Here is a 128659-nt window from a genome sequence, read left to right as displayed (position 1 = left end):
GGGTTTTGCCTTAAGCTTTGGTTTCTCTTAGGAAAGGAGATGTTGGGGTTATCTAAGTCTCAGCTCTGTTGAGGCAAGTCATTTCCAGGCGATAGCTTCCTTTTCTGTGATTGAAGAACTTTATCAAAATCATCCCCAACATGCACTTCAATCACTGAACCTCCTTTTTTAAAAACACATGATATAAACAGAATTGGGGGGGAAACATTTACTTCTTGGGGGACACTTCTGCTACTGAAAAAAACAGCAGGCCAGACACTCTGAGAACCCTTTCAGTACGAACCTGGATAGAATTTGTTTCTAATCACTAAGTAGATAGCTGAGCTAGCAAGAAAGGGGGTTTCTGAGGCAGACCCCACACAAAGCACCAATCCAGAGGATTAACAGTGACAGAGCTGCTGGTTGCACCAAGGACATTTGTCAGTCCCTTGTAGCCTAAAGATTTCTGGGCTCTGAGTCTTCACGGGGTTAGGAACTTTGATCAAGACCCAGAAAGAAAACCCAGAACCCAAAAGGTGGCCCCCTCAGCAAAAGGGTGAACTGGACAAAATCCCCACCTCAGAGAATGAGGAATCCGGCCCGACACTGCAGGCTCAGGTTTGCAGGGAAGGGTCTGGGGTGTTGGCACAGGGGAGGGTCTTCGAGAATCCCATCCACAAGCAAGGTTGAACCAATCCACACTACCTATGTGGTTTGGAGAAAAGCAAGCTGAGAATTTGAAGCAGCTCCAGCTGGTAGTGGCCATGAGTGCCAGACAGGCCAGCACCAGTTCTCTATGGATGAGCACATCTTAACACCGGCCTCAGTTATTCCTTCTCCCAGAGAAAGCGCTAAGAATCACGTGTTCACAAGGGAACGCAGGAAACAGCCACTGTGATGAAAATCAGAAACGAGTCAGACTTAGTGGAATTAGCAGATGCACAATATATATGTAGAATATGTTTGAAGAACTGAAACAGAATAACTAAAATGGGGCCAAGGATCAAGAGATGTCAAAAGTAACCAAGTGGGTTTGAACAACAAAAACTGTAAAACATTCAACACGTCCGTAGCTTTCGTACCTCATGTTTTTGCCCTTTTTCTGGAGCCTTTGCCTTTGCCTTCCTACTCCCTTAGTGGGTGTTTTCATCTATAAAGCCTCTTTCCCAGTCATTTTCTGGCCAATTTACTCTTCTCTTCCTGGCTGCTCACCCACAATGACTACTGGCCTGTGGTGTCATTTTCTGCCCCGGTTTTTCTTGATCTCCCTGTCTGCATTCAGCCTTTTCCTCCAGCTTTACACCCCCTCTCCACCTGCAGTGTTTCCTTTGCATCCTTTTTTTCAAGTCTTGCTCTGATTCTTTTTCCCTCTCAACCTTGGGATCAAAATTCAGGCTCTTAAGCTGAGTTCTCACTAATAATTATAGTAGCTGTAGAATCCCACTCCTCCCTGTATTATCCCTGTACCAGGGTATTTAGATGAATTTGTTGGCAATTTATGAAATCCTACTTTGACCAAAGGAGCTGTTTTGAGTTATGTTCATGAGGTTAAAAATCTGCCAGATAATAAGGTGATTTTAAAGCAGCACAGTCTGAAATGTCCTGCCAGGCCTTTAAGGCTTTGGACATTCTGAGTGGTGTTTGGCTGGACTTTAATAAGTCAGGTATTGAACTACCACTCATGGAGCTGAATGGCTGAAAGTCCACACGAAAACAGTATAAAAGCATATAAAGAGCAGTACGCAAAAGCCATCTGCCTTCTTGCACATTTATTTATTTATTTATTTTTAATTTATTTATTTGGCAGTGCCGGGTCTTAGTTGAGGCAAGCGGGATCTTTAGTTGCGGCACATGGGATCTAGTTCCCTGACCAGGTATCAAACCCGGGCCCCCTGCATTGGGAGCATGGCGTCTTAGCCACTGGACCACCAGGGAAGTCCCTGCCTTCTTGCACATTTATTGGGAGCTGTGAAGGTGATCTGACTCCCTAGGTTCTGAAAAGAAAATCAATTCAAAAATACTGTTCTCGGGAATTCCCTGGCGGTCCAGTGGTTAAGACAGAACTCCGCGCTTTCACTGCCAAGGGCCTAGGTTCAATCCCTGGTTGGGGAACTAAGATCCTGCGTGACGCGCAACCAAAAAAAAAAACAAAAAATGTTCTCAGTGGTACATTAGTTAAGAGAGGAGGGGTGGGAATTACCTTATTAGAAGCTGTCTCACTTGGTTCTTTTGAATTCTGTTTCAGACTTCTGCCTGCAGTATATTGCAAAAACCACCCAGTTTCCTAGAATGATCAACTCTCGCAGTATTTGTGCACGTAAGAGACTCATTTGCCTTAAGATGTAAATATGAATGGATTGCAGCAAAATGTCTACAGCCTTTCATTCAGAAAAATCATAGCAGGGTCAAATAGGAGTCTGAGAGCTCAAGCCCCTTGTTCACAAAATACTACACTAAATATCTATGTTGGGGTGAGTATTTAATTTCAGGGCCAAATCCTATTACTTTTGTGTCTTGGATTTTGGTTCTGATTGTTTTTCCGTAAAAAGACATGCACGGACTTCCCTGGTGGCGCAGTGGTCAAGAATCCGCCTGCCAATGCAGGGGACATGGGTTCGATCCCTGGTCTGGGAAGATCCCACATGCCGCAGGGCAACTAAGCCCGTGCGCCACAACTACTGAAGCCTGTGCCACAATTACTGAAGCCCACGTGCCTAGAGCCCGTGCTGCAAAACAAAGCCACCGCGATGAGAAGCCCGTGCACCGCACTAGAGAAAGCCCATGCACAGCAACGAAGGCCCAACACAGCCAAAAATAAATAAGTAAATGAAATAAATTTTTTAAAAAGACATGCAAATTACAGCATTCTAATCTGTATAGGGACCTTTGAGGTCAGCCCTTCAGTACAGGGAAGAATTACTCTCTGGAGTTTGAGAAGGTGATAGGAACCGTCCAAACTTGAATTGGTGTGAAATCTGTCTGTTGTCTTTTTTTTGTTCGTCACTGTGTGACCTTGAGCGAGTATGTCCATCCTTTCTTTTTACTTTTTTTCAAATATATACGAAAGTCAATAATACAGTAGAAACAAGGGTTCCCAGGGGCGGGGGGAATGGAGAACAAGGAATGACAGCTGATGGGTATGGGCTTTCTCACTGGGGTGACGAAAACGTTCTGAAATTAGTGGTGATGGTTGCACAACTCTGAATATACTAAAAAACACTGAATCGTACTTTTGTGGTATGTGAATTATATCTTAATAAAGCTGTTTTTTTTAAATTCAATATCAGCAGTACAGTACAATGAATCCCCATGGAATCATCACTCAGACTCCCCAATTTTCAACTCATGCCCAGTATTGTTCTACCTATACCTCTATCTACCTTCCCCTTGAATTATTTTGAATTTTCAAATTTTATCTGTAAATATTTCAGTATATATCTCTGAGAGATAAGGACTTTTTAAAATGCAGTCATAACATTGTTCCATCCCAATATATATGTGGAAACATTGAATCTTGGTTTAATAAATTCCCATTCTGGAAACATGAACTTCAGCCTTAGCTGGACAGGGCTTGCCTCTTCCTCATCTGAGGTGCTACACGGCCCATGGCCACTGAGACAGAGGAGCTGCTAGAGCCGGAAGAAAAAGCAGGAGGGAAGAGGTGCACCCAAGAGAAACACCCAGATTCACATTTAACAACATGGAAATCACCTGCTATTTTACAGCGGCCTTTGCCTCACAAATATCACCTGTTGTATGCATTTTTGCAGTGGTACTACTTTAATGATTTGTCTCATCTGTAAAGACTAACAGGATAAAATACTTCTGTTAGTCCAGGCTCTATACTGCTCTGCCCCTGCTTCTCGTACCTTGCCTTCCTTGTGAAGCCTTCCCTAAATTACTCCCCCACTCTCCCATCTCTGTCCTCCTCTCTATGGATCTCCACCTTGAACTTGTTGCCAAGTCAGTTTGTGATCGTTCTGTGCCATCACTGTTCCCTCCCTGTTATCTGCTCCCATCAACAACATGTCAATTACTTGGCACTGCAAGTTAACTTGCAACACTGGTAACAATTTAAAATTTAGTTCGTGGGGACTTCCCTAGTGGTCAGGTGGCTAAGACTCTACACTCCCAATGCAGGGGGCCCAGGTTCAATCCCTGGTCAGGGAACTAGATCCCACATGCCACAACTAAGAGTTCGCATGCTGCAACTAAAAGATCCTGCATGCTGCAACTAAGACCTGACACAGCTAAATAAATATTTTTAAAAATAAATAAATAAAATAAAATATAGGTTGTCTCAGCCAGAAATCAGTCAGCTGTTTCCACCTGTAAATCCTTCCTGGTGCTCAGACTTGTAGGGGCTACATGCGGGCCAGCCAGCAGACAAGACAGTAAGTGCTGTAATCACAGGAGAGCGATGGGATAGACAGTCCATTGGAGGTGGAAGCTGAGCCCCGCTGGGAAGGATGGGTACCAGTTTGTTTATGTGAAATAAAAGTGCGAACATGCCTAGCAAGGAATCTGCTCTCCTGTAGGTCCTCTCTGGATGTTTAGTCTGAATTTAAGGAAAGTGGAAAGACTTAGCAAGTTGTCCTGAACTGTGTGAACTTGTGTGGCATCAAGTGGGTGGGTCGGTGAGATTTGACAGATAATGTATCGATAAGTGCTCAGAATAGCCCTGCTGCAGAGCCAGCACTCAAAGACCAGGGGTGAGTATGGGGGTCAGAGCAGGGGGAAGCGGAAGAGTGCACCTGACGGGGAAAGATGTGGGACGAGATCCCTTGGGCACGCCCCCCCGCCCCTGCTGAACTCGTTTTCTCCGGCTGTTGCAGGGTAAATTTTAGGGAGCAGGAAGGAAGAAACACTGACCGCTATCACAAATTTGTCCTGGCAGCCTCTAATCAGAGAAATATGCTTGGTCTGTCCAGGGGGAGTTGTTCCACAAACGTTCAAGGGATGAGAATGCCGTGCGTTCATAAGTAGGAACTTCACCCTATAAAGCAGAAGACTTTTTTTTTTTTCCTTTTGCGGTTTCTCGTAGCAAATGTGTGACAATTTATACTTATAGACATCACACATTGAGGAGTGAGTGTGGCCTGGATTTCTGGTCTCCCTTCCTTCACCTCTTTTCTTCTCGTCCTTTCCAGAAAGTTTGCCTGCTGGGAGAATCATTCTGACAATTTCCTGTGCTGTCAGCTCCATAGAATTCAGTTTCTGAGAACCAGCCAGAGGCATGCAGTGACATTGCGTAACCACCTCTGAAGTCGGAGATATCAGCCGTGGAGCTCAAAGGAGCCGTTTCACACCAGCAACATGAAAGGAGCTAGCATCACGGACGGGGCGCCCAAGGTGAGTGGCGGGGCTGTCTGCAGGGGCAGGAGATGGAGCTGCCTGTTTGGGTTAAGGACAGTGGCCGATTTCAGGGCTGAGTTTCTGATGAAGTCAAAGATGAATACCACTAACATCTAAGTTTGAGAGGAGAAAGTTTCACGTGAGTTTAAGTATAGAAACTATATGTGCCATAAAGCTCCTGACCAGTCTGACTCAGAGATGGTTGCAAATTACTTTCTAGCAAAACCCAGTTTACCCGGTTGATAACACAACCCATCCCTTTGTGTCCATTCACCTTCTAACAAACTTCTGAGTGAGGCATGGGTCTCTGCCCCAGCCCTGAGTCCTCAGCGGGCCTTCCTCATGCTATTTTCACGTTACCTTCTGTACTGACATGCATGAGTGGAGCTCAAGTCTGTGACAGGAATCAAAAAGGATTTGCTGTTTAGAATGTTGAAATGGCTGCTAAAAGAAAACTGCTTGGACACAAGGAAAAGTGAAGGTCAGGGTTATTTTGCTACATCTTTTTAAAATTTTAAGTAGAACAGGAAAAAAAATGAAACAATTATGAAATGGGGAGCTTGCTTATATGATTAAATATGTGTTATTTATTATTATAATAATAACAATAGGTGTCACTGGTGGAATGTACAGCTGAATGACCCATGACAGTCTCTCTTATGTAGATTGCTACCCTAGAATTTTGTACCCGACTATTTTCTTTGAAAAATTTTAAACCATTGGGAAAATAGAAAAAAAAAAATTCATCAACCTGTGCATATCCTTTACCTAGATTCACCGATTCCTGGCACTTTGTCACATTTGTGTGCATCTATTTGTATATATTTAGACACAGGCTACATTCACATTTTCCAAAAATCCAAAAACATCCTTTCTAGCTTTTTTGGCTGTTATTATTTCTTTGCATGTTTATTTGTTTTTTTTTTCCAACCCAGGACTCATTCCAGGATCACACATTTTGTTTGTTAGGTCTCTGTCATCCTTAATCTAGAACAGTCCACTACTTTTTTATTTCTTTCATAACACTGACATTCTCTACGAATATCCAGATTTTTTTATGATTTATACTTTTTTTTTAATGGGCCACTTATTCTGCCCAATTTCTATAGCACTTTACAATGTGTAATTGTAACATGTATATGTGTAATTAACATGTATATATACATATAACATATATTTGATAGTCCCAGCATCCCCATGAATTTCTATTATCGATATTATACAGATAATAACAGATGACCCTTACTGACTGTCCATCTGTCAGGCCTGGTGCTGAGTGCTCTTCTTGCTTTTTCTCATTACATCCTCTTGACATCTCCATAAGGTAGACGTGTTACTCTTATCCCCATTTGACAGATGAGGAAAGTAGGGTTCATTGACTTGCCAAGGTCATTTGCTAGTAAGTGGAATGCCAGGAACCAAACCCAGACAGACTGACGCAGACCCAGACTTAACCAGCTCACTATATGCTGACCCTTAGGCCAGAGGTCCGCAGTCTTTTTTTCATAAAGAGCCAGCTAGTATTTTATGCTCTGTGGTCCACCTCTGATCTCTGGTGCATATTCTTGTTTTTATTTTTTATTTCTGGCCACACCTCGGGTTTTGGGATCTTAGTTCCCGGACGAGGGATCAAACCTGTGCCCCCTGCTGTGGAAGATCAAAGTCCTAACCACTGGACTGCCAGGGAAGTCCCTCTGGTGCATATTCTTTTTTGTTTTTACAACCCTTTAAAAATATGAAATCATTCTTAACTCTTGGACTGGTCATGTGGATTTGGCCCACAGGCCCTAGTTTGCCGACCCAAGTCTTAGATGAATGATGTCTCAGCTTGTATGGATGCCCCCCCCTACCCAGTAACAGCAGCACCAGGGCAAGAACCCAAATCTTCCATTCCTAGCCCAGAGGCAACCTCAGTTCATGCTTTCTTGGGTATCCCTACAGAACTGCCAATGCATATATAAGATAATATGATTTTTTTTAAAGGTTTTTCAAGAACAGGAACAGGAACTGAACAACTGTTGAGCTTCTTGTGTTTTACAGTGAACAGTACATATTAGAGCTCCATATGTTTTAGCACCACTGACCTACCTCAGTATTTTCAATGCCTACGTTGTCATTTAGGTGCTTTTGATTAAATGGTAACACAGTGCTTGAAGGAGTCATACCATGTGAGTGGTTCTCAGCATTGGTGCATCTGACTTTAAAGCAACCCTGACTTTCACTTAGGGGCACCCAGACTCCTTTCATGCCCCGAGGTCAGCCTGTGTACGTCAGGTGGTGAACTGTGCCTGCCCTTTCAGGCTGTTCCCCAGTGTTGCTGCTTGACAGACAACCAAGAGTTCCTCGTCAGTAGAATTTCACCTTTGTGCACAGCGGATTTTGTGTAATTGTCTTTTATTAGGTTTCCGCAAACTGTCTTACAAAATGAAGAGAAAACTGAAAAATAAACATGATATTAGAGCTAGGAAACACTGGTCTCAAACAGTGTAATTGCAAAAGGTAGAGACCGTTGTGTGTTGCCAAGGTGGTAAATCCAGCATCTCATTGGACTGTAGCTGATTGACTGCATGTTCAACTCCATTCATGAAATGCTGGAAAATTAGGTCTGAAAGACAAGGTGAATAACTGGTTTTACTATATGTAAGTCCTTGCTTTGGATTTTTGGTTGTTTCAAAAGTGCCTTATTTATGAAAATAGGGTCTGCATGTATTTTAGTGATTCGGTCCCGTTTGTTGCACATTGTGTTTACTTCTGAGCGTATGTGTCTGTGTGTGCGTGCACATGTCCACACCATTAGAGGTGATGCTGAAAATAGCATCTTTGTGTACAGGCATCTTTGTCTCCCTGGAGTGAATGGCCAGGAATTGAAAGAGGAATCCTGGGTCAAATAAGCATGGTATTTGTTTTTCATCACTTTCTGAGAACTTCTAAAATTTGAAAACTTAGTTTCCATAGTATTTTTTCTACAATCTATATTTTCTCTCTTTTATAAATAGAGCCATAGGCTGTTTGCTCACTTGGTTTTCTGAAGGGAGTTGTCAAACTAAGTGTCTTTATCATGTTACTGAAGGGTGGATGTTCCAGAGCACTGATCAAAATAATATTTATGTTTTAAGAACATTTAAACGTCCTGAAATGTTCTCAACATTTCAGATTCAGCTTCAGTTAAAAAGCAAATATCCTGTGGTCATCTTCCATCTCAACTCTGAGTGGGATGGTTCTAGATTCACTCAAGGAGGGTCTAGGTAAAGACTTAGAATAAATAAAAAAAAAATCACCAAACTCCCAGGGTTAGTTTAGATCCTGACAGGCTGCAGTGGCATTGAATGAGTCTGCCGCTCACCAAGACTCTTCTACTCTGGTGCTTCTGGGCAAGAACGCTCGGTGAGGCTTCGTTTGTGAGTGAGGAGCAATTTCAGGCTCTCCTTGTACCATTAGAAGCTCTCAGATGGTAAGCAAGACATTTAAACTCAGCCTTTGTCGAAGAAGGGCAAGTGCGATCACGGCAGGGAACTCACCATCACCCACCAGGCCCTGCCGTGTCCCACTCCCACCAGCTCCCACCACCTCAGTTCCTTCCCCTTCTCCCCTGCTGTTCCCTACCTGGGAATGCTTCTCTCTCCCTGTGGCTTGACCACTGGGTCCTCCTCTCAAGCATCTCCCCATCCAGAGGCCTCTCTGGACCACCCTATCTAAACCACCTCCCTTTCCACACCCATCCCATCATTCTCAGCCTCCATCTCAGCCTCACTTATCAAGATTGGAAATTGTCTTGCCTTTGTTTCACCCTCTGGAAAGTCGGCTCCATGAGGGACAGATCTGGCCTTTCTTATTCAGTGATGCATCTTTAGTGCCTACAGCAATGCCTGCACATAGTAGGTGTTCAAGAAACACTTTGGTTGCTGTGCGTGTGTGAATGAATGGGAGGTTACCGGGAGTGCAGATAGAGCCCTTGCAACATGGCCACGAGGACAGGAATGGTACTTCCTGCTTACCAGATGTCTGGGAACAGAGGTCACCCCTGACTCTCAGCTCTTCTAACCCCTACCTGGCCCCATCCTGACCCGCCTCTCAACCTAGATGCTTGAGAATTACCCCCCTCCTTCTCCCATGGTCAGATGTTGCCTTAGATCTGAGCCTGTGCGATTGAAGTCACGGCCACAAGGACCTGTGGTCTCCCTCTGACCTCATCCAGCAGCCTCATCCCTTCACCTGCCTCCCAGAGCAAAACAAGTAGCCACAGCACCCAGCTTAAAAACACAACTCATGGTCCACTGTTTAGCCTCTAACCCAAGACAGAGTCATTGAGCTCTGGGGGTTTGGGCGATCAACACAGAGCCGACATTCCCGTGGGATCAGACAGTCGGTAAATGAGTAAATGGACACAGTGATCTCGGGTGCTGACAACTGCCCTAAAGCAAAGAAAACAGGGCTTCCCGGTGGCGCAGTGGTTAAGAATCCACCTGCCAATGCAGGGGACATGGGTTCAAGCCCTGGTACGGGAAGATCCCACATGCCGCGGAGCAACTAGGCCCGTGCTCCACAACTACTGAGCCTGCGCTCTAGAGCCTGTGAGCCACAACTACTGAGCCCATGTGCCACAACTACTGAAGCCTGTGCGCCTAGAACCCGTGCTTTGCAACAAGAGAATCCACAGCAATGAGAAAAGCCCGCACACCGCAACAAAGAGTAGCCCACGCTCGCCGCAACTAGAGAAAGCCCGCGTGCAGCAACAAAGATCCAACACTGCCAAAAATAAATAAATAAATTTATTTTTTAAAAAATTAGTATAAAAATTAAAAAAAGAAAAAGAAAACAGGGTGACCTGATAGAGGTGATCCACAGAAAGAGCCTCTCTGGAAACCAGAATGATGGGAAAAGCTTTCCAGGCAGAGGGAACAGCAAATGCAAGGGCAGGAATGCATTCAGCAGAGCAGAGCATCCATGAAAACGCCAGTGTTGTCAGAGCAGAGTTAACAAGGGGAGAAAGTGTCAGAAACAAGATTTGAGGGGTAAGCAGGGTCTGTTCACATAGGGCCTCCTCGACGCTGTAAGAACTTTGTCGTGCATTCTAACTGCAGAATGCGCTCTAACTGCATTCAAACTGCTACTTTACACAAGCCACTGGCCTGTGTAAAGTAGGAGATAACACGGGCTGATTTACGTCTTTTAAGACATCTTAAGGCTGCTGTGCACACGCAGACAGTCAGTAGGAAAGAGCAGAAGCGGGGAGGTGAGTCAGGAGACAGGGCCAGGGCTTCGTATTCCATTTTGGATGGTACCGTGCTGTTCTCAACACACATGGAGAAGAACCGTTTGCTCTGTCTTTTGAAAAAAATAAAACGTTTGGTGTTTGAGAGTGTCAGGAGATGTGAGCAGAAAGAAGAGTAAATAAAGGTATAAATAGCTTTTATTGAGCTACATGTGCTATATGCTTTATTTTTTTAAGAAACGGATGTTTATTTTCCACCAACTTTATTTCCATTTTCTCTCATTCATTCCACAAATATATTGAGGCAGGCGCTGTTCTAAATGCCGCAGAAGACAAACGTCTAGTCCCTTTTCTCAATATTTAATAAACTGTCATTAGCGTTAAAAATCCATTACATTCTATTATTCTTTCCCCTGTTCGATAACCTTTATTCTCTTTTTTTTTTATAAATTTATTTTATTTTTATTTATTTATTTTTGGCTGCGTTGGGTCTTCGTTGCTGCGCGCAGGCTTTCTCTAGTTGCAGCGAGCAGGGGCTACTCTTCGTTGCGGTGCGCGGGCTTCTCATTGCGGTGGCTTCTCTTGTTGCAGAGCACGGACTCTAGGCGCACGGGCTCAGTAGTTGTGGCACGTGGGCTCTAGAGCGCAGGCTCAGTAGTTGTGGCGCACAGGCTCAGTTGCTCCGCGGCATGTGGGATCTTCCCGGACCAGGGCTCTAACCGGTGTCCCCTGCATTGGCAGGTGGATTCTTAACCACTGTGCCACCAGGGAAGTCCATAACCTTTATTCTCTTAATTTGCTATAGAGCTCACTTTGCGGGGGGGTGGGGGTGGGGGGCGGGAAAGGCCAGACAGAACACCAACTGCTTATATTACAAGTTAAAAAAGTTGCCAGGAGACTTTTCAAAGGAGGGTGGCCTGCATGATAATGGAATGAGGAAGCAACCGTGGAAACGTGTGTGGTCATGTTGGAACTGTGATGACTCAGGGGGGAAATGACAAGAGCCTGGAGGGGAAATAACTTCAAAGGAGGAAGGTGGGAGGCTGGTAACAAAGAAAAAAAAAGATACCACTACAAGTGATATTCGAAGACTCCAACATGAGTTGCAAAAAGGGGAAATAAGTATTTTAGGAACCATTTCCAAACGTATTGCCCATAAACCATGTGTTTATTGGAATGGAAGAAGGCTCCTGTGTGCACATGGCGAGGACAGAGATAGGAACAAGAAGGCAGCGTGCGCGCCTGCGCCTGGGGCGGCATCTCCTGGCTCTTTGCGGGGAGGCTTTGCCAGCTCTTAAAACTCCTCTAGGAAATGTTATTCCTGGTCAAGTCTGGGCTCTGCATCGGCCCACTCACTCCAGGGTGAATCGATTGTTCTTTTTCTTTAAACCATTGCTTCTCCTTAGAATCAAGAGCAGTTTTGTTTGTTACACATTTGTTACTGGCAGCTTGTCTTCTGGGGCTTGGAGGGGGTGAGAATTGGGGTAAGAAAGCAGTAGGGTGCCTCTCCCTTGGAGACGCTTGCCATCTGGTTAACAAAAAGTAAAAAGTGCCTGTGGAATGTTCTCTTGGGTTCAGAATTTAAACTCAGAGGAGGCTGAAAGGGCACGAGAGTCAATTACTAATAGCGAGAATGTCAAGTTGCTTCTGTCCTACGCGGATATTTCCCAACATGGAGGGGATCAACAGCCCTGGGGAAATCAACAGGGACAGTTACAGAGCACATTGTCTGTAACCTTCCTTGTGGTATCTCGTGTAAGGCTAGCGATGGGTTTATCTGTGGCTCATTACTGACAACAAAATGAATACACCCAGTGAACTGGAATAAATGCCCACCAACAGACTGAGAGAAGAATTTAAACAACAAGTGGCTCGTTGCTTTCCTAACACCCCTAAAAATGACCCTAGCAAATGGAGAATTCAGTGAACAAGTATGAACTTTCACTCATTTCTCTGTGATCCATTAAACAGCTTGGACCAGTTTTGAATTCTTCCTGATCAATCAAATGGAAAATAATCACACCCTGCAGGGACTTTGACCTCATTCATACAAGATGATTTTAGGGGTGGTACACAGATAGAACATTTTTTAATGTTAGCTCTGTGTTTTAATGTGCATTGGAAAAAACTAAAACTAGCTCAACAAACTTGTAATTTCATAGGTCATATTGCTTTGGGAGACTTTTTTTTTTTTAATTGGCTTAATTTAATATTTTCCTTGAAGTTAGAAATGTACAGACAGCACATGGATATGACAGGAAGCATGCAGTTAATAGACACACGAAGTTTAAGAAACACAGTCTTAGACAAAGCTTTCGCCTAATTGGCGGTGGTATAATTGCTTAAGACCAATCAAAGGACACGAAACACCTTCTTTCGTCTCCATGCCTTTGGTCCCCTTTACGCTTCAAAACAAGAAAAAGGGAAGGAAGGAAAAGATGAGAAAGGAAAAGATCCCACCTGTCATTTTCTTTAATCCCTCTGATGGCTTCCATGAAGTAGGAGATAAGAGCAAGACAAGAAACCATGCAAAATGCAGGGGGTTGCAGCTGGATGGGAACCCTACACTTTCAGATGAGGATACTGAGGCCCAGGAAAATTCTCAGCTACTTGCCCTCCTCCCTCCATGTGTTTCTCACAAGAGAGGGCTGAATTCTCAACCACTTACCTTGGCCCAACATTGCTCTCAACTCCTCTTTTCCCCAAACCAAATATCTTAAACAAGAATTCAGAGACTTGTCTAGCAAGGAGTGAACTTGGAGGTGGGGAGGGGGTTTGGGGGATGGATGAATAAATATGCTGGATCTCTAGGGCACTACAAGCTACAGAAACAGTTTGGTATAACAGGGACCTGTCTTGGGCCACATCCAAAAATATCAATTACTTAGGAGACCTGGGAGATCTTTATTGTTGCATCATTTCAACCCTGAGCTTAGACTAACAGAACGTTGTTCACCTTCCTCCCCCCAGCACACGTTGTCAGACATACAGTAGGTGCTTAATAAATAACTATCAAATCAATGAAGCACGAAAAGTGCATTTTAGCAAGGGTCCCATGAACAGGGGAAGTATATTCAAACAATATACCTTCCAGTAGGACCCAAACCTATTGGAAACCACAGTATTCAGGCATCAGGGAAGAAAATGTTTCATTTCCACTGGGTGGCTTTGGAATTTTTTTCTGACCACAGCCTCTTCCTCAAAGTCTCATTAGTCGGCAGTGCCTTCTGCGGCTACCCAAGTCCCCGTGGCGAGAGGCCTTTTCATCTGAACCATTAGGAAGAATTCAAAGCTGCAAGGATCAGAGTTCAACGTTATCACGGAGAAATCAGTTAAGGTTTGTGCGTGTTCACAGACTAAGCCATGGTCAGGATCATTTTTAGAGGTGTTGGGAAAACAAGGAATCCTTCTTTTATTTAAGTTTTTCTTTTTCCCTTACCTCCCTTCTCATTTCCAAGTTCACCAGGTTTATTCCCTTCTTAGTCCCCAGTGCCCACAGCTAAGCCGGAGACAATGGCTATTTGCATCCAGATGGGTGGAAGGGAACCGATGTGTTATGTAACCAGCCCCAACCTTTCCCACCCATGGCTGTTGGTTTCAGCCCAGATCTCCCACCCCACCCCCCGTAGGGACAGCTGCGGAAAGAGCAGTGCTCAGGCACAAGTGTTCTAGACCCCAAACCTCACAGCATGCCAGCACCAACTACTAGAGAAGGAGTTCCCTTCTGAAGTGATTTCTGCCAGTGTTTTCCAGGGTATGGACTAATCACCTTTAAAAATAATTTCTTTAAAGGATCAAGACGAAGGTGAATGTGAGTATCTGAGTTTCTCTCTTCTGGAATCCATTTCCTGCAAGAGTTCAATTGCTTAGGACTCAGAGTGAACTGTGTAAATGCATCCATTACTCGTTATTCTGCATTTTTTCCACTAAGTTAAGGAAGTAGGTAGTGATGTTTCCCAAACAACTATCCCATCAGTGGAAATTATCAAAAGTTGTTTTATGTCCCACGTTTTGAAGCAAAAAAGGGAGAAATCGAATTTTGTTTAGAAAGCTCTATTCTACTCAGTTAAGTTTTTTTTTTTAAAGCTTAAAGGTGACTCTAAATATAAAAGTAATCTGGAAAAGGGCATTTCAGTATCTCAGTTAAATGACTTCAGATCACTTTCTACACGTTCTGGAGCCTTTTAGTCCAGAACTTTTCAACTTTTTCAAAAGCGGAGCTGAAGCTAAAACTCAGTTATTTTCTAGCCTATCTGGCAAATTAATATTAACCACAAGAAAGACAGCAGTTTTCCCTCAGCCTCTCTCATTTAACTGCTTTGCTAAGTTTTTAAAAAAAAAATAGCTCCAAGAGAAGCAACTCTTCTTTATGCTGTGGGATGATGCAAGAAATTACTTAGCTGTCACCTCATTTAAAAAAAAATTCTAAGTATTTCTGAAAATGAACTGCAGATCATTGCAGCCGAGCTGTGTCAAGCTCTACAGTACCATGTTAGGCATGACACATTGAAAGGAAATAATTTAATGTAGTTGCAAATCGCAAGGCAAGTTCTGGTTGTGAAATATACCATTTTGCTATGTTAAGTGACTCTCAGTTCCCTGTAACTTGTGGAATTTTAATTTTCAATGTAAATGTGGCTATGGAAAGGTACTGAAATTCATGAAAGGAAAGAAAAGTTAACTTAGAGAAGAGAAAGAGGAGGAGGCCTGATGGCCTGGTGGCCCATCTCAGCTGCAGACCTCATAATACAACTCCATGTGGAAGGAAAGCAGCAAATGGTTATGCCAACGCCTTCCCCAATGTTACGTGAGCGCAAGGCACAGCTACAGTGTCCTGTGGCTGCTGGTCCTAATTTCTGGTCTTGGGGACAGTCCCCTCATGGGGGGCCCTCCCACCTGGCCCAGGTGTTTGTGCCCAGGCCCATGTCATTCTGCAGCTGACCACCGGGGAGGGGGCGTAGTGGTGGCAAAGGCACCCAGCCTCCCCCGTTTACCTGGAGACTTATTCTATGCCTGTCTAACTTGCCTGGGCCAGGCCAGAAAAACCCTTAAAGCTTCGCCCGGCCTAAACTTGTGTGATTCTTAACACACCTGCGGTTAGACCCTGTTGCATTTAAGTGGTAGGTTTTTGTTGCCTTCTCTGGGTGTCTTCTGTGGCCCTACTCTCAAGGAGCTGGGGAGAAAGAAACACAAAATCAGCTGGTTCTCAACAACTGTCCAAGCACTTCTCAGCATTTTTAATGCTGTAAAGTGTCCTCTGATGGATGGGCAATGAGAGTTCCATCGATGGTGTGAGTTATCCTGGAAGTACACAAAGGGTTTCCCCAGAAGCCAGATGCTTTTGTGTGGCAAACTGCTTTTGGCTGAGATGAAGACTGACTGGGTCAAGGTTCCCGTCTATCAAATCTGGGAGTAGAACAAGCTTAAGTGATTATGGCAAGCAGGAGTTCAGGTTCACCAATGCAGAAGCAATTCTCTTCCAACAGAACAGAATCTTTTTTAAACACTAGATTTTTATATTGAAAAAGCAAAACATGTACATATGGCTTTAAAAATTCAAACTGTACCAATGAACATGGACTGAAAGCATGTCATGTTTTCCTTTAATCCCAGAGCTCTATAGTTTCCTGGTCTCCGGTTCAGCTAGCCAGAGGGGGAGCCCCAATGACTTAGGTCATCTTCCAGAAAGATGCTGTACTCATAAAAGCATACATGGGGACATACTGTCTGCACAGTTTCTCATCTTGCTTTTTAAAATATTAATCCTTGGGAATTCCTTGGTGGTCCAGTGGTTAGGACTCCACACTTTCACTGCCCAGGGCCCAGGTTCAATCCCTGGTCGGGGAACTAAGATCCCACAAGCCACGTGATGTGGCCAAAAAAAAAAAAAATAGTACTCTATTTTAGAGAATGTTCCATTTCGGCTCATTTAAACTCTACCTCATTCTTTCTAATGGCTGTATAGTATTCCATTATACAAATGTGTCATTATTTGCCGGTAATTACATTGAAGCCATTTCCCAAATTCTTAACGGAGAATCTAATTCTGATCCTCTAACCATACAACTTACCCAACTGAGTTAAAAATGTTTTTATCAGCTTACCATGTCTCTCTCCAGAGGCACACTTTGTCATTTGCTCATCCATCGAAATGCACATGCCATCTCATGAAGGATAGCATGCTAAGCACTATGATTTGTAGGCTAAAAGGACAGACTCCAGGGTCAGAACTGCCTGTGTGCCAATCTTGGTTCTGTTCGTTGCCCTCCGAGCAACCTTAGGCTAACTCACTCACCCTCTCTGTGCCTTAACTTTTCATCTCTTAAATGGGACATTAGTTAACAGTCCCTGCTTTATGGGATTGTTACTATCAAGTGAGATAATCAATGCTAATTACTTATCCCAGTGCCTGGAACAGAGTTGAAAAGCTGTGAGCAATCCTTATTAATGAGGCATTGGCTACGTAGTGAACAACAATACAAACGTGACTCAATATGCATCCGAAAGATTAGAGAGGATTTTTTTTCTCTTTGATTAATTATGGGAACTTAATATTAGTTGACACATACAGTGTGTAAGAAGTCTGCGTTGTTATGTGGGGTTTGCAAAGTGGGGAGCCTTCCCAGATAGTCCTTGCTGTGACTCCTTAAACGCCTATTGACCCCTCCCTTATCTCTCCCGAGATTGCCTTGCAGAATGCTGTCACCCATCCACATCTCTCATTAAAAAAGTGTCAAAAAAAAAAAAAAGTGTCATGTGGATACTTTGTTTCTTCCTCAGGGTTGTCCTCCTTCCTCTGTCTTTCTTCCCTTTTTGGAGAATGTGGGTGGGAAAGGGAAATTGGAGGTGGTGAGGGGATTTTTCTTATGTTCCTGGAAACTTTTCTTTCTCTCTCTCCTCTCTCTATTTTGTTTAATGCGCTTTAAAATATGATGGAAAATAAACATTCACGAGCCAACAGATAGCACCATTCTCTCTGCTTTGATCTTTCTAAGCCTATCTATGTATTTATATAATATGAAATACTTCCAAGTACATTGAAGGGGAGACCTTTGTCTTTAAAGATGATCAAAGAGCTTTCTCCGTTCTGCATTTACTCCTGATGTTCTGAGTCTGGGCTCAGCAGCCTCATAAAAGATGTATAAGAGAATATCTCATTGATCTCAAAGAAAAAGTTCCTACATCCAGGGAAAACCTTCATGAACTTCAGGGGTTCACATTTCCCATACATCACAGGATTTGAAATATTTACAGTACATGCATTTAAAAAAAATTGTGGCTTATGTATAACTATTCTCTCTCATGGCCCTCAGAGGGGGAGGATCAATCATTCCATCACCTTCCCCTAAAACTAACTAAGAATTCTTGGAAGTAAGTCATGGAATCTGTGAGAAGGAAGCTAAAATGCTAAACATGGATGCTTTTCAAAGAAGGATTTTAGTAGAAGAAAAATGCCCATCTTGTTAATGGGGTTCCATGATGTCGTACAGAGCAGGGACCCAGCAACGGCTTGCTGCTCAGGGTTCCTTCCACATTTATGATCTCTATCTCTTCCTGTCTGGGACACTTATTTATTTACTACTTCCTGCTGTGAGCTGGTGACCCTGTGGTATAATTTACCTTCCCAAGGAAATGAAGATTTTCTGGCTACTTTAATGGAAAACATTCCTGGATCTCTACTCTCCTATCCCCTGGCCACTAACTCTGTAATTTCAAGAATACAAGAGTCTGGGGTTGGGGGGAGCACTTGTGAAGGATAAAGCGAGGAGAAAGCAGGATTGGGTTGTGATGCTGATCTGACCCTTGTGAAGGGAAAGAGGAGAGCAAGCAGGGGAGGGTAGAGAGAGCCTCAGACTGTGAGCATTTTGCACATAGTCTTGGATAACATAATGGGGGGTGGTGGTGACAGGGGGCTTCAGAACAGATTGCCCATTAGAGGAGCCCTGCACTGGGCAGAAATGCTCCAGCCCCTGCTTGTTAACTTCCAGTTTGCAAAGGAAACCAGTGTGGGGCCTCTAAGAGCCCAGCAGTGGGCTGGACTCAGCTGCAGAGTACTTCATTTGGCCCAAGTAGTCATCTTTTGAAATCTGCCTGGGCATGCCGCAGTCTCCACCACTCCCAAATGTCTGACACCTGGCCTGCCTCCCTGACATATACAGGTTGCGCGGCTCCTACAACCATTTGAGTTTGCCGCTCCTGCCTATAGATGTCATTAACCCAGCTCCTTCTAAGTTTACGTGCATCTAGACTTTAGCAGATTAGAGTAGGAAATTGACTTGGACTCGGGGAGGCTGTGCACTGAATTGGCGATAGCAGAGTCCAACAGACTCGAGTTTGAATCCCCACTCTACTGACTGCTGCTGTGTGACCTTAACCTCTCCTAGTCTCGGGCACCGTAAAGCTCTAAAATGAGGCCAACACAGCAAATGAGCCCCCCCACCGCCAACCCCATCCAGCTCGAACACTCTGAGTTTCTGCAGCTTTGCTCTTTCAAGTGAACTGAAAAAAAGTGGAAAGTAAAGCAGGAAGGCAAGCCAGGCTCTTGGAGAGCCAGCATGGGGCAGTCACTGGGGAGCTGTGCCCACCCTCCTGGCCCAGAGAGGGGATGACCATCCTGGCAGTGGGAATGATGCAGAAGCCCAAAAAGAAGCTTCAGCAAGTGGCATTTCTACAGGCTCATCTAATGTGGTTCTGCTTAGAACTGTAGCTGCTGGCTCTTCACATCACTGCAGAAGACAAAGGATGAGAACCAAATCTGTCCCTCTGCATCTTACTTCCCCTGGTCCACAGCGCGCCTCTCTTCCCTTCTCTGGCAGTTACAGTCCTGCCCTTCTTCCAAGACTCACCTCAGGGTTGCCCGCAATCCCTCGCCAACTCCTCCTGGCAGCACTGCTAGAGCCAACTGCCACCCTCATCTGAGCCTCAGGCAACTCCCACCTGGACTGGACCACTGGCTTTGATGAGCCTGTTTGGCTTCACACTGGCTCCGCGGAATCCACTTTCCACCCAGCAATCAGAGATAAACATCAACCAATATGGAAACCAAGCCCCAGGTTTTTGTTTACTTCTCTCCAGACAACCTGGTCATCTTTCAGTTTCCCCGGCTCACAATGCACTTCGCATAGACACACAGATTCACTCCCTCCCTCCCTCACCCACTTCTCTTCCTCTGCCTGGATGATTTGTCCCCCTTTCTTGATCTGACTAACTTCTACTCACTCCCAGATTGCAATTTCCATGGCCCGTTTCTCAAGGGAACGTTCCCTAAGCCCTCATCCATCCCCACTTCCCAACTGCACTCATAATTCCTCATAAATTTCTGTATCTTCCTTCATTGCACTTAAGAGAAGTAGAAACCCTACGTTTATTTCTGATGTGACTGGAACGTGTCTCCTCTGCTAGGACGTACACCGGCATGAGATCAGGAACTGTTTTGTTCACCGCTCTATCTCTAGCAGAGTGCTGGGCATATAATCGATGCTCAATACAATTTTGATGTATGAATGATTGAATGAATGAATGAATGAATGAAGCTAGCTAATTACTCCCATGTCTCATTGCTGATTCAGTGTAGATTACAACATTGCATCTGGCCATTGTGTGAACGTCTCCCCAGAGAGGGAATCTCTTATTTGCCTTCGTTTCCCCAGTCTCCTTTCCCTTCTCCCAACTGTTGTATGAAGATGGGCATTTGGGGGAAATGTCCTTTTTGGAAATTGGTTAAGAAGGTTTCTTCCGTTGTACCTAGAACCTAACTGTCTTTGTGCCCAAAGAGAATAAAAATATAAACATATGCCCTCTTTCATCTCTTAAATATCTACATGAATGTTTCCAAATTATCACCCTGTTAAAAAATAACTTGGGAGTGGCCTCAGTGACAACTGCAGTTGTTATCAGGCTGCTTTGCAGCCCTCGTCAGTCCCTTCCATCTGTTGTCTGTAAAGTGTTTAGCGCAGTGCCGGGGCATGGGTTACGATGCCTGTTTGCTGCGGTTGCTATTTCTTGTTCTCCCCACACTGCCAGCCTGTCCGTAAAAGCCTGGGTTGCCCCAACTGGATTGTTTCTTGAACATGCCTAGAGGGTCATCATCTCCAAGTCCCGTGGATGCATGTGGCGTAGGAGCCCAGCTTCCAGCGTGTGGTCAGGGACATTCTCTTCAGGAGGTGACTCGAGCTGAGATCTGAAGGAGGATGAGTCATTCGTGCAGAGATCTGGCAGAAGAGTGTTCAGGGCAGGAGGACTAGCAAGGGCAAAGGTCCTGAGGTGGAAGCAACCTTAGTGCATCAGAGAAAAGTAAGAAAACGATGCAGCTGGAGGGAAATTAACGGCAGTAGTAGCGGCCCAGGAAGCCGATCAGGCAGGGCAATCTGGTAGGGAGTTTAGGTTTTGTTCTAAATGGGGTTCTAAGCAACTGGACATTTTTAAACAAGAGACCAAAAGTCTGATTTATGTGTATAAAATACCATTCTATGCAAATCAAAACTACAATGAGGTATCACTTCACACTGGTCAGAATGGCCATCATCAAAAAGTCTACAAATAATAAATGCTGGAGAGGGTGTGGAGAAAAGGGAACCCTTCTACGCTGTTGGTGGGAATGTAGATTGATGTAGTCACTATGGAAAACAGTATGTAGGTTCCTCAAAAAACTAAAAATAGTGCTACCATATGATCCACCAATCCCACTCCTGGGCATATATCTGGAGAAAACCATACTTTGAAAAGATACATGCACCACAATACTCACTGCAGCACTATTTACAAGAGCCAAGACATGGAAGCACCCTAAATGTCCATTGACAGAGGAATGGATAAAGAAGATGTGGTACATATATATTATACAGTGGAATATTACTCAGAGCCATAAAAAGAATGAAATAATGCCATTTGCAGCAACATGGATGGACCTAGGGATTATCATGCCAAGTGAAGTAAGCCAGACAGAGAAAGACAAATATCATACAAAATATCATTCTGGCTGGTGTCTAGAGACTGAATTGTAAGGGGAAGTGTGCAATAACGGATGTGAGGAGAAGGCTTAGAGTTCACGTGACCTCGGACAAGTCATTTGATCTCTCTGACCCTCCATTTCCTCATCTGTAATATGGGAATAAGAAAACCTAACTCTGAGGCAGTTGAAAATTAAGTGATATAATGGCTTCAGTGCCCCCAACACAAAACAAGTCCCCATTCAATATAGTCCACTGTTACCTACCTTTTCTGGGAGAGGAACTCCCCAAGATTTCTCACATTTTAAAAATTCTTTTATGACACAAATTATGATAGTCTTTGTTATTAAAACTCTTAAGACATTAATTGACTGCAGGAGATGTCTCTGGACCAATTATAATGAAATACTATTCTGAAGGGAATCATGTTATAGCAACATATTTAGGATTTTCCTTTGCTGGGACTTTACATCCTTTAAGATGTTGGCTGCTGCTCTGAAGGCTTCAGGCTGTAAGTGCAAAGTAAACTGTGTCTCCATTTTGGACAGCTGTGGGTGCCCGATGGGGTGAGTGATCACATAAGCCCATTGTTCTCTGGACAAGCATCCCCGCCTTTGGCAACAGACAAATCCACCAGCTAAGCTGATGCCAATCTGGACACTTCAAAGCAACTGCCATGTTGAAGCAACTGCTCTGTCTAAAGATACACACTATCTTATTTCTAGACAAGTGCAAGCACGTTTCAGATGATGGGCTTTTTCTTTTCAGACTATGTTAGATGTACTTCATGGGAATTGTGATGATGGGTTGGAGATTGTGTTTTGTTTTCCCATTTCTTCCCAGTGTGGGCAGTTAAAGTATCATTTTCATAAAGGTAAAATCATGACTCTCATGCGAATATAAAATGAACTCATGTCAAAGATTTTATTAAACTGAGTAATTAATGAAGGAACCAGAAAAAAAGTTAAAATCAGGTCAAAGAGCATTTGAGGATCTAGGTATCTGGAGACAATTCAATACAGGAATATTAGGATAGGATTGCAGGGCTAGACACAAATCTGGTTAAAATCCAACCAACGAGATAATAAGCCATTAACATTTCAGGTTATCTTTTCTTACTGAACAGAAGTTACTGGCTTCTTTAACTGGAAAAAAAAAATCCACAAGGTAGCAAGTAACTTTACTAAGTCTGGACCTTTAATCAATACCCTTTATAAGATTTTAAACCTCTCTTCCCTCTAAATGCTTCATCTCTGCTCGATTCTCCAAAGCTGAGCACCCATATTCATGTGAAACCAGCTCACAGCACATTGAAGGGACAGTACTAGAGTGGGCAGACTAGCCAGGCCTCGAGGTCCATCTTCTGGACATCTCAGGGGTCATTCTTACTGAAAGACGTCAAAGAGAGTGGCCAGAGAGTCAGAGAGCTTCCTTCTTCTTAGACAGAAATAGGAGCTCTCACCTTGGTGCTGTGCGTCTCTTTACCTTCCAAAGACTTGAACATAAGTCATCGCATCACTCATCCTTATCCACCCATTAACTCACCAAGTAGCCAGTGAGCACCTACTGTGTGCTGGAATCTGGGGGTACAGTAAGAGCAGGAAAGTGTGGTCCCTGCTCTCCTGGACCTTATGCTCTGCAGGGAGACAGATACCAAATAGATGATCGCCCACTTAATGAATTAAATACAAGGGTCATAAATCCTGATATGGAAAGGTGTTAAGAAAAAAAAATGGGGAGAACTAGCTTAGTCTGGAGGAATATGGGTAACAGGGCATCATCTTTCAAGGAAAGGACACTTTAAATTAATCTGGAAGGATGAGTGGGATTTCACGGGGAGCAGGGGGGGAAGGTGCTAACTGTTTTGCGTAGAGGGAACAGCTTGTGTGAAGCATTCGAGGACCCCAAAAGGGTGGCGCTCCTGAGTGGCTGGTGAGGAAGTGATGCCATGAGGCTGGACAGGAGAGCAGGGGCCTGGAAGGTTTGGCAGAGTTGGGGCTTCATCCGAAGGGTGCTGGGGAGCCATCGAAGGGCCGTAGGGTGAGGAATGACACGATCAAAATTTGTGTTCCTGGGAAGTCCAGCACTGGGAACAGTGCTGGTAAATACTCAGTAAACGTTGGCTGAATTCGTGAAGGAACACAGGGCTGACCCGAGGGAATGCTTCTCAGGATCCCTGGCTGTTAGCTCTAACTCAACTCTTTGCTTTCCAATTTAATCTCATAAACTCACTCAACCTCAGACAAGTAAGACTTCATACCATCCCTCTAGCTGGGGATCTGTGGTTCACCATGGATGAAAGAGAAAAGAAAATCTCCACAGGCAGCAATGACCCTCACTGTACACCAGCCCGTAACTCTTCAGGGCCCTTCTTCCTTCTTTGAAAAATGAGTTAACAGTGGAGATGCCCCAGGGAGGTAACGCCTTTCCCAAATTGCAAAAACATTTCAAGTTTTCTTGACAAAGATTTTAAAACGAATGTGGCATCCAACAAAGAGCTAATGCACAGGGTATGTTAGGGTGCAAGGAAATGGGCAGTTTCATTCAAGGGTCAGGGTGGGCAGATGTGGAAATGAGTCAGACCTCGCTGGAGGGCGGTGAGCAGCACGGAAGGGGGAGCCCTAATGATTTCCACCTGCAACGCCCCTCCCACAAATGTGTCTGTGGAAATAACAGGGGGAGTTGCAGATAGTTGGCTATCAAGGTAATCATTTCAGCATTGTTTGTAATCGCTAAAAACTGGAATTAGCTAAAATGTCCCCAAATCAGGAAGTTCGAGTATGGGTCATTCATACAATGGAAAACCATTCTGCTATGTAAAAGGATAGTGAAGAAAACTGTTTATAGGCCGAGGAAGATGTTCACAATCTATTTTTAAGTGGGGAAAAGCAGATTATAAAACTATGTATCACAGATTCTTATTATGTTTTTTTTAAACATCTTTATTGGAGTATAATTGCTTTACAGTGATGTGTTAGTTGCTGCTGTATAACAAAGTGAATCAGCTATATGTATACATATATCCCCATATCTCTTCCCTCTTGCGTCTCCCTCCCACCCTCCCTATCCCACCCCTCTAGGTGGTCACAAAGTACCGAGCTGGTCTCGCTGTGCTATGCGGCTGCTTCCCCCTAGCTATCTATTTTACATTCGGTAGTGTATATATGTCCATGCCACTCTCTCACTTCGTCCCAGCTTACCCTTGCCCCTCCCCGTGTCCTTAAGTCCATTCTCTACGTCTGCGTCTTTATTCCTGTCCTGCCCCTAGGTTAAAATATAATTGTTACTCTAAGTATGTATATGAACATGTAGGTTCAAGAAAAGGTCTGGAAAGACACAACCAAAGAAGTAACAGTAGTGACCTATGGTTGGTGGCACTGTAGGTGTTTTTGGTTTTTTCTGTTTTCTTATCATTATTTTGTATTCTTTCTTTTATGAACTTTCATCGCTTTTGTAGCAAGGAAAAAAAGGTTCATGTACAAAAATATGCATGATCTCCTAGGATCTCAGCTGCTGTAGATTTTATGGAGGATTTTCAGTGCCTATTTGCCTGCCAGGAGGATTTGATTCTACTTAGTCTTCTCAGATATACATTCATGTGTTTCCCCAAATCCGCAGACCTGACTGTGGGTTTAAGATGGTATTTTTCAGCAGTTGGCCATCCAATTCCATTTTTGTGACAGAAAAAAAAAACATTATTATGCAAAAAAAACCCCGCATCAGTTCTCAACCAATGTAATGGCAGGGTTGGTCATTTTTGCTTTATTTATAAACTGTATATATTAGGGACTAGTGGGTATAAAAAGTATAATTAACTAAATTTGATTTTTTTAAAAAGACAGCCGGAAGGATGAATACCAAAATGATGTAAATAGTTACCTCTGAGTGGTGGGATTGTACGTAATTTTCATTTTCTTCTTTTTGCTTCTCTACATTTCCTAATTTTTCTGTAATGCATTGATATAATAAGGGAAGGAGGCGATTACTTTAAAACCCACAGAAACAAGTTGCATTCATTTATTTACAGCAGAAAATTCCAGTAAGAAGGGGTTTTACCATTGCTGTCGTTACAACAGGTGGTTTTTCTTTTTTTGGAGGACTATGTGGCTTACAGAAAGAGCATGGGTCTGAGAATTAGGAGACTGCCCGTGTTTTGATCCTGGCTGTATAGACTAGTCACTCACCCCCTGCGTCTTTGTTTCATTGCACGTGAATAAATGAACATTGATGGAGCCTCGCCTATGGGCCTGGGTCCGTGCTTGATGCTGGGGAGAGAGCAGCAAATCGAGTGAGATCTGGTCCCAGAAGTCATGGAATTTCCAGTTCCAGTCAGGAGAAAAATAACAACCAGGCAAAGAGCAGTAGAATCATTTTGACACCTTACAGCCAAGTTTTACTGAGCACTTAGCAAATGCCAGGCACTGCTCAATGAGCTTTCTACACTTACCAACCCATTTAATTCTCACAATAACTCCATCAGGTAGATAGTACTATTATTCCCATTTTACAGACAAGGAAACTGAGGCCCAAAGAGAGTAGCTAATTTACTCAAGGGCACACAGCTAGGAAGTCACAGAGTCAGGATTTCAACCCAACTCTGTGCTAGGCTGCCCTCTACCATATAACTAGGGGGGGTCATAAATTAAATGAGGACCGTGAGAGGGGAGAGACTGGACCTGGTCTCAGGGTGGAAGTAATACTTCCCGGAGGATCTGACATTTCACCTGAGACCACGCCCCACACTCCCCAAGGATGGGTGGAAATAAATCAGGCAAACAGCAGGGACAAGGGCCTCTGGGGTCGAGGAAACAAGATAAATGAGCAGCTGTGACTGGGTGCTAAGCGAGCAGTATGGCTGCAGTGGTCATTGGCAATGATAATGACCGTGAATTCTTTCTCCCCTGCCCCCAGATGTTCTTGGCCAGGGCACTTTATGACAACCACCCCGACTGTGCCGATGAGCTGGCTTTCTGCAGGGGAGACATCCTGACCATTCTGGAACAAAATGTGCCGGAAAGCAAGGGCTGGTGGAAGTGTTTGCTTCACGGGAGGCAAGGCCTGGCCCCTGCCAACCGCCTTGAAATCCTCGTGGAGGCCCCCGCCGACAGGCCCTGTCCCCCTTTCCTGAGAGGCCCGGAAGATGCTTCCACCAGCTCCCAGGAGACCTATGAAGTGCCCACCCTGCTCAACCCCTCATCTCCAGGCCCTGTGTACGAGCAGATGAAGAGCTGGGTGGAGGGGCCTCTGCCTCCCACAGTCCAAGTCTATGAAGTCCCTGACCCACCTGCCAGCGCCAGAATCATCTGTGAAAAGACTCTATGCTTTCCAAAACAGGTAAGCCTGTTTCCAGACAGAAGAAATAGGTCAAGGGGTAGGTAGCACCCAGGGGCTTAACTACCCTTGAATCATGGGTGTCCATCAGGAGATCAAACGTACAAGATGGGAAGCAGATGGTTGGGGTGAGTGGGTGAGCTTGTGTTTGGTGTCCACTTTGGTTGTCATTAACACTCTGGGTACCCTGGCAGTTCCTGGCTCGCCAAGACACCCACACTTTGCAGGAAACTAAATGCTTAGTCAAGCTGTGTGTGAAAGCATCTCAACATTCATGGTGGTCTTTTTTTATACTAGGAACACTAGGATGGCTAGTGGTAAATGGAGGGGTTGAATTTCCATGGGTCAAAGGCAAGAAATCACTCATCAGATTTAAAATAGGTATTCCTTTCAATCCAGAAACTTTACTTCCAGAATTGCTGCAGAAATATACAAGAAGGCAGAAATAGATCTGGATGAGGGGGCCATAGCCACTATAGCATTATTTGTTATAGGGAAAAATCCAAGATGCCTAAATGTGTATTCTTGGGGTATTTGTTACATAAATTTTGGCATAACCCTATGATAAGCTACTATGCAGTTGTGAAAAAAAGATGAAGCAGTCCTATAAGGTATTTATAAGTGGGGAGAAAGAACCATTTAAATAAAAACCAACCTAACAAAGAAAAACTCAAAAAAAAAAATTGTGCGTGTATGTGTGCATTGAAAAGAATACACACCAACAGTGGTTACCCTTAGGAAGTGGAACTGGTTAAAGAGAAAGTGAAAGAAGGCATTAAGCAGGGACCTTTATTTTATTCGCTGCTGTGTCCCCAGCATCTGGGACCATGCCTGGCATGGAGTGGGTACTTGATAAATATTTGATGAACAAAGAGACTAGGAAGTTGATTTGTGCGTTATGTAGAGCATGTGTTACATTTGTAATTTTTTCAAATAACAATTTTTAAAAAACAGAGGAAAAGCGCTCAGTAAATGCAGAATGAAACTTTTTTTTTTTAAAAAAGGAAAGGAATTAAAAGAAGAGAAAAATAATGTACTGTTCTTCCCCAAGCCCTGGCCTTCATGAAGTGTTAAGAATGTAGAACAGATTTGCATGGTCTTCAGTCACTGCAGGCATTTCCTGCCATCACACACTTTGCTTTCAGCTCAGATGACACATCCCACCCGGCCCCAGCTCTGCATGGAAGTCCCAGCGAGGTCCGTGTCCAGGAAAGGCCACTCCTCCCATGTATGTGCGGGCCCCCACCCCCCAGCCCCCCCAAGCAACATCCCACCTACCATGCAGGCCTCCTCCACACTAGCTTCTTCAAACAAGAAGGTGTTGATTCCTTAAGAGATTTTGAGTACTTCAGATTTCCTAGCTCCCCAGGGCTGCCAGGCAGAGAACCAGCTGTTACACACAACAGCTGCCACTCGTAGGCACTGGCTGCAAACACCAGAAGGAGGCAGCTGAGTCTCCAGCAGCCATCCGTGAGGTGGACCCCAAGTCACTTTTCGGGAACAACTGGCCCAGATCTAGGCCTGGCACACTCAGCTGTCATCTGAGCAGCTGACCTGGTGCTGGCTTCTCTGAGAACAACAAGTGGCCTGGGCTGAAGTTAACTGAGTTGCTTTTCAAAGCCACTAAAAGAAACAAACAAAAAAAAAATCAAAGGCCCCCTAAAAGGACAGCAGCTACAATGTCCACTGTTCCCCGGGGTTCCCAAACCCCCAGCACAGTGCCAGGCTCCTGCAAGGTGCTCTGTAAACATTTACGGAATGAATGAAACGACCAGATCCAACCTAAGGCTTCACAACTGTGGACTCACTGTCAACTTCTAGACTGACAATGGTATGAAAGGAGAGATGAGTTTACCATCCTAACTCAGAAAAGGGCCAGGGCATTAGCTGTAACATTTGTCCTTGACATGAAGCGTGGAGCTCTCACTGGTGCAGGCTGCGGCCGTGGACAGAAGCCACGGCTGCCAAAGGGGAATCTAGAGGCGAGGGACCCCTCACCACTCAAGCAGGTCTTGCTGTGGCCCCAGTGAAACACCTGGGGCACTTTCCTGCCTCTCATTCCTGCTTAAGTTCCCTCCATCGCTGCCCTGTCTATATTTTTGCTCCCTCCCGCCTCCCTTTTTTATTGCCTTCTCTGTGCTGTGGGGTCTTTTAAAGCAAGAGATGCCATCTGTGGCTTAGAAATCAGGAGTCCAGGTTCACTTGGCTTTTGGGGCAGCCACAGCTATGCTGGGTGATTGGAGACATCCCAGCACCCCTCTGTACTTCTCTTTCTTGCTCTGTATCAAGAGAGGGTGGGGCTCCATCGTTTCTAAGTTCACCTCAAGTTGTATCTTTTGGTGATTCTGAATAATTTTGCTTCTTCCTCTACTACAAGAAGGAAGGAGCTGGAAGAATGCAAGATGATAATCAGTTAAGAATCTTCTGATTCACAGAAAAGGCAGACATCTTCTCCCCGTTCGGGTAATCTAGCGGTGAGCCTTGAGTCTGAGACTGCCGAGAAAATATTACATTCTGAGCAGAAGCAGACATTGGTAAAACCAAGCACGGCCAGCCACTAGCTTTGAGCTTTTTTCCGATGGGCAGTTCACAGGGTTGGCACACGGCCCGGGGGACCCATTTCAGAGATTCCCCGGGTTGAGTATCTCTAGATTAAGGTTGGCCAAAAATTAAAAACCAAGAAGGTGGAAATATGTCACTTGTCTCAAGTTGTCCTAATAAGGGAGTCTCCGTCTTTCTAGCTGGAAGAGACCTGTGTAGGTAAGAACAACTCTTCGCTTTACAAATGAGGAAATTGATTCCCAGGGAGGTGAAAGGCCCATCCAGGGTAACAACCTGATGAATACCAGAGACCAAAATTTCTTTGTTGTGTCTGTCTCTGTCTACACCCTTGGGCTGCCAACACCCAAGGCAGAGCCCTTGGCCTGCCCTTGATCTTGTTCACCTGGCTCTGTGGCTGACGCTATCTATTTTGTTTTATTGAAGTTTAACCTATAGATCCTAAGGGTACATAGTTCAGTCGCTAGTATCCGGATCTAGAAAAAGAACAAAACTAGCATCCCAGAAGCCCCCTCCCACCTCTCCCAGCCACTTCCCCCCAGGGTAACCACTATCTTGAGCTTTGTTTTACTTTTTATTCCAACTTCCTTAATATAACATGCCGGCCTCTCTTAAAAAAATAATAAAATAAAGTGGCCATACAAAGAAGGTATTTGATTTTGGTTTAAATTCAGAGAGGGTAATCTTTTGTATTTCAAGTAAAAAGGTTAGATTTCCTGATGAAATTGCTTTTAGACCCTCTAGTTCTTGAACTGGAGTTTCCTTCTGTCCTCCAAACCTTTCAAAACCACGTTTCTCAAAACAGGTTCCTTAACTGATTGCCATCTACATTTTCCAAGAAACACTGGGTATTTTTGAACTGACTTCTTTCCACCTAAAATTCCAAACACAGGAAAGTCCCCTTGTAGTCTGTAGGTTGTCTCTTGGGCAAGTGTGACCCACAAAGTCAGCTGCATAAATAAAATGGACCTGTGGTGATTGGAGAGTGGTAGGCAGTGGAACCGCATTTGGACAGGCTCTGTGGTGGGAGAGAGCTCGGTGTGTTCCAGTAAGGAGGGGGGTGGGCCGGGAGGAAGGAAGGTGATGGCTGACAGCTGGGGACACACCATGCATAGTCCCTGGGGTTGGGCAGGGCATGGCCTGCAAGGAGCTTGGAATTAACCCAGAGCGTAATGGGGAACCAGTGCTGAGTTTGTCCTAGACAGATCAGCCGAAGACCAGCAGGGACCAAGTCCGGTTTACTAACCGGCGGCAGTGAAGGGATCACAGAGCGGAGGATCAGGCAGCACCTGTAAGGCCCCCCTGCCTGCCTCATTCACGGCTGCATCCTCAGCATCATTAGACAAACGTTAATAACCCAGCATTGGAATCACAGCCTGGGATCCCTAGAGAACATCAGAATCACCCGGGAAACTTGATGATGCTGCAGTTTTTCAGTTTCTCCGTCAAGACTCAGAAATTCCGTACAACGGACTCGGAGCCCAGGAATCTGCATTCCAACCTGCTTCCCAGGTAAGGCTGATGCAGGCAGCTATGGGCCAGCATGTGAGGAAGACTGCCCTCCACCATGGACCTCCCCAACAGCGTCCCGCTGTTCCCAGTCTCAGAGCGAAGGGCCTCCAGTTAGAGGTGCCCAGAGAACGTCCCAGTGTGTCAGAGCTGCCTTTGCTGTCTCATGACCCGTGGACTCAGCGGTGACATTTCTTTCCCTCCACTCTTCTTTTTCTCCCCAAGGCCCTCTTCACAATTCCCAGACCTGCTCGGACCTCGTTGCCAGCTCTGCCTTGCCAGGTGTATGATGTGCCCACCCAGAGCCGGTGCCTCCCAGCCCTAAAGGTGAACCTCAGCCGTGGCCCTGATCTTCCCACACCTCTCCATCCATCGTGGGGTCTCAGGGTCATGCAGACCCTGCATTTCAGCTTTACCACTGAGATATCTCCTGGAGCATCAGTCCTGACTCCAAAGGACACATCACCACTCAGAAACCAGCTTTGTGCCCAGGGAGCCCAGACCTGCTCAGGAGAACATTACTACTATTTGAATTCTGAATATTTAAAATTTTTTTACTTTTCATTTGTAATAGATACTTTATATCCACGCATATGTACACGCACAAACATACACATACACATATCTGCACTTTTTTTTTTTTTTTTTCAGTTTCCAAAACACTCTTATTTTGGCAGGCGCGATCTTAGTTCCCCTGCAGTGGGAGTGCGGAGTCGTTTTTTTTTTTTTTTTAATAGATCTTTATTGGAGTATAATTGCTTCACAATACTGTGTTAGTTCTGTTGTACAACAAAGTGAATCAGCCATATGCATACATATGTCCCCATATCCCCTCCCTCTAGAGCCTCCCTCCCACCCTCCCTATCCCACCCCTCTAGGTCATCACAAAGCACCGAGCTGATCTCCCTGTGCTATGCTGCTGCTTCCCACTAGCTATCTATTTTACATTCAGTAGTGTATATATGTCACTGCTACTCTCACTTCGCCCCAGCTTCGCCCTCCCACCCCGTGTCCTCAAGTCCATCCTCTATATCTACATCTTTATTCCTGCCCTGTAACTAGGTTCATCAGTACCATTTTTTTTTTTAAGGGTCCATATATATGTGTTAGCATACGGTATTTGCTTTTCTCTTTCTGACTTATTTCACTCTGTATGACAGACTCTAGGTCCAGCCACCTCACTACAAGTAACTCAATTTCATTTCTTTTTATGGCTGAGTAATATTCCATTGTATATATGTGCCACATCTTCTTTATCCATTCATCTGTTGATGGACATTTAGGTTGCTTCCATGTCCTGGCTATTGTAAATAGTGCTGCAATGAACATTGTGGTACGTGTCTCTTTTTGAATTATGGTTTTCTCAGGGTATATGCCCAGTAGTGGGATTGCTGGGTCGTATGGTAGTTCTATTTTTAGTTTTGTAAGGAACCTCCATATTGTTTTCCATAGTGGCTGTATTAATTTACATTCCCACCAACAGTGCAGGAGGGTTCCCTTTTCACCACACTCTTTCCAGCATTTATTGTTTCTAGATTTTTTGATAATGGCCATTTTGACCGGCGTGAGGTGATACCTCATTGTAGTTTTGATTTGCATTTCTCTAATAATTAGTGATGTTGAGCATCTTTCCATGTGTCTCTTGGCCATCTGTATGTCTTCCTTGGTGAAAAGTCTATTTAGGTCTTCCACCCATTTTTTAACTGGATTGTTTGTCTTTTTGATATTGAGCTCCATGAGCTATTTGTATATTTTGGAGATTAATCCTTTGTCTGTTGTTTCATTTGCAAATATTTTCTCCCGTTCTGAGGGTTGTCTTTTTGTCTTGTTTAAGGTTTCCTTCGCTGTGCAAAAGTTTTTAAGCTTAATTAAGTCCCATTTGTTTATTTCTGTTTTTCTTTCTGTGACTCTAGGAGGTAGGTCAAAAAAGATCTTGCTGTGGTTTATGTCAAAGAGTGTTTTTCCTATGTTTTCCTCTAAGAGTTTTATAGTGTCTGGTCTTACATTTAAGTCTTTAATCCATTTGGAGTTTATTTTTGTGTGTGGTGTTAGGGAGTGTTCTAATTTCATTCTCTTACACACAGCTGTCCAGTTTTCCCAGCACCACTTATTGAAGAGGCTGTCTTTTCTCCATGGTATGTTCTTGCCTCCTTTGTCATAAATTAGGTGCCCATAGGTGCGTGGGTTTATCTCTGGGCATTCTATCTTGTACCATTGATCTATATTTCTGTTTTGTGCCAGTACCATACTGTCTTGATTACTGTAGCTTTGTGGTATAGTTTGAGGTCAGGGAGCCCGATCCCTCCAACTACATTTTTCTTTCTCAAGATTGCTTTGGCTATTCGGGGTCTTTTGTGTTTCCATACGAATTGTAAAATTTTTTGTTCTAATTCTGTGAAGAATGCCATTGGTAGTTTGATAGGGATTGCATTGAATCTGTAGATTGCTTTGGGTAGTATAGTCATTTTCACAATATTGATTCTTCCAATCCAAGAACATAGTATATTTCTCTATCTGTTTATGTCATCTTTGATTTCATTCATCAGTGTTTTGGGTTTTTTTTTAATTTATTTATTTTTGGCTGCATTGGGTCTTCGTTGCTGCGCGCGGGCTTCTCATTGCAGTGGCTTCTCTTGTTGCGGAGCACGGGCCCTAGAGTGCGCGGGCTTCAGTAATTGTGGCATGCGGGCTCAGTAGTTGTGGCTCGCAGGCTCTAGAGCGCAGACTCAGTAGTTGTGGCTCACGGGCTTAGTTGCTCCGCAGTATGTGGGATCTTCCCAGACCAGGGATCAAACCCGGGTCCCCTGCATTGGCAGGTGGATTCTTAACCACTGTGCCACCAGGGAAGACCCTCATCAGTGTTTTATAGTTGTCTGAGTACAAGTCTTTCACCTCCTTTGGCAGGTTTATTCCAAGGTATTTTATTCTTTTTGTTGCAATAGTAAATGGCAGTGTTTCCATAATTTCTCCTTCTGATTTTTCATTGTTGGTGTATAGGAATGCCAGAGATTTCTGTGCATTAATTTTGTATCCTGAAACCTTACCAAATTCATTGATTAGTTCTAGTAGTTTTCTGGTGGCATCTTTAGGATTTTCTATGTATAGTATCATGTCATCTGCAAACAGTGACAGTTTTACTTCTTCTTTTCCAATTTGTATTCCTTTTATTTCTTTTTCTTCTCTGATTGCTGTGGCTAGGACTTCCAAAACTATGTTGAATAAGAGTGGCAAGAGTAGACATGCTTGTCTTTTTCCTGATCTTAGTGGAAATGTTTTCAGTTTTTCACCTTTGAGTATGATGCTTGCTCTGGGTTTGTCATATATGGCCTTTATTATGTTGAGATAGGTTCCCTCTATGCCCATTTTCTGGAGAGTTTTTAACATGAATGGGTGTTGAATTTTGTCGAAAGCTTTTTCTGCATCTATTGAGATGATCATATGGTTTCTATTCCTTAATTTGTTAATGTGGTGTATCACATTGATTGATTTGCGTTATTGAAGAATCCTTGCATCCCTGGGATAAATCCCACTTGATCATGGTGTATGATCCTTTTACTGTTTTGTTGGATTCTGCTTGCTAGTATTTTGTTCAGGATTTTTGCATCTATGTTCATCAGTGATGTTGGTCTATAATTTTCTTTTTTTGTGATATCTTTTTCTGGTTTTGGTATCAGGGTGATGTTGGCTTCATAGAATGAATTTGAGAGTGTTTCTCCCTCTGCAATTTTTTGGAAGAGTTTGAGAAGGATCGGTGTTAGCTCTTCTCTAAATGTTTGATAGAATTCACTTGTGAAGCCATCTGATCCAGGACTTTTGTTTGTTGGAAGATTTTTAATTACGGTTTCAATTTCATTGCTTGTGATTGGTCTATTCATATTTTCTATTTCTTCCTGGTTCGGTCTTGGAAGGTTATACCTTTCTAAGACTTTGTCCATTTCTTCCAGTTTGTCCATTTTATTGGCAAAGAGTTGATTGTAGTAGTCTCTTATGATACTTTGTATTTCTGCGGTGTCCGTTGTAACTTCTCCTTTTTCATTTCTGATTTTATTGATTTGCATCCTCTCCCTTTTTTTCTTGATGAGTCTGGCTAAGGGTTTATCAATTTTGTTTATCTTCTCAAAGAACAAGCTTTTAGTTTTATTGATCTTTGCTAGTGTTTTCTTCATTTCTATTTCATTTATTTCCTCTCTGATCTTTATGATTTCTTTCCTCCTACTGACTTCGGGGTTTTTTTGTTCTTCTTTCTCTAGTTGTTTGAACTGTAGGGTTAGATTGTTTATTTGAGACTTTTCTTGTTTCTTGAGGTGAGGTTGAACTGCTATAAACTTCCCTCTTAGAACTGCTTTTGCTGCATCCCATAGGTTTTGGGTCATCGTGTTTTTGTTGTCAGTTGTTTCTATGTATTTTTAAATTTCTTCTTTGATTTTTTCAGTGATCTCTTGGTTATTTAGTAGTACACTGTTTAGCCTCCATGTATTTGTGTTTTTTATAGTTTTTTTTTCCTTTAATTGATTTCCAATCTCATAGCATTGTGTTCAGAAAAGATGCTTGATATGATTTCAATTTTCTTAAATTTTCCGAGGCTTGATTTGTGACCCAAGATGTGATCTATCCTGGAGAATGTTGCATGTGCACTTGAGAAGAAAGTGTATTCTGCCACTTTTGGGTGGAATGTTCTATAAATATCAATTAAATCTATCTGGTGTATTGTGTCATTTAAAGCTTGTGTTTTGTTATTTATTTTCTATTTGAATGATCGGTCCATTGGTGTAAGTGGGGTGTTAAAGTTTCCTACTCTTATTATGTTACTGTCGATTTCTCCTTTCATGGTTGTTAGCATTCGCCTTATGTATTGAGGTGCTCCTTTGTTGGGTGCGTAAACATTTATAATTGTTATATCTTCTTCTTGGATTGATCCCTTGAAGTAGTGTCTCTCCTTATCTCTTGTAACAGTCTTTATTTTAAAGTCTATTTTATCTGAGTATTGCTACTCCAGGTTTCTTTTGATTTCCATTTGCATAGAATATCTTTTTCCATTCCTTCACTTTCAGTCTGTATGTGTCCCTAGGTCTGAAGTGGGTCTCTTGTAGACAGCATATAGATGGGTCTTGTTTTGATATCCCTTCAGCCAGTCTGTGTCTTTTGGTTGGAGCATTTAATCCATTCACGTTTAAGGTAATTATCAATATGTATGTTCCTATTACCATTTTCTTAATTGTTTTGGGTTTGTTTTTGTGGGTTTTTTTCTTCTCTTGTGTTTCCCGCCTAGAGAAGTTTCTTTAGCATTTGTTGTAAAGCTGTTTTGGTGGTGCTGAATTCTCTTAGCTTCTGCTTGTCTGAAAAGCTTTTGACTTCTCCATCGAATCTGAATGAGATCCTTGCTGGGTAGAGTAATCTTGGTTGTAGGTTTTTCTGTTTCATCACTTTAAGTATATCCTGCCACTCCCTTCTGGCCTGCAGAGTTTCTGCTGAAAAATCAGCTGATAACCTTATGGGGATTCCTTTGTGTGTTATGTTTTGTTTTTCCCTTGCTGCTTTTAATGTTTTTTCTTTGAATTTAACATTTGTTAGTTTGATTAATATGTGTCTTGGTCTGTTTCTCCTAGGGTTTATCCTGTATGGGACTCTCTGTGCTTCCTGGACTTGGGTGACTATTTCATTTCCCATGTTAGGGAGGTTTTCCACTATAATCTCTTCAAATATTTTCTCAGCCCTTTTCTTTTTCTCCTCTTTTTCTGGGACCCCTATAATTTGAATGTTGGTGTGTTTAGTGTCGTCCCAGAGGTCTCTGGGATTGTCTTCAATTCTTTTCATTCTTTTTTCTTTATTCTGCTCCTCGGCAGTTATTTCCACCATTTTGCCTTCCAGCTCACTTATTCGTTCTTCTGCCTCAGTTATTCTGTTATTGATTCCTTCTAGTGTATTTTTCATTTCAGTTATTGTGTTGTTCATCTCTGTTTGTTCTTTAGTTCTTCTAGATCTTTGTTAAACATTTCTTGTATTTTCTCAATCCATGCCTCCATTCTATTTCCAAGATTCTGGATCATCTTTACTATTATTACTCGGAATTCTTTTTCAGGTAGATTGCCTATTTCCTCTTCATTTATTTGGTCTTGTAGGTTTTTACGTTGCTCCTTCATCTGTGACATATTTTTTTGCCGTCTCATTTAAAAAATTTTTTTTTAATTTTTTATGAGTGGGATTGTGTTCCTTTCTTACTGGTTGTTTGGCCTGAGGCTTCCAACACTGGAGTTTGTAGGCTGTTGGGTAGAGCTGGATCTTGGTGCTGAGATGAGGACCTCCGTGAGACTTTACTCAGATGAATATTTCCTGGGGTCTGAGGTTCTCTGTTAGTCCAGTGGTTCGGACTTGGAGCTGCCACCGCAGGAGCTTCTGCCCCACCCCCAGTTCGTGAATCAAGATCCCACAAGCCACATGGGGTGGCAAAAAAAAAAAAAAAAAAGAACAATAACATAGTAAAAAATAAAATTAGACTAGGAAACTAACAGATATGTTAGAAAGAACATAAAAATAAAAATATAGATGAATCAGCAACTGGAAGGTACATCAGTACCACAATAGTAAAAAAGAGGAGGAGGGAAAAGAAAAAAAAAAAAAGGAAAGCAAAAAAGAAAAAAAAGTGGGGGGGGAAGGCCTTGTCTGTAGAGGGCGGGGCCTAAGCAAGGGTGGGGTTTGGGTGGTGGGCGGGGCATATGCTGAGGACCCACAGGGCTGGAAAAGGCCCTGGGGCCGTGGGGGGTGGGGCTTAGGCTTAAGGAACAGAAGGGGTCCAGGCGTGCCCCCCACCCCTGGTCTCAGAGGGCGGGGGACCTCACCTGGGAGCCCAGCAGGCTTCCTGGGCTCGAGTAGGTGGGGCAATTGCCCTCTGCTCCTCTCCCTCTCCTCCCGGAGGACCCCTCCCGCCTGCCTCTCCTGATCTCCCCGGCCTCCCTCCTCTGCCCCCAGGACCCACGCGGCCTGGAGGGGGCTTTGGTGGGGGGCTACCAGCCTGGGAGCTCAGCAGGCTCCCCAGCCCCAGTGGGTGGGGCAATCGCTGTTCATTCCCCTCCCGCTCTTCCTGGAGAGTCCCTCCCGCCTGCCTCTCCTGATCTCCCCAGCCTCAGGGGCACCAGTCCTGTCTGGCCCCCATTTCTTCTCCCCCCCTCAGTCCCCCCATGTCCTACCAGTTCACTTGGGGGTTCCTCCCATCTCCTTGGGAATCAGGGTCCCACACCAGCAGCCGGCAGGCGCCCTAGTTGTGGGGAGACGCTAACTTGGTGTCTTCCCACACTGCCATCTTGACTCCGCCCCCCTGCACTTTTTAAAAGTAATAATATCATGAAGGATATGCATCTTTTTTTTTTGTTTTTGGGCTGCGCTGGGTCTTCGTTGCTGCACGCAGGCCTTCTCTAGTTGCGGTGAGCGGGGGCTTCTCTTGTCGCGGAGCATGGGCTCTAGGCACGTGGGCTTCAGTAGTTGCAGCACGCGGGCTCATTAGTTGTGGCACACATGCCCTAGAGCGTGTGGGCTTCAGTAGTTGTGGCGCAGGGGCTTAGCTGCTCCGTGGCATGTGGGATCTTCCTGGACCAGGGCTCGAACCCGTGTCCCCTGCACTGGCGGGTGGATTCTTAGCCATTGCGCCACCAGGGAAGTCCCACATCACAGTCTTAACATTATCATTGGTTATCTTAACATTGATTATCTCTGGGGGAGGAAATTTTAGGTTTTGGGGTTTTTTTAAACTTATTTGAATGTTACTGGTACATCACTTCTGTAAGACATGCTTCGTGTAATCAGAAAACAACTTCACTCACTTCTTAGCCCATCAAAATTGCCCCGAGGCTGTGTTCTCCCCTGCCCATCAGTGCACATGGGAATGGCCTGGGTGCTTCACCCACGCCTGCTTCCTGGAACCACACCCAGAGGTGCTGATGTTTGAGGTCTGGGTGGGCCCCGGGCAGCAGTAATTTTAAAGCTCCCAGATGGTTCTGGAGCACAGCCAGGGCTAAAGGCCACAGCTCTAGTCTAAGTAAAAATTCAGGCCTGCTCTGTGACTTCCTGGTCACTCACAGGTAATAAGAAGTCTCAATGGAGGAATTTAATGTTCAGTGCAGGCAATACCCAAAGTTCCTACTATATTTAAAGCGAAAGCTCCTGCTCTCTCAGCATGTTTGCAGGGCCTGGGCTCCTGCTGCAGGGACGGAGGGCTGGCTGGATTCTCTGCTAGTTCCCTACCTCGGGTTCCTTCTCACTGGGTGACCTCAGGCTCCTGCGGGGCTGAGGGGAAGCAGGGGGGGAGGGCAGAGGTGGAAAGGTCCCACATGCCTCGTTATGTGGGAGGGATGTCGCAGTGTTACCCCATGGAGGTAGTGAGCACTGCAGGCTGACTCTTTCTCTTCGGGGACATTTCTGCAAGTGCCAACCCCTCCCCGCCTCCCCCAATTGCCGGGTATCTCTCTCTCTCGCTCTCTTTTTTTTGGCTGCGTGGCTTGTGAGATCTTAGTTCCCAACCAGGGATTGAACCTGGGCTCTCAGCAGTGAGAGTCTGGAGTCCTAATCACTGGACCACCAGGGAAGTCCCATGCTGGGTATCTGTTACCTGCAAGTTGCACAGGGTGGGCAGATGCTTCTCCTCTGGCCGGTGGCTGAAGATTCCTCCCTGAGCTCCAGGCAGCCGGTCATCTCCAGCCTCACCCTCCTGAGATGCTCTCACCCTCTCGGCCTGGACCCTGCTCCAGCTCCCATGCAGCCCACGTCTGGTCCACAGAGAACGCACGGGCTCCCTCAGCCACAATGGACCCCAGGGCCAGGACGGGGGGGCGGGCGGGGAATGGAGAATGGGGCACTTTCTCCCCCAAAGTTTTAAACAAAGACACATTTGCAAGACTCACTTCACTTGCCTTGCCCTCGTCCCGGCCCTGTGGATCATTTCTTTATTCAAAATGTTGATATTTTGTTCATCACGGTTTTTTCACATCAATTGCGATTTTAAAGTGTATTGCATTAAAATATTATTTACCTTAGACACTGAGTTTGTTGGTGCACCTTTAAATGTTATGCCAAGGCAGGGGCTTCCCTTTGCTCCCCCTGGTCCCCGCCCTGAGAACAGACCCCCTCAGCCCAGCCACCGCCCTGTACTTTGTCAGAAGATTCTCACCTTTAACTTTTCTCAAGCAGAGTTAGACACTGTGCACTCTGACCCCAAGCTCAGGTGGCACAGCTCAAATCTCGGAAGGTCCCGTGGGGGACTTTCCACTTTGCTTGAAGGGAGTGAAAAGCATGCTTTCCTCCCCCCACTGAGAAAGGGACAGCAGGACACTCACAGCCCAACTCGCTCCAAAGAAACCCCCTCTCCAAATTCCAGCTTTTCCTCTCTTTCTTTGCAAAACCTGTTTTGGTGCTCTCTCACCTCGCTTTGGAATATGGAACCTATTTTTCTTATCCTGAAATATGTATTTCCTAATTGTTGCACCAAAAAAAAGCCTATTATCTGTAGAGGCGCCATGTCTTTTGCTCATTACTGGGTGTATATATGTCATATGGTTCAGTGTCTAGTCGTTAGTAGGCACTCAGTAAATATTTGCAGGATGAATACATGAGTTACAAGCACAGGAAAATTCTACTGAGAAAAACAAGAAAGGTAAAAGACATAGTAAGTCCCAATCTTATATTTATTCTTCTTTAATTCAATCTTAAGGTGAACTAACAGGAGGAAATGAACTACCGTTTTTAACTGCAACTGCAGCTAATTCTCTCTGTAGTTTGTCCCCACCTTCAATCGAGAAGTCGCCTTTTCTAAAGCACAGAGTCCATTGTTGAAAATATACCCAGTAGAGCAGACACTTCCACCATAAAAGCATCATGACTGAAATCCCCCAGGTCTTCAGTGATTTGTGTTTTCATTTGGAAAAAAAAAAAAGAAACACTGGAGTGGAGAGAGTTTGTGATGTGCAGCCATCAGGAGGGAAAAATTCAAGTTGTCCTTCTTTGTGGTCTTTCCCCAGGAGCCAGGGAAGCAGCAACAGCTATATGACATCCCCCCCAGACCCCAAAAAGCAGCACTTGGTCCCCCTGCCAGCCAACCAAACGTAAGTATGACGGGCGCTGATATCCGATGCTATGCAAACCTGAACGGCCTCTGGGAAATGTTGTTTGCTTGGTCAAAATTAGGAATGCAAATCCCTCATAGCAGAACTTACTTTACTGGAGGCAAAACTTGTAGCTGCAGTGGTGTTCAGGAACAGAACAAGCTATGTGGTTTAGATACATCCTTTGACTTCCATATGCCTCCGTTTCTTATCACAAACTTATGTGAGAATTGACATAATCCCTGCAAAGGACCTAGTGCAGTGCTTGGCACAGAGCAAGAGCTCAGTAGACTTTATTTTATTTTATTTTATTTATTTATTTTAATTAATTAATTAATTTATTTATTTATGGCTGCGTTGGGTCTTTATTGCTGCGGGCGGGCTTTCTCTAATTGTGCTGAGCGGGGGCTACTCTTCGCTGCAGTGAGCGGGCTTCTCACTGCGGTGGCTTCTCTTGTTGTGGAGCACGGGCCCTAGGTGCGCGGGCTTCAGTAGTTGCGGCTCGCAGGCTCTAGAGCGCAGGCTCAGTAGTTGTGGCGCACCAGCTTTGTTGCTCCGCGGCATGTGGGATCTTCCCGGACCAGGGCTCAAACCTGTGTCCCCTGCATTGGCAGGCGAATTCTTAACCACTGCACCACCAGGGAAGTCCCATGAGCCCAGTAGACTTTAGATAAATGCTTCTTCTTATTGTATACCTTGGAGACATGTTGCATCAAGGTAGGTTTTTATTTGTATAAAGGGGAGGTGCCTTAATTTGAAATCTGTAATCCGTGTTCATCGTTGGATTCTGTCACATGTATAAATAAATATACCTATGCCCAAGGTGGCAACTCAGCAGTGTCACGAGGGATGCATAGGAGTTTGTTAGACGGAAAGCAAGGGGTTGGGAAGACATTTAGAGCAGAGGAAACAGTTTGGGCAAAGTTAAATATAGTGGTTCAAGAGGGCATTCTGTGTTCAGGGGAGGGTAAACAGCAAGAGTAGCTGGACCTTTAAGGAGGGTGGTGGCAGAAGCAGAGAGCAAGGAGGCTCAAAAGGAGGTTGGAGCCCGACTGTGAAGGGCTTGAGTGATAACAGCAGTAGGGAGCCACAGAAGAAGCTTGAGTAGGGGAGTGTCGATCAGATTTTTAAGAAGCACAGTGCCCAGCAGTTGGTGGGTCCTCAGTATAATACACATGTGTCACCTGCGTCGCTCATACTGTCTTTTTTTTGCTCCTAAACTGGGTGACTTTGTGTGGTTTTTCACAGGGGCAGAGTGTTCCCCTGATGTCAAGCATTGCCTTAAGGAGAGGCAGCTGCAACACGTTGCCAAGCCCTCAGAAATCCGAATGGATTTATGACACGCCAGTGTCTCCGGAAAAGGCTGATGTAAGAAACTCATCTCTAAGCAGCTTTGTGGAAAAATCGGGGCACCGTGCTCTCCCCAGGTACATGTCCAGTTTTCACAGCCCTCAGAACAGCAGAGCAACGACCCTCAGTCCACACCCGCGGAAAAATGTGCCCATGCAGAAAAAACTCAGCCTTCCAGAGATTCCTTCTTATAGCTTTCCACCAGCCAGGGATGCATTCCCTTTGGATGAAGGTGCCAGCTACCAGGTCCCTTCAAGCTTTCTGATCTCCCGAGTGGAACAGCAGAACACCAAGCTGAACATTTACGATGTCCCTAAAGCGACGCCAAGTGTCCCCCAGGCTGGGAAAGAGCTGGCAAAAGCCGATGGGCCTTCAGATAATTCCATGGACCATAATTCCTCGTGGTTCTCCGGACGGGCAGCATCGCTGTCTCCTGAACCAGACAGCCTATCCGTTTCCAGCTCTGGCAGCAGAGCCAGCGTCCTTTCCTCCTCCTCCTCCACGTCCAGCCACTCTTCTAGCTCCTTCTCGGAGGAGTCAGCCAGAGAGCTCCCCTTGGACCTGGACTTGGCCAAAGAGACAGCCACAGCTCTGCAGCACAAGGTGGACCGCTCTGTCGCGGGCCTGATGCTCTTTGTCAGCAGGCGGTGGAGGTTCAGAGACTACCTGGAGGCCAATGTCCACGCGATCCGCAGGGCTGCCGACTGCGTAGAGGAATCCTTGAGAGAATTTCTGGATTTCGCCTGCGGCGTCCGTGGGACCGCCTGTAACCTCACCGACAGTAAACTTCAGGCCAAAATTAGGGATCAGCTACAGACAATCTCCAACTCCTACCAAATCCTGCTTGAAACAAAGGAAAGTCTGGAGAGCTGCGATTGGTCCCTGGAAGTCCTTGTGACCAACGAAGTCCAAAACAGCCTGGATGACCTGGAGAGATTTGTCCTGACGGCGAGGATGGTTCCAGAAGACATCAAGAGGTTCGCCTCCCTCGTCATTGCCAATGGGAGGCTCCTTTTCAAGCCGAACTGTGAAAAGGAAGACCCCGCGCAATTGACCCCAAATGCAGAATTTAAGCTTGCAAAATCCATCCGGCTTCCCCAAAAGGAGATTGAATCATACCAAAGGAATGCTCCTTTTCAGAAACAAAGGGAAAGCGAACACCCTCCTGAACTATTAAAGAAGAATAGGACAAATGTTTGTGAACAGGTGAGTTCAGAGTGGTATACTATAAGGGGACTTTCTATTTTTATCTGGAGTGGTCACCAGTAAGTTAGATGATGAGAGTCTGTTTTATCGTCTTTGGGGAGACAAGGGTTCCATTTTCCAGAAAATAAAATTCATGGAAGTAAAATTCTAGATGAGCTCTTAGTAAGAAGTAAGATACGTATCTTAAGGCAGACAGGATGTCTTCTGGAAATTTTGGGGTTTCGGGCTTACCTCTGATGCTAGGATTAGAAAGAATTTTGAAAACCTTGTGAAATCTGTTCTTTGAACAAAATTTTTCATCTCACCATCAAGTTTCTTTGCATTTTTGAAAGTTATAAATTTAGTCATTGTCAGTGTGTTTCTTAGAAACAGAAGAGGAACTGTAAACACTCTTCCAAATTGTGCATGGTCCTAGCAGCCTCCAGACTCTAGTTACTCTTAGGAATACTTTGCTCCATGAGTCTAGACACTATAGAAAGAGACCTTTAGTTCAAGAATTGCAAGTTGCAGGGCTTCTCTGGTGGCGCAGTGGTTAAGAATCAGCCTGCCAGTGCAGGAGACACGGGTTCGAGCCCTGGTCTGGGAAGATCCCACATGCCTCAGAGCAACTAAGTCCATGCGCCACAACTACTGAGCCTGCGCTCTAGAGCCCACGAGCCACAACTACTGAACCTGCCCTCTAGAGCCCACGCACCAAGAGCCCGTGCTCCGCAACAAGCCACTGCAATGAGAAGCCGGTGCACCGCAACGAAGAGTAGCCCCCAACTCGCTGCAACTAGAGAAAGCCCGCGTGTGGCAAGGAAGACCCAACGCAGCCAAAAAAAAAAAAAAGAATTGCAAGTTGCAAGAAATGCAGCAGGTAACCTGGGGCCTGTGTCAGGGAGATAACTCAGTGCTTTCAGCCCCAGTCTTGGTTTTCTGCTGACATGCCTGGAGATGCAAGAGCTTTAACACACTCTAGAGAAGCTGGAAATTTGGATATTTTTCAATTCCCTATAAAATTGTGTGTCATTATATTAGGCCATGTTAGTAGGCAAAATTCAGCCCTTGGGCTGCTGAAGTCTCCTTTGTTGGAAAGTCATCACTAGGTAGAACCATCAACAAAAACATAAAGAGGAATGCTCAAGTTTTAAAGTGGACTTAAACAGCTATATAATAGTATAAAGACCATTCTAGTTGGTAATTTGAAGGGATTTTATGTTTCAGGAGTTGCCTAGCCTAGAAGAGAAAGAAAAACCCATCTTGGAACAAAGGTTGGATGAAAACAAAGACTTAGAAACACAGGTAAGCGATGATGCTGACTCTCCAATACTTCTGATTGACGGATAGGCTTTATCCCCAGAGATGTTTCCTGCTGTGAGTAATTCAGTATTACAGCCCTGACCCACATGGGAGGAGACTTGGTTTTGTGACAGTTCTTCCTTTTTTACAGTAGAAGGAACCCTGGAGATGAGCAAGTCCAATGAGCCCCAAAATGAGGAACATGGTCCTTTAACCATCAGTGAGATAATTCTAGGTGCTCTGCAAGTTTATCACAGGAGATACTGACATGGCATGAAGTCACACGGACTCACATTCTTGTTGACATTTTTCCCCCTTTGGCTTAAACAATAGAAATTTATTTTCTCACAATTCTGGAGGCTAGAAATCCAAGATCAGGGTTCGTTTCTTCTGATGTGTCTTTCCTTGGCTTGTACATGGTTGTCTTCTCCCTGTGTCTTCACTTGATCTTCCCTCTGTGCGTGTATCTGTTTGACATTCCCTTTTAATGTTTCTGATTACAACAGAAAAACCATTTTGGTTTGGGGCCTGTGTATCTTCAACACCTCTTTGACATTTGATATTCTTCCTTTTTTTTTTTAAATCAAAAATGTTATCATTGTACTTATTTTTCATTGGTTACCTCCTATTAGTGGCAAATGATAGTAGTTTTCCATTTACAGATTTTAAAAGTTTTAACTTAAGTAAAAACAGCTGATCACTTAAAGACAAAGATGAAGCTGACTGAAGTTAAGAGGAAGGTAGAAAGGGCATAATGTGTGAAGGTTTTCTTTGAATAACTGAAGCCTGGGAACCAGTGAACCCATTCAACTTCCTGGCTGATGTGGGGGTGGGGAGGGCAGCGTGGGAGAGAAGGGATGGAGATATCCAATGATGTGGAAAAGATTGTTTGCCTTCTCAGAGGCCAACTAAGGTAATAACCCAGGTGTCCTGATGCTTCGTCCTGCAAACCCCAAACCCAAAACTTGGGGCCTGTCAGATTGCTAAAAGTCATGCTATTTTGTTCAACATGAAGTATGCCTTGGACCAGTGGTTCTAAAACCTGAGAGTGTGTCATAGTTTCCTATAGGGCTTGTTAAAACCCAGAGGGCTGGACCCCACCCCAGCGTTTCTGATTCAGTAGGTCTAGGGAAGGGCCTGAGAATTTTCTTTTCTAACAAGTTCCCAGGTGCTGGAGGTCCAAGGATCACCCTTGGAAAAACCCTGCTTTAGACTGACTGCTTCTCAGTGGGGGTGGCAGGGGGACCACTGACCATCAGGTGGACAGTTCTTCATTGCGTGGGATGGGCAGTTCAGCATCCCTAGCCCCCTGTCCACTGGTAGCCTGTAGTGTTCCCTGGTCAACGTGACAACCAAAAATACCTCCAGAGGTTTCCAACAGCCCAGAATAAAAATCATAGTACATTTTTGTTTACCTACAGGTAATACTCCCAAGCTAAGATGCCAGCATTCCAATGTCCAGATGGTTGCTCCTCATTTCTAGCCTCTGATGCATTCTTCTCATGCTCCCTGCCCCCCGAGAGTCCATCTCAACCAACACCCCAGTCTTTTCTTCCCTTTACCTGTCTATCTTAATCTGTTTGTGCTGCTACAACAAAGTACCATAGGCTGGGTGGCTTATAAACAACAGAAATTTATTTCTCACAGTCCTAGAGGCTAGGAATCCAAGATCAGGGTGCTAGCAGGGTCAGATTCTGGTGAGAGCCCTCTTCCAGGCTGCAGACTGCCCACTTCTCATTGTATCCTCACCTGGCAGAGAGCAGAGGGTGGAAGCAAGCTCTCGGGCAACTCTTGTAAGAGCACTAACCCCATTCCTGGGGGCCCCACCCACATGACCTTATCTAATGCTGGTCACCTCCCAAAGGTCCCATCTCCCAATAACTTCACACTGAGGGGTAGAGTTTCATGATATGAATTTTGGGGAGACAGTCAGACTATAACACTGTCTGAGTGCTTCTGAGCTGGGTGTTTTAAGATCGTAGGTTGATAAGAGTGCACAATTTAATAGAAAGAATGAGCGTCTCAGACTTGCTGACTAGGCTAAGAGCTCCAGATCTTTATTTTGCTAATATAGTGACCCTAGGCAGCCTCTTCTCTTCCGGAAGCCTCAGTCTCCTCACCTATAACCTAACAAAGGGGCTTTTTTTTTTTAAACTTTTTATTTTATATTAGAGTATAGTTGATTAACAACGTTGTGTTAGTTTCAGGTGTACACAAAGTGATTCAGTTAGACATATACATGTATCTATTCTTTTCCCATTTAGGTTGTTGTATAATATTGAGCAGAGTTCCCCGTGCTGTATAGTAGGTCCTTGTTGGTTATCCAATTTAAATATAGCAGTGTGTTTGATTGTTACCTGGAATAGGATTTCCATTAAGTTTGATGCTGAGAATCTTTCAACAGTGAATAGGCTTTGGTTCCACATTCCAGAAAATAAAATTCACGAAAGTAAAATTCTAAATAAAACGTTAATTAGCAAGTAAGATAAATATTTTAATCTTAAAGCAGATAAGTCAGTATATTTTTATTTCTTCTGGAAATTTGAGGGATTCAGATTTACCTCTGATACTGGAACTAGGAAGGGTTTTTAAAATGCTTTAAAACCTGTTCTTTGAGTAAATTTTTAAATCTCACCATCAAGTTTTCTGCATTTTTTTTTTTAAGGTTATAAATTTAGTCATTGTCAACTAGTTTCTTAGAATGGGTTTCTAACGGTTTGTTGAGAGGATTGAATACTATTTTATATGCATCTAATATGAATGATTTTATATATATAATGCAATATATAAAATTATATACCTGAGAGATAATTTATATGTAACAGTGCTTTGAAAACCTTAACGTTCATTTATTAGGCAAATGTTGTACTGTGGGGCTTCCCAAACAAAAGTGTACTTTTTCTTACAAAAAGTCTAGCAAATTGAGCAAAAACAGGAAAAGAGAGACAACCACAGCCTGTCGATCGAATCTCTCTCTTATCCATCGTTTCCTTTCCCTTCTCTAGAATCCTAGCTCCCTTAGCCCCCGACCTTTGAGTCAGCAGAACCCTGCGAAGAAAATCCGCCTTTCTGAACACTGCCGCCTCTATTTCGGGGCACTCTTCAAAGCCATCGGCGTGTTGAACAGCAGTCTCGGCAACAGCCAGCCCCCCGAGATCTTCATCACACAGAGCAAGCTGGTCATCATGGTCGGGCAGAAGCTGGTGGACACGCTGTGCCAGGAGACCCAGGAGAAGGACGTGCGCAACGAGATCTTGCGTGGCAGCAGCCGCGTCTGCAGCCTGCTCAAGGACCTGGCGCTGGCCACCAAGCACGCCGCACTCCAGCATCCCAGCCCCGCCGCCCTGCAGCACCTCCAGGCCGAGGCCAAGAAGCTGGAGCGGCACACGCAGCAATTCAGGGGGACGTTGGAATGAGCCTCCTTCCTCCCTCCTCTTCTCCCTGTTAACCTCTTCGCTTCAGCTTCACACCCACCACCTGTGCAAGTCTGTGCTCTGGGAAAAGCCAGCCTGGGGATACACCAAGGGGTGGCAACAGCCGTGGTGCCCAAACCCGGTATTGCCAAGTGGCTGAGCAACCCCAGGACGTTGGCTTATCCCACAGAGAGTCAGGGAAGAGAATCAGGTGTGAACTAAGGACCAAAGTTTTTAGCCTATCATGTAGGGCCAGTGTGTGAAATGAAGTTATAGAAATCAATTTTTATATGGGCTAAATGTGTGCCTGTTTTAAACTCATTCATTCAGTACTTACTTATTGGGTACCTATTATACGTCAAATTCTAGGTGCTGGGCATATAGCACTGAACCAGACTGAGGCTTTGCCCTCAAGGAGCTTACAATCGAATGGGGAGACAGACAAATGATGAAGAAATACATACACAATGTATTAGGTGCTAGGGAGAAAATAAGTAGGAGAAGCGGCGAGAGATTATTTTCAAACGATTAATTTCTGTTGCATCTGCTAGAAAATGTAATAAGTTTTTCATTTTGGATTAAACTAATTCTGTGAGATTGGTACAAATTATGTATCTGCATCTTACACCAAAAAAAAAAATATATATATATATATTGCTATTTTATCTGAACCTAGTAAAACAGGCATGTTATAAGTAGCAGTAAATTTGCAACATAACATGTTCTGTTGGGTTCCCTATTAATTTATTTTGTACATTATAGGTTCTGTGTTGATAAATTCAGTATGTTGGATCATAAAAGGTTTATACCTCAGTGGTCTCAAATGTGTTACCATTTATAATATTATGTAAATACAGTCATGAATTGCAACATCCTTTGTAGCAATCTTTTCTTTGGAAAAGTCTTTGATCCGTGTCACTTGGGTTGTGGTACCAAAGCAACATGTTTACTTGTGTCATTTAAACGCTTCTCCCCAAAGTGTTCAAGGAGCTACAGAAGAGGCCAAGTTTGCATGCGCAAGGCTAGCTCAGGAAAAGCAGAGCCAGGAAGTGTGGTATAAACAGGATCCCTATCACCGGGCACAGATCTGAGAGTGGCCCAGAGGTCCCCCCGCCACCCCCGCAAGTCAAACCACCTCCTCTTCCTCTCCTTGCAGCTGGGGCTTTAGCTTACATTGCTATGGTTACATCATCACTTCAAGTCTTCATGTCTCCTACGTGCACCTCAGCCACTAAGCATCTCCAGGCTGGAAATCACCTGAAATGGTACCAGCTCCGGTTCCTACTGCTACTTAGTAAGCGCTTTTAAATTGTTGACTGCCAAAAGACTAATTATTTTCATTGAGTTAGTCTCAGGGTCCCTAAAGAAGGATCCCATCTTTGTGAGGCTTGGTTGCCTACACTAGAATGGAGAGATCCACATTCTGGGAGCAACTGTGATCTGTATCAGCTAGGACTCCTTCTGTTACAAGGGATCAAAAACTATATCCACTCTCTCTTAAGCAATAAAGGGAATTTATTGACTCAAGTATCTTAAAATAATCCAGGGGCAAGCTGGCTTCAAGAACAGCTGGTTTGAGCAATCCCACTACTGGGCATATACCCAGAGAAAACCATAATTCAAAAAGACACATCCACCCTAATGTTCATTGGAGCACTATTTACAATAGCCAGGTCATGGAAGCAACCTAAACGCCCATCGACAGACGAATGGATAAAGAAGATATGTATATTAACGCATGTATGTGGAATCTAGAAAAATGGTACAGATGAACCGGTTTGCAAGGCAGAAATAGAGACACAGATGTAGAGAGCAAACGTATGGACACCAAGGGGGGAAAGTGGCGGGAGTGGGGTTGGGTGGTGGTGTGATGAATTGGGAGACTGGGATTGACATGTATACACTGATATGTATAAAATAGATAACTAATAAGAACCTGCTGTATAAAAATTTTTTTTTAATTTAAAAAAATTTTAAAAAAGAACAGCTGGTTTTGGGTCCTCCAGCAGAATCATCAAGGCCCAGTTTCTCAGTCCCACTTTCTCTGCCTTAACTCTCATGGTTGCAAGGTGGCTGCCCTGAGTTATGTCCTTCTTGGTTTGTGGCCAGAGGGGAAGAAAGAGTCTTGATTTTTGCTTGGACTAGTTTAGATCAGATGCCTGCCCCTGAAAGCTCCATGATGAGAGGGGCATGTAATACCCAAGTTGTCCTAGACCTGGAATTCACCCCTACACACACACGCACACACACACACACTCCCATGTGTCCCGAGAGAGGTAAGGGGATGGATCTGACAAGAACTGTGACATGTCTGAGATTTTCTCCTACTTCAAATTCACAAGTTAGCCTGTCGCAATTTCATGAATGCTGAGAGAAGACACGAGACTCTGGGGTCAGAGACTATGTCGGGGTCGCCAAGACCACCCCGAGGTCCAGTGATTCGATAGGAGGATTCACAGGTCCCCACATATAGTTGCGCTCACAGCTCTGAGCCATCACGGTGAAAGGAGACAAAGCAAAATCGACAAAGGGAAAGCGCACGGGGTGGGGGGGTGAAGTAGCAGGGAAACCAGGCTCAAGCTGCTGAGAGGCCCCTCCCAGAGGTCACAGAGGACACCCTTAATTCCTCCAGCAGCGAGCTGTGACAAACACCTGGGCAATGTTGCCGGTTAGGGAAACTCTTGAGAGCCTGGCCCCCAGGGTCTTCACTGGGGCTGATCATGCAGGCAGCATCTGTGTGGCATGGACCAAAATTCCAGACTCTCCAAAGGAAAGCAGGCATCCAGCGTGAATCACATCATTTGTACAAACAGTTTAGGCCCTGCACCATTCTTATCAACTCTGGGGATGGTGAAAACCCTCCTCAAATCCAAATTCGTATCCAACCACCAAAGCCAACCTTGCAAGCAGGCCTTTCTAGGGAGATTAGTCAGGCCTGTTATGTCAACTCTCCAGCAGAGAGTCAAGGGGCTTTTCTTACAGCCTCGCAAGCAGCTTATGTTTCATCTTTGCATCATTTCCTCACATCCCTCAAGTCCCAGGGGCAATGCAAAGGTGGGCGCATGTGATGCTGTGCACGCAATGGGTTTGCATCAAAGCCAAAAAAAAAAAAACCCTGAACATAGGAAGCCCCAATCTTTTATAGTATCTGTGTAAACCTGACCAAGCTTTGCCTCAGAGGGAGACCTCATCTTTACAATATTGGACAGCAAACAATCCTGCCCTTCTGCTCTGGAGGGAGAGGTTACCTCTGTCTTCCAAGGGAGTTTGTTACAAACATCCTGGAAAAGATAGTCTAGAAAAAAATGTCAAGTCAATGCCTCTGCTCAGAAGATGTGCAGAAACACGAGAGACCCTTGGAGCGCTGTGTCCCAGCTGGAGCCCCTAGCAAAGTTAGCAATGGCGTTAGAAGGAGGAGGGGTTGCTCCAGGGAGACACCAATAAGTGTTTACTCCAGGGGGCAAAATGATGTTTTACACATGAGTGATAACAACAGGATGTATCTATTAAGGTATTACTACATTCCAGACACTGTTCTAATGCTTTAGATGTTTTAACTCATTTAGTCCTTTATAAGTGACATAGTCTCCAATAGGTAATGAACAGGTCCCAAATGGTTTCAAAATACTATGTATGTATGTATGTATGTGAGTGGAGAGATCAAGCGATGGAGAGATAGAGCCAAAGAGAGAGAGACAGACAGAGAGAGAAACACACACACACACACAGATCTGGAGCTATATCTATATATATATATTTCTTTTTTTGAGAAGAGTTCAAACCAAGGACCTTTGTCAACAAAGTACAAAACCATTGGGTTTAAAATAATGAAAACTGCTGCTCTTAGCTAAATGTGTTTCCTTCCTTTTTTTAAAAAGAGAGCAGTTATGGGATGAGTTTCCACTGATTAATTCAATAGGATAATTACTTCTGAAAAAAAACTGTAAAGTAAGATAAAATCATATTTTTTAGCTTTCAGCAACTTTTGGCTATTTTTCTCTAATGTCCAGTCTTGTGTACTGTTTCCTCTCCAGGTAGGAAGAGGAAATGATGGGTGGTATGGTGGTGATGGTGGTGGTAGCAACTTGACCTCAGTGAAGTTCAATTTCATCAGGAGGATGGAAGTGGTAAGAAGCCTTGTTTAGAGATCTCCTAGTGTGATAAACACTGTGGACCCAAGCACACAGTGGCAACTATTTTTCTTAACAAAGCATCTTTTAAAAACTTTATGTTCTCCCCAGGGATGCACCCCATGTCTCCTGAAGCTGCCCCTTTGCAAAAGTTGCCCATTTATGTAGGTTATTTGCTAATGCCCTTTTCCTTTCATTCATTCAACAAATATTTATTGAGCACCTCCTATCTGCCCAGGCCTCTGCTGATCACTAGAGGTGCTGCAGGGGACAAAGCAAAGGCTCTGCATCATGCAGCTTTCATCCCAGCCGAGGGAGATGGAAAACCAGGGCCAGAACTAGGGTGAGGCGGGTGAGGCACTCTCTTTGGATGGAAAATGTAAGGGGGGCTCCCCCAAAACTTAGTAATCAAGATAAATTATACTTTGGTGCCATATTTTAAAAATCTAAATCAATGCAAAAAAATCCATAGTGAACAAGATATCAAACTTTAAATTTATAACATGGTATCAGTGGTGGGAAGTGCAAGGAAGAAATTAAATCAAGGTAGGGGGTAGCGTGATGGAGGAGACATGCTCTTTTAGATGGAGAGGTCTGGGAAGATGGCTCCGAAGAGGGGACCAGGAGCCGAGTGGTGCATCACTGAAGGAAGGAAGCTGGCCTGGCAAACATGGGGAGGAGTGTTCTGGAAAGGGAATAGCAAGGTGAGTGCCCAGAGGAGACGTACACCTGGAGAGTTCAACGGAGGGGAGGATGCCCTTGAGGCTGGAACTGAGTGAGGGAAAGAAAAGAGAGTGACATGAGCTGAAAGGAGTAGCCAGGGGCCACTTCATGTAAGGCCCGTATAGTCCTGGAATATTTTTTTTTCGGCCGCACCGCGCAGCCTGTGGGATCTCAGTTCCCCGAACAGGGATCAAACCCGCACCCCCTGCAGTGGAAGCTCGGAGTCTTCACCACTAGACCGCCAGGGAAGTCCCGCCTAGAAAATTTTTAATATTTCACTAAAACTGCAAACAAAAAGTAATTTTCGTCCTGAGTTATCTCAGCAATCAATTCCATTTTCTACTTTATTTTATTTTAACCGTCTTTGGTTTATCCTCCCAAGTGTAACCTTAAATGAGGCTGTGAAATTCTTGAAGAATCCTAGCACATAGTTGTTGGGTTTTTTTTTCACGCTAACTCTTAAAATGAGTTACGCTGCATATCAACTTTTTCCAGACAGAATTTTTATTATTTATTTATTTTTTTATTTTTGGCTGTGTTGGGTCTTCGTTGCTGTGCGCGGTCTTTCTCTAGTTGCGGCGAGCGGGGGCTACTCTTCGTTGCGGTGCGCGGGCTTCTCATTGTGGTGGCTTCTCTTGTTGTGGAGCACGGGCTCCAGGCGCGCGGGCTTCAGTAGTTGTGGAACGTGGGCTCAGTAGTTGTGGCTCGCGGGCTCTAGAGCGCAGGCTCAGAAGTTGTGGCGCACGGGCTTAATTGCTCCGCGGCAAGTGGGATCTTCCCGGATCAGGGCTAGAACCTGTGTCCCCTGTATTGGCAGGCGGATTCTTAACCACTGCGCCACCAGGGAAGTCCCTCCAGACAGAATTTAAAACTGCACCTCTGGAGAGCACATGGGCAGAGCTAACAGGAAATCAAACCCTCAACAGTTTAGAAGTCTGAAATATTTGGGAAGTAGAAGCATTTAAAGTATTGGTTCTTAGCCTGGGCCTCGGGAAGCCATGAATGAAATACACACGTGTATAAACTGTAGCAAAATTTCCTACGTGCTTATGGATATTTTTCTGCGGAATAAGTCCAAAGTTTTCATCAAATTCTCCAACAGGTCCAATGACCCCAGAAAGGTTAAGGAATACTGATTTTGCTAGAGGGTAATGGTTTTCTCTTTCATGACTTCATTCCTCTCCTGACCTTCAAGTTCACAGTTTGATCCAAGGATCAAGGTTGTCACCAAGGATCCTCGTAAGGGAATATCCTTTACTGGTTCATTCAACAAAGGCAGTGGGAAGAAGCAGCAGATAACGAAGCTGCTTCCCAGTGCGGCTGGAAATGAAATGGCTCAAATCAAATAAAGCACGGAACACAATGCCTGACAGCTCTCAACACAAATTAGTTGCTACTGATGATAATAATCAACTTAGCTGTGTATAGTCTGCAACAAGAAGTACCTTAGAGACCAATACTCTAAAAAAAGAAACCAAGGAGGAAGAGAAAAAACATCCAGCTGCCTGAACTTTAATGCCCTCACAGTCATCACCACTGGGTGTCATCAGCAGCTTTGGGGGGAGAGGTCAAGGATCCTGGCATCTGTGGTTAGATGGGCCTCATTTGAGAAAGCCCCTCCCTCATCTCCTACTCCTTCTACTTCCTTGATGTGTGCCCCTGACCCAAGACACCTTGGATATCTGAGCCTCAGGTTTGTCGTTTGGGAAACAGAAGGCATTACACCCCCTGCTAAGGTTGTGAGGACAGAAGGAAAGAATGTTTCCAAATCTCCCAGTGTAGGTAGAATCATGGTTTGAAAAAGAGCAGCTATTTTTGTTTTTTCTGCCCCAAATGAATTCAGTGAGGGGTAGATTTACTTGTCAGAAAATAGCACTGGTTTGAGAGTCTGTCTAAAGATCCTTGGGTTTTTGCTATTCTCTGTCTGATTTTCTGTCCATTGCTGTAAGAGAAAACTAATCTTAGAACCCATTCCCAGCTCTCACTGACTAGCTGTCTGACCGTGGACGAGTGCTTCGATCTTTCCAGCCTTCTGTTTCCTCCCCTGGAAATGAGATTCTAGGTGTACTCATCAGTTTTAGGGGCTGCTTGTCACCCCTCTCTGAATGAGTCTGTACTTTCTTTTGGTTTATTGAGTACTGAATAGTGAGTGTGCCAAAGACTCTTCTAGGCACTGAGGATGCAACAGGGAATAAATCAAAGTCCCTAGGGAGTTTACAATTCTTGTGATGGGCATAAAAATAAATCATAAGCCAATGAGAGACCAGCTGATTAAAGGGTTTATTTTCTTTTAATTCCCATTAATTGCAGTAACAGATAACCCAATCTTATAGCCCTTGAAGTTTTCGTATCCACATACACTTTATTTTCTGTTCCCAAGTGGGGAATATTTTCTGTTTTTTTATGTTTCACTTTGGTCAACGTGGTAACATCCAATCATAAATGGTCGGCTTTACTCGCAGTGGATAAGCTTTCCCCTAATATTTATAATAATTAAAGGAACAAATGGAGAGATGGTCAAGAGCATGAAAGCAGATAATCATGGATTTTAACAGGGGTTTTGCAAAGGATTTGTGTTCTCATTATAGATATGATACAGCCTGTCTCTTGGAAAAGGCATGGAAACATCAGTGTATGTTTTATAACTATATCTGAGTCTGTTCATTATACCTCCTTTTTCCTTTAATTTATTTTTAATTTTTTTTATATACCTGCGTTTTAATAAGTAAAATATTTTTGCCTGGGCTTCAGGATGCTGTGAATGAAATGCATACATGTACAAACTGTGTGCACTATTTCATATGTATAAAATATACATGGCAGTATCAGAAAGTTTCAGGCCTTAGAGAATCTTACTCCCCCATAATCTTATATAATATCACTTCAAAGGATTTGTTGTGAGTGCTTAGGTCACAACTGACGCTCAGTAAAAAGATACGTTCTCTTTTTGAACACATGAACGTTAACTGAAATAACAGATCCATCCATATTCATCACTAATTGCACGAATAAAATGCAGCCCTTCCCTCCACGTGCTCCCCAGCCTAGGGATGTCTGCCCAGAGTCAGGCTGGGGTGGGACGAGGCCCAAAAGCGGCGGGTGCTCCTGAGTCACGCCCACCCGCGCCGCCCCCCCGGACCCCGCCCCCGGACGGTGGGGAAGCGATTACGCGGGTGCAGCGAAAAGCCAGCGCCCACCCGAAAGGCAAAGGGACGGGCTGCCGCGGTGGAGTGGAAGAACGCTCCGCACCCTGCTTGGCACGCGAGGCCCAGTCAGCACTTTGCAGCAGCTCCCGCCGCGGGGTCACGCCCAGCGCCTAGCGATACTCTCCATGGCAACCAGGGCTGGGCAAAAGCCCCGCCCCACCCCATCCCACCCCGTCGCGTTGCGACGGGCGTTTTGCGTCACTGCGGCGCGCCGGAAGTGACTGCTACAGTCGCTAGGCAGCCCGGAAGTTGCGGCTGTAGGGGATTACTTTGGACTCTGACTCCCAGCTTGCGATGGGTTGCGACGGGGGAACAATTCCCAAGAGGCATGAACTGGTGAAGGGGCCGAAGAAGGTTGAGAAGGTCAGTGAAATGGGTCCAGTGGGGCTCGGGGGTAGTGGGGCACGCGGACGCCCCCAGGGAGCGAAAGGGGGTGGGAGGGGGAGCCAGCGGGTTTCCACACGCAACTGTGCTCATTTATCCCTTTCAGAGAACTCAAGATTAACCACAGTATTAATAACGGACCTTTATTGAGTGCGTGCTGTTGTTATTCACCCGGCAGTGCGCATAATATGGGGTATCTCATGTAATTCCCAAAACAGCTCTACGGGTACATACTGTCAAAAGACATGGAAATTGAGGCTCAGGAAGAGAAAGTTGCAAAGCTAGTAAGTGGCAGAACCAGGATTTGAAGTCTGTCTGCTGCTAGTAACAATGATACAAATGGCTGCTGTTTGTTGAGTTTTGTACATAGTAACTTCGTTTTCTCAGTGAGGTCTTCTCAAACCGTTACCTATGAGACCAGGTCCTCCTCTTTTTTTCTGCTGCGCTGCGAGGCATGTGGGATTTTAGTTCCCCGACCAGGGATGGAACCCGTGCCCCCTGCAGTGGAAGCGCGGAGCCCTAAGCACTAGACCGCGAGGGAAGTCCCCAGGTTCTCCTCTTAAAAACTATCTAACAACCATGTACACTGCTTTCAGGTTGATTAATGTTGATCTCAGAGGATGGTAAGCTCCTGGTGGCAGAGCCTGCACCTTTTCTCCCCTCTACAACTAGCACAGCTCCTGGTGCAGTAAATATAGTGGATACATGAATGAGTGGATAATCCCTAATTCTCACCAGTGATTGGGCAAATTATGTATTATAATTTCCATGCTGCTAACAGGGAAATTGAGTCAGTAACGTTGACCAAGATCATGCAACTGGTAGGTAATGAAGCCAGGATTCCCATCCAGTTATTCAGGATTTCAAAGTTAGCACTAGTAATTACTTTTTAATAATAGAAGGTGTGTAAAGCACCTAATACAAGTGGCTGGCACACTGGATGGTCCATATGAGTCTCCATTCAGCAGCCAGAGAAGTCTTTTTTAAAGATAAATTCCACCTATCAACTGTATTTAAACCACTCCAGTGGCTTCCCATTGTATTCAGAAAAAGAATCCCACAAGACCCTGTGTGGTCAGACAGGGTCTGATGTAATTACCTCACCTTCTGGCCTTCTCCAGCCCTTTCATTCTGTTCCAGCTACACAGGCCTTGTTCCTCAACCTGGAGTATAATTTCCTCAACCTGATATGTTCTTCACTGAGATAGTCATATCATTTGGGGGTTTTTTGTTGTTTTTTTTTAACATCAATCAGTTCTTTACTCAGATGTTATCTCAGTCCACTGTAGCCAAAATACATCTCACTTCTGATCACTCTATCCTCTTCTGCTGCTGTATTTTTCTTTCTTTAAAAAAAAAAAAATTATTTATTTATTATTTATTTATTTTGGCTGCGCCGGGTCTTAGTTGCAGCATGTGGACTCTTAGTTGCGGCATGCATGCGGGATCTAGTTCCCTGACCAGGGATCGAACCCGGGCCCCCTGTGTGGGGAGCGTGGAGTCTTACCCACTGGGCCACCAGGGAAGTCCCTACTTCTCTTTATAGTGCTTATCACTATATTTGTTCTTGTCTATTTCCTATATGGACAGGGTCCTTGTACGTCTTATTTCTGCGACCCCTATGATGTGTCTGCCACACAGTAGACACCCAACAAATATGTGGAATTTGAGAATGAATGAACACCCAGGAGGATGGAGCGTACCCTCTAATCACACCTACATGTGCAGAGATTAATGCTGGGTAGTTACCACTTGTGTGCGAGAGCTTTTACCCGAAGAGTATTCAGCTCAGTTTTGTTAACCTGTGCCCAGAGCTGAAGAAGTAGCTTAATGAAAGGCTTGGCAAAGAATAGGTGTCAGAAGGGGATAGAAAAGAAAAAAGGGTGATCTGAAACAACTAGAGTGCCCAGGCAAGATGGGTTTTTATTATCCTTATTCACTCAACAAATACTTATTAAGTGCTTACTGTATACACCATTCTAGGCCCTGAGGATGCAGCAGGAAACAGAGTTCAGCCCTTGTAGAGCTTACATTTTCAAATAGGTAAATAATAACATTTGTTGATCACTCATATGGTATGTTGGGTCTGGCCCAAAACATTACTAAATTTGAGACCTTGCCCTGAAAAGAGTGACCCTAGAATAAATGTTTTCAGAAGTTTTGGGGGGACCAATTTTTAAATTCCGGGGCAAGGAGTAATCTAGAAAGTAGATCCTAAACTTGCTGAACATGGCTTTTTATTTTTTTTATTTTTTATTTTTTTAAATTGATTTTTTGTTAGCTGCGTTGGGTCTTCGTTGCTGCGCGCAGGCTTTTTCTAGTTGCGGTGAGCGGTGAGCGGTGAGCGGGGGCTACTCTTCGTTGCGGTGCGCGGGCTTCTCATTCCGGTGGCTTCTCTAGTTGCGGAGCACGGGCTCTAGGCGTGGGCTTCAGTAGTTGTGGCTCGCGGGCTCTAGAGCGCAGGCTCAGTAGTTGTGGTGCACGGGCCTAGTTGCCCCATGGCACGTGGGATCTTCCTGGACCAGGGATCGAACCCGTGTCTCCTGCATTGGCAGGCGGATTCTTAACGATTGTGCCACCAGGGAAGTCCCCTGCCTGGCTTTTTATCCTAGCTCCTTTGTCTGCTTGCCTGTTTGTGACCTTGACATGTAACTTAATTTCTTCGTATGTCAGTTTCCTCGACTACAAAGGTGAAAACCCTAACTCAGAAGGTTTTATGAGGCTAACGGACAAGTCACTGAGACTGCTTAGCACAGTGCCTGGCACCCAGTAAACACTTAAGTAGTTGTTCCTGCAAAAATTAAATTTAAGGGAATTTAAAATTTTTTCTTCCTGTTTTCTTTCAGATGTGCCATCCTGTTACATTATTCAGGTTTGACATTTTAGGAAGAGGAAAGAGTGGGACATGGAATATTAAATAGGTGAAAATATCATTTGAGGGCTATGGAAGGTCTCAGATCTGGATCTTTATACTGTGGATAATGGCTGGATATGCCACATAGTGAGCAGTTGGCAAAAAACACTTCTGTTAAATTGCTGATTTTATAAAGAATTATACAGTCTTTGTGCTGAACTGTTTTTTTAAAAAAATGCCTATCTTCTCAATTCTTTGTCCTTAAATTCTGCTACAACTTTGGAGCCTTTCCCATTGTTAGGAATTAACCTGTACTGCTTGTTTTTTCTGTGTGGCCTTCCTAACTTACTGTTAAGATACAGATATTAATATGTAACTAGCATAAGCAATATAAAGACTTGATGTAAACTGTTTCTTTGTACATGTCATGTATAGAGAGGCCTTTATTTGACATAGTGTCGGTTACTTGTGACGTTTTAAATCCCGACTTCGTGTGTCACTATCTTTGATTTAAAAAACAAAAATCGTGGGACTTCCCTGGTGGTGCACTGGTTAAGACTCCGCACTCCCAATGCAGGGATCCTGGGTTCAATCCCTGGTCAAGGAACTAGATCCCATGTGCATGCCGCAACTAAGGGTGTGCATGCCGCAACTAAGGAGCCGGTGAGCCACAACTAAGACCCGGCGCAACCAAATAAATAAATAAATAAATATTTTAAAAACAAAGAAACAAAAAAATTGTCACAGTGTGGTATTACTGAATAAGCCTTTATATGTGGAACTGTAGACCATGTGTCTTTCAGAGGTGAAAATTAATTGACAGGATTTTTTTTTCTTTTCTCAGGTTGACAAGGATGCTGAGTTAGTGGCCCAGTGGAACTATTGTACTCTAAGTCAAGAAATATTAAGACGACCAATAGTTGCCTGTGAACTTGGCAGGTATGGTTCCTTTACTTAACGGAGACGAGTTTTTATTAAATGATCTTAAAAAGAATTTTAATGTATAAATGCTGTTCTTGATTCATCAAATGTGAATGATCTCCAGCAAATTTGTGAAGCCTGGGTTATCATTCCCTATCTCAGAACATACTTCTACACTTTTCTATTCAGTTTGGTTTATTTAATCCATGGGTTGAAAACTCAGAGGCCATTAGGAGTTAAGTTATAAAGATAAATGCATGAAGGACCCATGTGGGGGTCAGTAGGGAACGGTGAGGACTGGGGGAAACTGGAGAGTTCACGTCCTGTCTAAAGGGTAGCTGCAGGAGTTCCCTGGTAGTCCAGTGGTTAGGACTGACTCCGTGCTCTCACTGCCGAGGGCCCAGGTTCAATCCCTGGTTGGAGAACTAAGGTCCCACAAGCTGTGCTGCACGGCCGGCAAAAAAGGCAAATTACGGGGTAGCTGCTAAAAAAAAATAAATAAATAAAGCAGAAACTAACACACCATTGCAAAGCAGTTATACGCCAATAAAGATGTTAAAAAAAAAAAAAAGGGTAGCTGCTCTTCAGTTCCAGCCTGCTGTTACAGTTCAAGAATGTAGACTGAGTCCAGAACATCTGATTTTTTTTTTTTTCTTTTTTTCAGGGAAAGTTGAAAATGTGTACTTTTATATTAAATCTCCCAATTTAGAAAAAGCCTTGTTCAGGTCACATTCAGTCCGCAGACTGCCAGTTTGTAACCCTTTATTTAAAATAGTTTCTTTCTTTGTATGCTTTGGAAATGGTTGGTACGGATTAAATTTCCTTTTTTTTTAGGAGTGCAGGGCATTTCTGTTATCAGACGTAAATGACTTTGGATTGTACTCAGTTTAGTCTTCTTCCTTTGGGTGAAAGTTGATTATTGCCAGAATGTTTTGACTGATCTTTATTGTTGCAGACTTTACAACAAAGATGCCATCATTGAGTTTTTATTGGACAAGTCTTCCGAAAAGGCTCTTGGGAAGGCAGCCTCTCACATTAAAAGCATTAAGGTAAGACAGGTGATTCTGAAGTGCTCCAGGGGTTTCAGTGGTTAGGGTTTATTTTATAGAACTCATGTACATTTTAGACTGAACTTGGAAATTTGGAATTCCAGTCCCACCCAGCCACCTAATAAAGGTGTGATTTGGGGCAGGTCACTTGAAGTTCAAACCAGAAGTCCCCACACCCGTACTTCCTAGATTATAAATCTGTTGTGAGTTCATATGTGTGAAAGAACTTCAAAACTGTAGTATACACGTTTCAAAACTTCGAAACTTGTATATTGTACTGTATAAATGTTGGGAGGCATTATTTTTATAGTTAAAACTCAGCCACTCGAATTTTGGTTTGGAAGACACTTTTATAGAATTAGAGATTTTTATAGGTAGATAACTATTCAATCATTATGGTTATCTCCTGCTGATTAGAGGTTCTGAAAGTTCTTTCATAAAAGTGGAAAAACAAGTTTTTTAGTAAAGGAAGTTTGTTGAGAGGACAGAATCTTTCAAATCTGGTCAGTGGGAGAAAAATCAAAGTAGTGAAGAATTTGAGAACCACCAAGCTTGACAGGTGAAAACACTCACTGTGTATGACATGTTGAGGCCTCATGGCTAGTCAGTGGGGCACTTAAACTAGATCCAGAGCCCCTGACTCCCAGGCTAAGGCTTTGAGTTTTTTCCTCCTCCTTTTTCTTTTTAAAATTTTTTTATTATTATAATAGGCTTTTTGTTTGAGTTCTTGGGGTAATGTTTATTTCAGACAAATTAGTAATTCTGAGATGTAGCTGTTGGTAGTGCTGTAGAGGTAACCATGCTGATTGTTGTCATCATTTCCTTGGGAAGAGAACTCATTTCTCAAAAACCCATAGTAGCATAATTATCTTATCTCAAAAATGTGATTATCACTGAAATTAACTTATACAAGTCTATACTTAAAACACAATATATAATGTATGTGGTGAACTTTTAATTTTAATGCAAAAATTTTTTTTCCAAGAAATCACAACTGTAAAGACAAAAGTATTCACATAAAACAATGCAAAGGTTATTATTACTGCAGTTAATAGTCCACAGATACTCTGAGCAGAGAACTTGATGAACACACAAGCAGGAAGCCGACCCCGTGTGTGGTGGCTTTTTCCTTTCAAGGTGCTCAGCTGCTCTCTGGAGTGTTGAAATCAAATGGTGCAGTTAAATATGAAGAAATGCTTCAAATGCTGAAGTGGGGCTGTTAAGTCACTCCTTGTAAAACTGAATTTTGAAAACCGGAACACCTGGATCTTGGAGTATGACAGTAATCTCTGGCTAATATTCTGCCTTGGACTCATTAGACCATGGCCTCACAGATTTTACCGTCTATTTAGCTGTTAAATAGACGTGGCTTGTCAGTAATATGAACAGCCTCAATGAGGCTTCATCAGCCAGGAAAGAAAGTGTTCCTTTCTGGATGAAACTAATACAAAGCTTTCTTCTCTTAGTGGGGTAAATTTTCATGTCTGAAGTTACTTTGCCTTATATAGCAAAATGCTTGTAAAATAGAAATTAATTATTTGCTAGACAGTGCATTTAAAAAATTTTGTTTTCTATCACAACTTATGGTTTAATTTTATATCCATGTTAATTGATGTTAAAGGAAAGTAGAAAAAGAGGTTTGGACGGGAAGGGACTAGAATAATAATTAAGGCTAGAGATGATCCATTTGTCAAAGGAACTCTTAAAATATTCATGTTTTTTTCACAGAATGTGACAGAACTGAGGCTTTCTGATAACCCCGCCTGGGAAGGAGATAAAGGAAACACTAAAGGTGACAAACACGATGACCTCCAGCGGGCACGTTTCATCTGCCCCGTTGTGGGCTTGGAGATGAATGGCCGACACAGGTCAGTAATAGACGTGGGCCGATGATGTGGAGTCTGAGTGAGTAATCCCAGTGCTGTTAGGATCTGTGCCAAAGCTTAATAATCACACGGATTTCTTTAGGGTGTCTTTTGGTTTGGGTAGTGCACAAGACCATGTTCATTCCCTACCAGCCACGTGTAACATGGCCTCTTTGTTGTCTGCAGCTTTCTATTCTTGAGGTTAGGAGAGCCTAAAGTAAAGAGGGAGTTTAAAAATTTGTCTTGTGACACTTAAGAGACTTGAGTTGAGTTCTTTGGTCTTCTCCTATGGGAAAGAAAGTAAAGGATAGATATTTTCCATCAAACAAATCCCATTTCCTTACAATTGCTAAAAACTCTGCAGTGGAAAACGATCTTACAGAACATGTGGTTGATTGGTCAGTGAAAGGCCCGGTTGATGATGATAACTTGCTTTGAATTTGTAGCTAACAGATCCTCTGGCTAGAGCACCAGAAATCTTAAGCTTGAGATTTATATAGCAAATGTAAGTAAGTAAGTATATTTCCCCCTTAAAAAACATGAATGTCGAGTGGATTAGTAGGTGCCTTTTTCTAGGATGTCTCACTTTGCCAAAGCTTTAAACTTTTTTCCCACCATTTAGAAATACCTTTAGTAGCTGGTAGTCCATACTGTCATCTGGAATCTTCCATCTAACATATTACATGTTGAAAGGAAATCATTTAGGCCTCTCTTAAAGTTTACCGTTTAGTGGTGATCCTGTGAGGTGATGGGTATGATAATGAGCTTGACTGTGAAGATCGTCTTACGATTTCTACATAGAGCAGATCATCAAGTTGTACACCTTCAATATATACAATTCCTATTTGTCAATTATACCCAAATAAAGCTGAAAAAAGCCTTTCATTTCATGCCCAAATGAAAGGCTAAAGTTCACAAGAGAAATATTCTGGGGAATGAGATTCATGTACCTAACCTTGTCCTACTTGTGTGTGTGTGTGTGTACGTACACATTATTTTGAGGTGAAAGTCATAACATTCACAATCTTTTCAAAGTGTATGTTTCAGTGGCGTTTAGTACATTCTCACTGTTGTGCAACCATCACCTCCATCTAGTTCCGAAACATTTTCATCACCCCAAAGTAAAACCCCCTACCCATTAAGCAGTCCCTCCCCATGCCCCCTCCCCCCAGCCCCTAGCAGCAAACAATCTGCTTTCTGTCCAGTGGGTTTACCTAGTCTGAATATTTCATATAAATAGAATCACACAATATGTGACCTTTTGTATCTGGCTTCCCACTTCTTTTTAAGAAAACCATGGTTCACCCCCAAAAGAGGAACTTAGCAGAAACAGACTCAACTCTGGCGTCTTGAGCAGGGGTTACCTCTAGCCTGTTGCTCCGATTGTGGCTTCCCCTAGTTTTTTCCCTTTCATTTGCTGGTTAATCTCTTCTCCTTTTTCTCTTCTCAGTTAATTGAGCTTTGCCTGTTTTGGCTTTGCCCGCTTGCTGTTAATAGGGCCTCCACACTAGAAAATTGATTTTGGGGTTAGTTTGTATATTTAATAACGTTTGTATAATAAAGATTTAAGTGTATAGAAAAATAGAAATAGGTTATTGGTATAATAAAAACATTTAGCCTTTGTTTAAAGAAAAACCATTTCCTAAATCACTAATACTTAGTAAGCATTCATAAAGCAGGGTTTTTTTTTAGTCCTAAACAACATTTAATGAATATTAGTACGATGTTATTAATTTGGTTTTCGTTAGAGCAGTCTGCATCTGCTATAATCCCTAAGATTAAAAGTTTCTATGGAGAAATTGGAGAAAGTTTCTATGGTGAAAAGTTTGGAGAAAGTTTCTATGGTGGCATTTTTTAGAGGAACATAAGAAGTAAATGTGAGGGACTTCCCTGGTGGTCCAGTGGCTAAGACTCCACGCTCCCAATGCAGGGGGCCTGGGTTTGATCCCTGGTTGGGGAACTAGATCCCACGTGCTGCACTGAAGACTTCGCATGCCGCAGTGAAGATCCCACATGCTGCGACTAAGACCCAGCACAGCCAAATAAATAAATAAATAAATAAGTAAATTAAAAAGAAGTAAATTGTGAAAGTGCTTTTTGCACCTTTGCCCCATCCTAGCCTCCAGTGACAGCACTGTTAGCTGTTCGGTGTCTAACGCCTTCTACAGACCTCTGCAACACCAACACAGACAACACACTTCCCTGCACGTCTGCAAGAGAGATACAAATAGACACGTATGCTTCCCACCGGCACGGAATCATATTACACATATTTTGTAACCTTATTTTTTTCTACTTCTCTGTCTAATTTAAACATTTTCTTGGCCATACATAACACTTATTCTTTTCCTTATTCCTTATTCTTTTTTTTTTTTTTTTAATTTATTTGGTTGCGTCGGGTCTTAGTTGCGGCAGGCGGGCTCCTTAATTGCAACTCGCCGGCTCCTTAGTTGCAGCACGTGGGCTCTTAGTTGCGGCAGGCAGGGTCCTCAGTTGTGGCTCGCGGGCTCCCCAGCTGTGGCACGCAAACTCCTAGTTGCAGCATCATGTGGGATCCAGTTCCCGGACCAGGGATCGAACGCGGGGCCCCTGCCTTGGGAGTATGGAGTCTTAACCACTGCGCCGCCAGGGAAGTCCCACCTTATTCTTTTTAATAGCTGTATAAGAGTTCATATTTATTTAACCAGTCCTCTGTTGATGGGCATTTAGGTGGCTTCCTCTTCTTCCTTGCTATACTGCACAACTTCATAAATACATACTTGTACATGTGCACACTTGTGGGCATGTTTCTGTAGGAGAAAGTCTGCAGAGTGATGCTTTACCTGATACTACTGCCAATTGTCCTCCTGAAACGTTGTACCGTGTTGTACCCACCCACCAACCAACGTGCCTGTTTCCTCAGACAGTTTCCAACTGGATACCTTCAGACTCTTTCATTATTGCCTGATAGGTAAAACACTGTATGTCTTCGTTTGACATGCATTTCTGTAATTAACAGTAGGGGTTAAGCATCTTTTATGTGTTTTGGCCATTTATATTTCTCTTGTCAACTGCATGTTAATGCCCTTTGCCCATTTTTCTATATTGTGTACTTTTAAAAGTTGCTTTTAAAGACCTCTTTGAATATTCATAAACTCTGAACCTCATATGTGTTTAAAATATTTTCTCCCTGAGTTCCTATTCTGTCTTTTGACTTTTTGTGGTGTTTTTTAAAAATGCCTTTATTTATTTTTATTGATAGAGTCTTTTTTCCAAAGGATTATTGTAAGGGGGTAGGAGTGGAACTTTGGCCTATGTTTGTGGTTTTAATTTCAACATACAAGTTTCTCCTCTCTCTGAAAAGTAGAGCTTTTCCTAAGTGACTAAGAAAACCTTCCTAAGCTGAAATGGCGTAAATTGAAGAAGCAGTTACCCTTAAGACACATCTTGCTAGCAGATGCACAAAATAAATAGGGATAAAGCACAGATGGTCATGGGCACAGTTCAAAGCTATGGCAGCTTGACACTGAGATGTTGAGTGTAGTTCCTCTAGAAGGAGCTTGGGGTGCAAGCTACCTGTACAACAGCGCGCTGCAAAACAAATGCTGAATGCCAGTTTTTAGTTTTTGCCATTTTTCATAGAAGCAGAAATCCACTTTGGATTTCTTTCCGTTAGCGAAAATAGGTACTAATGTAGGTCTTCCGTAAAAATGAAGTGGCGTAAAGCAAACTTTCAGAAAGCGGGGTGTGTGTGTGTTTTAAGTACTTTATTTATTTAGGACACACTGATTTTTTTTTTTCCTTAATGGAATGAAATATAACCATTTTTTTCTTAGTGGTTCTTGGCCTTTGTGTAAACAGAACAAATGTTAATTGATAACATAGGTAATAATTTTTAAATTGTTATTTAAGTCATTCTCCATGTTGGATTATTTCTCCAGGTTTTGTTTCCTGCGGGCCTGTGGTTGTGTGTTTTCTGAACGAGCCCTGAAAGAGATAAAAACAGAAGTTTGTCACACGGTGAGTTGTTGACATACATCATTTGTTCCTTCCCAGTAGCTGAAGAAATCAGATGGTTTGGGGTCCCCCCTCCATATGTCATTTCAGCATCTTTCAATTCTTTCTGAAACATGGATCTAATTAGTTGCTTCTCTGCTTAAAACCTTTCTACTCCTGTCCTTGCCGGAAGTAGAGACTCAGACCGCCTCTTGTGACGTGTCCCTGCCCGCCTGTCCTCTCCTGTGCCATTGTCCCCTCCACCGTGACCTGCCAGCGGGAGGGGTCCTGCTCGCCGAACCTTAGTTCCAGAGCCATTGCTTCCTGCGTGAACCTTGCCGCTCAGTCTCCTTCCCTGCTCCCTGGGCAGCTTATTATCCCACTGATCTCACCACAGTGTAATTGCTAGTTAGGTGGTGCTTTCCCTACTGGACCATGAGGCTTTCTACTTCTAACTCTTTTTTTTTTTTTTCAAGACTTTACTTTTTTTTGAGCAGCTTTAGGTGCACAGCAAAATTAAGAGGAAAGTAAGGGGTTTCCCCCTCTACCCTCACACGTGCCTCCCCCATCATCAGCATCCCCCCCAGAGCGGTGTACTCGTTCCAGGTAGTGAGCCTACGTTGACACCCCATCATCACCCACATCCCCTTTACATTAGGGTTCACTCGTGGGGCTGTACATTCTGTGGGCTTGGACACCTGTATAATGACGTGTATCCATCATTATAGCCTCATGTGGTGTATCTTCGCTGCCCTCGTGATCCCCTGTGCTCCGCCTGTGAGTGTTGGAGAGCGAGGGCAAAGCTCGTCCACCTCTTCACCCCGCCGGCATTGTTCTCCCCGGGGCAGGTCGCACGTCCTCAGTAGACGCCCCCGGGGGTGAGCAAACCCATCACGTGAGGGCGCGCCTGCCCAGCTCACGTGAGGGAGGTGCAGAGGACTCCGCCCTCACGGGGTTGCTGCTGCAGCCCAGGACATCTGTGTCTGGGTGTTCCGCCGGTCTGTGGAGAGCCTGGCATTTACCTTAATGTCATGGACACCAGCGACTCCTGGCTGCATTTTCACCCACATTAATTCTGCTTGGATTTCCTTAGGCGTCCGGTACTGTTTATCCCTGTTGTGAATTATTCTTTGATCCAGTAGCTATCGTGGAACCGCTGTCATGGGCCAGCCCCGTCCTAGGCATGTGGGGTGGCGTACATTGTAGATAAGATTGATCCAGTCCCTGCCTTCATGGAACCCGCCTTCCAGGTGGAGAGAGAGACACTCAGGTAACCGAGCAAGGCAGGACCGATTGTGACAGCTGCCAGGAAGGAAACGCAGCAGGTGAGGTACCGGAGGGAGAGAGGCCTCCTCAGTGGTGGTCAGCAGAGGCGCCTCTGGAGGTTTGAGCTAAGACCTGAGGGTGAGCAGGAGCCAGCCAAGCAAGGTTTGAGCCAAAGCTCAGAAGTGACAGAGGACTTCGCTAGTTGAAGGAACAGAAAGTGCGGTGGAGGGTGGGGACGGGAGAGAAGTAGATGAGGTCGAGGGTCAGGCAGGGGCCACCTTCTGTAGGGCCCAGGTGGCCGCGCTGGGGCTTGTGGATTTTACCCTAAGAGCGGTGGGAAGCTGGGGGCAGCTTTTGGCCAGGCCGGATGTACTTTAGTTTCAGAATGATTTCTCTAAAGAAGTCAGACGTGGAGGAGGATACGCTTAAATGTGATTCCATTTTTTTGAGACTCAAAGACAAAAGGTGATTGGTAGTGAAGAAGTCAGGGAGGGGCGTGGAGTTGTTTCCAGTTTGGGGTGATTACGGATCAAGCCATCATAGAATTTGGAATCTGTCTCATTAAGCTTTTGCCAAAAAAAGAGAAATTCAAAGAATGCATTCAGGAATTGATTCATGTCATTTATTGTCCAGTATTTATTATGTCTCCTGTGTTCAAGACGATGTTACAGGTGTTCCCAGGGAGGATGGGACGTGAAGGGATCAGTTCCTGTGCTCAAGGAGACTGCAGTCGTGCAGGAATCAGGTTACATGAAAAATCATATTCTGCTTTGTTTTTTGAGGCCAGTTGCCAAGTGGATGTATGGATGTTACTGGAGTTGAAGGGCCAGAGAACTTTCTGGCTGTGCTGGTGAGAAATGGCTTTATGGGAGGAGACGTTTGTTCTAGGCCTTGAAGGCAGAGCGTGTTCTCACGGGTCAGGCTTTCCCAGAGAGTGAGACACGGCTGCTGGCCTAGGCGAGCTGGCGTGAGGGATCCACAGGCAGGACCCCAGACGTCCCTGTGAGACATTGCACAGCAGGACAGTAGCTCCCATTCTGGCGCACCTTCTGCCCGTGTGCCTGCCTGCCTGCCTGCCTTGCGGAGAAAGTCTCCATTTGGTCCTGGGATGGGTTTAATGCATCTCACTGAGCTCCCAAGAGAGAGCAGACCTTACGCTCAGGGCTTTGGCAGGCAGCGCCTCGAGAGATTTGTCTGTGTTCTCTGCAGTTTTATGCTTTCTTTACATTTACGGCAAGGGGTACTGTTTCTATACATATGGTATGAATATAAAGTCAACATTTAAGGTAAATTTAAGTAAAAACAATGGGTAGATTTAAAGAAAAATATTAAGATACTGATGGTACCTTAGGCAGGGGAACGCCTGAAGTTTGAGAGATGCCCTTGTTAGTGATGGTGGGTGTGCTGTGGGCAGAGGGAATGCGTGGGAGAGGAGAGCAGCCGTCACACTCAGGGGAGGAAGTGCCGGGCAGCCTGTGAAGGTGGGGCCTCAAGGTGTAGTCCTGCCCCAGCCGCTCAGGAGCGGGGAGAGGCCGGAGATGTGAGTCAGACTGGTGGCGGAAACTCTGAGCGCCAGGCAGAGGAGCAGCTCCGGGGGTGCGCAGCACGTGGCCCCTGATGCCTTTGCAGCAGCAGAGTGCCTTGGGAGCAGCGGCGTGTAGGTCTGTGCAGTATGGGCAGAGGGAAAAGACTAAACAAGAGCAAGAATCTGACGGCAGGTGAGGAAAAGGAGCCTGAGAGAGAAGTCTCGTGAAGGAGAGGGAGCTCAGCTGGCCTGGGCTTCCTGCGAGCAGGAAAGGAACCTCGCTCGCATTTGCTCTGTGTCCAAGTGTGTGTGTGTTTTCACAAATAGTGCGTGAGGCGTTGTCTGAGTGTTAGACACATTTGCAGGTACACTCAGGAAGTTTACTTGAAAGAATATAAATATGAGAAGGTGGGAAATGAAGCTGAAATTTATTAAAGCAGCCAAATGTCCTGGATCAGTGGTTCCCAGCCCAGGCTGCACTGCAGAATCACCACAGTGGTTTGCTAAGTTCCCACTCCCCACCTCAGACCCCACGTGAGAATCTTCAGGGTTAGCGTGGAGCCCGCATGGAGTTCCACTTTTATATAAGCCCCCAGAATAATTCTAAGGGGCAGGCAGGTTTGGGGGACTCAGGGATCGAAAGCAGTCAGGCTTCTTTCCCCGACCCGCAGGGATAACTGTCTCTTAGATTGGTATGCAGTTGTCCTCTTCATTGGCTGACCTCAGACATCCATAACCATCTTGACAGACTTGCAGCAGAACAGGAGTGTCTGCTCACAGCTCTGCAGAGAAGTTGATTTTATTTCATGGAAATGCAACATTACAAGGGAACTCTGAAATCATTTTGTTGGTGTCTGGGAACAAAGTGCTAGTAAACTTCTGAAATTCTACGTAGAGCACTTCAAGGGAAAGGAAGGAAGTAGGAGGAAAGGGGAAGCAGCTGCATCAGGATTGCACAAGAAGCCGAGACCAGATAAGCCCCGGACACCGGCTCCTCCAGCCTCCTAATGGGAGCTGCCAGGGCTGTCGAGGCCACCCGCAGTCAAGACAGGACCCTGGCTGGAATCCAGGAACACCTCAGGGACAAAATTCTCTTAAAAATAAACCTGTTGTCAGAAGAGTAATATTTTACTCTTTTCACTTGTATAATCTCCTTAAAAATTGCCTTTGCATACGTAGCTAGGTTGAATACTCTGCATATTAGTTTGCTAGGGCTGCCATAACAAGGTACCACAAACTGGGTGACTTAACAGAAATTTATTTTCTTACAGTTCTGGAGGCTAGAAGTCTGCAGTCACGATGTTGGCTGGGTTGGTTCTTGCTGAGGGCAGTGAGGGGAGGATCTGTTCCAGACCTGTCTCCCTGAGTTGTCGATGGCCGCTTCTCCCTGTGTCTGTTCATATGGTCTTCCCTCTGTGGAGTTTGTCCCCGTGTCCAAATTTCCCCTTTTTATAAGGACACCAGTCGGGTTGGCTTAGGGCCCACGCTAGTGACTGCACCTTAACTAATTGCATCTGCAGAAGGTGACATTCTAACATACTGGGGATTAGGACCTCAACATTTGCCGGCGGGGGAGCATAATTCCACTGATAACACTATACAGTGTAGAAAATCAGAGCATGGGACAGTCAGCCAGTGGCACACTTGAGTGGGAGTCATTCATTCGGGCACTCACACGACCGACGTTGAGAGCCTGTTACATACCAGTTTCGGTTCACACACCAGCACTGTCTGGCTTGGGAGTATAAACCACTTCACCTCTCTGGGCTTCAGATTCTAGTATGTAAAACAAAGGAATTGTAGTAAATTCTTGGACGCTTTCCTTTTAGACCCAAATGCCAAACAGTGACATTTTTAAATGCAGAAAAAATCAAATGACAAATTCGTATACTGTCGTTAGGAATCAAGCTCGTACTTCTAATTTCAAGTCTCTAAAGTTTAGTGATACTAAGTATATCAGTCAAGGTTGGCTACGTCCTGTAACAAACAGCCCCCCAATTCCAGTGGCTAATACGGTGAGAGCTCCTGGTTAGGCAGCTTTCTTTTAAGGGAAACTCAAGGACTCAGGCTTCTTCTGTCCTGTAGGTCTGACCTCCTCTGGTTTGAAGTATTCTCCGTTCAGTTGGCTGATGGGGACAGAGAAGGAAGCATCTAGCTTAGGAGGTTTTTATGGGCCAGGCCTACTTAATGCTTCTGCTCACATTCCATTGGCCAGAACTCAGTCACGTGACCACAGCTACATGCAGGAGCCTGGGGATTGTAGTCCAGCTGGACGCCCAGGAAGAAGAGGTGAACAGGAGCCACTTCTGCCAAACTAGCAAAAGGAAGAGTGTTGGCGCAGTTTCAGGAGCTGTAGTGCATCGTGAAAATGTGAATGTTGGAAGATAAGGCCACAGCGTCAAAGTCTAAAGCAAATATTTTCATGTTTTAGGTAATGTCTGAAATTTAGAGGAACCAACATCATAAGAACAGTGTCAGGGACTTCCCTGACGGTCTAGTGGTTAAGACTCCACGCGTCCACTGCAGGGGGCACGGGTTCAATCCCTGGTCAGGCAACTAAGATCCTGCATGCTGCGCGGCACGGCCAAAGGGGAAAAAAAAAAAAAAGGAAGACACCTTCCCTTGGAAACAGAAAGGAATAAACAAGTAAACAAACACGATAGAATGTGATATTTAAAAAAAAAAAATGAAGTGTCAGGAGCCTCCGTGATACCGAGGGCGTGCACGTTCTCTGCTTCTCCCTGTGTAGTTCTGTCGACGTTTGGCTTTTCAGTTCACTAGAAGAGACCCCAGGGTTTGAAGTAGCTCTGGTTCTGTGTCTAAAACACATGGTGTGCACCCTTGATTTCAGTAAACAGAGTCCAAAGAGACGTAGTTGCTAGGTTTCTTTGTTTTCACTGTCAACAAAGCACTAGCCGAAAAATTAGTTGTATTCCCCACTGTGTTCTTCCCTTCTTGTAATAAGAAGAAACACATAGGAGTAATCACAGGTTGCAAAATAAATGATGTGTTGTTACTCAAAACATGGTCCATGGTCCTGCGAATATTGACACCGCCTGTGGGGGGGTTTTATTTTTGTTTTTTAAGAAATGCAGACTCCCAGGCCCCTCCCCCGACCTGCAGAATCAGAAACCGCATTTTAACAAGAGCCCCAGGGCATTTGTACGCACAGTAAAGCTTGAGAAGCTGATCTGGGTGTTAGAGGTGTGCGCAGCAGTGTTTGACTTGCTAGCCTTCTGGCTTCATTTATTTAGGCTTTGTGACTGGGTGAGTGCGGTGTGGGGATGTTTTAAGGTCAGAAGTGAAACAAAAATTTACACTCGTATACCTTTTTTTGTTTGTTTGTTTGTTTTGAGTACTTATCATGGAGGGGGTGGAGTGGAAAGGGGAGAAAATAAGTTAAGGAAGGGGGTCTCTTCAAAAGCGGTTGGCAAATTCTGCTTTTCGGGCCCAGCCTCCTTCAGGCTTTTCCTTTCTACTGTCTTTATGGTCTTTGTGAATATTAAGCCTCAAGAAATCATATACAGCACAGGCAGCCGTAAACTTTTACATGAAAGAAAAATGCAATAGAAAAATTGAACAGTAGACTGCATGTTAGCAAGAAGGTTCTGTTCCCCAGAAAGAGAAATCATCTCAAGATCCCTGTTCACCTCAAGATTGCCTTTAAGTTGCAGTCTGTAGCAATGTATTTCAGACATGTTTTACATATGATTTAATTTTGTTCTTTCACTTTATGAATGAGGACAGTCAGAGGCTGAGTCAGGGTAGAGAGAGCAGCAGCTTCGTGCTGGTTCTGATGCCCACGGAGGCTGCTGCTTTACCTTGGCCTCGCTGGCCTGTGCCCTGACGCTGCACTGAAACCCAGCCTGTGCTTCCCTGAATCTCATGCTGCTTCATTCCACCGTGCCTATAAGTTATCTTATTATTTTTATTTTATCTCACTGTCACTGAAAGGATTCACTGAGTTGACTTCTTCCATTATAATGTTTGAGCCCTCTGAGGGCAGGTATGTGTTTGAATTTGGGTTCTATGAGTCGACGTTGAAATGAGATGAAGGAAGGCTCATCTTTTAAGTAACTTGAAAAGATTTAAGCTTCTCTTTTATTTTTTATTTTATTTAATTTTAAAAATGTGATGGGGTGTGCACTTACTTGCAAATGAGTTGTGATGAAATGTAAGGGACATGATTGTGGTGAACCTGAGATTTCGGAACAGCCAGTGGGAACGTGGCCGTGAGCTGTGTGTCTGCCTGTGAGCGGGGAGGCTGCCCCGAGCTGTCTGGGGCTCTCACGCCCTCCTCTGGCGGTCTTAACCCTCTACTGTGTGTTCTCCCTGGGATTACGTATCTTTGGGGAAGAAATGTTTGTTTAAACAGAGATTTTAATACGCTGTGGTTAGCTCGGGTTTGATTTGTGGGCTGTGCTTTCAGAGCCTCTTTTCCTTCTGTGTAGTTTTCGTGCTTTTCAAGGGCTATTTTCATGAGTGGATTTCATTTCATTTCCCTGTTTGGGAGGCGTCAGTTCACTAAGGGGTTATACTTTGCCCTTGAATTATACATTTATTTCTTTAGTGTCCTCTCCTGTGGTTCCTGCTTTTCCTTTGTTTTAGTTGTTTTAAGCTGTGCTATTTAATAGTTGTATATTTCCAGCCTTGTATGACGCTGTGAGCTCTTTTTCAGAAAGAGAGTATATTAAAAGTCCTTGACAAAACAACAAAGATTCGTGGACTTTTGGCAGACCTGAATCTGTGAGTAGAGAGAACTAAGACCATTCATGCCTTTGACCTGTGCTGTTCTGTATGGTAATCATCAGCCACATGTGACTATTTAGATTTCAATTAATTAAAATTTTAAAAGTTAAGGTTCACTTAATCAGCCACTGCAGCCACGTTTCAGATGCCCAGCTCTCCCCGTGGTTGTGTCTGGTATCAGACTGTGCAGACGTAGACCACTGCATCATCACAGCTGCACGGCTGCAGGGACCTAGGGCGGCCTTTGTAGGAAGTTGTGTTTCAACTCCAGAATTTTATTTTACCCAAAGGAAATAGACTCGTCCATGTTTTTCTAGGATTTCCGGAACAAAGTTACATTGTTCCCAGCCAAAGAGGACTGTTAGAGACAAGCATATTTTCTCCCATTTTCTGTGGGAGTTTGTTCTTTTTTAGAATCTCATCCACAGTGGTATATCTTTAAGACAAGATATGTTCTTATTCTAACCTGAGCCTGGATCTAAGTGTTTGGGGGACTTGGATTTCAGCAGCTGTTACGTGAGGCAGTCGAGCCTCCAGGTCACTTAGCCAGTCACCAGTGGGACTTTGAGTTATTTTTTCTCTTGTGATTTCTTTCTCAAAGCTGTAAAAGTGGCCTATAATCAATAGCAGAGTCTTGTTGGTAGCACGTTTCTAAACTCATTTCAGGACTAACTTGTATCAAGGAATTATTTTCCCATTCTTTTTGGTTGAATGTTCTCTGATTTCAAGTGAGGGAAACAGAATTATACCAGTAAGAAAGCAAACATTCTCTATAGCTTTCAGCTCAGCGGTTCAATTTCATATTAAAATGACTCTCCCGTTGGAAATGCCAGTGTGGTTCCACAGGGACCTCCGCCTGCCCTAGAACTTTAAGTCTGTGCCACCGCTCCAAGCACGAGACCCCAAGAGGCTCGGTCGAGTCAAATTCGTTGGCAAACAAAGAAGGTGATTGAATGATCCAGGGCAAGTCTCCTGGTCCATACCCACAGGCGTTCTGGACATAGCGGCCTGCAAAGAGAACACAGAAACTTAGCTGCCTTTGTTTCCTCGTCAGTTTACATCCACGTGGAAAAGTGACGCACTTCTAAGGTCATCTGTAAGGCCTCTCTGCTTCATGCCAGTGCAGATTAAACGGGGTTTCCATGATTACTTTGACAGGGGCTTTTATGTTGAATTTTGAATTCATGATGGAAGGGAAGCTTTCGTTCGTTTGGTTAGTGATTTCTGAAATGTTTAATGGCTACTTTAGGTGAATACTGTAGAATACTGATTGGACTCCTTCGAGGTGAACTCAGTAGCATGTCGTATGGGTCTGACACTGTGCTTGACTCTTCCTACTCTATTTTAATCCTCCCACCAACAGTGGGAGGTCGTTTCTGTCATCACCTTCAGTTTGCAGAGGCAGGAGTGCTCAGTTTGCGTGTAAGGGAAATTTCTGTTCATTTTGGAGACCTTGCTCTTTTCTCTGCTCAGTGCTGCCATGCTCTCTCCCCCCTGCTGATGCTGTAATCCTACTTCCAGAAACCTATCTTAAGGAAATATTATTTAAAAGGGTTGGAACTGCATGCACAGAAATGTCCAGTGTTGTTTGTAAGACTGAAAAAAATCAAAAGGGATCTTTTCCCTGCTAAGCGTGCATTCGTGTAGTGAAGGGCCTAGAACTGGCCCATGGTGAGCATTGTATACGTGAAAGCTGTTATCATCATCAGAATCTTTTTAACTGATAGACTCTTGGTGCAGTGTCACAGAATCTCAATAGTATTACATTTAACCAGTTGAAAGTGTAAATATGAAGATAGTATGAAAAGCTTAGGACATAGTGAAAGAGGAATCAACTGCACCTTGATCGTAACTGCATACTCTATAGTTTATGTACGTATGAACTGGAAGGGAACACAAATAAATGGGACTTTGTCAGAATTGCGTTAATGCTGTTTTGGTGATTAAAAATAAACAAACTCTTTGTTGCTGATAGCAGTGGGATGGCTCTGCAGTGTGTGCAGAGCTGGGCCATATGCTCCCCCAGTGGCGTGGCATCAGGCAGCCGCAGCTGGTTTGAGACCCAGCTCTGCCACTGCCTGTGCCATGTCCTGTGACTCTGGGAGTGACCTCACTTCTCTGAGTCTGGGGTTCCTTGTCCGTAAAGTGTACGTAATGATAGTTTCTACCTGCAGATCGCTGTGAGCATCGACGGCAGGCCCAGAGCCGGTTCCAGAAGGGTTTACCACAGACCCTACGACAGTGCTTGGCCTAAGTCGGAACTGACTGAATGCTGGCCGGGGTTGGCCCTGTACTGCTTTGCTAGTAGAACCATTTGCACAGTGAAGCTAGTGATGGCAAGAACTTTCTGAAGTGTTTACTTGTAGGGAATAATGATTCTTGTTAAGACTCGCAGTGACTAGGTTTTTTTGCAAACATTATTAAAATACTCAGATTTTGCTACTCTAAGAATTTGGAATCATTACTTTATCATTGACAGCCACAACCCTTCATGACATCTTATATACCATTGGTGAATCACTTTTTCAGGAAGAATCGGAGCCTCTCCTTTTCTGAGCATTTATCCGCCAGTCCTGTCAACCCGTGTGTAATGACAGTGAGCCACTTACTGTCTGAAGAAAGGCCAAGGTTGTTTGTTAGCCTGTCGTTTAACTGTCACCTTCTTTCTATGTGACTATCCCCCTAGCTGAATCATATCTACCTTTTAAAAAATACTAGAAAATTATTCCAGTCCTTCGGACCTGGTACCCGTCAGGAGGATGGCTGTGCACGTGGCAGCGGGAATTGTTTGTCTTTGAACTGTTCTGGTATTAGATTTTCCATTTTTTGTTTGTCCACAACCTGTTTCTTTTAGGTCAGTCTTTAAATCAGCTTGGAAACTGGGCGAACCTAGTTTATTTTGCATTATCTGATATACTGTATTCAGACCCGAGGACTGTACCCAGATGCCTTGTGAAAATAGGTTATGTATCTCTGCGGTAGCTCCCGTGGTGGTTAGGGAGCCGCTTGTAGACAGACAGCGCAGGGCCCAGGTATCCCTGGAGAGCACGTGCTCTGCCGGAGCCGCCTTCACGCACGGCTTTGCTCCAGTCTTCCTGCGTTCTCTGTCCACCACCAGCTGTGGCCCCAGAGACGTCGAGCACGCTCTGTTTTCTTCCCCGGAGTACACCAGAGGACTTGCCATCTTTCTACTGGACTCGTCCGTATCATGCTGTGAATTGTGTGTCATCCACCGTTTCCTCCCGGAGACTGTCTGCTCAGCCTGGGGGTTCGGGGGTGCGGAGAGCCAGCCCCAGAGAGGAGGCACGGATAACTTCCCGGGAGCCACGTTCTAGCTCTTCGACTCCGGAGGTGTTTCCCCCGAACCGACGCGCCTGAGAGCTGCTCTGCAGCCAGCTAGTTCTCTTCCAGACTCCACAGAACAGAGACATGGTCTCCTCCACCCCAGATCTGGCTTTCGTGTACTGCCCTGGTCACTAAAGCCCCTGGCACACAAGACAAAGGGGCAAAAGAATTCACTGTCCCTCAGGGAAAAGCCCCTGAGGGCAAAGCAAAGAGACCTTTTTTCAGCAAGAACTGCGTAAGAAGTATGGGGGGAAGCTGGCTGACCCCACCGAGGAGCATATACCTGTGCTATTCAGGCATCTGTTCTCGTAAAGAGACCCAGGGAGACAGAGAGCTCATTTTAAATGAATGTTGTTAGGGTTTGAATTCTAGGAGCAGGTGGGAAAAGCCAGATAGCTTGTGTGTTTTTATCTGAAAACTTTAAAAGTTGCAGCCCTGTTGTGTGTTCACTTTGTGAAAATTTATCAGCTCAAATACTTAGAATTTGTCTACTTCTCTGTCTGGATATTATAATTAAAAGAAAAGTTTTTAAAAAATTGACACCGTGCTAGTTGGATCATCACTAATTCTTCCAGATTGCAGTAAACATGACCGTCAGTCTTCTCCCACTGTTTTCGAGGCAGCAGTTGTACAGTTTTTATAAAATTTGAAGGTGTTTTGTGGCTTGGGTTTTGTTTTTGTTTTTGTTTTGGCCATGCTGCGCGGCTTGCAGGATCTCAGTTCCCAGACCAGGTATTGAACCCAGGCCCCAGCAGTGAAAGCCCAGAATCCTAACCACTAGGCCACCAGGGAACCCCCTTGGGTTTTGTTTTTACCTTTGCAGCCATCATGAACCGTTCCCTCCTTGTTTTTCCATTTAATGGCTCGAACGTTTCCTTCCCAGCCAGTGTTTGGGGTGGAACCTGGAGCATCTAAGGGAAAAGACATGCAGGCATACAGTGAGCAGATGAAGGGAAAGCCCAGCCTCATTCAGAATGCATGTTCTCATCTGATGAAAGGCTAACGCTTCTGGGGGCGGGCTGTGTGCTGCACCAGTGGTAGTATCAGGGTGGAGCGAGGTCCCGTATTGCGTCTATGTGCTTAGATTTCACTTTTCATCCCTTCCTCCATCCCTAGTAACTCACCTAGTATTGACAGCATGTTATGTTGGGTCTCTGGATCGCGTTTTCTCCGCAACAGCTCTCTGGGAGTGATTTGAAAGGATTTTCAGTGGATATGAGAGGTTTTAAAAAGCTCCTAACCCATTTCTGCTGGATTTCATTGTTTGCACTGTCGCCTGGACTGACTGATTCGCTTAGCTGTTCAAGCTTGAAGCCACATTCGCAATAAGAGCCAATCAGCTTTACAGAAAGAGCAAATAGGCCCATTTAAAGGAGGGCATCAGATTTCCCTCTACCTCTAAGAAAACCTATCTGAAGTATCATGTTAGTCACAAACAAAATTGCTAGTTTTAATATTTTCCATTCTTAATGAGCCCCTAGCACGATACCTGGCACTAGTAGGTATCCAGCAGTATCTAATAAGTGAAGGAAGAAAGGAAGAACTTTCCAAAGATCTGTGCTCAGAATTTTCAGAAGGCTCTATTTGAGGAGGCGCGCAATGCTGGTGCTTCCTTCTGGAGAGGGGGCAAAAGCAGCCAGCCTGATTTGGGAACGTGGCCCTCTCTCAGCAAACCTCAGATCCCTGAAAGCAAAGACCCTCCTGGACTACCCAAGTGGACGGTCTTACAGAATGTAGAGCTGTTTACCAAGCCAAAGAGCCGAAATAGAAAGAATCTTCAGTTAAGGATACACTTCTCCTGTTGTTGCCTCTGGCCTGAACAGACACTGTTTTGCTGGATTGTTCTTACCTTTCAGTCGGTTCAGAGTTACCCAGTAATGTCGCTCTGGGCCGTGGATGTCTTTAGACCACCGAAGCATGTCTTTTGCGCGGGTGTCTGTTAGTACAAACTCTACAAACTTCCTTGTTAGTACATAGTAAGCACTTCCAAAATAAATTGTTAAGTTATGGGGTGGTTCATCTTTGAATCTTTCATTTGGAGATACATAGATATCGTCTTCAGGGGTGAATTCGGGATGGCTTTGACTTGTCTTAGATTTAATGTTTGGTGGCTGGATTACTCCAGGAGTGATATTTTTATCATTCCATTTGCTTCTGATGTAGTGTATGATTTCCCTGTTAGTTTTGATTGGAAAATTCTGTCCACAAAGATTAATGACATAGTTCCATTGAAATTTGGAATGGACTAGATCTTTCATACAATTAATACCTGCCTGTAGTCTCCTAAAGCCAGTGTAAGCCATTTTCTCTCTCGTTGATGAAAAAAAAATATTTTCAAAACAATTAACCAGGGATTGCACAGCAGTCTTATACTTCTTGGGGGCCTTTTCATCAACATGAATACAGTAAACATTTTGAGGCACATAAATAGCTCTGAGAAGCTGCACAAGCATAGCCAGCTCCTTATGAACAGTTATAATGTATGCCAAAGGGAAGGTGCCCTCTTCTGCAGACAGGGGTCTGGTTATGAAATGCAACTCCTGGGATATCCTGGAACAATTTCCTGGTCTGTGTAAATGAGCAAGTATTTCAGATCCATGAGGGTTTTTACAGAATTTTGCAATTTGGGGAGCCACCTCTTTCCCTTCAAACAAAGCCAAACACACTTCATCTGGATAAAAGCCACATTCCACTACTGCTGGGTAGGTGGGTTCCTCCTCTGGTTCCTCAGGAGTTGGATTCCTTAAATAAAGAAAAATGAAGATGCAAATGGCTACGCACACGAGAAGACCTGGCTTTGTGGCTCGCAGCTGGCTCATGTTTTGAGCTCCAGTCGCCTTCTTATTACCATGGTTTGAAATGTTTTCCTCTAAGCTTCCTAAAAGAACAACAGGCAGAATTTAGGGTGTTGTTAACTCTATTCCCCCTCGCCCCTGCTAACTCTATTGGCGTACACGTATTTAAAGTGTATAATTTGATCAGTTTTTATATATGTGTATACTCATGAAACTGTCACCACAGTCATGATAACAATCATTTCTTTTACCCCTGAAAGTTTTCTTGGGCCCCTTTTACTCCATCCCCCTTACACCATTGTCTCTGGGCAATCACTCATATGCTCTTGTCACTGTAGACTAGTTGGCATATTCTACAGTTTTATATAAGCAAAGTTATACGTATGTACTTTTTTGCCTGGATTTTTTTTCACTTAGGATAATGATTTTAAGATTTCATCCATGTCACTGCATTTATCACCGTTTTTCCCTTTTTATTGCTGATGAGCAGTATTCCATCAAATGGACGAGCCGCAATCTGTTTATCTGTTCATCTGTTGAAGGACACTGAAGTTGTTTCTAGTTTTAGGATATTACAAGATGCTGTAAGCATTTGTGCACAAGTCTTTGTGCAGACCTATGTTTTTGTGTCTCTGGGGTAGATACCTAAGAGTGAAATGGCTGGCTCGCATACAGGTGTATGTTTAACTTCTTAAGAAATTGCCAGGTTTTTTTCCAAAGTGGGTGTGCCATTTTACATTCCCACCAGCAGTGTATGAGAGCTCCATTTACTGTACATCCTCACCAACACCGGGTATGGTCAATTTAAAAAACTTTAACCAATCTAATAGGTGTGTAGTGGTAATTCATTGTGGTTGGTTTAACTTTGCATTTCCCTGATGACTAATGATATTGACTGTATTTTCATGTGTTATTGCCCTTATCTTGGCAGATAAAAATCTCAAATATTTATTTTGGACATAGATACTGTCCTGTTCTGCATTATTCAGAATTTATCTTATGCCATTATTCTGTATCATGTTATGAGAATATATCTTTCCAATAAAGAAAACAACAAATCAAGAGAAATTTTGTGATCACATAATTCAACTTGTTGAAATGAGTTTATGAATTGTTTTTAGAGAAGGCTTCAGTGATTAAAAACAAGATATCTTTATCTAATAAAATTATTTGATAATAATTTAGTTTCCTCTCTTGAACTCTACAGAGATGCATGAATAAGTATTTTAATTAATTAATTATTTTTGGCATGCAAAGACCATCCTTTGGAATTTAGGGAAGAAAATTGATCAGGTAAAATATCTATATTGTTAGTAGTTTTTTCCCTTGTTTATGAATTTTGTCTCTAGGTTTCTGTAAAAAGTCATATCATTGGTTGTTCTTACTTCCTATTTTTTAAAAAATATTTATTTGTTTTATTTTTGGCTGTGTTGGGTCTTAGGTGTGGCACGAGGGCTCCAGAGTGCATGGGCTCTGTAGTTGTGGCGCGTGGGCTCTCTGTTGTAGCCCGTGTGCTCAGTAGTTGCAGCGTGCAGGCTTAGTTGCCCCACAGCGTGTGGGATCTTAGTTCCCCGACCAGGGATCGAACTCGCGTCCCCTGCATTGGGAGGCGGAGTCTTAACCCCTGGACCACCAGGGAAGTCCCCCTACTTCCTGTTTTTAAAAACCCATTTACTTTTGACCAGTGTTTTATCTCAGATTTGACATTAGTCCCTTACCTTTCCACATCATTATTGCAAATGCCTTTTGGATAAAGCATTAACAAGGCAGCATTTTGAGTTATCCTGTGTTCTTAAACTATGAGCCCATAAAAACTGTAAATGCTGATTGTGGATTTTTAAAATGTATTTATTTTCATTGTATAGTTTCTTTTTACCCATCATGCTTCAAAAATAAAACAACCACTGCCCAAATATGTCAGGTTACGTTTTATTCTGGTTCGGTAAATGTTGATTGCCCCAAGCATAAAACGTTATGGCATAATTTTACAGACATTTTTATAAATTACATAATACCTTTTATAAGCACAGAGTCATCATTATAATTAACACATTTCATATCTGGTCTCTAAAATAGACACAACATGTATCATAAAAACAGAAATTCAGTTGGATGGAAATACCTTCTTGAAATGAAAATAAAGCTTTTAACTGCTTCTCTGTTAAGAATTTTGGTGAAAGGTAAACCACGTACCATAGTTTGTTACATTTTCTCCTGTGTTTAGCTTTTGCATGGGAAGGGGGTTTGGGCGTTTTTTTGGTTTGTTGTCTTGGTTGTTGTTTTTAAGCTTATGGTCAAAGTGTAAAACATGCTGGTCTCATCACAGAAATGTTAGCCCCACTTCACTGACAGACTATATATACCCCATGCAGAGCCCAGGGGATTGGGTATTTTCAGTGTTTTATGATAATTAAGTGAAGACACGTCCCATGTGTAGTCCGTTGTCCTTCAGGGCAATACGTTGGCTAAATGCTTTCCCTCCCTTATTTATAGAGAGACAGGCACAGGAGCTTGGTCACGGTTAATCTGCCGCCTTTCTGCCTCGTGTTCTGTTAGCGCAGCGCTCACAGTTGCCCAGTTAAATCTTCCTTTTGGCTCAGGTTCACTTTGAAATTTAGAAATCAGTGTGGCTAGAATGCCATGTTGTGGGAAGGGTCACCAGCTTTATTTTCACTGTTTCAGTACAAGCTTTTCCAGGTAGTCAGGACAGCCTTGTACTGAAGCGTTTGGAGACTCCACTGCTGCTGAATTTACATAGTTCTTGCTGTGGCTTTAACCTGCATCTGGTGGATAATGTGAAAATTCCCACAGGAATCAGCTCTTTAGGGCCCGGCAGTTTTTCCTTTTTAAATGGTGGTGAGCATCGTTTTCAGCTTTGCAGACATTTCGGTTCTTGGTGATTTGTTGTTGTTTTGTTTCTATGATGTGAAATCAGCCTTTGTAGTCATAATGAAACTGTAATTGTTAAACATGTGCCTTTTTATCACTAAATTAATTTCCAAGAAATGTAAGTGATATTTTCCAAGTGAGAGGAACATGCAGCCCATTAAAAAAAAGTGCAGTCTTACTGATTATTGAGCAATTTTTTTCCCTCCACAAAAGGTTTAAATATTTATTTATTTTAAAGACTTTAGAAAGAGTGGCAGTTATCATTATATATCATGGAGCAGATACAAAAGTTCTTTGTTCAAACCAGACCCATTATTTTACCATTCCAGTGTTCTATTTCCTCATGTACTACTGAAATCACAAATGATTTCTAAAATTATTATTTTGTGTGTGTGAGAGAACATTTTAAGGCTTTTTTCATATAGTGTCATTCCTTAAATGATCTTTCCTGGGCCTTATATATTTTGATAATCTTTTAGTTCCTCATATCTGCAGCCTTTGGTGAGTAGCATCATTAAAATATGTATAGTGTACAGTAGAATTAAATAGCTTCCAGACAGTGAATAATGTTTTGAAGATTACACGTTCAGTTGACTGAGGACATATGACATCCAAGGAATTTTGTAGAATATCTTTCAGTAGCAGTAACTACCAAAGTTACGGTTAAGGATGGTGTTAAAATTTTTTCCTTTTTGTGGTACTAGAAATCACAAATGATTTCCAGCTATAGTTCTCAGAATGGAATTATTTTACCTTTTATTTATGTTTTTGTCCAAGCATAAAATATTTCCAAGGAGTTGTTTCAAAATACATTACTATCCTAATTATGAGAGCCGGCGAGCATATTTTCCTTCTTCTTTTCTGCCTTCTTTATCTGTAGTGCCCCTCTCCCACCGCCCCTACTGCAGGCCTTAACAGCCAAGAACAGAAGTCAGCAGTATGGGTCTGGTACTATGTGTTGCCACTAGAACACTTAAGGGCAGTCATTTTGAATTTGTTATGACGGGATTTAATTTGTTATATAGGCTTTTCAGGGGGAGTTGGCAACATCCTGGATAAATTAATTATTTTGCTAAATCTTTTATACTTTGTGGGTTTTTTGTTTTTTTTTTAATTTGGTTGCACCGGGTCTTAGTTGCGGCAGGCAGGCTCCTTAGTTGTGGCTCACCGGCTCCTTAGTTGTGGCATGTGAACTCTTAGCTGCGGCATGCATGTGGGATCGAGTTCCCTGACCAGGGATCGAACCCTGGCCCCCTGCATTGGGAGCGCAGAGTCTTAACCACTGCGCCGCCAGGGAAGTCCCTTGTGTTTTTTTTTAAAGGTAATTCCTGTTAGTAAATAGAAAATGGGCATCTTTAAAGGTGAACTTGTAATATTTTGCCATATATTCTATAGACTATTACTGTTTTAGAGTATTAACATTAGCTTAACCAGATTAAACAATTTAGTCTTTATTTTCTGGACGGCAGATGGGGGTGTATGATAGTACCTGCCTCATGAGGACTGCGGGCTAGGGGTGTGGGGCAGATGGCTGAGCGTTTCCCGCTGAGCCTGGCCCGGGGCGGTGCTCAGTGCTTGAGCGGGGTGGGGCGCTACCGCCAGTCCTGGAGCAGTGAGACCCTCAGACCATGAATGTTGGTTCTCTCTCCAGTTACTGCATGTTTGTCCTAAAGAAGTCACTGTAGCTGCAGCAATGAAAATTTTGTGTGTTATTTTTGTCGTCTCTGGGCTCAGAATGATGTCCAAAGCACCTTACAAGTTAACAGTTTTTTCTTGAACTATTTGAGCTTTATCATAGTAGTTAGACTAATTTTGAATTCAGACCGTCAAAGCTGTCCAGTAAAATAGATGTCTTAATCACAACATGCTTATTCCTAAAATGTGTATACGTTTCTTCAGCCACTTTGATGTGAAGGGGAAAACTACATTTTAGGATATCCATTTATAACCGTCACAACAAAAACAACGTTTTTATTAGAGGACTGTTTTTTGAGAGGAAAAGATGCCTGCTACTTCTGCATTTTAAAATATTACTGATATTCCAATAGTTCTATTTTAAAACCATGGAGGAGGCACAGTAAAACATATTTTAGTAATAAGACCTGCTCAGCCTGTGCCATTCATGATCTCTGCATAGTTAACGAAGCACTTACCAAGAGAGGCTCGCATATGGGGTAGAGGTCCTGGCCGTGTCCGCACCCAGCCTGGCTTTTTTTTTCCTTCAGTTGCTTCTCTTGCTGTGGCTCCGGCTGAAATCACATGAACAGAGTTGCTTGGCAGGTTTTGTTACCCTTTCATCCCTGGAGGATTTTATTCTTGTTGATCCTGACGCATGGGTTGGAAAATAGAACCTGCGAATTTCTTCGGGGCTGGCCCCCTGCCTTACAAAACAAACAGCAGGAAACACCCAGCCCAGGTGAAGGGCAGCGCAGGGTAACTGTTGGATTCTGAAAGCTGGATGAAATCCTGGCAGTCCTGGGTCAAATTCTTTAAGTGTTTTTAAAAGTAGGAGGCCAAGTTTGTTTATCGGACACTTTTTCATTAAAGGGATAAATAAAAGTCATTTAAAAATCTCATTTGATTCCTAAGTAGCATTCGGAGTGCTTCAGCGTGGCTCTCCAGAGGCCTGACTTCAGGGAGGCAGGTGCGCCCTGCCGTGCCCCGTCCTCCCGCGGCCGTCTGTGCATGGTTAGTAACGACTCCCTTTCGTTATTCTCCTCCGATGGATACTTTTCCTCCTAACATCCTTCCTTTTCTGGTTTAAAAGGTCCTCCCGCTCACTGGACCTCTCTTTAGGTTTACCCCAGATGTGTCTGTCGGGAATAGTGAAGCCAAGAGACGTGAATCACACCCCGCAGAGACTGTCACCCGCTCAGGTGTTCAGACACCTGAGCTCTTTATTTAGTCAGCCGAGTTCAGCTTTTCTTCCCCTGCTGCGGTGACTCGAGATACCTGTTGCTCTTTTGCAGAACAGATGTTGCCGTTGCCCTAGAAAGATTTCTTAACTAGGCAGGTAGAACCTAGTCTCTTTAATCTGAAGGGGATGCAGCATTGCTGCATGTGTGACATGTATGCCTTTTATATAAAAACAGATCCATGCAACCTTTTAGTGGGGAGACCCTGTATATGTCTGCGTGGAGTTGTTCACATTCTGTGAGTTGAGAGACTACTTTTATCAGACGAGAGTCAGGAAAGGAAAGGCCACCCTGCCAGCTGGCGAAGTGTGGCTCCAACTCTGCCCCCAGCCCCGAGGGCTTGTTTTAAATTGTCCTGTGAGTGCTGCTGAACTGGCCCGGCAGGCCCGTCCCTAGGGGAAGAGGACTGGCGCTGGATTTCACCTGGACCTCACATGCTTAACCTGGACAAAAGCAGTGGAAGAACCTGAGAAAATGATGCGGAGAGTTGCCTGCGTGCAGCTTTTATACTCCCATAGCTCTAAGGGAGACACAGAGTAAAACCAACCATGCTGAACGGAGTGTTGTAATAAATGGACAAAAACACAGGCTTAATGTATCAGCTTCTTTTTTTTTTTTTTTTTTTATTTATTTATTTTTGGCTGCATTGGGTCTTCGTTGCTGCACGCGGGCTTCCTCTAGTTTCGGTGAGCGGGGGCTACTCTTCGTTACGGTGCACAGGCCTCTCATTGTGGTGGCTTCTCTTGTTGCGGAGCACAGGCTCTAGGCATGCGGGCTTCACTAGTTGTGGTGCACTGGCCCAGTTGCTCCACGGCATGTGGGGTCTTCCCGGACCAGGGCTCAAACCTGTGTCCCCAGCACTGGCAGGCAGATTCTTAACCACTGCGCCACCAGGGAAGCCCTGTATCAGCTCCTTATACTGATGTGATTCAACTAAAATTTTTGAAAGATGAAAATCCTAATAAATAAAACAGATATAGAGCGTAGACATGTAAATTACAAAAGAGGCGCTGTGAATACAGTGGGGTGTTTTATGTTTCTTAATCAAAGCCAAAAAGGAGCTGTCTTCTTCTGCTTTTTAGATTAGCATAAGTTTTTTTTTCCTTCCTTTACGTGGTATGATGGGCATTCTCACATGTTGTAAGGAGTGTAAAGTTCATGTGACCTTCTAGGGGAGCTATTTGGCTTTAAAATTTCACTCCCTTTCATCCTTGTTTGAAATATTTCTTTAGGTCATGTTCTCATTCCTTCATTCAGCAATTATTTACTGAGCATCCACTGTGTGCAGGACCCTGGGCTTAAGATTCAGCTACAACCATGAAAGATAAAGACAAAACCTTCCCATTTGGAGCTTACAGTGTGACAGAGGGAAGCCCTATTTTAAAAGTCAGTACACACATACAGGCATACATTCATTTATCATAAGCCATGAATGCAGGAAACAGGGTTCTGTGATAGAGAACAACCAAGTCTCAGAAGTGGAATTTGGGGGTCAAAGATGCATGTAATCAGTTGTTCATCACAATTATTATTTGTAAGAACAAAGATTGAGAAACCACTATTCCATTTGTCTGTGATATAAATATACAGATATAGTAGCATATTACTCTTAATTCTGTTTCCTTCAGCACTTTCCTACTGGCCTTTTTTTTCAATATTAAAAAAAAATTAACATCCAGAGGTCATGTGAATATACAACTTCTAGTCTGCTTTTCCTTTTAACCTATAATGAGCATATTCCGTGTTGTCGAAAACTCTAAAATATATACGCTTCCTTTTTAGGAATGTATTATGATTTATTTAGCCATTTCCCCCCTTTTTTGGACATCTGAGGTACAAGTAATAAAAGGAAGCAAAACTGAAAATAAATATGTGATTTCACCTGTACGGGAACAGTACACATAGAAAAATGGGAAATACGGGTGTTTCTATTTTGTGTACCTGTTACTTTTATAAGCAAAGAGAGGGTCAGTCCCTTTGGGCCGCTGTGCCTTTGCAGCAGCCCCCCTCCCTTTCTAAAGCCCCCCCGCCCTTTAGTCCATGGAGGAGAGCCCCTGTCTGGCAGCTGACATCGTGGCAGAAACCTGCTTCCTGCCCTGGTTTTACTCGCCTCCAGGGACGGGCCGCTCCACGCAGGGCCCTGGGTTCCAGCAGAAGCCTGGTGAGGTCAGGCGTGACCCCAGAACAGGTGAGGGGCCCGTAGCTGGAGGGAGGGCCACGTGCTGCCGTCCCCTGGGGCTGCCCGCTCAGGTCCAGGCAGTTGAGGCCTTGAGGGGTGGGTTTGGTATTAGTGGATTTTTTGAATTTTGGAGACAAAGAGCAAGAGATCTCAAGTTTTTTTTTTTTAATAAATTTATTTCTTTTTATTTTTAGCTGTGTTGGGTCTTCGTGTCTGTGCGAGGGCTTTCTCTAGTTGCGGCAAGCGGGGGCCACTATTCATCGCGGTGCGCGGGCCTCTCACTGTCGCGGCCTCTCGTTGCGGAGCACAGGCCCCAGACGCGCGGGCTCAGTAGTTGTGGCTCACGGGCCCAGCCGCTCCGCGGCATGTGGGATCCTCCCAGACCAGGGCTCGAACCCGTGTCCCCTGCCTTGGCAGGCAGATTCTCAACCACTGCGCCACCAGGGAAGCCCGAGATCTCAAGTTTTAATGTGCAAGGTTCCCGGCTCAGTGTTGTTATTAGCAGCTGATTCAACTCTAGGACTACAACTCGGGTACAAGACAGGGCCCACCGTCACACGTGGACAACTAAACAATCGTGTGCAGGGAAGGAGGCTGCGGACCGCTGGCACGATCAGTCAGACCCGGGCAGCAAGAGTGGTGGAAAGAGGCGCAGAAAGCCCGCGGGGGAGGAGGACGAGGGCTGTGACGGAGCAGGGGAGCAGATGCGCTGAGGAGGGTTACTGACGCCAGAGCCCCAGCCCCAAGCCCCACCGGGCCTTATCTACCGCCTGATTCTGTTCCTGTAGAGTCTTTTTCCTTCTCTCTCCAAGGAGGACAGCCCCCAGGGGAAGGCTCTGCCCCAGTCTCCCACAGCCCGGGGCTTCCCAGGTGGCCTTCCCCTGCAGGGGGGCTGTTCCCCTCCCCTGGCCTCCCGGCATCTCTGTCCTCCAGAGGCAGCCCTGGCCAGACGCCGTACCAGACGCCCCCTCTATATGCACAGAGCTCCTCTCTGTGGCACCAACCTCGGGCTTTGTGGGTCTTTACCACCTTAGAAAGGAGCCGACTTTGACCTAGAGCTGTGGGTTTTGGACACAGAGCCACAGTAAGTAACCCAGCTGAGGCAGCGGCCAAGGAGAGTCAGCAGACGGTGGCCGGCTCCTCTGTGTGTTAGGAGGTGCTGGGAAAGCGGTGGCTACTTTCAAGAAAAAGAGCAGTTGCGTGGCTTTTCTTGTGCTGAGAATGTTTTCTATCAGAGAGATTCTGGGCGTGGACTCGGCATACAGCCGTCCTCACGGCCCAGGTTTGTCCAGTGACCCAGCAGGGCTGTGTAGCCCTCAGATGGTACGGGGCAGGGACCCAGGCAGAGTCTAGAGGAGTCCGCGTGAGGCTTCCTTACACTTTCTCCCTTCCACGAGGGGGCACGGCTCCCAGCGAGGAAAATGCAGCAGCACATACTGTCATCCCTCCCTATCGGTTGGGGGGCTGGGGGGATTGGCCCAGGACTCCCGCATATGCTGAAATCCGCAGATGCTCAAGCCCCTTATATAAAATGGTGTAGCGTTTGCATATAACCGACACCCATCTTCCCGTTTACTTTAAGTCATCTTCAGGTTACTTATAATACCTAATATAATGTAAATGCTATGTAAGTAGTTGTAAATACAGTGTAAATGTTACGTAAATAGTTGCTGGTCTATGTAAATAGTTGCCGCGCCCTGCAGTGGTAAGTGGCAACTATTTATATAGTATTCAAGTGTTGCTTTTTGGAACTTTCTGGAAAATTTTTTCTTCCCAAATATTTTCTGTCTGAAGTTGGTTGAATCCATGGATGAGGAACTCAGGTTATGCGATGCTTCTGCCTAGGGAAGCTAGTTAGAGACACGATGCTGAGGGCTGGAACTTGGAGCTCCATCTGTGTTAGGAAAATGCAAAACTGGTGATAGTTGAGCGTTCAGTGCCCAGCTCTGGGCTCCATTCCCTACGGCGTTACCCTTAATTCTTGCCTCAACCCAATCATGCTGGGAGTTCAGTCTATCCCCATTTAACAGATGCGGTAACTGAGGCCGAGGTCTAGGCAGAGGGACTCTGGAGAACCCACAGGAAGAGGGAAACAAACCCCGAAATGGATGCTGGCCCAAACACTGTCCTCAGCAGGGCTGGCTCCCCAGGGAGCAATTGAAAATGCAGCACCCCTGTGGGCATGACAGTGGGCAGCTGCAGCCCAGGAAAGGGCTGAAATGCAGGCTGTGCCTCCGGAATGGTCCTTCCCCTTTCCTGCTGGGATTTAGCCCATTTACCCTAATTGGCCAACTTCCTAAACTCTAAAACAGTGGTTCTCAAAGCCTGGTTCCCCCACAGGCAGTATCTGCATGACCTGAGAAAACATTAGAAATGCAAATTATCGGGTCCCACCCTAGAACTCCTGAATCAGAAACTGGCGGTGGGTCTCAGGGATCCCCCAGGAGGTCCTGATGGAAGGTCAAGGTTGCAAACCTCTGTCTGGAATGTGAGATCCCCCAGCCTCTCGCTTTTAGCCTTGGCTCAGCTGTGTGTGAGTCTCACAGGCTCTTATTAAGTCAGTCCTCCTGAGATGAGCCAGCAGTAGGTGCTCCATAAGTATTGCTAATGATTCCTTCCACAGACGTTTCCTAAACGTCCACCCTGTGCTTGGGTCTTTGCATGGGGCCCCTGGAGGTCGGATCCAGTGGGGAGGCCTGTAAGCAAAGAAGCCCAACACAATTGGGAAGTGGGAGGAGCCCTCCAGAAATCCAAGTGCCTAGACACCAGCCAGGGCCAGTCTGGCAGGCGGGCCTGCTATGCTAACTGTACACAGAAACTTTCCCAAGCAGGGCTCGGGGTCAAAAACTGGCCAAGCCCAGGTGCAGGCGGGGAAACAACAGGAATTTCCCAAGAGCTTGAGGACCAGTGGTTGGGCTAAGAGTGAGGGTCTGAGGGTAGCTGCTTTCCGCGTGGTGACGGAATCTGTCGTCTTCTCTCTTTCGTCCTCTTCAGTGTGGGGCTGCCTTCCAGGAGGACGATGTCATCGTGCTCAATGGCACCAAGGAGGACGTGGAAACGCTGGAGAGAAGGATGGAGGCGAGGAGGCTGCGAGCCAAGCTGGGAAAGGTACTGGAGTCCCAGGCTCGGTTCCTCGCCTTCCTGAGTTTGGGCGCAAGTCAAGTCTGCAGGTCCTGCCCAGCCGCGGCCTCTGCTCCAGAGCCCGTCGCAAACCCGCTGGCTGTGCTGCTGGCGCTGGTTCGGGGTTTGCCGTGATCGAGGCAGTTCTTATGACCAGGCGGGCCCGGGCTCTAGAAGATTAACGCCCTCGCTGGGTTGGGCTCAGTGGTCTGCTCTGCGCTCGGCTGCCTCATCGGTGAAGGGGGCGGGGGGTCACGCCACCTGCAGGGGGCGGGTGTGGGCAGGAGGGTAGAAAAGCTCAGGCCTGTGAAGTCTGCCCAGAGTGCGTCCGGAGGGCAAGGCGGCCACCACGATTGCTGTGCGGGCACTGAGTGTAAGAGGCTTGGTGCCACACCTTGTAAAACGGAGGAGAAGTGAAAGTCACCGCCCCCAGCACCTCTGGAGAGCCTGTGCGGCCCAGGTTTGAACGTCCTAGAGATCTGGGGGGAGCCCGGGGCCTGTGCTTCCCACCCACTCCTGGGAGTGCAGATGCAGACGCGCACCCACACACACGCATGCAGACACACATGCAGACACACGCAGACACACACACACACACACACACATGCAGACACACACACCCTCCCTGCACTCCCTGGAGTGAGGAGCCAAGCAGCCTTCCCACTGTGGAAGCCGCCGGCCTGGCCGTCCTGAGCCTCCCCTGGCCCCGGTTTTGAGTGGCGCCCCGGCGATGCTTGCTGGTGCCCGGCACTCTGGGTCGGGGGTGCTGGGGTGAAGGCTTTGCTTTGCGCCCAGGTTTAGAATCACCTTCCATAAGCAGTGGAATCAGTGCTTAATGGTCTGATGTGCTGAGCAGGCTCAGAACAGTTGATCAGCTAAGAAACCATTCAGTGTGTCATCGACTCTGGGTCCAGTAGTAAATTTTGTTCTTTCTTGAGTACTTACAGATGATAGCCATGGTCTTTTTTTCATTCTTTAAAAAAAGAAAAAAAAAAGGTTCAGGGTAAATGTGGGAGAAACTTCATGTCATCAGAACTAAGGCAAAAGAATGCCTAAAGTATTAGAAAATTAGTTTCAGGATCCTGAGGACCTAAAACTGTGAAGAAAAATAGCCTGCCTGGTTTTGGGCTACTGGCGTGCATTTACCAGTGACGTAAGAATTACAGATTTGTCAGGCTTTTCATTTTCTAAAATCATAATAGAGGAAAGTGCAAGACCGTATCACCCTGGAATAATATGTAATTCATGGTCATGAGGCTTTAAAAAGCTGAGAATATGATAGCAGTATTGTTATTATGTATGGGTCCAGAGTTCTCAGAAAGAGCCAAACCACTGGCATTTCCTCTGAAAGCTTCACTGAGGTAGGAAATAAATAATGTGTGTGAATGGTTCTGTAGTACAAGGAATTGTGCCCAGCTTTTGTGATCAAATACCAGTAGAAGTACTCCATGAAGCGGTCTTGTACGAGGTTATTACAATATTCATGAGAAATAAAGAGACGCTCTGTCATTTAAAGGGGTGAGTTCAGGTTTAGAAGTGAATAGAAGTTTGAGATATTTTTGACAACATTTACCAAAGAGGATCTGCTTGTTCTTTGTTGCTACTATTGATCGAGTTCAGTTTTTAAGAAGCACGAAAGGGAAAAATTGTATTTTAACGGAAGCTCCTAGAGACATTGGTGTGGTCATTAGCCTTCTTCTTGCTTTAGTGAGTTGTCTCCTCTGTCCCAGGCTTCCTGCCAAGTTGTTCAAAGCCCGGTGGAACTAGCATGTCCCTCTCCGCAGAATACTCCCCGGACCTTCTGGGAATGCTTCCTAGAGACGGCTACCAGGAAACCAAAATACTTCCCCAATGTACCCGCAGCTGGAGACAGGGCATAGCATTTCCTGTCTAAGGCCTCATTACTCGTGCTTTTCAGATAACCTCAGCTGTGAATGGAGGGCTTAGAAATTAGCAGTTTTCTGCATTTTTTTTTTTTTTGAAGAATGAGGTGTTACCCTCACAAATTTGAATGCATGTCTTGCATGTGTGAAATGAGCAGGACGTGTTTATGTTTTATGAAAGTGTTACAGATCACGTAGCATGTATATAGTACAGGTTCAGGGCCACTGCCCGAGCAAGGTCTTTGATGTTTTCTAGTGATGGGAGCCTTCTGAAGCGTTTAGGCTGCGTATCTTTAACGCCACCTTTTGCATGCTTAGGAAAACGGCATGTTTAAAGTAAATTCTCTGAGTGAACGTAAGTCCTGTTTGTCCTTTCTGTGACTGAATCAGCTGTGTGGTTTTAGAATGGTTTGTTTCATTTCTTAAATTTTTGCTGACCAATTTAACTATTATGAGCGACTGAATTCTAACAAGTAATCCAGAGTTGAGGGGAATCGGCTAAAGTGTTCTTTAGTACAGGCCTCAAGTCCTTACAGTTAACTACACAAATGTCAAAGCAGCTGGACAACTTTGAAGAAGTCTTCCTGGAAGGGTTAAGGTTCAGTATTGGCTGGACTTGTGTTATTATCCAGTTAACTGCCCTTTTGTGTGCAGTCGTCACGGCGAACGCTGACTGTTCCCACTGAAACCTGTCCTCCGCGTTGAGGTGTTTTGAGGAGGTGGTTTGGGAATGTAGCTACACAGCCAAGCAGATCTCTGCGGATGTGTGTCACGTGAGGCGAGAGTGCGCAACTGGAAACACGTGGGGAGGCCCGAGGTTTAGGGCAGAGGATCAGAGTGGTCTTCAGCGGGAGCCCTGCCCTGAGTGACCCGTGTCGGCCTCTCCCTGGGCTCCCGGACTGGCGGGAGCCACACTGACTCCGAAATCAGTGAATCTGAGCACGTGTCCGCCCTCCCCTTTCTTTTCACAGAAAACAAAGAAACCCAAGGTGGCAGAGTCTCTCTCAAAATCAGATGTCAGTGAAGGTAAGATGCTAAAAGAGCTCCTTATTTTAGCAAAAGTAAGGCCATAGGCCTGTTTCCTAAATAAGTTCCTCTTGTTGTTTTGTTTTGCTTACTTTGTTTTTTCACAGAAGCCCCAGGACCATCAAAAATGAAGACAGGGAAGCCCGAAGAAACCAGCCTTGATTCGCAAGAGAAGAAAGGCACCTCGGCTCCCAGAAGTGCAGGTGGGTCCTATTGAGACGGCAGTGGGCCACTAGACAGCTGGGAACCTGCGTGGGTGCATCACAGTTTTGCTGGCGTGAATTCGAGAACTCAAGCTCGTCCTAATGGTGTCTCTAAATAGTTCACTGAGCTCTCTTGGCGGGTAACTAAGAAGCAGTTGATTCACCTTAGAGCAGGAGCCCTCTCGGGATGGAAGGGGTGTGGGCACAAATGCCAGTTTCCCTGTGGAGTCTGCACTTGGGGCCAGGCTAACAAGGGGCGCCGAGGCCTGACGCGGGCGTTCCCTAATTTAAGGCTGGGGCGCGCTGTGCACCGCGTGTGCACTCGAGCCGGCCTTCCTCCACCTGCTCTTGACCGAGAGCCGTTCTGTTTGCTGGATAGTCCAGAATTTAGTGCCTTCTCCCGAAACTCACTACCTTTAACAAAGAAAATAGTATTTATTTCACAAAGAAGAAAAGCACGGGTTGATGCGGTGAAGGAGTGTGTAATCCTGTGGTGTAATCGTCCTCCAGAGCGTTCATGCGTCCCAGTCCCCCAGACACGCACCTCAGCCACCTGGCCTCGGCATCTCATGTACGTCATCCCCGGAGCTGGGACCAGTGCCGAGAATGTATAGCAAGTAGTGATTAGTGTGATTTTAGATACAGTAGCTTCATTTGTTTTTAGGACTTGGCGATTGAGATAACGTATTTCAACATTCATCCCCAGAAAGCAGGAGGGAAATTCCTGGGATTAATGAACTTTTGAGGATGTGACATAGTCCCAGCTTTAAAGTTTTGGGCTTTTCATTTTTCCAGCAGCACACGGGAGCTCTTCCGGAAAAGCCGGGAAGCCTCCGTGTGGAGCCATGAAGAGGTCCATCGCCGACAGCGGAGAGTCAGAAGCTTACAAGTCCCTTTTCACGACCCACAGCTCCGCCAAGCGCTCCAAGGAGGAGTCGGCCCACTGGGTCACCCACACGTCCTACTGCTTCTGAGGCCCGGGGCGCGGCCTCGGCGCACCTCAGATCTCGGAGCCCGTTGTGGCAGGGCAAGACGGGGTCTCGGTGACCCCGCCGGCCCCGCCCCGTCGCCCTCTCCGCTCACCGCCTCCCCCTGTGCGCGTGGACCTTCCCCGGCCAAAGCACGCTGGCCGCGCTATTTATGCTTAAAATAATTAAAGACTCCAGACTCCTCACGGGTATGTGGTTGGCTCATTTTGACTCAGAGTCTCATGGTTTTGCTCGCGGCGGTTAATTAATTAAACAAGCCAGCTGAAACTGAACTTGAGGAAGGACGAGTTTGCAGTGCATTCCGCCTGCAGGGCTGTAGGAGGGGTCGTGTCTCGGCGCCAGGGAGGGGACTGAGGGGCCTTCCTTGCGGATCGCCTTGGTGAGAGAGGGGATTTAGTTGGCACCCGATGATTTCGTAGGAAAATAAAGTAAGTCTAAAGTCTGCTCTTGCTCTCGTCTCTGTATTTTTCTTCTTTCTTCCCCGAGCGTTGAGTAAGAAAATTGCGGCCACTGCACTGATAGCGATAGTAGTTCTATGACATCATGTCAATTCCACTTTCCCTCTCAGCAGAAGATTATAAAAGGGGGAAACTGTGCATAAAATTGGTGTATCTTATCCATAAAGTGTGTTGAAGTGAATAATTAATGAAATTCTCCTATGAGACCAAGAATCAGGAACATCCAGGTTCAACACTGCCTTTCTGGAGACAGTTGTATCATTGAGATGGTTCTTTATACCAGACCCAGGGCCCTGGTTTCCATTAAAAAGCAGGCAAAGGAAACACAACATTGTAAGTCAGCTGTACTTCAGTAAAATACATTTTTTAAAAAAGCAGGCAAAGGAGCTGGGAGAGGAAGGTCGGAGGCGGGAGGGGGCAGCCTCGGAGGATTCTGGGGAGGGGGTGGAGAGCCGGACGCAGCCTGCTCCGTCCCCGGGTCCTGTGCCGCAACAGGGTGGGAAGCTGGACCCGAGGACGTGTTGACATTGTGAATATGGAGGCATTTTAATCAGAATGATCTTAACGTCAGTGAATTTCTGTTGTGGACTTTTCCAGAACAAACCTGAAAATTATCTATTTTCTTTCCCCGATCAGCATTTATATACATTTACATACAGGCAAGTCTGGTTATAATAGCCGTGCCTATTTCCTAACCAACCCTTGGGCCTCACGCCCCCGTAAGCCCTGCACAGGTGCTCTCGGCAGGGAGCCCCACGTCCCCACCCCAAGCTGGGGGAGCATGTGCCCCAGGGCAGTCTGTGCGGCTGGATCCCACTCTGCGTCTCCCCTCCGGGTTTCAAACCGTCTCACAGAACTTCTCCATCACTCAACACAGTTAGAGGCACAGTGCAGGCACCCAGTGGACCCTTGGTTATATCCAGCAGAAGGCTTTATTCCCCGGGAATAAGTGTGAATCAGGTGACCCAGCGGAACAGGTACAAGCCCTGCGTTCCATTAGTCGGGACTTTTTGTTTCATGTCATTTTTAGAAACTGATGGTTTCAAGTGCACTGGCCAGTGAGCCCTGGCTGTACTCCTGGCAGCGGCCTCTGTCGTCCTGCAGGCTGTGCCCCTCTCGCCTCAGAGTCTTCACACCTGCCTGATGTCAACCACGTCCCCATTTTATCCCGCCTCCTCCTGATCATCCCTCACATTCTACCTGAATGTCTTCTTCAGGAAAGCCTTCCTGCCTGAACCAACCTAGAGCTACCCCCTTGTGTTCTCTTAAAGCTCTCTGTTCTTATCACAAATGTTATTTTTTCTTTTTTGGCCACACCGTGCAGCATGCAGGATCTTAGTTCCCCAACCAGGGGTCGAACCCGTGCCTTCTGTATTGGGAGCGTGCAGTCTTAACCACTGGACCACTAGGGAAGTCCCCTTATCACAATTTTAATGAAATAAATGATACTCTTAATTAACTCAGGCATTGCACACTCAGGTGAAGTCAATGAGCGTAACTGTGAGGCGATAGGGAGTGGTGGGGACTGTGGAGAAAACATGGCCACCTAGAGGGGAGGTTGCTACTCAGCTCCAGCAGAGAGGGGCCCCCATGTTACCAGATCGTCCATACTTTTCAAAGGAAACTTAGTTTCCTTTGAAATCTGGCCTTTTTAAGTGAAGCCCTCCCCCCACCGACATTTAAATATTGGCAAATAATCATTTTCAGAAACAATGTAGGCCAAACAAAGTACATCAGTGGCTCCTAGTCTGTAGCCTCTGTTTTTTTGGTGGGTTTTTTTTTTTTTTAGCCTCTGGTTTAATATCTTTCTTTCCCACTAGGCTCTCAGCTCCACAAGGGCACATGCCCAGTCTGCTCTGCTCACCACAGCGTCTGCAGTCAACAAATAGAAAAACAAAAATAGATGGACTCTCCCAGTAGAGCATGAGGGTCAGAAAGAACATACTGGCAAGGAGATGGCCTTCTATCACTCCCCGCCTCTCTTTTTATTGCCCGCTGGAAATTTTGCCATTTCCCTTTAAGCCCTACTCCCAGGCGACCCCTGCGAGCCTCTTTATCCTCTGCCCTGAAGTCATCACAATGGCCAGAGCTGGTTCTGGCTCAGGGCCTCTGTGACATCACCAACCGCCCAGCCCAGCCCTGGTCCCCAGTCTCCGGGTGCAAGGGCAGACCAACCCACCATGAGCCACTTTGTCCCCCATCTCTGCTCACCATGCGGACGCTGAAATGGTTCTTGTTTTTTCCTCTGTGCCTCTCCTGTGGCTATGCCTTTGTGTTTTCTTCTCTGAGGGATAAAGCCAGAGAACCCCAGGGGAAGGTGCCTTGTGGAGGGCACTTTCGAATTCGGCAGAATCTCCCAGAGCATGCCCAAGGCTGGCTTGGGAGCAAGTGGCTCTGGTTTTTTTTTGTTGTCGTGCTGTATATGATGCTAAAGTTTCGAGGAGATAATGAGAAGGATAAGGTAAGGATGGCTCCGTTTTTCACACCACATTGATTCCATCTCAGAAAGCTCAGACTCAGAGGAACACATGCTCTGGTTGTTACAGGCAAGACCGTTAAGTACAACGAGTTTGAATACAGAGTACCTACTTCTTTCTGGTCCTGAGAAACATTGGCTAACTCATTTCCTGATGTGTCCTTAGGGAGGACGGTAGATCTTAACTCACAGAGGTGGGGACTCATAGTTGAAGACCACCTTCTGTTTACTGGGCAACTAAAACCTTGGCTCAATATTTATCCTGTTAAATCAGATTTTTCAAATTGAGGATAGATTCAAGAACTTGGCGTGTTTCAGGTCAACATTATTTATGGAGGCAGATTCACTGCCCCTGATTTTTAGTTTCCCTAGCGTTTGAATCATTACAAGTTGCTGAACTGAATGGAAATGGTATCACTATCCCAGGTAAAGGAAAAGACCTGTCGTAAAGGGTCAGAGGTGTAAAGAGGTAACAGCCTGTCCATAAAGTGGCTGAACAGCTCTGAGAAGGGGAAGGGAGAGAAATACGGCAGCATGTTTGCTCCTGGACAAACCCACCGCTTCAGGATTCTGTGTCCAAACTGATGGGAGCAGGGGTTGGCGAACCTTTTCTGTAAAAGGCCAGATAGTTGATATTTTCAGCTTTGCAGCCCATTCAGTCTCTGTTGCAAGGACTCAACTCTGCCGTTTGAGCATGAAAGCAGCCATAGACAATATGCAAATGAACGAGCCTGGCTGTGTTCCAATAAAACTTTATTAACAAAAAAACCTGGTGGGCCGGATTTGGCCATCGTTTGCCAATCCCTGGGCTAGATCAATGCTAGAGCCAACTTCTCTTAGGTGAACCCCGCTCTCTTAGAATTGTGTCAAAACCAGCAACGTCAACGGTATTATTCACCCTGAATATCTTTCTTGACAGGAGCAGAAGACTCCTCCTGCCCTTCGAGGCTGTTCATTTCGCTCTCCAATAAAGAAAACTCAAAATGCTTCCCCCAACAAAGACTATGCATTCAATACCTTAACCCAGCTCGAGATGGACCTTGTGAAATTCATGTCCAAGGTGCGGAATCTGAAAGCCGCCATGGCAACCGGCGGTAACCTCAAGCTTCAGAACTCAGAGGTGCCTGCAGACCCACACAATAATATTACAATATATGAGATATGGGGCGAAGAAGACTCCGAGTGAGTGGATTTGTGTGTCAAACTAGGAGAGAAACATTTGAGTGTTGACAAACCGTATGCAAACTAATAAAACTATTCTGAAGAAAAAGAATTCTCGAATTTGGGACCTTTTTCCTTGCTCTTTTTTTAAGCTTGAAAAAAGTGCGAGGCCAGTAGCCATAGCAGTTATTGTTTTGTTTTTGCCTTCCTCACTTCCTCTAGAGCTGAGGGCGGTGAGAAGTGTATGGACAGTGGCATTAGTGTAGGGTGACATTCTTGGCCACTGTGCCATGGCCCTTGTAGAATAAGGCTTGGGAAATTTGGGGTAAGATGCTGGTATTATTGTCATAATAACTATCTTTATAGTAGCTATTTTTGCAAAAGACAGAACCTTTTTTATCTTTATGGTTTATTATATTACAAAGGACAACTTTATAGGTTTTAAAATGATAAAAATGATTGTTAGGAGGTGTGTGTGTCAAGGGGATGGTGGATTCTAGAATCATTTCATTTTCTTAACCACCAGAAAAGTCGTCTTATTCATTCTGTCTCATGGGTCCCATGCATTGACTTTTCTACTACAAAACTAACAGTTACATGTGTCTAAGTGGATTCAGAAAAATGGAGAATCAAACCATGTTTTTAATGTAATTTGGATATAGATGAGCTAACCAGGGTTCCCAAATTGGTCAATATGAATATTCTTTATAATACTTATTTAAAATATGGGTATTTTGGCATGTTTGTATGGCTAATAGAAACTACACTTACTCCACGCTGTTCTGTTAGCTCAGGACCCCTAATCTAGGCCAGCCTGGTAGTTTTAGAGACATGCAGGGACTTCCCTGGCGGTCCAGTGGTTAAGACTTCGCCTTCCAATGCAGGGGGTGCGGGTTTGATCCCTGGTCAGGGAGCTAAGATCCCACATGCGCCTTGCGGCAAAAAAACAAAACATAAAACAGAAGCAATATTGTAACAAATTCAATAAAGGCTTTTTAAAAAATGGTCCACATCAAAAAAAATCTTAAAAGAAAAAAAAAGAGAGACCTGCAGGTGCAGGCCTGGGCAGAGACGTCAGCTGTGCGAGACCATGGAAATTCCCTTATTTCCACTTCAGTCCAAATTAAAGTGGGCTTGACTCTCTATCACCTTCCTTCCCAGCCACGAAGAGCTCACAGAGTTCATCCCCATCACTGGGGCAGTCCTCAGGATGAGTCGCACATACGTGTTCGGGAAGAGACCTCAGATCAGAGCCGGCCACCTCTTCCCCTCTCGTAACTGTGACGCTACCTTTGAAAAGTGGTCCCTGAACCCTTTACCTTTTGCCGAAACTTCAACTTCCGGGATGTGGAAAAACTGGAAGGCGCTGAGACGCCTCCTTTGTGCCTTCTGTACTCTTTCTGGGTGTTTTCAAGCAAATGGGACTATGTGAGTTATTTTCACAGCACATTCTGAAGAAATGCAGATAAGGAAAAAAGACTTTGGTTTTAACCTGTGATGTCAACATGGGGCACATTTTAGATTAGAATAGAGATAATGTAAAGGTTGCCAAACCATGGCTCACGGGCCAGATCAGCCCACTGCCTGTTTTTGTACAGCCCATGAGCTAATAATGGTTTTTATACTTTTAAATGGTTGAAAAAAATCAAATGATGAATTGTATTTCATGACATGAAAATTACATGAAGTTCGGGAATTCCCTGGCGGTCCAGTGATTAGGACTTGGCACTTTCAGTGCCGAGGGCCTGGGTTCGATCCCTGGTCAGGGAACTAAGATCGGCAAGCTACGAGGTGAGGCCAAAAAAAAAAAAAAAAAAAAAAAAAAATTACATGAAATTCACATTTCAGTAACCATAAATAAATTTTTATTGGAACACAGCTGCATCCATTTACATATTGCCTATGGTTGCTTTTGTGCTCTGTGGCAGAGTTGAATTACTACACAGAAACCATTATGGCCCCAAAGCGGAAAATGTTTACTAACTAGCCCTTTACAGGAAAAGTTTGTCAATCCTAGTTTATGCTAATCTTATTTATATGTTAACCAGAAAAGGTGTTCATTGAGAACCAATGTATTCAATAACCTTCACAAATATCCCCTCTTTGTCTGATAGGCAAAAATGTAATTTCATATCATATTTTTGTGTCTAGTTTTGTCCAGGTCACTACCAGCTAATGATGGGAATCCTAAGAAAGAGCAAAACATCAAAATGCCTTATAGCAATTCGATCGAGGACATAAATGAGAACGAAATCTGCTGTACGATTGGATTTAGCAATTCCCATAAAATAGTGTCCCGGGTCTTTGCCTCGCCCTAACACAGAGCTTTGCAGACCTCGGTGTTGCCTGGAAAACAGTGTCTCCTCACCCCAGCCCATTTCATGCAATATTTTCAGGCAAAAATGCGTTAGATATAGATGGAGAAGCCGGAGCTCCACAAAGCTGCTCACCTCTGTTGTTCCAGTGTCAACTCAAACCCCAGTGTTACCACACTCCGTGGTGACTCAGCAAATCGTAGCCGCGGGATCGCTGTAGTTGTCTACACCTGCTGTCTCTGTCAGAGGAGGTTCACTCGGGTGGTTGGCAGAATTATCTTTGTAGCCAAGACCCTCTCCTGGGGGCCTGAAGAGGCCGCTGCCATACGCGAGGTGATGGGTCATGGGGCAGGGACGTGAGGGCAGCCTTGAGGATCTGAGAATGGTCCCCAGTCAACAGCTAGAAAAGAAACTCGGAATCTCAGCCATACAACTGCAAGGACATGGGCTCCACCAGCAACCAGTGACCTGGAAGAGGCCCCCGAGTCAGAGGGGATCCCAGTCTGGTGAGACCCTGAGCATATGAGCCCACCTACCAGAACATAGACTCCCAACCCACAGAAACTGTGAGATAATAAATGTGTGTTGTTTGAAGCCACTAAGTGGCTTTGTGGTAGTTTATTACACAGCAGTAGAAAATCAATACAGTACACACACACACACACACAAACTCTTTCCGTCTGCTGTTTCTGATGCCTCGGATGACACATCCACGCTCCCTCTGGCCTAGTCACCAGCCTCTGAACCAGGGGAATGGGACCAAAGAAATACTGGCACAGGATCACGAACAGGGATACCCTGCTCCTTGAAACCAGAGGTTACAAAGTGTTGGCTCAGGGACCAAACCTCCCCCCACACCGGCATGTTTGTTTGACCCATAATCATATTCTCTAACATTTTATTTTGAAATTTGTAGATTCACAGGAAGTTGCAAAAGTAGCAGAGTATCTCCTTAGACGCTTGGCCTAGTTTTCCGCATTGGTTTTCCCCAGTGATTACATCTTATGTAACTTGAGTACAGTCACAAAACCAGGAGACTGACATTGCAACAATGTGTGTGGGGAGTTCTGTGTTGTTTTATCTCGGGTGTGCAGGCGTGGACCCACCACTCCACCATCCCAGCAGAGACCCCCAACCCCTGGCAACCACCAATCAGTTTCCATCTCTGTGATTTTTAAAAAATTTTATTTATTATTTTATATTTATTTTTGGCTGTGTTGGGTCTTCGTTGCTGCGCGCAGGCTTTCTCTAGTTGCGGCGAGCGGGGGCTGTTCTTCATTGTGGTGCGTGGGCTTCTCATTGCGGCGGCTTCTCTTGTTGCGGAGCACGGGCTCTAGGCACGCGGGCTTCAGTAGTTGTGGCTTGTGGGCTCAGTAGTCGTGGCTCGTGGGCTTAGTTGCTCCGCGCATGTGGGATCTTCCCGGACCAGAGATTGAACCCGTGTCCCCTGCATTGGCAGGTGGATTCTTAACCACTGCACCACCAGGGAAGTCCCCATCTCTATGATTTTTGTCCTTACAAGAATGTTATGTGAATGAAATCATACAGTGTGTGACCTTTTATTTTTTTTTTTAATATTTGTGTATTTATTTAGCTGCGCCAGTTCTTAGTTACGGCACACAAGCTCCTTAGTTGCAGCATGCGGGCTCTTAGTTGCGGCGTGCAGGATCTATCTAGTTCCCTGACCAGGGATTGCGCCGGAGCCCCCTGCATTGGGAGCTCAGAGTCTTAACCACTGGACCTCCAGGGAAGTCCCCTACAGTGTGTGACCTGTGAGGCTGGCTTCTTTCACTCGACATAAGGCCCTTCAGATCTATCCAGGTAGTCTCATGTGCCAGCCTGTCTGCTGCTGGGTCCGTGGAACCCTCTGCCTGCGGTGTGGGGGAAGTTTTGGTCTCTTGTAGGTTTCGGTTATAATTACAGAGCTGCTACGAAGAATCGTGTGCAGGTTTTTACGTGAACACGCATTTTCATCTTTCTGGTATAAATGCCCAGGGTTGCGGTCGCTGGGTCACATGGGAAATGCATGTTTTGGCTTCCACTAAGAGTCAAAGATTTAGAGGAAGATACACCCGGGGAACTGCCGCTCTTTCCTCATCCCGGCTACCCGGATCCCACACCCTCCTGCTTCCACGAAGCCCTGTAGTGATGTGATCAGCCTCTTTGGTTTCTGTTTTATCCTTCCTGTCTTTCTCTTGCACAAACGAACAGATGCGTGTGTATTTTCTTATACCCCTTCTTTCCGACGTGAAGGACAGCAAGCTTTCCAAATTCTTTGGGGCTTTGCTTTTTCCACTTACCAGAAGGTTCTTGGAAATCCCTTCAAAGTGGCTCTTAGGGGGTCTTTCTCATTCTTTTTTCCCGCTGCAGAGTGCTCCATTGTGTTTGTTCAGCCCCTGTTTTATATGCGGACATTCAGGTAACTAGCTTCCAGTACTTTGAAATGACAAATAATGATGCAGTGAATAACCTTGTGCATACTTATTTTTATGGTGTTGGAGATGTATCTTCAGGGTAGGTTCCTAGGAGTGGGCTTGGTGGGGAGAAGGGTGAACGCATGTGTGGTTTTGTTAGGCATTGCTAAATTTCCCTCCAGAAGGGCTGTGCTGAGTCGCGTTCTCATCAGGGATGCCAACACAGCGTTTCAGCTGCCCGAAACGCCGGTCTTAGAACGCTTTTCATGGCTTGCAGTTACTGAAGATTTCCACTAGGTGGCAGACAAAGCCCGCCACAGGGAACAGCGCTCTCGTTTCCCGAAGATTTCGTTTTCAAGGGCCCTCGATAACAGTCACGTGTGAGTTGAAGTAGTAGCTGTCGTAACACTTTTATCCCAGTTAGCAACTGGCATTCATTGTACTGGTAGTAATGAAAACATTACTTTTGTTAACAATGAACATTTGTCGTTTGATTATTCACTCATTCATTCAAGTGTTTGTTCTATGCACTGTTTCAGGCTCTGGGCATGAGGAGATAAAAACAAACAAGCAAACATCTTGCCGGCACAGAGCTTGCATTCCACTGGGGGAGAGACAAGAAACACGTACCTAAGTGTAATATGTGGGCTGTCAGGTGGGCCCATGTACTACAGAGAAAGGTAAAACAAGGAAGGAGAGCAGGGTTTGGGGGTCAGTGAGTGAATGTTTGTTTAGGATCTTAGTGTGGTCGGGGAAGGGCTGCTGAGATGCCCTTACTGGAGGGAGTCAGCCCTGAGGACCCGCGAGGAGATGAGGAGGACGGGAAGGGGAAGTGCAAAGGCCCTGAGGCAGGAGCGCCAGGCCTCAAGGCGAGCTGCTGGGGGTCCCGTACTTGGGGCCGAGTGAGGGAGGGGATGAGGTGGGACACGGAGCGGGTGCCTCGCAGGCCACCGGCAGGACTCGAGTTTCCCTCCTAGAGAGATGAGGGCCGTGGGGAGACTGTGGAAACCCTCCTTCCCCCACTCCCCGGACAGAGACGCACCCATTCTCCAGGTGTCTCCAAACAGGCCCAGCCCGGGCCACACCTGATCTGGGCTTTGTTGGTCTCCGTTCTCAGGGGCCCTTGGGGGTGGGGGACGTGGGGACGACAGATGGGGGGGAGATGAGGCTTCCTGTGGGAGACGAGGCACCTTTCAGGGGCCCTGCTGGGTGACCTCTGCCTTCCATTGTCTTTGGGCCACTTAACAATTCTGTAAACTGTAGAAAATGGGTAATACACGAAGCCTCGGTGTTTATCAAAATGCAGGTGGATCTCATGTAGGGGACGCAGTCAGTTGTGCAGCTCTGCATCTGTCTGTCTGTCTTCCCGTCGGCTTCCGGTCCTTTGAAGCCTCCTCTGAACCCACTGTACCGTCCTACTGACCCCTCCTTAACCAGTGAGTTGAGTCACGTTTTTGACACATGATCATCTTATATTGCATGAGTCGTGAGTCTGCCGCTTCAAAAGTTCCCTCTCCCGGTCCCCTGAGCCCTTCTCAGCCATGGTGCGGACATGAAGACACCTCTAGCACGTTACCCCAGGAGGTGAAGAAACTAGATTCCCTTCCATTTTGAAAACCCATAAAAAGGAAATGTGACGGAGAAGAGGGGGCAGTGGCTGTGGGAGGACCCGCTGCGGCCCAGGCTCTCCTGTCTTCCATTCTCTAGGTGTCAGGGACACCCAGGGGAGGGGGCCCCGTGGGTACCTGCCCGAGGGTGGTGACCCGGGAGATGTAGCACCCTGGAGGCAAAGGGGAGGCTCTAAGCTCCTGAGGGCAGAACCTGGTCTCACCATGAGCCCCTCCTCCTCCTCCCACCAGACCCTCGCTCCCTGTGCAGGCGAGAGGGAGGCCTCCCCAGCCTTGAGGTCACTCCTGGCGCCCTCAGGAAAGCGCCTGCCTTTATTGGGCAAACTTCTGGATTCCTTCAGCTTGAAGAGACCGCGAGTCTGCTCAGTACCCTTCCCTCCCCAGTGTGTGTGGACTTAGACATCCGGCAGATGCTGCAGGAACTTTGCCTCTCACTTGGACGAGTGCCTTCCGGCCACTTCGTTCTTCCAGAAACACCCTCTCCCCTTCACTCACTCATCCTTCCTTCCGTCATTTATCTGTTCATCATTCAACCAGGACTCAGGAGCATCTCACTGTGCGAACATGGCAGTGGGTGCTGAGGATACAGGGATGAGCGAACGTGGACCACAGGGAGACCCACCTCACACACCTTAGAGGCTGCTCTCGAGAAAGAGACTGTAAAATGGTGCAGCCACTGTGAAGAATGGTATGGAAGTTCCCCAAACACTTAAAAATAGAATTTCCATATGATCCAGCAAATCCTCTTGTGGGTATATACCCACAAGAATTAAAAGCAGGATCTGGAAGAGATGTTTGCACACCCAGGCTCATAGCAGTGTTGTTCACAACAGCCAAGAAGTAGAAGCAACCTAAGTGTCCATGGATGGATGAATGGATGAACAAAATGTGTCTTATACATGCGTTGAGTATTATTCAGCTTCAAAAAGGCCAAGCACCCTCTGGGCACCAGGGCTGCAAAGGTAATCAAATCCTACAGTATTATTAGGGGCTGTCAGACAATTAGGAAAAACAGACAGTGGCTACAAACACATAAAAATATACAAAAGCATTCAGGAGCGGGTAAGTGCTGTGAAGACCTTTCAGAGGACACTTTGAACAAACCTGTGTGAGGTGAGGACCCAGTGATGGGAAAAGCAAGTGCAAAGGCCCTGAGGTTCTCCTAGAAACACCCCTTCCTTCAGAGGGCTGACCTCCATACTAAATTATACCTTCATTTGTGTTGTAATTGGGTCCTTAACGGATATGCTGTCCCCAAATGTGCGACTTTGGCATAAGGATTATTTTGAGCCGAAGGCAGCTGAGGCAGGAAGAGTTCTCCGCCCTCCCCTTTTCTGCCTAAAAGCAGGACATAAATTTCCCACTGAGGAAGGTGCCCCCCTTCCCCGCACACCAGGGGGAGAACAGTGACTCTTACCATCAAAGACTGAGAGTCGAAACCGAGATGCATTTGCATAAACAGACCTGACTAGAACAGTCCTGTTTTCCATTAGTTTCCCCCATATATTTCCTAGTCACTTCCCCACAGTTCGTCCCTTGAACCCTAAACCCTCTTTCCTTTGTTAAAATGGTATATAAGCCCCTGAGTCTACCTGCTTCTTTGATTGTCACTTCTTTTCTGTGAACTCCTGTGCACACAAATATTAGTAAAAATTGTCTTCTGTTCATCTTTTATTAGTTTAATTGATAAACCCCTATTTACTGAGCATAAGATAGTAGAGGGAAAGCTTTCCTCCCCAACATTTTTTTGTCTTTTTTTTTCTTTTATTATTTTATTATTATTATTTTTTTAGTTTTCTTTTTTTTTTCTCCCCAACGTTTTAAATTCTCTATTTTTAATAGATTTTGGCTCTTCTTATTCTAGAGTTTCGATGTACCATAATTTAACCAGTTCCCTGCTGGTGGATGTCTGGGTGCTCTCCAGTGTTTTGTTATTACGAACACATATGGTACCTATTTCCCTAGATTGGGCAGGATTTGATGCTTCCCACTTCAGGCCGTACAACCGCCATCTGCCAGTGTTTGGGTTTATTCCACAGTCAGCAAACACTGAAAGCACAGCCAGGCAAGGCACTGAAAACAAAAACCCTGCAATGGCTTACACGTGACTTATTTTAGAATTTCTAAGTACAGTTAAGTGATGACTCATCCCACTTAAATTCTGAGCTGTTTAAAGGGCCATCTGGTTCATCAGAATATGAAAGACTTTGCCCAGCAACCTGGAAAAGTACCCAAGATGAAGACAGAGCGCTTTTTAACCACTGACAGTCCCAAGGAACATCAGCCGAGTGTTAGCTCCTTGAGGACAAGAATGTCGTCAACTAAATAAACTGCATAATGTCTGGGCCTATTTTTGTAAAAAATGTTTCCTTTTTTTCTGATTACATAGGCAATGCAACCCAAAGCACAAGTAACCAAAGAAAAATAGATAAGTTAGACTTCATCAAAATTAAAAGCTTTTGCGCTCCAAAGGAAAGTATAAGAAAGTGAAAAGACAACTCAGAGAATGGGAGAAAATATTTGTAAATTATATATTTGACAAGGATCTAGTATTAAGCATACGTGAAGAACTCACAACTCAACAGTGAAAAGAAAAAAACCCAACTGAAAATGGGCAAAGGACTTAAAGAGACATTTCTTCAAAGAAATGTACAAATGGCCAATAAGTACATAAAAAGATGCTCATCATCAGTCATCAGGGAAATGCAAATCAAAACCACAATGAGACACCACTTTGTACCCACTAGGATGGCTGTCATCAAAAAGGCAGACAATAGGAGGTGTTGGTGAGGATGTGGAGAAATTGGAATCTTTACACATTGCCAGCAGAAATGTAAAATTATGCAGTTACTTTTGAAAAAAGTCTGGCATGTCCTCAAAGTGTTACATATACAGACTCACCATATGACCAGCAATTCCATTCCTATGCGTCCACCAAGAGAAATGAAAACATACGTCCACACAAAATTTGTACATGAATGTTCATAAGAGCATTATTCATAACAGCCAAAAAGTGGAAACTCAAATGTCCATCATCTGGTAAATGGATTAATAGTGTGGAATACCCGAACTATGGAATATTATTCAGCCATAAAAAGGAACGAAGACTGAAAAAAAAAAAAAAAAAGGAATGATGACACAAAAGACCACATACTGTATGACCTATGTTATGGAGGAAAAACTTCTCCTCCACCCTCTTAGGTTCAGTCCGTGGGGACCTGTGAATTAAACTAACAAATGTATGCCTTTTCTTCTAAATTAACAAGAGAAAAGGCATACATTTTTTACCAATACTTATGCGCACAGCAGTTCAAAGAAAAAAAGTGAAACCCAAAGACGTGGTTAGATTCGGGAAGTCATAGACCATTTTAACAAAGGAAAGAGGGTTTGAGCTTTGAGGGATGACAAATCATGGGGATGCAACCAGGAAATCTATGGGGGAAACGAATGGAAGATAAGGGTTATGGTGGTGAGGTTGTTTATGCAGACTCATCTCAGTGCCAGCCCTCCATCTCTGGGGGTGAGTTGCTCTCGTCTTCCTAGTGTGGGAGAAGAGGACACCTTCACAGGGGGAGGTATGCCCTGATTCTAGGCTCTTCCAGGGAGCTGCCCAGGAATTGCAGCCGGTTGACCAGTGCTGCCAAAGTCTCCTCCAAGTCAGCGCAGGATCCTCTCTCTCAGCAGCAGCATCCCAAGGCCATGAGGCCCCCCAAACCTGTGTCTGCCTCTAAAACTGGTCTGGGAAAGATGAGGGCAGCTTTGGAGGGGTTTGTGCACACCTGAGGGAAAGGAAACGCCACGGAGGCTTCTGTGGGCTCATTTTATTCACCAGACACTGGCTCAACAGAAGTCATTCTCTTTACCCCTCGCGGTGTTCCCCTCCCCACCCCCTGGTCCCCCTCTGATTAATAGACCGTCAACACTCATGGGTAAAAGTCACCATTTCCTGGAACCCTCCTGCAAGCAGGGCTCACTGGGGGCTTCACAAACTTCATCTAATTAATTTGACCCTCACAGCTGTTCCAGCAAAGAGCTCTGGGCTCTGGAGTCAGGCAGGGGTCACTGGCTCCATGACATGGGAACTTGGACTTGGGACCCACCTTATTGAATTTACGTTTCCTCATCAGTGAAATGGGGGGCGACAGTGGGAGGCCCTGAGTGAGGGAACCCACCCTGCACCTCATACCTGCTCTTCACATCCTCGTAGGCCCCAAATCGTGGTGGGTGGTGGGGATGGCATCAGCACCCCTGGAGCAAGCTTGGAGGAGGCTTTGAATCAAAGGCTGATTCTAGATTCTAATAGCTTTCCACCCTGGGGTGCCAGATCTAGCAAATAAAATACAGGATGCCCCCTTAAATTTGAATTTCAGACACACAATGACAATGAATAATTTTATTTTTAAAAAATTTTTAAAAGATTATTTATTTATTTACTTATTTATTTTTGGCTGTATCGGGTGTTAGTTGCAGCATGCGGGATCTTCGTTGAGGCATGCAGGATCTTTCATTGCAGCGCGCGGGCTTCTCTCTAGTTGCAGCGTATGCGTTTTCTCTTCTCTAGTTGTGGCACACAGCTCCAGGGCACATGGGCTCTGTAGTTTTGCCGTACGCAGCCTCTCTAGTTGAGGCACATGAGCTCAGTAGTTGTGGCACGCGAGCTCAGTAGTTGTGGCATGCGGGCTTAGTTGCCCTGCAGCATGTGGGATCCTAGCTCCCCGACCAGGGATTGAACCCGCGTCCCCTGCATTGGAAGGCGGATTCTTTACCACTGGACCCCCAGGGAAGTCCCTGAATAATTTGAGTATAAGTATATTCCATGCAATATTTGAGACATACTTATACTAAAATTTTATTCTTTGTTGATTTGAAATTCAAGTTTATCTGGGCACCTTGTATGTTACCAGGCAACCCATGGTGCCTTGTCCAGTGTTTGGTGGACACAAGAGACAAAATCTTGGCAAAAAAGTTAAATCAACTATTCTTCAATAAGAAATCTTTTTTAGGGACTTCCCTGGTGGTCCAGTGGTTAAGACTCCACGCTTCCACTGCAGGGGGCACGGGTTTGAACCCTGGTTAGGGAACTAAGATCCCACATGCCGCATGGTGCTACCAAAAAATTTAAAAAAGTTTTTTTTAATCTTTTTTAAAAATCTTGGGAAAAGAGAAGTAGAAGATCCTGAAAGTCGTACTTGCCTTCTGACCAGTTTGAATGGTAAGGTCACCTCTACAGAGAGGTGGTAGGGGAGGACTCGCCTTCAACTCCCATTCACGCTTTTTAACAGTTTATTGAGGTATAATTCACATCCCATACAATCCACTCACAGCATACAACTGAATGGCATGTTTTGTAGAGTCACAGGCATGTGCAACCATCACCACAGTCCACTTTAAACATTTTCATTGCCTCAAAAACCAGCCCCATACCCATTAGCACTCCCTCTCCATCCCTGCCCCGCCACTGATAACCACTAATCTACTTTCTGTCTTTATGGATTGGCGTCTTCTGGACATTTCTCATAAACTGAGTCCTACACGTGCAGCCTCTTGTGTCTGTAGCATGTATCATGTTCCTTCTCATGGCTGAATAATATTCCATTGCATGGATGGACCACATTTGGTTTATCCATTTGTCCATCGATGGACATTTGGGTTGTTTGCACCTTTGGGCTATTAGCTCTCTCGTTCTTAATCATCTCACCTTACCTCCTTCATCGTTATTACGCCATCACCCTACTTCTCTACCCATATCTGTTTGTTTTCTCCCTCCCTCACTGCACTGTAAGCTCCACGCAGGCACAGAGTTTTGTCTGAATCACTGCTGGGTGCCTGGCCCGCAACGATGTGTGAGTGCTTGGAACTGGACCTGCTCGCACTGAGTCAGGCCTCTGGGAAGGGAGGGCATCATGAGCTCAGGGAGAAGAAAGTTCTCATCGTTTCCAGGTGTGGCCTGGAGACGCTGCTTTTCTCTTGGCCGCCGCGACCTCTGCTTTGAGAGTCTGCACCGTCAGCTTTATCTTCCTCTGAACCTTTCACGTAAAGGGGAGGCGTTGGGACAAGTGGTGGAAACGGGTGCGTTGGGGGCAGCGGGGTGGGGGCAGTTGGGGTGGGAGGGGCCGCTATCTTCTGGGAACCGGTTCCTGGAACTTGCGGGTTCCGCCGGGACACCAGCCATGCGGTGGTTTCAACAGTTACCCCATGGAGGGAGGTTCCCATCGGTGATCAACTCTCCTAGCCCAGATGAGGATGCTGATAATCCCCTCTGCTCGGCATTTTATTTTATTTTTGTAGTTTGGGGGAAATTTGCCAAATATACCCTCTTTCCTGGCAAAGGAAATTTTTATTTCCTTTTTTTAAAAAATAAATTTATTTATTTTATTTATTTATTTTTGTCTGCGTTGGGTCTTCGTTGCTGCGCACGGGCTTTCTCTAGTTGCGGAGAGTGGGGGCTACTCTTCGTTGCGGTGCGCGGGCTTCTCATTGCGGTGGCTTCTCTTGTTGCAGAGCACGGGCTCTAGGCACGCGGGCTTCAGTAGTTGTGGCACGCGGGCTCAGTAGTTGTGGCTCGCGGGCTCTAGAGCGCAGGCTCAGTAGTTGTGGCGCACGGGCTTCATTGCTCCGTGGCATGTGGGATCTTCCCGGACCAGGGCTCGAACCCGTGTCCCCTGCGTTGGCAGGCGGATTCTTGACCACCGCACCACTAGGGAAGCCCAATTTCTATTATCTTGACTTCGTTCTCAGACCAGCCTTCCCCCGTGCTTGCAAAAAGGCTGCCCGGAGCTCCTGAGGCCACTGCCATGCAGATCTTTCCTTTGGCTTCCTTGTCAAACGTCTCATGGCCTCTCACTGGCTCTTTCTAGATCATCTGCCCATCCCTGACCAATCGCAATGGCTGAGGTGAAAGCAGAGTGCTGATTGGCTTAGGCCTAGGTCACAAGCCCCATCCTCGGCCTGGATGCTCAACTTGGGGAGACATGTGGGCTGGGAGCAGGGGCATGGAGGAAAGCGGGGGCGCTTGTTTCCAGAGGAAGGATGGATGGAAAATGCGGAAGGGACACCAGATACTGTCTTTATGAGAATGTGAAGTGAAAGCCTGGAGTGCTGGGGTTCATGCTCAGGGGTAGCTGGGGCCAGATCAGGGAGGGCCCAAAGGGAGGTGCTTGCAGCTTAGATGCGGGGGCGGGGGTGGGGAGGTGTGGAGGATGTGAGCCAGCATGCCGGAGACAGCAAGTCGCATCCGTGGGCTGCCTGGCTCAGGTGGTGATGGTGGCCAGTGGTTTCCATCTTTGAGTCAATTCTTTCATCTTGACAATGATGAAAGAGTAGGGATGCTTCTTCTCCCGAGTTCCTTCCTTCATTGACTTGTAATCCACCCAGTATACTCAGAGGCCCACACACTTTTTCTGTAATTGGCCAGAAATAGTAAATATTTTGGGCTCTGAGGGCCATCTGGTCTCTGTCACATCTGCTCAACTTCTCTGTTGTAGTGACAGCAGCCATATTTTTCGCATATTGCCTGTGGCTGCTTTTGAGACAATATGTACCGCAGACCCTAAAATTCCTATCTAGCCCTTTACAGAAAATGTTTGCCAACCCTGTCATATACTAGGAACGTCTTCCAAGTGAGTAAACACCCTTCCTCACCACCATTTTTAGTGACTGCATTTTGCTTCCCTTCCATAGACTTTTCCAAAGCTGCTCTCCTGAGGACATTTATTTCCCTGGCAAATGTTCTCAAAAATGAGCTTGTTAAGGAAGACACCTGAATTTGAGAAGCAGTCGGACAAGTGTCCCCAAAGCCCTGCCTGACTTCTCTCCCGGCCCAGCCCTGGTCTCTAAGCTCTGAAGGGCTGAAAAACGGGCATTTTCTCAGGCATGTCTCCTGACTCAAGAACTTGCAACTTTGCAAACCCATAAAGTAGGCCACGTACTCAGGAATCCCACGGGCCCTGTCCTGATGGTCCAGGACAGTCCCTGCAGGTCCCTGCAACCTGATCCCAACCACATCAAGCTGTTTACAAGGAGCTCCTTGAAAATTTTCCCCCTTAACTACAGTTTAAGCTGTGCTAAAGAATCACTTGCTTGCCTGGGGTCATGATACGTCAAGCTGGGCAGGGGTCTTCTTGTTGAATCAAGGAGGTTCAATCAAGGATTCAAGACAGAAGCTTGAACCAGTTTTTCTAGTTCCCAGGCACCCTCCAGATTCTCCTCTGGGTTTACTTTTCTTAGGTAGAAACCTTACCTGGATTTGCAGGGAACATGGGGCTGTTTGTCATCCAGGACCCCTCGGGGGCCCACGGGCAAGTTAATTGTTTGGAAAGTGTTGCCTCTTAGGCATTTCTTTTTTTCATAAAAGAGGAATCAGAGTCTTTGGGCCCTATAACCTTGGATTTCTGCCAAGTTTCCTCATAGCATTTTCACCTGAAAAAGATGAGCCTTTCCCCTCCTGAGCCAGGAGAGTGTTTCTTGTACCAACAGGGGTGTTTGAAAAGCCCAAACTCTCAAGCTTGGCTATACCCCTGCATTTATCTTGTCAAACATCCCAAATGCAGGTGTCATCTCCCAACCAACTTTTAGATGGATTGGAAAAGCCAGAAAGAAGTAAGAGGCAATCATTATAATCATTTTTCAGATTTATAGCATTGCCTTTTTAAAAAATGTATGGGGGGCTTTGGAGTTTGTTTAAAATTTATTTTAAACTTTTTTTTTTTCCCTGTGGTTGTAAAATGATACATGGTCATTATAGAATTAGGAAATCTTAGACTGGGCAAACAAACAAACAAACATAGCCACCAGCCCACGGTCAAGGAGGTAAACATGAATAACCCTGTAGGACGAACTTGGGCCCCATATCATGCATTCTCCATGCAGTGTGGTGTTCAAAGACAGAGTCTTTCAAGAGAAATGAAAAACAGAAATATTGTTGCTTGTCGTTACAACAGGTACATGGAGAAATACACACATAACTCAACCCCCATGCAACCATTTTAAAGTTAATTGTCCAACAAAAAGAGATCAAGAGGGAAATTTGGCCAATCCTGGACTATATGGATGATTGGTACCTTAAAGATATTCTGGTAGGTGATGGAATTCTTCATTTCATAGCTAGGCTTCTTTGCATCATAAATCAATGATTCCTAATTCTGAGGTTAGCCCACGCGGGCTACATAAAAGTCACCTAGGTTGTTGATGAAAAAATATAGATTCCCACCTCCTTCCTTACCTGAGATTCTGATTCAGTTGATCTCACCTGGGAACCTGTGTTTCTAAACAAGCCCATGAGGTAATTCTTATATACAGCCAGGACTGAGGATAATCAATATGGAGTGTCAACATCCTTTCTCACCATCCTTTTAGTGTCTACCTCAAAGTCAAATCTCCTTCCCCAATTTCAAGGAATCTGATTGACTCTGCTTGGGTCACATGTCCCACTCCTGGACCAACCACTATGGCTAGTGAAATGAGACACTGTGATTGGCCAGATCTGGGACTTATGCCCTTCTCCATGGCCAAGAGGATGGGATATTGTGATTGACAGCAATGCTGAATCATATGACAGATTCAAGGAGAAGTGTTTCCCCAAAGGAAGTGGCAAGGGCCCCTGCTGGGCATGTCATTCCAGGAATGCCTGAATCTTGTTTTAGCCCAATCCACTCCTTCCCCTTAAGGTCCACCCACTACAAGAGGCAAAGGCAAATTAAAAGTCAGCTTTATTATTATTATTATTATTTTGGCCGGGCGCTGCATGGCATGTGGGATCTTAGTTTCCCAACCAGGGATAGAACCCATGCCCCCTGCAGTGGAAACATGAAGTCTTGACCACTGGACCACCAGGGAAGACCAGCTTCATTATTATTAACTGGACTTTTGGCAGAACTCTGGTGATAAATTGAACTCTAATTGTTGATAAATAGGGGGGTACCTCTTGGCTTAGATGTGAAGATGGAGAAAAAGGATAGCCTTTCGTCTCCTGCCAACTGCCAGTCAACCTTCACCTGGCCACCAGGGGTGAATCATGCCAAGAGATGAGAAACAAGGATGTAGAACTTGAAAGCTAGAACTGCTGGGGTCAGGAGCTGCTGTTTTAAGTGACAGTGACCTGGTCCATTAGTAAATCATACTCAGGTGTCTTAGAATTTGACCCAATTAGATTTGTAAGTCTTCCTCCCTGAAGGGTAGGAGGGAGGAACTACAAGAGTTCAAGTTGAAAAATCCCAGGGAAGGGCTCTGATTGGCTCAGCTTGCGTCACATGGAAGAGACAAGGAGAGAGAACCCCAATATGCCCCCCTGCCAGAGAATTCTGGGTAAATAAATGATTCTTCCAAATACCTCCTTACTCATTTTAAGATGCTGTGACAGAATAAGAAATATATATTTTGTCTCTGCCCCCCATTTCCAGGCACATAGCTCCTAAAACCCTTGGAATCTCTGGAGTGAAAAATGTCTTTTTGTATGCTAGTGAGATGGCTGGTGACTGGGGCTCCTGGGTAGCCTCAGGATGGGAGGCTGGGGGGGGGGGGGTTGGTTGCCAAGGGGAACCAACCACCTGCTTAGAGGGATGGAACTTCCAGCTCCACCCACTGACCTTTGGGGAAGGGAGGGGGGCTGGAAGTTGAGTTAATACCTGGTTGCCAATGATTTACTCAATCGTACCTACATAATGGAACCTCCATAAAACCGGCTGAAGGATGGGATTCAGAGACCTTCTGGGTTGGTGAACACCTGTGGGTGCTGGAAGTGTAGGATGCCTGGAGAGGGCCAAAAAAAAATAATAATAAAAATATTTTTTAAAAATATAGACTGACAGTTCCTGAAACGCTAGTTCCTGAGAAGGAGGGGTTAGGCGTGGCGATGTACTTTAAATATGGGGGATTTGTCTTGAAGCAGTGTCTTCTTAGAAAGCGCCCTCTTTATTTTGAGTGTATCCTTATTTGGATTGCCTTGCTATGGGGGTGCTGATGGAGATGGGGCGGGGGGCAATAACCCCCAATAATAATAGCCAAACATCATGCGGCACATAGGATGTTTCCTATGTACTTCATAAGCATACATTCATTTAAACCTCAAAATGACCCTATGAGGTAGGTTCTTTGCAACCTTTCTAAGGCCGCACAGTTAGCAAGAGTCATAGGACCTTGAGCATCATGCCCTCCTTGCCTTCAGAGAGGCTTGGATTCTGGCTTTGCAGCTCCCTGACCAGGCAAGCTGGGGTGCTTACCATTCTTTAGCCTTGGCCCTCCAGCTGCAGAACAAGGGTAATTCTGGAGTTGTTGGGCAGCGATGAAAGCACCTGGCTTCGGTGCACCCCAGAGGAAAGCTGTGATAGTTATGCTGACCTAGAGCTGGAGCGGGCCTGGTGCCAGGGTTCGGGTTTGGTTGCATCTCCAGACTGAGCTGAGGTTCTGTGCAGGGAGCAGCTGCCAGCGCCCCCGCCCGCCTGCACACACTGTGGCTGCATGTGGAAGGATGGAATAAGTCACTCTGGAAGCTTCTCCCCTTAAAACGCCTGACATTAAGGAATCTTCCTCCTTTGCTCTCTTTCTCTCCTCCCCTCCTCCCTTCCTCCCTCCCCATCCCCCTTCCCCTTTTTTTTCTTTAAATTCCCAATGTCAGTTGACGCCTTTTCAAAAGAACCTAACTAAGCAGGACAGGCAGTGTGAACGCAGGCACTAGGCAGGATTAAGGGAAGATTAAGATCCTTTGTCAGTTTCTCCTCTTCTCTGCAGAGACAAGACCTGAAGTGTTGCTAAAGAATCCCCCTGGAAACCACTTTCTCTGGGGCCTCATTTGGATTGCCTCTGGCTGGGTGGAGCTCCCACGTGTACAGCCTTCACGGGGAGCGAGCCGCCAACCTCGGAGTGGGTGAGCCAGGGCATTCGCGTTGGGTTGGGTCTCCATTCTGGGGCCAAGTCGACTCATCTCTGGGGCCAGTTGCTTCAGACCTCAGAGACAAGCCACGTCCTGCCAAGAGACGTCTGCTTCCCAAATGCAGGGCCCAAGGGTGCGGTCCTGTGGGCATCCCTGCCTGCTCCTTCCTGGGTCCCCTTCTTCCTCCGTTTCTCCTGGTTTATGGAGGAAACATACAACCTGCTCCTCTGACCTAAGGCCGGTCCCCCATCTTGCTCCAGGTCCCACCCTTTGTGACTTTCTCCAGGATTTCAGGTCCTTAATTATTCTCTCCATTCTCCCAAATTTTCCATTTCTCTCTCCCCCTGCATCTCATCAGCCTGCGGCACTGCTTCCTTATTAAAACGAGAACAGAACACTCTGACCTCTGTGAGCCCCACCTGCGTCCACCCTCATTTATCTGTTTTCCTTCACAGACAAACTTTTCTCCATGTCCTCAGTTCCCACCCGTTCTCCAGCCCCCTGCCCCACCCCCGGCTTCTCTCTCAGCAAGGGCACCTACAACCATGTTACAATATGCAAAGGACCCGCTCATGTCCTCATGTGATGAGGCTTCGTAGCTGCAGTCCACACAGCTGACCACTTTTTTCTTCCAGAAGCTCCCTCCTCTCTTTCCTTCCGTGACACGCTCGTGGTTTCTCAGCCTCCGTCTTGGGCCCCGCTCCTCCCCGCCCTCTAAATGCTGGGTTCCGCATGGCTCGCCCGAGTCCGCTGCATCACTGGGCTCTCACGGGATGATCTCACGATGATCCATCGCCAAGGCTTTAAATGTGACCTGGCGGCTGAGGGCTCCCACACTTACCCTCGGGTCCTGCTGTCACCTCACAGATTGATCGCCTACCTGACACCCCTACTTGGATGTCTCGTGGGCTTTCCACACTGAACGTGTCCAAATGAAACCTCGCGTTGTCTTCTCCCCCGCCTGTCTCCGCCCCAGGCCTCCTCAGCTCCAGGAATGGTACCGCCCTTCAACCCAGACGCCCGAGCCGACACCCTTGCTGCTGCTGCTTCTTCTTCCTCCCTTAAGCTCCCATCCAATCAGCCACCAGCTGTCAATTCCAACCCCACTTTCTTCGTCCTCACTTTGCCACCTGAGGCCAGGCCACAGTCAACGCCCTCCTGGGTGATGTGACAGTCTCCTGCGTGATCCCCAGCCCTCATTTCTCACACTGCTGCCCTTGGCATCTTTCTAGAACGAAAGTCGAATCAGGTCAGTCCCCGCTTAAAACCATTTCATGCTCCCTAGGGCTCTGAGGGGAGGTCTAACTGCCTTAACTCAGTTTACACAACCCTTCAGAGCCTGGCCCCTCGCTGCCTCTCCCGACTCCAGGGCCACCCCCACAGGGTGCACTCTGTGTCCCTGATATGCTGACAGGCTCTCGGGTTCCAGAATGTTCTTTCCACTCCAGGCCTTTGCACTTGCTGCTGCCTTCTCGGGCTACCCTTCCCTACCCTGCTCCCCACCTCTGGTTATCTCCTACTCATCCTTCTGGCTTGACTTAAATGTCCCTTCCTCCAGGAAGCCCTCCCTGCCTCATCCTCCCCAAACAAAACAAAATCAAATCAGACCTAAAAATTGAGTCATAAGCTCCTTTCTTCCCTGAGGAGGGATCACGAAAGCTGTGTTTGCACAACAAGCACACCGCTTTTACTTGCCTTCCTTGTTACAGGTTCATAGAAATGGGGTCTAAATATAAACAGTTGCATAGCACTAGAAAAACACAAATCTTGGGACTTCCCTGATGGTCCAGTGGTTAAGAATCCACCTTCCAATGCAGGGGACACGGGTTTGATCCCTGGTTGGGGAACTAGGATCCCACGTGCCGTGGGGCAACTAAGCCCGCGCGCCGCAATGACTGAGCACATGAGCCGCAACTGGAGAGCCCGTGTGCCACAACTACAGAGCCCATGCGCTCTGGAGCCCACGCACCACAACTACTGAGCCCGTGCACCACAACTAGAGAGAAGCCTGCTCACCGCAACTAAGTGCCGACGCAGCCAATAAATAAATAAATAAATAAATATTTAAAGAAAAACACAAATCTTTACCTGACATGTGACTGATGTGATTAGCTGATTGGGACAGATCATCAGAAAATGAAATAAAAGCAGAGACTTGATTAATAAAAAGTACACCTTGCTCACGTAAAAAGATACTTAACTGGGTTTTATAGAAACCGAGTTCTTTTCTTCCACATGGGTGGTCGGTTATTCCAGTGATAGATTACAGAATTGGCGCTTGCCTTTCACGTATTAAATCACAACACCATCTTGCAGAATTGTAAACACATCCTTGGCTAGTTTTGTGTCATTCATATCATAATTATCATCATCGTCCCTTAGGATGGCTTGAGAAATGGAGGAGGAGGCTGGCTACAGCATATTTTGACCCCCCTTGGCCTCACTATGAGTTGTATTCCAAGTGTTTGGCCCCTACTAGGGGCTGGTTAAATACCGACGAATGAATGAGTGAGTGAATGAATGAAATCACTCTCAAACCAGAGTTCCAGGTTTCCTGTTGTTGGCCTCCAGCTGTTAATCTCAGCACACACAAGACCAAGCATGGCTCTTGCTCTCCAAATCATGGAACCGTCGGATGACAGGATGGCCGGGTCCCCGGAGCACCCATGGCCCTTCTCCGAATGCATCAGTTGAGCTGGCTGAGCCATCGCACCGAGCAGGCAGGCTGCAGGCTGGGTGGGAGAAAGCGTAGGGGGAGGGCTCAGCGGCCAGGTCATATGTGGGCCTGTGGATTTTATTCTCAGTATGGTGAGAAGCCCTTGGGGAATCAAACACATCACCTGATCTGATTTCCTTTTTGTTTGCTTTGCTTTTTTAAAGATCACTGCAGATCTCTGGAAAACCAGATCCAGGACTGGAGAAAGTAAAGGTAGGAGAGCGTAAACACACCGTTGTGACACCAAAGGAGGCCCTCCCCACCCTTAATGGCAATGCCTAGAGTCAGATCGCCATCTTGTGGTCAAGCCTGGAAACTGCACCCTCCCGTCTTAGTTTCCGGTGCTCCTCGCAGTGGAGGGGCCCGGATTTGGACCCCCAGTGACTTGTCCTACCGGAGTCTGGGGTCTAAAAGCCTATGTTCAAGTCCTGGTTTGACCACCCTCAGCTGTATGACCAAAGAGGATTCAGGTTTCTTTTTTTAATATAGATTTATTTTATTTATTTATTTGTTTGTTTGATTTTTGGCTGCGTTGGGTCTTCGTTGCTGCGTGCAGGCTTTCTCTAGTTGCGGCGAGCGGGGGCTACTCTTCGTTGCGGTGCGCGGGCTTCTCATCGTGGTGGTTTCTCTTGTTGCAGAGCACGGGCTCTAGGCGCACGGGCTTCAGTAGTTGTGGCATGTGGGCTCAGTAGTTGCGGCTCGCGGGCTCTAGAGCGCAGGCTCAGTAGCTGTGGCGCACGGGCTTAGTTGCTCCGCGGCATGTGGGATCTTCCCGGACCAGGGCTCGAACCCATGTCCCCTGCGTTGGCAGGTGGATTCCCAACCACTGCAGCACCAGGGAAGCCCTGACATAAATTTTAAAATGAATAAATAAATGAGGAAAACAGGAAGCTCTTCCTAACACTACAATGCAAACTAATTAAATGTAGAGAGAATGATGGAATTAGAATATTACTCTTTGGCAGTCATCATAGAAATAATTCAGACACGATACATCCATGGATGCTAAAATTGGTGGGTGAAAGTAGAATAGGAATGGGAAATTAAGTATCTTCCCCTGAAATACTTATTAAATACAGAAGAAGAAAAGTAACTTTACTGTGGAGGAACTTGACCGAAGCATCTTAATCAAGAGATCAGTGCTCACATCCTCAGTCACAGGACAAGTTGAAATCATGTGCTACCTGATAGGAGACAAGGAGAGGAACACAGCATCGCTTCTGTGAAATTCCAGGCAGACATGTAACCAGAGTCTCATCATAGGGAACAGTGGATGAACTCAAATTGAGGGTCATTCCGCAAAATACTTGTCCCATAATCTTCAAAGATGTTAAGGTCATGAGAGTTGAGGAAAGACTGAAGAAATTCTCCAAATGGAAAAGACGGAAGAGATAAGACAACTGGGTGTGAAGTGTGATCGAGTTTGGATCCTTTCGATATAAAGGACAGCATTATTAGGATGATTGGCAAAACTCTGAACGAAAAGTATATGCAGGCTAAATCTAGCAAAAGAAGTGTAAAATCTTTATAAAGAAGGTATAAAACTTGACCAAAGGGCATAAACTTAGGCTTCAACCAATGGGAAAATATCGTGATTGTGTTGGCTTGGTAATGAGTTAATTTTCCTCGACTGGACTTCATTTCCCACAGTTCCCTTCCCCATATGTTTATGGTTAGGATGGCCCTAGAGATTCTGGTTCAAGGCTTGGCAGAAAGCAGCAGCCTTGTGGTTTTTTATGCTCATACAATTGGACCGCAGTCACCAGGCTCTTCTGTAGCTCATGTACCTTGTCACTCACCTGCTGACGTACCCCTGCCCTACTCAGCATGGGGCCAGCTCCCTCTGCCTATGTTGGGCTCATGTATGGGCTTCTTTGCTTACAGGTGCCCATTGGACTCTGAGTTCCCAGAGGCCAGGGACCTCCTTGATTTTCCTCCAGGTGTTCAGCAGCAGGGCCCCTGGTCTTGGGCAAAGACCCTCGCACACAGTGAGTGGGCTTTTAGGATTGTCAGTTGAATATTAACTGAGCACCCAGAGTTGGCTCCATTCTTGATGATTGTGTCAGGCACAGCTCTGAGTTCTGACTCACAGGGCCCCAAGCCCACGGATCTCCAATCCTAGGCTAGTGGTTCTCAAAGTGTGGTCCTTAGACCTGCAGTATCAGCACCACCAAATTCCTGCCCACCCCTCCCCCTCAAGAGCTACTGAATCAAAATCAGAAGCTCGGAGGTTATGCCTAGCAATCCACCATTTAACAATCCCTCCAGGCAATTCTCATGCACATTAACAATTGAGAAGAACATTGAGAACACTTGAGTTCTAGAGTTTAGGAAGACGGCCAATAAGGGTAGTTGGGTTAATTCCCAGCAGGAAGAAGGAAGAGAGTTTTCTGAGGCCCACTATCATTCTCAAAGGGATCGGGCATTTCCAGTCGCCCACCCGGGGAGCTGAACCCTGCAGATGGTGCATTTAAGGCTCAGGTCAGATTTTCCCATTTTAAATCTCTGCTTTCTTGATTTATTTTTATTTTTCCAAGTAGGATTTCATATGATTTATTGGATAACCATTTCTTCTTTCACTGATAGGAAAATGATACCCTTTATCATATACCAAATCTATATGTATAGTTAGGTGTTCCCTATTTGAATTTTTAAATGTTTCAATCTATTGAATTTTATATCTTTGAACGAGAATCATATTGTTTGTTTCAGAAAACAAATTGTTTTATTTTGTTTTCAGAAAAAATCTTTTTTTTGAATAATGCTAAAAATGAGTATCGTTATTTCAAAAGTATTTGAGCACGTCAATTATATCTCAATAAAACTGGAAGAAAAAAATTGTTTGACAACGTTGAAATAACAGCCAGTAATTTCCCACCCCTCCACCCGCTCAATCTCAGGCCCAGAGGCTAAGGTCTGGGTTAGGGTTCCCAGTAGGATTAGGGAACAAGAACCCAGTGGAGATGCCAGCATTTCAAAGACAGTGTGCCCAGTCTGGGGACCAGAAATGGGGATGTTTGCATCTTTCCCCCAAACTTCCAGTGGTCCTGACCCTCTTCTTGGGAGGGTGGAACCTCCGGCGTTTGAAAGGGCACCTCCATCCTCCACCAGTACCACCGTGGCTGGTGTGGCTCCAGAAGAGACGCTGGCTGTGTTGCACGCACATTGCACATCACAGTATCTGCCTCGGTGGTGCCTGGGAAGGTCACCGATCCCCATTTTAGAAAACAGTGTTGAGGGACTTCCCTGGTGGCTCAGTGGTTAAGAATCCGCCTGCCAATGCAGGAGACAAGGGTTTGAGCCCTGGTCCAGGAAGATCCCACATGCCGTGGAGCAACTAAGCCCGTGAGCCACAACTACGGAGCCCATGTACCACAACTACTGAAGCCCGTGCGCCTAGAGCCTGTGCTCCACGACAAGAGAAGCCACCGCAATGAGAAAACCCACGCACTGCAAGGAAGAGGTGCCCCCGCTCGCCGCAACTGGAGAAAGTCCGCGCGCAACAATGAAGACCCAACGCAGCCAAAAATAAATAAATAAATAAATAAAATTGAAAAAGAAAACACTGTTGATACCTAGACTGAGCGAGAGGCACGTCCGGAGCCTGAGAAGAAACAGCGACCGTGGAGAAGGAAGGTCGGGCCCAAGGGGCTTCAGCTCCCTCAGGACCCCCTCCCCCAGATCAGAGACAAACATGGCATGTATCCTTGGAAAGCATTTTTTCAGGATATACAACTGGTTGTGTGAATTAAGAAATGAAGTGTCGGAAGGATGTGTTATGTACCAATGGCGGACAGCAGTGGCGTAACTGAGATTCACCTGGTTATCCCAGTAACTCATGCTTTCCAGTCTAGCCTGAGAAAACGAACAGTAGAGCAGTTCCCCAGCTCCTCCATTTCTAACCTCAATGCTGAGATGTATTTATTAAGCACCTGCTCTGTGCCAGACACTGCACTGGGCTCATTGCACAGTAGCTCTCCTTTTATCAGCACAGTAACTTTACAAGGCAGTTATCTGTATCATCCTTGTTTTATAAATGGAAAGACTAAAGCTCAGAGGGTTACTTAGTAACTCAGCCAACATCACCCAACCTGGAAGTGGCAGGGGAGGGATTCGAACCCAGGTAGTCTAGTTCCAGACTGTGTTCTAGCTCCTCTGCTGTTCTCTGCTGGTCACTCTCACATAGTTCGTCTCTTGAATGTTTGGCGTATTTGTTTCTTATGGCTGCTGTAACAAATTACCATAAACTCTGGGACCTAAAACAGCACCTATGTATTCTCTTACAGTTCTGGAAGGCAGAAGTCTAAAATGGGTTGGCAGAGCTGTGTCCCCTCTGGAGGCTTTAGGGGAAAATCCATTCTTTACCATTTCCAGCTTCTAGAGGCTGCCTGCATCCCTTGGCTCAGGGCCCCTTCCTCCATCTTTAAAGCCATCACCCCAACCTCTGCCTCCATCATCACATCTCTTACTTCTGACTCTCATCTCCTGTCTCCCTCTTATAAGAATCCTTGTGATGACATTGGGTCCATCCCGATAATCCAGGATGATTTCCCACCTCAAGACCCTTAATCACATCTGCAAAGCCCCTTTTGCCGTGTAAGGCGACATATTCACAGGTTCCGGGGATTTGGATGTGGATATCTTTTGGAGGCCATTATTGTGTCTAGCACATTTGGTTACTTCCATTTTGTAGAATAATAACAAAAAGCATTTTTAATGCCTTCCTAGACCTTAATTCCACTGGTTTAATTCCACCAGAAAAACCTGCCGATCGAGCAAAACTGGGTTATTATACCTCCTGCAGTAAAGGAAAACACCACTTCAACAAAGTCTCAAATTAGGGAAATTAGGGAATGGTATTTATAGGACTTTAGGGCCCTGGTTGGGTGATTTTAAAGCAGTTTTGCAAGGCAGAAAACTGGTTGGAATCGGGCAGTTTCTGACACAACAGCTTTGGAATGGTGGGCCCAGGGAGGTGGAGTTTTGAAAGCAGAGCTGATGCATAATCTTATCTTCCAGAAGCAGATATTTCGTGGAACCAGCAGCAAGTGACTTTTACCTGATCCCAGTATTGCTTAACACGGGGATTATGTGAGTTTTAGTTCTCACTAATTACAAAAGTAATAGTTCCCATTTTTTGAAGCTCCTCCTACAGCCAGACAACTTGAATACATTTTGGCAAGGACGACAACCCTAAAGGCAAGTATTTCAGCCTAATCTCAGGATAGCATAATAATCCCCCTCATGGATTTGGGAGTCAAAAAGTCCTGCATAAAAATCCTGCCTCAGGGCTTCCCTGGTGGCGCAGTGCTTGAGAATCTGCCTGCCAATGCAGGGGACATGGGTTCGAGCCCTGGTCCGGGAAGATCCCACATGCCGCGGAGCAACCAAGCCCGTGCGCCACAACTACTGAGCCTGCGCGTCTGGAGCCTGTGCTCCGCCACAAGAGAGGCCGCGATAGTGAGAGGCCCGCGCACCGCGATGAAGAGTGGCCCCCGCTCGCCGCAACTAGAGAAAGCCCTCGCACAGAAAACGAAGACCCAACACAGCCGTAAATAAAATAAATAAATAAACCCAAAGTTAAAAAAAAAAAAATTTCACTTCCCGTCTTTAAAAAAAAAAAAAAAAATCCTGCCTCCTGCAAACATGGGCAGTTTCTTCATCTGTAAAATCAGGATAATGCTTCCTGCTCTGGGGGTGAAGGCGAGTATGCAGTGCTACGGCCGGTATACACCATGTGTTCACAGGAGCAAGGGTCAAGCATCCTTGTTCGCCCACAGTAGACCTGGGTCATGCCTGGTCTCCCAGCATCATTATTAAAAGTGTCCTTTTTTTTTTTTTTTTTGCTGCACTGTGCAGCTTGCAGGATCTTAATTCCCCGACCAGGAATCAAACCCAGGCCCCCTGCAGTGGAAGCTCAGAGTCCTAACCACTGGACCACCAGGGAATTCCCTAAAAGTGTCCTTTTATTATTCTCAAAAGCGTCCTATAGATGAAAAATTATATGGGCACTGTTCAATATAGTGAAGCTATGGTTATTTTTTCCACTCTGTAGGTGAAAGAGGGAAGTTCAGAGAGGTTAGGTGATCAGCTCAAGGCCACACTGCTGAGTGGGCAGAATTCGCCACGTCAGAGGTGCACGGCTGGCCAAGTGATGTTCCTTCTGCCTGGAGTACCGCCCCCATCCTAAGCCCAACCCAATGCCACGCTTTGTGACTGTATATTTGTGTGATGTTTTAATTAAATCCATCCCCCCTAGTAGATCAGGAGCCCCATGGAAGCCAGATTGAGGTCAGTCTCATTAGTGACTGTACATTAGTGCCTAGAACAGAGGGAGCGCAGTGGGTCCCCCACAGAGGTTTGTCATTTGCATGCAGATGATCCGCCTGCTGCCTTGTGAGTATTCCAGAAAGGGTGTAACTGTAAGCAAGGCAGCTTTTCTCTTCCTGAGACCCAGGCTCTCAGGAGCCGCCCCAGAGTTCTGGGAAGGCCCATCACCCCAGCCGGAAGAGTGCACTCAGTAGCGGACAAGACCTGCCCCCACTGTTCATCGGGGGGCCTCCCTGTAGATACCCGAGAACTGGTGAATAACAGAGCTTTCATCATACTTCCACCTAAAACGGCTCTGATAACCATCCACCTTCCACAGTAGGGTAGACACAGGAAGTAGGAGAAACTGTGCCCATGCACTGGGCTCTCTTGGGTATGGTTTATACACTAGGCTGACCCCAAATGTCCCCAGTGAAAAGGATTGTTTTCCTGTAATTACCGTACTTTGGGCTTGGCCCTCACAAAGACATCGCATCCAATTAGCTGGGATTTCTTGGCTCTGATAAAACAGTGTCTCCTCTTAATAGTAACAGATGTCAAGGAATGCTTTAGACCTTGGTCTTCCCTACAGGGGAGGAAATTAACATATATATGTATATGTACGTATTTAGATTCAGGGAATATATGATCATGGTATTAAAAGTTCCACCACTGTAGAAGAGTTTTAACAAGACAAATCTGAGCTGACCCCGTGACTCAGCAGTTTCAATTCCTGGGACCTCATCTTCAGAAACAAGCATCAGGATGCTCCTTTTATCTCTCTTTGTAACGACAGGAAAAACTGGAATAACCTAAGGGTCCATTAAGGGGGAAGAGGTTCAGCAGGGTGCATCCATACAATGGAATGTCTCCCAGGTGCTTAAAATAATGAGGCAGAAGCCAAAGATGACATCAAGGACTGTGGAGAGAACAAAGCCAGTGTTAAGTTATATGTGTTTGTGAATCGATACTCAGATGAGAGCCTAGAAATGCAAATGAGTTAAGTCTCTTCCCCTTCTGGAAATTAAAAAAAAAAAAAAAAGAGATTGTATTCAGGTATTACTCGGGTCATTTAAAAAACACACACAGCATT

At 45.3% G+C, this 128659-nt stretch overlaps 4 protein-coding genes across 5 annotated transcripts; 3 read left to right on the top strand and 1 right to left on the bottom strand.

The window, feature by feature from the left end:
• Positions 1–26346: 26346 nt before the first annotated feature.
• Positions 26347–48235, top strand: CASS4 (Cas scaffold protein family member 4). The gene is made up of 6 exons (XM_061209313.1): positions 26347–26829; positions 31120–31221; positions 40899–40982; positions 42231–43538; positions 44745–44822; positions 47825–48235. Exons 1-6 carry the CDS (start codon positions 26347–26349, stop codon positions 48233–48235), a joined length of 2466 nt encoding a protein of 821 aa, XP_061065296.1.
• Positions 48236–56526: 8291 nt separating this feature from the next.
• On the top strand, positions 56527–96408 carry RTF2 (replication termination factor 2). Of its 2 annotated transcripts, none has more exons than XM_061208285.1 (9): positions 56527–56654; positions 60374–60468; positions 61406–61499; positions 63228–63367; positions 67285–67363; positions 91997–92110; positions 94977–95031; positions 95139–95234; positions 96033–96408. In XM_061208285.1, the coding sequence occupies exons 1-9, from the start codon at positions 56586–56588 to the stop codon at positions 96206–96208; spliced, it is 918 nt and encodes a 305-aa protein (XP_061064268.1). In that variant the 5' UTR covers positions 56527–56585; the 3' UTR covers positions 96209–96408. The 2 variants fall into 2 exon arrangements, with proteins under 2 accessions (XP_061064268.1, XP_061064267.1); XM_061208284.1 differs by having other exon boundaries at positions 96030–96408.
• On the bottom strand, positions 75664–86219 carry LOC133103904 (beta-1,3-galactosyl-O-glycosyl-glycoprotein beta-1,6-N-acetylglucosaminyltransferase 7). The gene is made up of 4 exons (XM_061209504.1): positions 86062–86219; positions 80074–81102; positions 79040–79135; positions 75664–75887 (listed from the first exon to the last, which is right to left on the bottom strand). The coding sequence occupies exons 1-4, from the start codon at positions 86075–86077 to the stop codon at positions 75664–75666; spliced, it is 1365 nt and encodes a 454-aa protein (XP_061065487.1). The 5' UTR covers positions 86078–86219.
• Positions 96409–98893: 2485 nt separating the features above from the next.
• Positions 98894–100382, top strand: FAM209A (family with sequence similarity 209 member A). Its single transcript, XM_061209574.1, has 2 exons — positions 98894–99142; positions 100080–100382. Exons 1-2 carry the CDS (start codon positions 98894–98896, stop codon positions 100341–100343), a joined length of 513 nt encoding a protein of 170 aa, XP_061065557.1. The 3' UTR covers positions 100344–100382.
• Positions 100383–128659: the final 28277 nt, after the last annotated feature.

This window comes from Eubalaena glacialis, chromosome 13 (assembly GCF_028564815.1).
Source record: "Eubalaena glacialis isolate mEubGla1 chromosome 13, mEubGla1.1.hap2.+ XY, whole genome shotgun sequence".
NCBI classification, from domain to species: domain Eukaryota; kingdom Metazoa; phylum Chordata; class Mammalia; order Artiodactyla; family Balaenidae; genus Eubalaena; species Eubalaena glacialis.
The sequence above is the reverse complement of the archived record's forward strand: the minus strand, read 5'-3'. Positions and strand labels throughout refer to the sequence as shown.

Bases quoted from the DNA above. Each gene is read 5' to 3' on its own strand.
- LOC133103904 (XM_061209504.1), bottom strand. The intron at 79,136-80,073 runs GTAAGAACAATC...CTTTTCCCTTAG, and splicing joins AACTCTGAACCGACTGAAAG to ATGCTCCAGGTTCCACCCCA. The intron at 75,888-79,039 runs GTAAAAACAAAA...TTCTCTTTGCAG, and splicing joins GGTTCATGATGGCTGCAAAG to GCCGCTATGTCCAGAACGCC.
- FAM209A (XM_061209574.1), top strand. From the start codon at position 98,894: ATGCGGACGCTGAAATGGTTCTTGTTTTTTCCTCTGTGCCTCTCCTGT. The intron at 99,143-100,079 runs GTAAGGATGGCT...TCTTGACAGGAG, and splicing joins GAGATAATGAGAAGGATAAG to CAGAAGACTCCTCCTGCCCT.
- RTF2 (XM_061208284.1), top strand. From the start codon at position 56,586: ATGGGTTGCGACGGGGGAACAATTCCCAAGAGGCATGAACTGGTGAAG. The intron at 63,368-67,284 runs GTCAGTAATAGA...TTATTTCTCCAG, and splicing joins GAGATGAATGGCCGACACAG to GTTTTGTTTCCTGCGGGCCT. The intron at 95,032-95,138 runs GTAAGATGCTAA...GTTTTTTCACAG, and splicing joins AAAATCAGATGTCAGTGAAG to AAGCCCCAGGACCATCAAAA.
- CASS4 (XM_061209313.1), top strand. From the start codon at position 26,347: ATGGCTGCAGTGGTCATTGGCAATGATAATGACCGTGAATTCTTTCTC. The intron at 31,222-40,898 runs GTGAACCTCAGC...GTCTTTCCCCAG, and splicing joins GGTGCCTCCCAGCCCTAAAG to GAGCCAGGGAAGCAGCAACA. The intron at 43,539-44,744 runs GTGAGTTCAGAG...TTTATGTTTCAG, and splicing joins GGACAAATGTTTGTGAACAG to GAGTTGCCTAGCCTAGAAGA.